This window comes from Hordeum vulgare, chromosome 3H (assembly GCF_904849725.1).
Source record: "Hordeum vulgare subsp. vulgare chromosome 3H, MorexV3_pseudomolecules_assembly, whole genome shotgun sequence".
NCBI lineage: Eukaryota > Viridiplantae > Streptophyta > Magnoliopsida > Poales > Poaceae > Hordeum > Hordeum vulgare.
The window spans coordinates 89,421,631-89,565,809 of NC_058520.1; positions in this window are offsets into that span (position 1 = coordinate 89,421,631).

The window sequence follows — 144,179 nt, forward strand, 5'->3', positions numbered from 1 at the left end:
GCTTGCACACCTTGTCAGCATTTTTAGGATCGACAAAACCTTCGGGTTGCATCATATACAACTCTTCCTTAAGGAAACCGTTAAGGAACGCCGTTTTGACATCCATCTGCCAGATTTCATAATCGAAAAATGCAGCTATTGCTAACATGATTCTGACGGACTTAAGCATCGCTACGGGAGAGAAAGTCTCATCGTAGTCAATTCCTGGAACTTGTGAAAAACCCTTTGCCACAAGTCGAGCTTTATAAACGATCACATTACCGTCAGCGTCCGTCTTCTTCTTAAAGATCCATTTGTTCTGAATAGCCTTGCGGCCCTCAGGCAGCATCTCCAAAGTCCACACTTTGTTCTCATACATGGATCCTATCTCGGATTTCATGGCTTCTAGCCATTTGTTGGAATCTGGGCCCACCATTGCTTCTTCATAATTTGCAGGTTCATTGTAGTCTAACAACATGATTGATAAGACGGGATTACCGTACCACTCTGGAGCAGCGCGTGATCTCGTCGACCTGCGTGGTTCAACAGAAACTTGAACTGGAGTTTCATGATCATCATCATTAACTTCCTCCTCAACCGGCGTCGCAATGACAGAGGTTTCCCCTTGCCCTGCGCCACCATCCAGAGGGATGAGAGGTTCGACAACCTCGTCAAGTTCTATTTTCCTCCCACTCAATTCTCTCGAGAGAAACTCCTTCTCGAGAAAAGTTCCGTTCTTAGCAACAAACACTTTGCCCTCGGATTTGAGATAGAAGGTGTACCCAACTGTCTCTTTTGGGTAACCTATGAAGACACACTTTTCCGCTTTGGGTTCCAGCTTTTCAGGCTGAAGCTTTTTGACATAAGCATTACATCCCCAAACTTTAAGAAACGACAACTTTGGCCTTTTGCCATACCACAGTTCGTATGGTGTCGTCTCAACGGATTTCGATGGTGCCCTATTTGAAGTGAATGCAGCTGTTTCTAATGCATGCCCCCAAAACGATAACGACAAATCAGTAAGAGACATCATAGATCGCACCATTTCTAATAAAGTACGATTACGACGTTCGGACACACCATTACGCTGTGGTGTTCCAGGCGGTGTTAACTGCGAAACAATTCCACATTGTCTTAAGTGAGTACCAAACTCGAAACTCAGATATTCACCCCCACGATCAGACCGTAGGAACTTGATCTTCTTGTTACGATGATTTTCCACTTCACTCTGAAATTGTTTGAACTTTTCAAATGTTTCAGACTTGTGCTTCATCAAGTAGACATAACCATATCTACTTAGATCGTCAGTGAAGGTGAGAAAATAACGATATCCGCCGCGTGCCTCCATGCTCATTGGACCACACACATCGGTATGTATGATTTCCAACAAGTCACTTGCACGCTCCATTGTTCCGGAGAACGGAGTCTTAGTCATCTTGCCCATGAGGCATGGTTCGCACGTGTCAAGTGAATCAAAGTCAAGTGACTCCAAAAGTCCATCAGCATGGAGTTTCTTCATGCACTTTACACCAATATGACCCAAGCGGCAGTGCCACAGAAATATGGCGCTATCATTGTTTACTCTAACTCTTTTGGTCTCAATGTTATGTATATGCGTATCTCTATCAAGATTCAATATGAACAATCCTCTCACATTCGGTGCATGACCATAAAAGATGTTACTCATAGAAATAGAACAACCATTATTCTCAGACTTAAAAGAGTAACCGTCTCGCAATAAACAAGATCCAGATATAATGTTCATGCTCAACGCAGGCACTAAATAACAATGATTTAAGTTCATCACTAATCCCGATGGTAGTTGAAGTGACACTGTGCCGACGGCGATTGCATCAACCTTGGAACCGTTTCCTACGCGCATCGTCACTTCGTCTTTCGCCAGCCTTCGTCTATTCCGCAGTTCCTGCTTCGAGTTGCAAATGTGAGCAACAGAACCGGTATCGAATACCCAGGCACTACTACGAGAGCCGGTTAAGTACACATCAATAACATGTATATCAAATATACCTGATTTTTCTTTGCCCGCCTTCTTATCTGCCAGATACTTGGGGCAATTGCGCTTCCAGTGACCCATACCCTTGCAATAGAAGCACTCTGTTTCAGGCTTAGGTCCAGCCTTGGGTTTCTTCGGTGGATTGGCAACGGGCTTGCCGCTCTTCTTCGAATTGCCCTTCTTGCCTTTGCCGTTTCTCTTGAAACTAGTGGTCTTGCTCACCATCAACACTTGATGTTCTTTACGGAGTTCAGACTCTGCGACTTTCAGCATCGCAAACAACTCGCCGGGAGACTTGTTCATCCCTTGCATGTTGTAGTTCAACACAAAGCCTTTATAGCTTGGCGGCAGTGATTGAAGGATTCTGTCAGTGATAGCTTCTTGCGGGAGTTCAATCCCCAGTTCAGCTAGACGGTTTGAGTACCCAGACATTTTGAGCACATGTTCACTGACAGACGAGTTTTCCTCCATCTTGCAAGCATAGAATTTATCGGAGGTCTCATACCTCTCGATCCGGGCGTTCTTCTGAAAGATAAACTTCAACTCCTGGAACATCTCAAATGCTCCATGACGCTCAAAGCGACGTTGAAGTCCCGGTTCTAAGCCATACAAGACTGCACATTGAACTATTGAGTAGTCCTCCTTACGTGCTAACCAAGCGTTCTTAACATCCTGATCAGCCGTAGCGGGTGGTTCATCTCCTAGCGCAGCATTAAGGACATAATCCTTCTTTCCAGCTTGTAAGATTAGCTTAAGATTACGAGCCCAGTCTACAAAGTTGCTTCCATCATCTTTCAACTTAGCTTTCTCTAGGAACGTATTAAAATTCAGGATGACACTTGCGTGAGCCATGATCTACAACACAAATACATTCAAAGTGGACTTAGACTATGTTCAAGATAATTAGAGTTCAACTTAATCAAATTATATGCTAAACTCCCACTCAAAAGGTACATCTCTCTAGTCATTTGAGTGGTTCATGATCCACTTACACTATCGCAAGTCCGATCATCACGTGAGTCGAGAGTAGTTTCAGTGGTAAGCATCCCTATGCTAATCATATCAGCTATATGATTCATGATCGACCTTTCGGTCTCATGTGTTCCGAGGCCATGTCTGCACATGCTAGGCTCGTCAAGCTTAACCCGAGTGTTCCGCGTGCGCAACTGTTTTGCACCCGTTGTATGTGAACGTTAAGTCTATCACACCCGATCATCACGTGGTGTCTCGAAACGACAAACTGTAGCAACGGTGCACAGTCGGGGAGAACACAATTTCGTCTTGAAATTTTAGTGAGAGATCACCTTATAATGCTACCGTCGTTCTAAGCAAAATAAGGTGCATAAAAGGATTAACATCACATGCAATTCATAAGTGACATGATATGGCCATCATCACGTGCTTCTTGATCTCCATCACCAAAGCACCGGCACGATCTTCTTGTCACCGGCGCCACACCATGATCATCCATCAACGTGTTGCCATCGGGGTTGTCGTGCTACTTATGCTATTACTACTAAAGCTACATCCTAGCAAAATAGTAAACGCATCTGCAAGCACATATGTTAGTATAAAGACAACCCTATGGCTCCTGCCGGTTGCCGTACCATCGACGTGCAAGTCGATATTTCTATTACAACATGATCATCTCATACATCCAATATATAACATCACATCATTGGCCATATCACATCACAATCATACCCTGCAAAAACAAGTTAGACGTCCTCTAATTTTGTTGTTGCAAGTTTTACGTGGTGACCAAGGGTATCTAGTAGGATCGCATCTTACTTACGCAAACACCACAATGGAGATATATGAGTTGCTATTTAACCTCATCCAAGGACCTCCTCGGTCAAATCCGATTCAACTAAAGTTGGAGAAACCGTCACTTGCCAGTCATCTTTGAGCAAAGGGGGTTACTCGTAACGATGAAACCAGTCTCTCGTAAGCGTACGAGTAATGTTGGTCCAAGCCGCTTCAATCCAACAATACCGCGGAATCAAGAAAAGACTAAGGAGGGCAGCAAAACGCACATCACCGCCCACAAAACCTTTTGTGTTCTACTCGAGAAGACATCTATGCATGAACCTAGCTCTGATACCACTGTTGGGGAACGTCGCATGGGAAACAAAAATTTTCCTACGCGCACGAAGACCTATCATGGTGATGTGCATCTATGAGAGGGGATGAGTGATCTACGTACCCTTGTAGATCGCACAACAGAAGCGTTAGAGAACGCGGTTGATGTAGTGGAACGTCCTCACGTCCCTCGATCCACCCCGCGAACAATCCCGCGATCAGTCCCGCGATCAGTCTCACTTGCTAACGGGATCACATCATTAGGAGAATCATGTGATGGACTAGACCCGAACTAATAGACGTAGCATGTTGATCGTGTCATTTTGTTGCTAACGTTTTCTGCGTGTCAAGTATTTGTTCCTATGGCCATGAGATCATATAACTCACTGACACCGGAGGAATGCTTTGTGTGTATCAAACATCGCAACGTAACTGGGTGACTATAAAGATGCTCTACAGGTATCTCCGAAGGTGTTCGTTGAGTTAGTATGGATCGAGACTGGGATTTGTCACTCCGTGTGACGGAGAGGTATCTAGGGGCCTACTCGGTAATACAACATCACACACAAGCCTTGCAAGCATTGTGACTTAGTGTAAGTTGCGGGATCTTGTATTACGGAACGAGTAAAGAGACTTGCCGATAAACGATATTGTAATAGGTATGCGGATACTGACGATCGAATCTCGGGCAAGTAACATACCGAAGGACAAAGGGAATGACATACGGGATTATATGAATCCTTGGCACTGAGGTTCAAACGATAAGATCTTCGTAGAATATGTAGGATCCAATATGGGCATCCAGGTCCCGCTATTGGATATTGACCAAAGAGTCACTCGGGTCATGTCTACATAGTTCTCGAGCCCCTAGGGTCTGCACACTTAAGGTTCAACGTTGTTTTATGCGTATTTGAGTTATATGGTTGGTTACCGAATGTTGTTCGGAGTCCCGGATGAGATCACAGACGTCACGAGGGTTTCCGGAATGGTCCGGAAACGAAGACTAATATATAGGATGACCTCATTTGGTTACCGGAAGGTTTTCCTGCATTACCGGAAAAGTTTTAGGCTCATCGGTAGTGTACTGGGAGTGCCGGGAGGGGTGCCGGGGACCATCAGGAGGGGTGTCACGCCCCAAGGGGTCTCATGGGCTATGGGAAGAGATAAACCAGCCCCTAGTGGGCCGGAATAAGTTCCCACTAAGGCCCATAAGGTTTGAGAAGGAAAAAACACAAGGTGGAAAGAGTTTCCAAGTGGGAAGGTGGAATCCTACTCCAAGTAGGATTGGAGTAGGACTCCTCCACCTCCAATTTCGGCCAAACCTTTAGGTTTTGAGGTTGCCTCCTCCCCTCCCTCCCTCCTATATATAGTGGGGTTTTAGGGCTGATTTGTGACAACTTTTGCCATGGCAGCCCGACCACATACCTCCACGGTTTTTCCTCTAGATCGCGTTTCTGGGGAGCTAAGGCGGAGCCTTGCTAAGATTAGATCACCACCAACCTTCGGAGCGTCGTCATGCTGCTGGAAAACTCATCTACCTCTCTGTCTCTCTTGATGGATCAAGAAGGCCGAGATCATCGTCGATCTGTACGTGTGCTGAACGCGGAGGTGCCGTCCGTTCGGCACTATATCGGAGCGGATCGTGGGACGGATCGCGGGACGGTTCGTGGGACGGTTCGCGGGGCGGACCGAGGGACGTAAGGACGTTCCACTACATCAACCGCATTTCTTAACGCTTCTGCTGTGCGATCTACAAGGGTACGTAGATTGGAAATCCCCTCTCGTAGATGGACATCACCATGATAGGTCTTTGTGCGTGTAGGAAAATTTTTGTTTCCCATGCGACGTTCCCCAACACTATCATACTACCTTTGCTGCTTATATCCTACTTGCAGATACTAATCTTTCAGGTGTGGTTGAGCCGACAACTCAACTGCTAATACTAGAGAATATCCTTTCACTCCCATCGTGTCGAACCAACAAATTTAGGTTGAATACTCTACCCTCGAAAACTGCCGCGATCCCACACACTGGCGGGCCATTGCAAGACAATTGCTAATTGTTGAGCAACTGGAAGCATCTCTTTTCTGGCAATGTTGTCGGGGAATGCTAGCATCTCTTTTCTGGCGCCGTTGCCGGGGAGGATGTAACATCCCATATTTTGGAATGTTAAAATAATTCTTAGTTTGTTTGTTTGTTTGCTTGAGTGATTGAAACTTGTGTGAAATTTGAAACTTTTCAAAAACTTTTGAATGAGAGGGAATAAAATGACTTTCCCCTTCTCCGATGAATTCAAATTCAATCATTTAAAAAGCAAAGAGAGAAGATGAGATGACTTCTTCAACTATAAAGAATTTGAACGGAGTTTGCATTTGAATCCTTTCAAAATATTTGCCCTTGCTTCTATATTTTTCTTCCCCGAGAAAATGCCCCGACAAAATTCTTGCACGCAAGAAAGAGCGGAGGAAAATGACCCTCCAAAAAAACCAGGGGCATTCATTGAAATATTTTGAGCCAAGAAAAAAACCAAAATTTAATTTGAGAAAATAATTGCAAAAAGAAATGATGCTTTTAGGGATTTTTTGGAAAAACATTTTTTTTAAGTTTTTATTTTGGCCGTGGAAAAATGCCCATCATTTATATATTATTATTTTGATAATTTTAGTATATAGAAACTCTTTATTCCGAATTGATTTGAATTCCCTTTTATCGTTTTAGTTTCCTAGTTTTAAAAATAGGAAAGGAATCACTTTTATTTGGAAACACCTGCTGGCCCATCAAGAGTTTTCCTATTTTGGCCCATCAGACGATCTTCTTCCTCGTGTGTCTCTTCCCCACGTCACACGAGCTTTCCTTAGCCTTGGACATGGAGATCTTCACCTTCGGGATTCGCGAAGCTCTTTCCCTCCCAGCACCTCCCGTCGCCTCTATAAGAACCCACATGGCCTCCTCGTTCCATTCCCGTAGAAACCGCCGCCTCTCCCCACCTCCTCCTCCCCCCGCACCTCGCCGGAGTTGGCCACCAGAGAACTCACCGGAGCTCCACCCCATCGCCCTTGCACTCCCTCCCCTCCCTGCCGAGCCGTCCCCACCCCGCCGCCACCTCCCCAACGTCGCCACCCCACCCCGTCGGCCCCCCTGCACCCCCTCCCCATCCCCACGAGAAGCTGCTGCTCCCCCCATCGCCAAGAACTCCACCACGTCGCCCCCCTGTAGGTCCCTCCACCTCGCCGCCCCTCCCCTAGTCGCCAGCCCCCTCCACCGCCCCCCTGCCCCCCCCGCCAGCGACCCCACCCCGCCGGAGCTCCCATCGCTGGAGTTCCCTCGTCGTGCTTTCTGCTGTAGCACGAGGTAACTCCTCCTTCTTTTTTTTTTCTTTTACGTGTTTTTTTTGTATTGTGTAGTTTTACCCTTAGATCTATTTTCAACGGTGTAGATTAGAGTAACTTACCCCTTTGGTTTTAGTTATAAAACCATACCGGTTCCTTGTTAGTAATTTTAAACCGAAAGGGTTTTTCTTATTTAGCTGCCATCCGCTGTTTAGCCTATGCCACGCGCACCCATCAGCCAATCAGAAGCCGCCACATGGATTCCCTGTTTGTTTTATTTTTCAGATTTAGTTCAAAAACAGAAAAGTTCCAATCTTGTTTAGCCCATAACTTTTGATCCACAACTCCAATGATGTTGATTCTTTTTCTAGTAGCTCACAAAGTTCTTGTAATTTTTAAAAACATTTAATTTGTCTATGTTTGAAATTTTCAAATTTGAATTAGATCAGGTTTAGTTTAAACCTTGTTTTTCTTATTCCAGGAGTTTAAAAATAGATTTTAATTTGATTCCTTTTGCTACTGGTCACTAGTGATCTTATTTATCAGTAGTAAAAATTTCAGATTTGTTTGAGTATTTTAGCTCACTGTTTCTTGTGAAACAATTTCTGTTTCACCTCTTTTAGTACTATGGCTATTTCCTTTTTCTGTAAATTGTTTTAAATTATTTTCTTTTATATTTCAGAAATATTATGTTTTGTTTCTATTAGTTAAACAGTAGGTTTGCAACAAGTTTTGATTTTATTTTTATTTGTTATCATGAAATCAATTCTAGTTCCTTAGTAACTTGCAATTGGTTTCTCCACTGCTTCAAATCCCGTTCGGGAATACTTTCAAATAGTTTTGTGAAAAATACTTTATTTTATCTTAGTTAAAATTTATATCTTAGTTCCCTGTTATTATTTTCCGTTGGACAAAAACTATTTAGTGTTTGATGTAGTAGAAGACTCACTAGTCTTATTTGAAGTTTCCTTCGGATCCCTATTCGCTCTCTCTTTTGTTTTGATTGCTAGAATGTTTGCTAGTATGAGTGCTTATGTGAATGATATGTTTGTTATATAGATTTCATCGGAGAGTGACGAGTAGACTATCAAGTTATTTCTCGAGAAATTCTTCTTCGTCAATATCACCAGGCAAGTCACTTTGATCATACTATCACCTATGTTTTATGCATCGTAGTTCTACCATCCTATGCCCAATTGCATGCTGAGTAGGTACTTGGAAATTTTAGTATAGATTGTAGTATCATGTGGTAGGCACACAACAACCCCGATACTTGGCCTCGGGACGACAAATTTCATATTGCTATGCTTGAGTAGACGGGATTTCGGTTGAGTGCATAACACGAGTGATGCAAGGTTGATTAAATAATCAAGACCGGTTAAGACAAGATTTTCAAGACCTCGGACGCAATGCAACTCTGGGTGAAGGACGGTTGATCGGCTCCCTGGAGAACCTAGTGGATGACCCGGGATGCTGGAGAGGCCATAACATCCTGCGGAAAGCTTCACCCCGTCTCAAAGAGACGGACGGATATTTTCAAGACCCAAGGCTTACCTGCACAGCCACAAGTCATTATGGGCTCTGGCTTGGTTGGACAACGCGGCGACTCTGGACAGGCGGTGCTAGCAGATGTAGACGAACGGTAGGAATGGATGGGCACCGACAGGGATTCAGAGGGACTCGTTGAAAGACCATGTTTTGATCATCCGGTCTTCAAACACCCTGAAGTGCGAGGACATACACGGAGGCGATCAAATCTTGTGGGGAACGTGTGCAAAACTCTGCAGAGTACTCAAACCTAATCGATTAGCCGTGTCCACGGTCATGGACAATTTGAGCCAAAGGAACTGAAGTTATCTGGATTTTTCAACACCATTATATATATTTGATGAGGGTAATAATGATAACTCGGGTATGAGAACTGGTTGGCGGAACCATCTCATTAACAACCAACTACGTAGTAATATTTTGCTTTTAGCCCCTCTCTTGATGTAGGAGAAAACTTGGTTTTCGCTAAAAACTTATAGCCCCACCTTCCATATATGCATATAGTATAGATGATTATTTTTCACCCCTCTCTTATGTGACTTGCCGGCATATTCAATATGCTGACCTACACGGCTGCAACGTCTTATGTTGCAGATATTTTTCTTCGACGAGTAAGAGTACGATTCAGGGTTACGGTCTACACTCAACTTGCCGTTGGTGTTTATTGGGACTCCACTACCTTGACTGCTTCCGCTGAGATATTTAAGGTATATATCAGTTTTACGCTATTTACATGTGATTGCACTTTGATATATACATTGATGTACTGTGTGTGCCAGCATACTGATCCAGGGATGGCACATAAAACACAGAGGCTTGACTCGTCTTGAGTCGGATCGCTACAGAAATGGTATCAGAGGACATGTTGACTGTAGGACGTGACCCTAGAAAGTGGAAGTCTCTTAGGGAAGAATCTCTCAAAAAAATTATTTTCAAGAACATCCTTTACTTCTCATCCCTTCTGATTTAATCAAACATTCTCTCTCACCTCCAATAGTTAGACAATACCCTTACCCCTTTGACCTCATGAAGAATCAACAGAGTTCTACTTCAAAGTAAAGAGGATTTCAACATGCATTTGAAGAATTGAAGGTGCACCAATTGAAGACTCTCAAGACCCGAAGAACTCGAAGACCCTGAAGTGTTCGAATAATTATATGACCATTAGTAGTCCAAACCCCTTTTATATACTCACGTTAGATACGATGATTTGTGAGCCGTCATTGGTGTGTGTTTTCCGACGGCCACAAATAAAACCTATTCTCAAAAATATTGTTTGTATTGTGTGTATCTCCCTCTCTTACCCGTCTCATCCCCAAAACCTCAACCCTACCAGATGGAGTATGAAGCTGGACTTGTAATCTCTGGACCAATGACCCAGCTGGAAGCTGAGATATGGATTCAGAACATGGAGAACTACTTCGGGAGTAACTTGATCTCAAGGAAGTATGCAGTGGAACACGCTCTCCAGTACTTTACCCGAAGTGCTGCAATCTGGTGGAAAATGCATCATGCCATACAAGGATTTAGTGGAGCAAAAACCTGGGACGAATTCAAGAACACTCTGTTAAGATCCCGACTTATTCAGAAGTGCTATGATAATCCGAAGGTGAGGACTTGTGCATGCAAGATCTGTGGAGAAATAGGACACACCCAGGAAGAACACAAGGATGGATGCACTCATTGTGAAGAAAATCACCCAGTTGAGGAGTGCCCAAGTAGTCAGGTGACTTGTTTGTTGTGTGAAGGAACCACCCACTACCCAGCTCAGTGTCACATTTACCCCAAGGTGCAACAAGTTGTCAAGCAACAGAAAGGTGCAGTGAAGGAAACCCTCAAGAAGAAGATTCTAGAAGAGCCGGTGATGAACGAAAATATTGAAGACCCTGATGGACAAGGTCTGACCATATTTTTCTCCAATGCATGCTACTCATGTGGAGAAGAAGGACATTATTCACAGGACTGCACGAAGAGAAGCCAAGAGTATCTGGGAAACTTCCCGACGGAAGAAGTGGAGTTTGATCCACTTGAAATAGAAGAACTGGCCAAAATAAAGGAGTCCGGAAAGAAGAAAAAGTACCCTCGGAAGAACCAAATCTCTGCATACAAAGACCCGAGTCATGTTAGATGTTACAAGTGTATGAAATTTGTCCACCACAAATACATGTGCTCGGGAAGGAAGCCGGGAACCCAAGGAGCAACGGCAAACACTAAGACGCCTCGAGACTTGTCAGAACTCATTTGCTTTTGTTGCAAGGAAGCAGGACATTTTGCCAGCGACTGTCCACAAAGGAAGAAAGCTAGAATGGAGTAGTTAAGCTTTGACCATGGCAATTAATGTAATCTGAAGAACTCTTGTTTTTCATGAGATCATGGAGTGAAATTTTTGTAACGGAAGTCCCCGAGATTGTAATAACATCATGAATAAATGGAATTTATTGTCTCATGATTGCCTATGTTGAAAATGTATGCGTTGTTTCTCTTCGAACAAAGATCTCTGAACATTATGAGGATATGAGAAAATATGGTCTATGCACGCATGAGTATAATTCATTTTAAGTGTGGTAGTAATCGGTAAACCCACAGGATCCATTGAGTAGGAGTGTACCATGATTACCAAGGAGACACATACATTCCTCTGAGTACCTATTTACTGACACCTGCAGATGACAACTCTCTACGAGTCATTCCTCAAGGGCCCAAAAACGAGCATGACCCTGACCAGTGATCATGATTACCCGAAAATCCTGAAGGACATGATGAAGCACATTCATCTTGAAGGAGATGCAGTCTACAAAGGCTACCCATTCATGGAAAATGGAGTGGAACTTTGGTACGTGGAAGTACACCTCCACCATGTGAAAGGAGTTTGTCCAAAGACTATGGGGCAATACTTTTTCATTTCACGTGTACCACGAGCAACCTTCTTTGATGTTGTTCGTGAAGCTGCCATGGAAGCCATACGTCAGATTGGAGAAATACTTGAAGCAAGACTCCGTCATACCCAGGAATACGTGAGTGAGGTACGTGCGGAGATGATGGAGATGAAGCTCATGACCACCATGATGAAGCGAGAGATGGATGATTTCAGGGAGCACCTCGGAAAGTTCGAGTGGAACTAAAGTACCTCCAAGAGAGGCAGATGAATAAAGTTGGCAGAAATGCTCGACCATACCGAACCATGTGGATGGCAGCATTTGTCATAGAGTACTTTTTGAATTGGAGTTTTTGATAAGAAATTAAGGATGTAATAAAGGATTGATTATGAAATGGATATGATTTATGGAAAGAAGCTATGATGGATCACCACACGTTTTCTTAGGAGCATACGAAAACCTAAGAGTTGTGAAGATACGATAGATGTTTTGTTCAGCTTGCAGAACCAATGGATTATTCGAACTTCGTTCGTGGATAAGAGAAATTCTGCAACGCTTGTGAGGATGCCCAAGTGTTAGAATGCGAGATTCGCTAAACCTTATACAGAGAAATGATTTGGGTGCGAAATGGATTGATCACCATGACGACTTACTCTTATCATTTATCTTGCTATTCGGAATGGTAAATCTGAGAGACTTACCCATATAGAGAGACGACGTTCTTTGAAGCTTTTGTTTAAGCCTTAGAATGGTATGATGAAAGCCCCACGTACATGGCATTTGTTGTCACGCGTAGGAAATTTTACGGTAAGGATGAAGACAAGACCCCTTTCTCTGCAGGATAACCACAAATGGTAGACCACCATGAGAACCATCGATATGTTATTTAGAATTGACCACGAGACTGTCAGTTAAAGAAGACCCAGTAACGGAAGAAGCTTATATCAACGGGAGAGCATCATCAAAGGATTTAATATGAAGACTGTGCGATGTCAGTTGCCAAAACCCCAGAGGATTGTTAAAATCTTAAGGGACCAGTATCTCTCATTTTAAGTGTGGTAGCATCCCATTTTGGAGGAGATTGGAATTGTTAGAAGACCCCCAAACCCTAACCTTTCTTTCTAGCCTCTTCGAATCTCGAGGACGAGATTCATTTTAAGTGTGGTAGATTTGTAACATCCCAAATTTTGGAATGTTAAAATAATTATTAGTTTGTTTGTTTGTTTGCTTGAGTGATTGAAACTTGTGTGAAATTTGAAACTTTTCAAAAACTTTTGAATGAGAGGGAATAAAATGACTTTCCCCTTTTCCGGTGAATTCAAATTCAATCATTTAAAAAGCAAAGAGAGAAGATGACATGACTTCTTCAACTATAAAGAATTTGAACGGAGTTTGCATTTGAATCCTTTCAAAATATTTTCCCTTGCTTCTATATTTTTCTTCCCCGAGAAAATGCCCCGACAAAATTCTTGCACGCAAGAAAGAGCGGAGGAAAATGACCCTCCAAAAAAACCAGGGGCATTCATTGAAATATTTTGAGCCAAGAAAAAAACCAAAATTTAATTTGACAAAATAATTGCAAAAAGAAATAATGCTTTTAGGGATTTTTTGGAAAAACATTTTTTTAAGTTTTTATTTTGGCCGTGGAAAAATGCCCATCATTTATATTTTATTTTTCTGATAATTTTAGTATATAGAAACTCTTTATTCCGAATTGATTTGAATTCCCTTTTATCGTTTTAGATTCCTAGTTTTAAAAATACGAAAGGAATCACTTTTATTTGGAAACACCTGCTGGCCCATAGAGTTTTCCTATTTTGGCCCAACACAGGATCTTCTTCCTCCTCTGTCTCTTCCCCATGTCACAGGAGCTTTCCTTAGCCATGGACAGGGAGATCTTCACCTCCGGGATTCGCGAAGCCCTTTCTCTCCCAGCACCTCCCGTCGCCTCTATAAGAACCCCCATGGCCTCCTCGTTCCATTCCCGTTGAAACCGCCGCCTCTCCCCACCTCCTCCTCCCCCTGCACCTCGCCGGAGTTGGCCACCAGAGAACTCACCGGAGCTCCACCCCATCGCCCCTGCACTCCCTCCCCTCCCTGCCGAGCCCTCCCGACCCCGCCGCCACCTCCCCACCGTCGCCACCCCACCCCGTCGGACCCCCTGCACCCCCTCCCCATCCCCACGAGAAGCTGCTGCTCCTCCCCATCGCCAGGAACTCCACCACGTCGCCCCCCTACAGGTCCCTCCACCTCGCCGCCCCTCCCCTAGTCGCCACCCCCCTCCACCGCCCCCCCTGCCGCCCACCCCCTGCCGGCGACCCCACCCCGCCGGAGCTCCCATCGCTGGAGTGCCCTCGCCGTGCTTTCCTCTGTAGCATGAGGTAACTCCTCCTTCTTTTTTTCTTTTACTTGTTTTTTTTGTATTGTGTAGTTTTACCCTTAGATCTATTTTCAACGGTGTAGATTAGAGTAACTTACCCCTTCGATTTTAGTTATAAAACCATACCGGTTCCCTGTTAGTAATTTTAAACCGAAAGGGTTTTTCTTATTTAGCTGCCATCCGCTGTTTAGCCTTTGCCACATACACCCATCAGCCAATCAGAAGCCGCCACATGGATTTCCTGTTTGTTTTATTTTTCAGATTTAGTTCAAAAACAGAAAAGTTCCAATCTTGTTTAGCCCATAACTTTCGATCCACAACTCCAATTATGTTGATTCTTTTTCCAGTAGCTCAAAAATTTCTTGTAGTTTTTAAAAACATATAATGTGTCTATGTTTGAAATTTGCAAATTTGAATTATATCAGATTTAGTTTAAACCTTGTTTTGCTTATTCCAGGAGTTTCAAAATAGATTTTAATTTGATTCTTTTTGCTACTGATCACTAGTGATCTTATTTATCATTGGTGAAAATTTCAGATTTGTTTGAGTATTTTAACTCACTGTTTCTTGTGAAACAATTTCTGTTTCACCTCTTTTAGGACTATGGCTATTTCCTTTTTCTGTAAATTGTTTTAAATTATTTTCTTTTATATTTCAGAAATATTATGTTTTGTTTCTATTAGTTAAACAGTAGGTTTGCAACAAGTTTTGATTTTATTTTTATTTGTTATCATGAAATCAATTCTAGTTCCTTAGTAACCTGCAATTGGTTTCTCCACTGTTTCAAATCCCATTTGGGAATACTTTCAAATAGTTTTGTGAAAAATACTTTATTTTATCTTAGTTAAAATTTGTATCTTAGTTCTCTGTTATTATTTTCCGTTGGATAAAAACTATTTAGTGTTTGATGTAGTAGAAGACTCACTAGTCTTATTTGAAGTTTCCTTCGGATCCCTATTCGCTCTCTCTTTTGTTTTGATTGTTAGAATGATTGCTAGTATGAGTGCTTATGTGAATGATATGTTTGTTATATAGATTTCATCGGAGAGTGACGAGTAGACTATCAAGTTATTTCTCGAGAAATTCTTCTTCGTCAACATCACCAGGCAAGTCACTTTGATCATACTATCACCTATGTTTTATGCATCGTAGTTCTACCATCCTATGCCCAATTGCATGCTGAGTAGGTACTTGGAAATTTTAGTATAGATTGTAGTATCATGTGGTAGGCACACAACAACCCCGATACTTGGCCCCGGGACGACAAATTTCATATTTCTATGCTTGAGTAGACGGGATTTCGGTTGAGTGCATAACACGAGTGATGCAAGGTTGATTAAATAATCAAGACCGGTTAAGACAAGATTTTCAAGACCTCGGACGCAATGCAACTCTGGGTGAAGGACGGTTGATCGGCTCTCTGGAGAACCCAGTGGATGACCCGGGATGCTGGAGAGGCCATGACATCCCGCGGAAAGCTTCACCCCGTCTCAAAGAGACGGACGGATATTTTCAAGACGCAAGGCTTACCTCCACAGCCACAAGTCATTATGGGCTCTGGCTTGGTTGGACAACGCGGCGACTCTGGACAGGCGGTGCTAGCAGATGTAGACGAATGGTAGGAATGGATGGGCACCGACAGGGATTCAGAGGGACCCGTTGAAAGACCATGTTTTGATCATCCGGTCTTCAAACACCCTGAAGTGCAAGGACATACACGAAGGCGATCAAATCTTGTGGGGAACGTGTGCAAAACTCTGCAGAGTACTCAAACCTAATCGATTAGCCGTGTCCACGGTCATGGACAATTTGAGCCAAAGGAACTGAAGTTATCTGGATTTCTCAACACCATTATATATATTTGATGAGGGTAATAATGATAACTCGGGTATGAGAACTGGTTGGCGGAACCATCTCATTAACAACCAACTACGTAGTAATATTTTGCTTTTAGCCCCTCTCTTTATGTAGGAGAAAACTTGCTTTTCGCTAAAAACTTATAGCCCCACCTGCCATATATGCATATAATATAGATGATTATTTTTCACCCCTCTCTTATGTGACTTGCCGGTATATTCAATATGCTGACCTACACGGCTGCAACGTCTTATGTTGCAGATATTTTTCTTCGACGAGTAAGAGTACGATTCAGGGTTACGATCTACACTCAACTTGCCGTTGGTGTTTATTGGGACTCCACTCCCTTGACTGCTTCCGCTGAGATATTTAAGGTATATGTCAGTTTTACGCTATTTACATGTGATTGCACTTTGATATATACATTGATGTACTGTGTGTGCCAGCATACTGATCCGGGGATGGTACAAAAAACACAGAGGCTTGACTCGTCTTGAGTCGGGTCGCTACCGAGGATAGCTATATTCTCTGAGTCACTTTGGATTTATATCTGCTGATCACTATGAAGAATCTGAAAGATCCAAGAACCAAAGTCTTGCCCTCAACTACGAGGGGAGGTAAGGAACTGCCATCTAGCTCTACACTTTATTCACCTTCAGTTATGAGTAAGTTTGCGACACCACCTCCTCCTAGAAATCTCGATATGTCGCCTATGCCTGATACTGCTAGAGATGCTATGTCTGATACTGCTAGAGATGCTATGCCTGATACTGCTAGAGATGCTATGCTTGATACTGCTTTGCCTGATGATGCTAGAGATGCTATTTTGCCTGATGATGCTATGCTTGGTACTGCTAGAGATACTACTTTGCCTGATATGCCACTAGGGGTATTCCTTGATGCTCATATTGCTAGAGTTACTGCCAATGCTCGTGATGCTTCTGAAACTGTCGATATTATTGAGATAGAACCTGCTTTTGCTCCTGCTAGATCCAGCTGTCCTAGATATGAATTGCCTGATATACCTGAGGGTTATGTTATGGAGGGAGAGATAGCTGAGGATTTTCTTGCGTGTAAGGATGCCTATGACGCTGAGAAATTACTTCTCAAGTTGAAGGAAAAATCTCTGAAAGCTAGGATGAAATACGACCCGAAGTTTGCCACTTCACCTATCTTTATCACCGATGAGGATTATGAATTCTGCGTCGACCCTGAGATAATCTCTCTAGTCGAATCTGATCCTTTCCACGGTTAGGAGTCTGAGACGGTCGTAGCCCATCTTACGAAACTACACGATATAGCCACCCTTTTCACTAGTGAGGAGAAGATCCACTATTACTATATCCTTAAATTGTTTCCTTTCTCCCTAAAGGATGACGCTAAAGCCTGGTTCACTTCTCTTGCTCCTGGATGTGTGAGTAGTCCCCAGGATATGGTCTATTACTTCTGTGAGAAATATTTCCCTGCCCATAAGAAGCAAGCTGCCTTGCAGGAAATATACAAGTTTGCTCAACTCAAAGAAGAGAGTCTCCCACAAGCTTGGGGGAGGCTCATCCAGTTACAGAATGCTTTGCCTAATCACCCTCTTAAGAAGAACGAGATACATGATATCTTCTATAACGGACTTACCGATGCTTCTAGAGACCACCTAGATAGTTTTGTCGGTTGTGTTTTTCGGGAACGAAGTGTAGAACAAGCTGAAATCCTACCGAATAACATCTTGATCAACGATAATGCTTGGACTATTCCCGAACCACCTCCTAAGCCAACTCCTAAGAAAAGAGGTATTCTATTCCTCAGTCCCGAAGATACGCAAGAAGCCAAGAAATCTATACAAGAGAAAGGCATTAGATCTGAAGAAGTCATAAATCTACCGCCTATCGAAGAGATCCATGGTCTCGATAACCCGATACAAGTAGTAGAGGTGAATTCTCTGTGTAGATTCAATGAGAGTGATATTCCTTTTGACAAACCTGCTAGCCTATGCTTTGATGGATTTGACAACTTTGTTGCCGAACAACAGAGTTTCAATGATTATGTTAGCACACAATTGGAACAAAGTACTTGTATGCTTAGTCATTTAAGTGCTTGTGTAGACAGAAATGTCAATAATCTGAAGCTTCTGAGTAAACATGCCTCTATGATTACTACTCAGGTAGAACAAGTACTTAAAGCTCATAATGACCTGCTCAATGAATTAAATGACAACTTTGTCAGAGTCATTACTAGAGGAGGCAAAATGACTTAGGAACCTTTGTATCCTGAAGGCCATCCTAAGAGAATTGATCAAGATTCTCAAGGAATTAATGCCGATACACCCAGTCATCCTAAGAAGAAGAAGAAGGATGATAGAAACCTACATGTCAATTCACCGAATACTGTCACACCTGAAGAACCAAATGATATTTCTGCGTCTGATGCAGAAACACAATCTGGTGATGAACATGAACCTGGTGACAATATGGACAACGATGTTCATAATAATGCTCAACCTAGCAATGATAAGGATGTGGAGATTGAACCTACGGTTAATCCTGAAAACCCACAACCTAAGAGATACGATAAGAATGACTTCACTGCTAGGAAGCATGGTAAAGAAAGGGAGCCATGGGTTCAGAGACCCATGCCCTTTCCTCCTAAGCTATCCAAGAAAAAGGATGATGAGGATTTTGAGGGCTTTATTGAAATGTTGAGACCGCGTCTTTCTGCAGATGCGGTTAATTGATATGCTCAAAATGTCTCCATATGCCAAGTACATGAAAGATATCGTGACTAATAAACGGAAGATACCAGATCTTGAGATCTCCACCATGCTCGCCAATTACACTTTCAAAGGTGGAACTCCTAAGAAACTTGGTGATCCCGGAGTGCCCACTATACCTTGCTCCATTAAAGGAAACTACGTAAGAACTGCCTTATGTGACCCTGGAGCCGGTGTTAGTGTTATGCCTCTCTCTCTTTATCATAGACTTGAACTGGATAAGTTGACACCCACTAAAATCTCTCTGCAAATGGCCGACAAATCAACTGCTTTCCCTGTCAGCGTTTGCGAGGATGTGCCTGTTGTGGTTGCTAACGTTACTATCTTAACGAACTTTATTATCCTGGATATTCCTGAGGATGATGCCATGGAGATCAATCTGGGAAGACCGTTCTTAAACACCGCAAGGGTTGTTATAGATTGCAGCAAAGGCAATGTCACCTTCCATGTCAACGCTAATGAGCATACAGTGCACTTTCCGAAGAAATGATATCAAGTACATTGCATCAATGCTATCGAAAAAACTTCATCGATTCTTATTGGGAGCTTTGAATGCCCTATTCCTCGTGTTAAGATGAAGTATGATTTGCTTCTTAGGGAGATTGATATCCCCATTGAGGTGACTTAGTGGCTATTCGACAATTCTGTGTTTCCTTTTGCGATTCGAAAAGGTTTTGTCAAGGGGATTTGATCAACCCCATTGACGGATTTCTTTCGATGACCATGAAATGGATGAACCAAGGAGTCACACACCTCTGTTTTAAGCTTTCACTTTTTGTTGCTTAGAAGAAAAATGATAGATTTAGTTTAGTTTTTCCTGTTTTCTATTTTAGCGTCCCAGACAAAAGTACCCCAAAAATAAAAGTTCTCCGATGGTCCTGAAAATCAAATATGATTTTTTCTGGATTTTTTGAAAAATATTGGGACTGAGAGCTGGCCTGGGGGCCACACCAGTGGGCCATAAGCGCCCTGTAGACGCGGCCTCCCCCCTGGCCACGGCTACCAAGCTTGTGGGGCCCACAGTGACCCCCTCCACTCATTCCAGCCCCCATCCTCTTCTTCTACCTCCATAAAAAATCGTTTCGCAGCTCAAACCCGTGTTCTTGCTCATTTGGCTGTGATTTTCGATCTCCTTGCTCAAAGCACCATTCTCCGAACCCTTTTGGGGAAATTACTCCTTAGTAAGTGATGACCCACAAGTATAGGGGATTAATCGTAGTCCTTTTGATAAGTAAGAGTGTCGAACCCAACGAGAAGCAGAAGGCTCTGATAAATGGATTTCAGCAAGGTAATAACTGCAGGCACAGAAAGTAGCGGTAACAAGCGATGGTGTAGCGAGGTGAAACGTAGTGAGCAAAAAGTAACAAGTAACAAGTAGTAGCAACGGTGCAGCAAGTGGCCCAATCCCTTTTGCAGCAAGGGACAAGCCTGAAAAAAGTCTTATAGGAGTAAAAACGCTCCCGAGGACACATGGGAATTTCTATCATGCTAGTTTCATCATGTTCATATGATTTGCATTCGTTACTTTGATAGTTTGATATGTGGGTGGACCGGCGCTTGGGTACTGCCCTTACTTGGACAAGCATCCCACTTATGATTTACCTCTCTCGCAAGCATCCACAACTACAAAAGAAGAATTAAGACAAAGTCTAAACATAGCATTAAACTAGTGGATCCAAATCAGCCCCTCATGAAGCAACGCATAGACTGGGGTTTAAGCTTTTGTCACTCCAGCAACCCATCATCTACTTACTACTCCCCAATGCCTTCCTCTAGGCCCAAGTATGGTGAAGTGTTATGTAGTCGACGTTCACATAACACCACTAGAGGAAAAGACAAAATACAACATATCGATATACCGAACGAGTATCAAATTCACATGACTATTATTAACATGACTTATCCCATGTCCTCAGGAACAAAAGTAACTACTCACAAAATATAATCATAATCATGATCAGAGGTGTAATGAATACCATCAAGGATCTGAACATAAACTCTTCCACCAAGTAATCCAACTAGCATCAACTACAAAGAGTAACCAACACTACTAGCAACCTTACAAGTACCAATCGGAGTTGCGAGACGAAGATTGGTTACAAGAGATGAACTAGGGATTGGAGAGGAGATGGTGTTGATGAAGATGTTGACGAAGATGTCTCCCCTCTGGCGAGAGGAGTGTTGGTGACGATGATGGCGACATTTTCCCTCTCCGGGAGGGAAGTTTCCCCGGCAGGATCATCCTGCCGGAGCTCTAGATTGGATCTGCTCAAGTTCCTCCTCGTGGCTGCGGCGAAACCATGAAAAAGCTCCCTTCTGATTTTTTCTGGACCAAGACGCTTCATATAGCAAAAGAGGGGGGCTAGTGGACCGTCAGGGAGCCCACAAGCCCCCACTCCGCCACCAGGGGGTGGCGGTGTCAGGGCTTGTGGCGCACAGGCAGCCCCCCTCCGGTAGTTCTTTCGCCCAGTATTTTTTATATAATCGCAAAAAAATCCACGTAACTTTTCAGGGCATTTGGAGATGTGCAGAATAGTGGACTAGGATTTGCTCCTTTACCAGTCCAGAATTCCAGCTACCTGAATTCTCCCTCTTAAAATAAACCTTGCAAAATAAGAGAGAAAAGGCATAAATATGGTACCACAAGTAATATAAGAGCCCAAAAAGCAATAAATATCAACATGAAAGCATGATGCAAAATGGACGTATCAACTCCCCCAAGCTTAGACCTCGCTTGTCCTCAAGCGAAAACCAAGTTCCATAAACATGTCCACATGTTGAGGGACGAAGGTGTCGATAAAACATAATACGGACATGAGGGCATTATGATCACACATAGAACAGCAATACATCATAAAGATTCTTATGGGCAAGTAACAATTCCTTCACAAAGAAAAGCATGAAGCAAAAAACTTACTGAGAAGTAACCAACAATAATCCATAGTCATTGAAGCAATTGCAATTTATCACAACATTAGAAAGAGTCAAGTGAGAGCTTGTAAAGCAAATCCACATACTCAATCATCTCTTTTGTTTTCCACAATTGTTACAACTCACGTGGTACTCATGGTGTCAAAGTTTCAGCTGGACACAGAGGAAGATAGGGGCATATAGTTTGCCTCCCAACTACTTACCTCTAGGGTAAAGTCAATAATAATAAAGCATAAGTACTCAACTCCAAGTTGATATATTAATATAGATCTTCCCAAACATGTGACGGTAGCCAAGACAAAGGCAAAAAAAGGGAATTGGTGAAGATCACCATGACTCTTACAAGGGCAAAAGGTAAAGGTACAAGATGGGCCCTTCGCAGAGGGAAGCAGAGGTTTTCATGCGCTTTTGAGGTTTGAATGCGTGTCCTCTTAGTGTGGAGGAACATCACTTTATATTGCCTCCAGTGATAAAGAACTTTATTATGCAGTCTGTCGCTTTTATGTCTTCCTCATCACAGGTTCATACAAAGCTTATTTTCCACACACTAATAGATCATACATATTAGAGAGAAATTTTTATTGCTTGCACCGATGACAACTTACTTGAAGGATCTTATTCAATCCATAGGTAGGTATGGTGGATTCTGATGGCAAAACTGGGTTGGAGGTTTATGGATGCACAAGTAGTATCTCTACTTGGTGTGGGAGTTTTGGCTAATATGAGGTGGAAGCAATCGTCACATGCTAAGGGATATCTAATCATATAACATTATGTGGAACCAAGCAAAAACAATTCATTATGTTGTCTTCCTTGTCCAACATCTACTCCTAAGCATGTAATAGTTTGGTGAGTGCTCACAATTGTAAAAAGTGTCTAAGATGATATATTTATATGTGAACCTCTCTTTCCTTATTACTTCTTATTAATTGCAACAATGACTGAGGTCTATGTTGATTTAATCTCAACAAGTTTCAATCATCATACATGTCATAAGTGAAGTTATCACTTTCCATAAGATCGTCTCATGATCTTTCATGCTATCGTTCTTTTCATACTTTTGATCATGGCACAAAGCAAAGCCCTTGACTAAGACACTCTTTATTATATAGCTCGTAAGCTCGAATACATTGGGGGAGAGACAAAAGCAAAAGACTCAAACTAAACACTAAAGACTTATTCCTCTAAGAGAAGAAATAAAAACTGAAAAGGAAAGAACTAAAACAAAGGTAAAAGCAAAAGATATAAAGGTGATACGATACCAGGGCAACTCCCCCAAGCTTGGCAGAAGCCAAGGGGATTGCCCATACCAATGCTTAGTTGTCTTCCTTTGGTGGTGCTGGTGGTGGAGTTGTCGGAGTAGTCTGATCCTCCGTCTTCCAAGTCATAGGTGCTCCATCATGGCAGGATGAACAAGTAGCCAAAATCCTCAAATCTGCAGCCAACCTTATTGATTTAAATCCGTACTCATACTCACAGATTTGGTTCTGCAAGTCATAGATATGGCCCTGAAGTTGATCAACCCTGTCATAGAGCCTGGAGAGGTGTTTCCAATGTCAATGGCATCCATCTTGTGATTGCTAGTGAACTCCGTGATCATCGTGTGGTTGGCGTTGAGTCCACGCTCCACCATCCCTTGGCACTTGAAGACTTGTTGCTCTATTGCTTCGAGCCTCGTCTCCATGCTTCTGGTCTTCTTAGGGCCCTCAACATCACAGATGTGCAACATCCCCTCTCTCATCTTGATAGATTGAGGGTGTTTCAGCACTTTCGTGAGGTAGGGATTGATGACCTTCTCGAAGATCTTGTCCTTAGGAGCGTTTGGGGAAGTCATGATGATCTAGATCTGTCACAGAAACAGGCTCGAAACGAAAACAGAGGAAAACAGTGTGATACGGAGATCAAACCCTTCGGGCGAGTATATATTGATTTTTTCTGGACCAGAAGGAGTGCTCCGCAAGAAAACGGAGTACGGGAGGCACACGAGGTGCCCACAAGCTTGCCCTCCGCCACCAGGGGGTAGGGGGCGGTGGCAAGGCTTGTGGCCGCCTCGTTCGCTCTCCGGACTGCTTTTCATTTTTCTAATTTTCCAAATATTCCAAAACGGAGGAAATTTCCTATTGGAAAAGCATCGGAGTCCAATTTCTTACCGAAACAGATACATCTTCGTTTTCACGGTCTGAAACAGGCTGATAAACATCCCTTATGTACTCCTCTGGAGTTATGACATTGATGATATTGGTCTCAACATTTATGGGAGTACCAGAGATGTAATGCTTGATTCTTTGCCCATTTATTACTCTAGGAAAATTTCCTTCCGTGTTATTGATTTTGATGGCACCGGAACGATATACTTCCTCGACAACATAGGGGCCTTCCCATTTAGAGAGAAGCTTGCTTGCAAAGAATCTCAAAGGAGAATTGTATAGCAGGACATAATCACCTACATTGAACTCTCGTTTCTGTATTCGTTTATCGTGCCATCTCTTAACCTTTTCCTTGAACAACCTGGCATTCTCATATGCCCGGGTTTTCCATTCATCTAACGAGCTGATATCAAACAACCGCTTCTCACCGGCAAGTTTGAAATCAAAGTTGAGCTCTTTGATTGCCCAATAAGATTTGTGTTCCATCTCAAGAGGTAAGTGACAGGCTTTACCGTAAACCATTTTATACGGTGACATGCCCATGGGATTCTTATAAGCAATCATATAAGCCCATAGTGCATCGTCAAGTTTGCTAGACCAATTCTTCCGAGATCTATTGACGGTCTTTTGTAGGATCAATTTGATCTCCCTATTACTCAACTCCACTTGACCGCTAGACTGAGGATGATAAGGAGATGCAACTCTATGGTTGACATCATACTTAGCTAGCATCTTGCGGAAAACACCATGAATGAAGTGTGAACCGCCATTAGTCATCAAGTATCTAGGGACTCCAAATCTTGGGAATATGACTTCTTTAAGCATCTTAATAGAGGTGTGGTGATCAGCATTTTTAGTGGGGATAGCTTCTACCCACTTAGTAACGTAATCCACAACAACTAAGATGTGAGTGTACCCATTGGAACTTGGGAAGGGTCCCATATAATCAAAGCCCCAGGCATCAAATGGTTGAATGACAAGTGAATAGTTCATAGGCATCTCTTGCGCTTACTGATGTTCCCTATTCTTTGGCATTCGTCACAAGACAAGACAAACTTACGGGCATCCTTGAAGAGAGTGGGCCAATAGAAACCTGATTGCAATACCTTGTGGGCAGTTCTATGTCCCGCGTGGTGTCCTCCACAGGCTTCAGAATGACACTTCTGCAAGATTTGTCCCTGTTCATGTTCAGGCACACAACGTCTAATAACACCATCTACTGCTTCCTTATAAAGATGAGGATGATCCCAAAAGTAGTGTCTCAAATCAAAGAAGAATTTCTTCTTTTGCTGATAGGTGAAACTAGGTGGTATGTATTTGGCTACGATGTAGTTTGCATAATCAGCATACCACGGTGCACTATGTGAAGTGCGGATGACATTCAGTTGCTCATCAGGAAAGCTATGATCAATAGGTCGTGGATCATCAAGGACATTCTCTAGCCTAGACAAGTTATCTGCTATAGAGTTATCAACACCCTTTAGGTCAACGACGTGCAAATCAAATTCCGGTAGCAAGAGAACCCATCTGATCAGCCTAGGCTTAGCGTTCTTCTTCTCCATAAGGTACTTAATAGCAGCATGATCAGAGTGAATAGTGACTTTGGAGTCAACTATGTAAGATCTGAACTTTTCACATGCAAACACGACGCTAAAAATTCCTTCTCCGTAGTGGCATAGTTTCTTTGGGCACTGTCTAGAGTTTTACTAGCGTAGTGAATAACATTCAACTTCTTGTCAACTCTTTGTCCTAGAACAGCACCAACAGCATAATCACTAGCGTCGCACATGATTTCAAAGCGCAAGTTCCAGTTAGGTGGTTGAACAATAGGTGCGGTTATCAAAGCCTTCTTAAGTATTTCAAAGGCTTCCTCACAATCCTCATCAAAAACAAAAGGAACATCCTTCTGCAAGAGGTAGGTAAGAGGCCTAGAAATCTTAGAGAAGTCTTTAATGAACCTTCTATAGAAACCAGCATGACCTAGGAAACTTCGTATACCTCTGATATCTGTGGGGCAAGGCATTTTCTCAATTGCATCAACCTTAGCCTTATCAACTTCAATGCCTCTTTCAGAGATCTTGTGTCCTAGGACAATGCCTTCATTAACCATAAAGTGGCACTTCTCCCAATTCAAGGCGAGGTTGGTTTCTTCGCTTCTCTATAAGACTCGATCAAGGTTGCTGAGGCAATCATCAAAGGAAGACCCGTAAATGGAGAAGTCATCCATGAAAACCTCGACAATCTTTTCACAAAAGTCAGAGAATATAGACATTATACATCTTTGGAAGGTGGCAGGTGCATTGCATAAGCCAAAAGGCATACGTCTATAGGCAAAGGTACCGAAAGGGCAGGTGAAAGTGGTTTACTCTTGATCAGATTGTGCAACAGGTATTTGCGATAAACCTGAATAACCGTCTAGAAAGCAGAAGTGTGTGTGTTTTGATAGCCTTTATAGCATTTGGTCGATAAACGGCAAAGGATAATGATCTTTCCTGGTTGCCTTGTTCAATTTCCGGAAGTCTATCACCATTCTATAGCCGGTAATAATCCTTTGTGGGATTAGTTCATCCTTATCATTAGGAACGACGGTGATACCTCCCTTCTTAGGTATGCAATGTACTGGACTTACCCAATCACTATGAGCAACAGGATAAATGATTCCTGTTTCCAAAAGCTTTAATATTTCTTTTCTAACAACCTCTTTCATCTTAGGATTTAATCTCCTTTGATGATCAGCAACTGGTTTAAAGTCAGGATCGGTTTTAATCTTGTGCTGACATAGAGTAGGACTAATACCCTTAAGATCATCAAGAGTATATCTCATAGCAGCACGGTGCTTCCTTAGAGTCCTTAGTAACTTCTTCTCTTCGTGCTCTGAAAGGAGGGCACTAATAATGACAGGATATATCTCCTTCTCATCAAGGTAGGCATACTTAAGAGTATCAGGCATCTGTTTAAGCTCGAACACAGGATCACCCTTTGGTGGGGGAGGATCCCCAAGCAGTTCAACAGGCAGATTATTCTTGAGAATAGGATATTGTTCTAAGACAATTTTATCTATATCATCTCTCTCCTCCATATGCATATCATTTTCATGCTCAAGTAGATATTGCTCTAAAGGATCCATAGGAGGTACGGCAATAGAGGCAAGAGCAATAATTTAATCTCTACCAGACGACTCTCTTTCATGGGGTTGTCTTCCAAACTTGGAGAAGTTAAATTCATGAGACACACCCTCGAAACTTACTGTGACAGTCTGCTTAATGCAATCAATGTGAGCATTGACAGTGTTGAGAAAGGGTCTACCAAATATGATGGGACAAAAGCTATCTTGTACAGTACCAAGGACGAGGAAATCAGTAGGATACTTCATCTTACCACACAGGACTTCTACGTCTCTCACAATTCCCAAAGGGCAGATAGTGTCTCTATTAGCTAGCGTAATAGTGACATCAATGGGTTCTAACTCAGCAGGTGCAATCTCATCTTTGATTTCATCATATAGAGAACGGGGTATTGCACTAACACTAGCTCCCATATCACATAAACCATGGTAACAGTGATCTCCTATCTTAACAGAAACAACGGGCAGGCTAACTACAGGTCTGTATTTGTCTTTCGCGTGAGGTCTAGCAATGCTAGCGGAGTCCTCACAGAATTTGATAGCATGCCCGTCTACGTCTTCGGCTAAGAGATCTTTGATAATAGCAATACTAGGTTCAAATCTAATCTCCTCAGGGGGTGCAAGTGGTCTAATGTAACCCCTACGTATCACAGTTGGAGCTTTAGAATAATCCTTTATCCTAGCAGGGTATGGTGGTTTCTCAGTGTAAGCACAAGGAACAACAGGATCATTAAAAGCAATGACATTCTCCTCAACTAGATTAGTTTTGGCTATGTTGCTTTCTACAGGAGGATGATATTTAAACCACTTCTCTTTGGGAAGATCAACATGAGGAGCAAAAGATTCACATAGAGAAGCTACTATCTCAGAGTCAAGTCCATACTTAGCGCTAAAATCGCTAGAAGTGTTTGTCTCAACAAAAGATTTAACGCAATCAAACTAGAAATTCATACTTGACTCCTTACCTTCCTCTAGCTCCCAATCTTCAGAGTTGCGTTTGATTCTCTCCAATAAATTCCACTTGTGATCAATATCCTTCTTCATAAAAGAACCGGTACAAGAAGTGTCAAGCATGGTACGATCTTCATGAGAAAGCCAAGCATAAAAGTTTTGAGTGATGATTTCTCTCGAGAGCTCATGATTGGGGCATGAATATAGCATTGATTTAAGCCTCCCCCAAGCTTGAGCTATCTTTCCCTGTCACGAGGCCAAAAGTTATAAATAAAGTTCCGATCACAATGTACTAAATGCATAGGATAGAACTTTTGATGAAATTCCAATTTCAACCGATTGTAGCCCCATGATCTAGTATCATCACATAGCCTATACCATGTCAACGCCTTATCCTTCAAAGATAAAGGAAAGAATTTCTTCTTTACCTCATCCTCGGGAAAACCTGCAAGCTTAAATAAACCACAAACTTCATCTACATAGATCAGATGCAAGTCTGGATGTGAAGATCCATCTCGTGTGAAAGGATTAGCCAACAGTTTCTCAAGCATACCCGAAGGAATTTCAAAAAAGATATTTTCAATAGGTACCTCAGGTTAAGGAACAACTCCTCGTGCTTCCGTTCGTGGTGAAGATATCCCGAACAAACTCCTCAAAGGAGCAGTTTCCATAGTGACAAGTGACAATAAATTACAGCACAATATATAAATGTTTCCTTACCAATTTCCACTTACCAAAGGCGCTTCACTCCCCGGCAACGGCGCCAGAAAAGAGTCTTGATGACCGACAAGTATAGGGGATCAATCGTAGTCCTTTCGATAAGTAAGAGTGTCGAACCCAACGAGGAGCAGAAGGCTCTGATAAACGGATTTCAGCAAGGTAATAACTGCAAGCACTGAAAGTAGCGGTAACAAGTGATGGTGTAGCCAGGTGAAACGTAGCGAGCAAAAAGTAACAAGTAACAATTAGTAGCAACAGCGGAGCAAGTGGCCCAATCCCTTTTGCAGCAAGGGACAAGCCTGAACAAAGTCTTATAGGAGGAAAAATGCTCCCGAGGACATACGGGAATTTCTGTCATGTTAGTTTCATCATGTTCATATGATTTGCATTCGTTACTTTGATAGTTTGATATGTGGGTGGACCGGCGCTTGGGTACTTCCCTTACTTGGACAAGCATCCCACTTATGATTAACATCTCTCGCAAGCATCCGCAACTACAGAAGAAGAATTAAGACAAAGTCTAACCATAGCATTAAACTAGTGGATCCAAATCAGCCCCTCACGAAGCAACACATAGACTGGGGTTTAAGCTTCTGTCACTCCAGCAACCCATCATCTACTTACTACTCCCCAATGCCTTCCTCTAGGCCCAAGTATGGTGAAGTGTTATGTAGTCGACGTTCACATAATACCACTAGAGGAAAAGACAACATACATCATATCGAAATACCGAACGAATATCAAATTCACATGACTATTATTAACATGACTTATCCCATGTCCTGAGGACCAAAAGTAACTACTCACAAAACATAATCATAACCATCATCAGAGGTGTAATGAATAGCATCAAGGATCTGAACATAAACTCTTCCACCAAGTAATCCAACTAGCATCAACTACAAAGAGTAATCAACCTACTAGCAACCTTACAAGTACCAATCGAAGTTGTGAGATGAAGATTGGTTACAAGAGATGAACTAGGGATTAGAGAGAAGATGGTGCTGATGGAGATGTTGATGAAGATGTCTCCCCTCCGACGAGAGGAGTGTTGGTGATGACGATGGCGACGATTTCCCCCTCTGGGAGGGAAGTTCCCCGGCAGAATCGTCCTGCCGGAGCTCTAGATTGGATCTTCTCAAGTTCCGCCTCGTGGAGGCGGCGAAACAACGAAAAAGCTCCCTTCTGATTTTTTTCTGGACCAAGACGCTTCATATAGCAAAAGATGGGGGCTAGTGGGCCGTCAGGGAGCCCACAAGCCCCCACTCCGCCACCAAGGGGTGGCGGTGTCAGGGCTTGTGGCGCCCTGGCAGCCCCCCTCCGGTAGTTCTTTCGCCCAGTATTTTTTATATAATCCCAAAAAAATTCACGTAACTTTTCAGGGCATTTGGAGATGTGCAGAATAGTGGACTAGGATTTGCTCCTTTTCCAGTCCAGAATTTCAACTGCTTGAATTCTCCCTCTTCAAATAAACCTTGCAAAATAAGAGAGAAAAGGCATAAATATGGTACCACAAGTAATATAAGAGCCCAAAAAGAAATAAATATCAACATGAAAGCATGATGCAAAATGCACGTATCAGTAAGTGACTCCTCCATTGGTCCAATTAGTTTCTACTCTAGTGCTTTATCCTTCGCGTATTCTTGCTACCTTGGTGACCCTGTTCTTGAGCTTGAAATGTTGATTTTAGCTGGTCCCAAGTAGTTTTAGCGCTTGATACGGTCTCTAGGCATTAGTAGGAGTAGTTGCTACAAGTAGTGGTTGGTCTTTATTCACTTTTCTCTTGAACTTCGAAAATTTCAGCAAAAAGAAATTATGTTAGGGAGGAAGTTTCATGGTGGTTCCTCAAGTAAGAAGGGTCCCCTCCTTTCTATTCGGGAGCCCGATCCTTATCAACTAAGGGACGCACCGGTACAACCATGTGAATGGCCTTCCGATGAGTTCATGATCGAAGCAGGCTTCAAGGATGAGTTTGATACACTTGTCCGCAATGTCGGGTTAGAAGAATTCCTCTCAGAGAAATGTGAACAGTATGCTATGCTCACTGCCTCTTTCGTGCGTAGATTTAAATTTTCAGTTGGCCGTGACTCGTCCATACTGTTTGATCTGTATGATAAATCCTACACCATGGATTTGGAGGATGTCAATAGGATTTGCAAGATACCCGATGGGGGTAGTCTTAATGATCATGCTAAGTCTTCCGTTAGAGATTTTGTCTCTAGTATAACTGTTGGAGAAACTAGAGACATCACGCAAGCTACCATAGGAAGCATTCATTTCCCTGCCTTGCACTACTTTGCCCTCTTCATAGGTAGATGCATTAACGGCAAGGTTGAACATTGTCACCTATGCGCATCCGACCTTAGTATCCTTAAGAGCGCAGTAACAGGTGACAGGAGCTTCAACATGGGAGCTATAATAGCAAGGAGGCTGAATAATAATGCCATTGATGGGGATTTCTTTGGTGGGATTTATGCTACGCGCTTAGCAAATTTTCTTGGAGTACCCATCCGTTCAGGAGATCCCCCTCTCCGTACAACCTACCTTGATCGTGTCGCTCTCACACGCTATCAATTTCTCAAGAGGGATGAGGAGTCCCTCGTTTACCGGTTAGTATTTAACCGACAACATGCTTTTCATATTACGCTTGCTGCTCCTGCCTTCTTTGACTTTCAGGTTAAATAAAGATATTACATAACCATTGGAGAAGCAGAGGAGTATGAGAGGGAGGCTGAGACTTCTCGTCTCCGCGAAGCAGCTATTCATGCAGTGGCTGCAGCGTTCCCGTACAACCCACATTATGGTTTTGGGTATCACCCTGACCAGCCTTGGAGTAGACCAAGCTAGGACAAAATCCTAAGCTTGGGGGAGTACGTGTTTGCACCAACTTTACATTCATGCTTATGCTTTCACTTTGTTAGTCGGTGTTTACACTTAGCCACTGTATTATCCATGCTAGTTTATTTTCGTTTTCTTGTTTCATTGTTTTGTGTCCTTTTGAGAAAAACCCAAAAAGATTTTCCTTTCTTCTTTTGCTTGTTGGGAGCTTTCCCGTGTAAATAGTTTTATTTTTCTTTGAGTCGAGGTAGAAGACAATGGTTACAATGTTTAGCGGCTCTCGCATGCATACGTGTTCATTTGTTAAACAACCATATTACTTTGTCTTCTCCTTTGTGTTTGCCTTCAGATTCAGCTTAGTCCAATGCACGAGCACTCTTATTATTGTTCACATCGTTCAATCGTGCAAGTGAAAGGCAATAATGATGATATATGATGAAGTGACTGAGACTGAAAAGCTAGTATGAATTCTATCTATTTTGTTTTTGTAAATATGACTAGCTTGTCGTCCCAGATTCAGCTTTGTTGAGAGAGAACCATGTTTGCAATGACAACTTAGAGATCATAGTTTCTGATGCCATGCTTAAGTAGCTAGGAGCTTATAATGGTTTGTCTTGAATGCCAACATAGATTTTGAGATGACTATGATGTAGTATGATAGGATGGTATTCTCCTTTGAATGATTCAAGCGGCTTGACTTGGCGCATGTTCATGCATGTAGTTGAAACAAAATCAACATAGCCTCTATGATGTTCGTTTTCATGGTGATTTATATCCTGCTCATGCTTGCACTCAATGTTAGTCAAACTCATTGCATCTTGATGACTGTTGTCGCTCTCTAGTTGGTCGCTTCCCAGTCTCTTGCTAGCCTTCACATGTACTAAGAGGAATACTGCTTATGCATCCACTTCCATAAACCCAAAAGTTTTTCCATGAGAGTCCACCATACCTACCTATTTGCGGTATCTACTTGCCGTTCCAAGTAAATTTGCATGTGCCATTCTCTAAACCTTCGAGAAATAATCTGTTTTGCATGCCCGAACCGCTCATGTGGTGACAGGGTGCTATTGGTATCTTCCATGTTAGGCGTGTTATCCTCGACATGTGTTTATTCACTGTCATTCACGAGAAAGGGGCCGGTAATTGGAATGCCCAGTTCAACGCTTAAATCTAAAACATAACTCTAAAACAAGACTCCCCCCGGATTGATGTTAGTATGGACGGTACCCGAGGATTCGGCTAGCCGTGGAGAGTGATTGATTGGTGGTGGGGGAGTTAAAACTTTACTTCTCTGTTTGGGAACCGCCTATAGCATGAGTAGCATGGAAGATATTGAGAACTCTTGGTCATTGCGTTGACAATGAAAGCATGCCACCCAAAATTATTATCTCTGTTTTCAAAGCTTGAGCTCTGACACCTCTGCAAATAAATGCTTCCCTCTACGAAGGGCCTGTCTATTTATTTTCCTGTTGAGTCATCCTCTTCTTATATAAGCACCAATTGGAGAGCACCTCTGTCATTATTATGCTTTGCTTTTGATTGATATTGAGTATGACTATGACTGGATCTTCGTTGCTATGAATTATAATGTTTAGTCAGCCCTTGATCTTTAAAAGTGCTCTGCATTTATGTTTTGCGGTCTCAGAAAGAGGTAGCGAGATACCACCTATTCATATTGCTTCATGCTTGTTTTGATTGAATTGTTGGTATCTGAAACTCATTATTATTTGCTCGCTAGCTGATTATGCCATTGATATTAGTTTACCGTGAGACCTATGTGTCACTTGCTTATGTGGTTAACTTGTGATCTTGCTGAAATTTTGGATATGAGTTAGACATAGTTGCAACAACAAGATCAAACAGAGTTTGTCAAAGTTTTTCTTTCTCTTTCAGTTTGTCAACTGAGTTGCTTGAGGACAAGCAAGGTTTTAAGCTTGGGGGAGTTGATACGTCTCCATTGTATCTACTTTTCCAAACTCTTTTGCCCTTGTTTTGGACTCTAATTTGCATGATTTGAATGGAACTAACCCGGACTGACGCTGTTTTTAGTAGAACTGCCATGGTGTTGTTTTTGTGCAGAAATGAAAGTTCTCGGAACGTCGTGAAAATTTACGGAGAATATTTCTGGAAAATATGAAAAATACCTAAGCACGTATGACTACACATGGAATGCATGCCTACATCACATTGACGAACGGGAGCTAGCCACATATCTCTCCGTGTTATAACTGTTGCATGATGAATGTCATCCAAGAAATCACCGATCCATTGCCTACGAGGTTGTCCCACTACTACTGTTACTTGCTACTATTGCTACTTGCTACTGTTGTCACTATTGCTCTTCCTTGCCACTGTTGTTACTCGTTACACTGCTGCTACGTGCTACAATACTTTTCTAGCGCCATTGATACTTCAGTTAGGAATAATCTGCCGTCAATAGATTCTTTCCTAGCACCGTTGCTATCATACTACCTTTGCTGCTTATATCCTGTTTGCAGATACTAATCTTTCACGTGTGGTTGAGCCGACAACTCAACTGCTAATACTGGAGAATATCCTTTCACTCCCATCGTGTCGAACCAACAAATTTGGGTTGAATACTCTACCCTCGAAAACTGCCACGATGCCACACGCTGGTGGGCCATTGCAAGACAATTGCTAATTATTGAGCAACTGGAAGCAGGTCTTTTCTAGCGCCGTTGCCGAGGACTACTAGCAACCACGCATCGGATCTTTCTCACTGCCATTTAGTTATCCCAAAAATCTAGGCGCCATCATTGCAAATCTTCCATTTGTCGCCTCTGCTTCCGCGCCTGCCGCTTCGTTTCCAACGCTCGGCCTTTAAATAACCGCAGGGGGGTGTGGGGGCACCATCACTTACCCCCACTTCGTCTTCCTCACCAGCTTCATCTTCCTCGCGCCTGCGCCTCTGTTTCTTCGCGTTCCCGAAGCTCCGTCGCCAGCCATCATGCTCCGGACGCCTCCACGCCAACCGAAGGCGCAGGATCCGCCGCAAATCTTCCGCATCCTCCTCCGGGGAACTTGCTTCTTTCTCAGTTAAGTACCTTTCCCCCATTGGGGTTAGACCTTGCCGCCATGTTCATCTAGTTTAGCTTCGGAATGCAATGATGATCCCCCTTCTATTTTAGATCCGTCAATCACACTTCCGATAGATTCTCCGTAGTAGTAAAGCACTGTAGCATTGCCGCATCTGCTGGTCATTTTGATATTTTTACTTCGCAGATTCATACGGCACCCCTGTCGCATTCTTGCGCTCGTAGTCTTCGCAGTTTCTTCAAGCATTATCTTTACTTGCTTTTAGAAACCTGTTTATCCCACTCCCGAGAATATCCCTAAGGAAGAAATCCTTTCTGTGTCGCCACTCGCCATCTTCCACCACAGTGAGTTAGAACATTGCCAAAGCTACGCCTTTGATTGCCGAAGGGCGAGTCATAACGCCTTCGTAGATATACCATAAACCGCTCAACTGGCGAGTTAGAATATCCTCATATCCAGGTTTCTGGTCACCTAATGGCGAGTCATAAGGTCCCTACAAACATATTGTAGATCTCCAACTGGCGAATTACCACGTTTTATGGTCCTTAATGAGCCGCCTTGTTCCTTCTTTTTTTAGTCATGGTTAGCATCTCAAAATGCGATTGGCTACCAACCAAGATTAATGACGCCTTTGTCGAGAAATTTGTCAAGTCGGGTCATCTTGATTGTAAGGAAGTCATTGGTTGGCGGACCGCCCGAGGCAAGGTGATTCCCAATCCTGTCGAGGGGGAAGTAGTTGTTTTCATTGATCATCTTGAACGAGGCTCCAAACCGCCTGGGTCAAAGTTCTTTAGAGATGCTCTGCATTTCCTCAATGTTCACCCTCAAGATCTGGGACCCAACTCCATCAGTAACCTCTGTCAATTCCAAGTATTTTGTGAGGCATACCTGCAGATAGAGCCCACAGTTCCATTATTTTTGAACTTCTTCCATCTGAACCGCCAGACGAATTTTCCAATGGGCCCAACTTGGAACTCGGGGGGGGGGGGGGGTGGGGGGTCAACATCCAGCGGCGCCGCGAACGTGGGTTTCCTCTCGTCCTCCTGCCCAGCCATCCCAAAGGCTGGGCCGGGTCTTGGTTTTATAATCGTGACACTTCTCCTCCCGGTGAGAACATACTTCCGGGTTATAGAGAAGATAACTTACCCATGGACTTCAAGCTGCCACAGAAACTTACAGAAGAAGAAGAATCCGAATTCATCCCCATCTTCTCTGAGCTACGGTCTTTGAGCAATAATGGGCTCACCGGAGTTGACCTATTCCGTTGCTAGGTGGAGTGGAATATTCTTCCTCTGAGTCGCCGGGATGGTCTGATGTGTGAGTACGATGGCAGAGTGAACCATCCCCAATGCTTTTTTTCATATAAGACTCCCCGAGCAAGACATTGTTGACATAATCAAGAAGTTAACCGGGGAGTCCTTCAAAAACTGTGCCAAGGTCGGGCTCAAGCCTTTCTGTCTCTCCAACCCGGCTCCACCGGTAATAATCTAAGTCGCCTCGTTTTACCTTTTTCAACATACGTGCCAATGTTCCGGGTTTGAAATTTGATTCTATCCACCAGAAAGGTGATGCATTTTTGGTCTCGAAGGCCAAAGGTGATTGCCGAGAAAAAACTAAGTCACCACCAAAGAAGAAGAAGAAGAAGAAGAAGAGCAAGGGCAAAGCCGCCGCCAAGGATTCATCTACTCGCCGACGAAGAACAGTCAGAGGTAAAAATTTACCCTTTTGTTTGTCATCATTATGTTCGACTTATGCTTATGTCCGGTTACCTTTGTGCGTAGGACGATGGCTATGAGAGCCAAGATGACGCGGTCGAGGTAATTTCTATTTCTTCCGACTCAACATCCTCTTCACCTAGGCCGGCCAGGCGAATTTGTGGAAAAGTTCCCATGTCTCACCCAAATGCTTGTCTGGACCCTGATTTCCTTTTGAAGAAGGCGAAGTATGCTCCCAAACGTAAAAACCGAAGCCGTTCTGGCGACTTAATTTTCGGGTTACCTGAAAAGACAACCGGTCGGAAGCGCACAAGTGAGGTATACTCATGTTGAACACACTCTCGCACTTGTAGAAAATATGATTCACAACTCGTTCACTCTTTGAACTTTCATTCTTTCACGTCTCTCCTCCTTCATGTGGCGACTCAGTGATGTCAGCTCTTCCACCAACGATTCATGTACAGGGGGAAGTTCTTTTATTAACCTTTTTCCTTCCCAATGATGATATTTGTGCTAAATTTAACGTCTTCATCTTAGAGAACAAGAAAAGAAGAGAAAAACTGGTGACTTGTCTTCTGCTCCTAAGACGACTGAGGTGTTAGGCGTGACCACCACTGCCCCAGAGTTTGATGAAGACCAAGAGGAGGCTCGTGATGATCTTGTGGATGACATTCCTGACGTCCGGGTCGACTCTCCAGGCCCTCTAAAGGAAACCACTGAAAATATTAACCCGCCGAGCTCTTTCAAGGCGACTGAAGATCCAGATACTGTAATTATTACTGGTACTGGCTACTCCAAACCTGCAGCAGCGGTGTTATCCAAACATGCATCAAAAGAGTCCCATCCTTCCACAGAAGAAGATATCACTAAGCTGAAGCTTCCCCATTATGACAAGCTCGAATTTGAACAACTCTGCTCTGGCTTCCTAAGTCGCCTGGAGACGAGTCATGAAATGGAGAAGAGCTTGATCAACATGATGAGAGTCAAACATGAGGTACATCCTTTATTATGTGTTCTTCTACCCATTAGCCTTCCAGGAGACTAGTCTTGCTTGATGAAATTATGTTTGTCGCAATATCTGGTAGACCCATATATGTCCATAGCCCCCAAGGGCCGGGTCATCTTTTGAAAGATGAGCCGGGTCTTGAATTGATAGAAAAACTTGAACCTGTAGCCCCCATGGGCCGGGTCATCTTTTGAAAGATGAGTAGGGTCTTGTATTTATAGAAAAACTTGAACCTGTAGCCCCCAAGGTCCGGGTCATCTTTTGAAAGATGAGCCGGTCTTGTATTAGATGAAAACTTCAACCTGTAGCCCCCAAGGGCTGGGTCATCTTTTGAAAGATGAGCCGGGTCTTGTATCCAAATGAAAACTTCAACCTATAGCCCCCAAGGGCCGGATCGTCTTTTGAAAGATGAGCCGGGTATTTTATCCAAATGAAAACTTCAACCTGTAGCCCCCAAGGACCGGGTCATCTTTTAAAAGATGAACCAGGTCTTGAATTTAGATAAAAAACTTCAACCTGTAGCCCCCAAGGGCCGGGTCATCTTTCTAAAGGTGAGGCGGGTCTTGAATTTTGTATGACTTTGAAAAGAATCATGCATTAGCCCCCAAGTGTCAGGGATGTTGCTTGCAACAGTTCTGAAACATGTCTCCCCAAAATTTGTTTGTAGGAATCTGTGACCCGGGCCGAGTCATCTCTTGTTGACTTGAGGAAAAAGTTAACCGAACATCGGGATGCTCGGACTGCATCTGAAGAAAAATATCGGTTGGCCGTGGCTGACCTGGAGAAAATGAAAGCCGACCACCAAATTTTTTGGAAGAAAGCCAATGTTGATCAAGCCGCCATCCTGAAGTAGGCGGAACAAGCCAAGGCAAAGCTAGAAGCCGCCCGACAGGAGCTCTCCGGGCTAAAAAAGCATGTCTCCAACATGAACCAAGGCATATTTGGTAAGGAGCAATTCCCTCGTTCAGAAAGAAAAGTCTAAATTTAGTTTGCAAATACTAACTGTCATTGTTTATCCTTTGTAGGTCCTCGAGCCGCCAACCTTCAAAGTGACTGCGTCCTGAAGCTAAAGGCGGTTTACACCTTTACAGAGCAGTTGTATACGGGGAGCATGATGACGATAAGGGTAGTGATGGGCAACAAGGAGCCAATTAAGTCCATCAAGAACATGATGGGTTGCTTGTCAACGTTGCCACCGCAAGTAGACGAACTAAAGAGGTCAGCAGCCCGCATGGGAGCTCTGACCACCCTAAGTCGTGCCTCGCCTATGCCTCAGAACTCAAGCCAGATGAGGTAGCAGCTGGTTACTGATACGTCTCCATCGTATCTACTTTTCTGAGCTCTTTTGCCCTTGTTTTGGACTCTAATTTGCATGATTTGAATGGAACTAACCCAGACTGACGCTGTTTTCAGCAGAATTGCCATGGTGTTGTTTTTGTGCAGAAATAAAAGGTCTTGGAATGACCTAGAAATCTACGAGGAATTTTTCTGGAATATATAAAAAATACAGGCGCAAGAATCAACTGGAGGGACGGAGCCAGGAGCTCACAAGCCCACCAGGCCCGCCCCCCCCTTGGCCGGGCCTGGCAGGCTTGTGAGCACCTCGGAGCTCCGCCGCCCCCAATTCCAGCTCTATATAACCTCTTTCGTCCGGAAACAAATCAAGGAGAAGAGTTCATCGCGTTTTACGATACGGAGGCGCCACCACCTCCTGTTCTTCCTCTGGAGGGCAGATCTGGAGTCCGTTCTGGGCTCCGGAGAGGGGAGATCGTCGCCATCGTCATCATCAACCTTCCTTCGTTGTCAATCCCATGATGCTCTTCACCGTTGTGAGTAATCTCATCGTAGGCTTGCTGGACGGTAATGGGTTGCATGAGATCTATCATGTAATCGAGTTAGCTTTGATGGGGATTGATCCCTAGTATCCACTATGTTCTGAGATTGATGTTGCTACTACTTTGCCATACTTAATGCTTGTCACTAGGGCCCGAGTGCCATGATTTCAGATCTGAACCTATTATGTTGTCGCCAATATATGTGTGTTTTAGATCCTATCTTGCAAGTTGTAGTCACCTACTATGTGTTATGACCCGGCAACCCCGGAGTGACAATAATCGGAACCACTCCCGGAGATGACCATAGTATGAGGAGTTCATGTATTCACGAAGTGTTAATGCATTAGTCCGGTTCTTTGTTAAAAGGAGAACCTTAATATCCCGTAGTTTCCATTAGGACCCCGCTGCCACGGGAGGGATGGACAATAGATGTCATGCAAGTTCTTTTCCCTAAGCATGTATGACTACATATGGAATACATGCCTACATTAGATTGACGAACGGGAGCTAGTTACTTATCTCTCTGTGTTATAACTGTTACATGATGAATCACATCCGACATAATCATCCATCACCGATCCAATGCCTACGAGTTTTTCCTACTGGTCCTTGCTTCGTTACTTTGCCGCTACTGCTATCACTGCTGCTACTATTACTCTATTGCTACTGCTGTTACTTTGCTGTTACTGGTTACTGTTGCTACTGCTGCTATCATACTACCTTGCTACTGATACTTTGCTGCAAACACTAAATCTTTCAATTGTGGTTGAATTGACAACTCAACTGCTAATACTTGAGAATATTCTTTCGCTTCCCCTTGAGTCGAATCAATAAATTTTGGTTGAATACTCTACCCTCGAAAACTGTTGCGATCCCCTATACATGTGGGTTATCAAGACCTTTTTCTCGCGCCGTTATCGGGGAGGCACAACTATATTCTCTGATTCACTTGGGATTTATGTCTGCTGATCACTATGAGGAATCTGATAGATCCAAGAACTAAAGTCTTGTCCTCAACTATGAGGACAGGTAAGGAACTGCCATCTAGCTCTGCACTTGATTCACCTCCAGTATGAGTAAGTTTGCGACATCACCTCCTGTTAGAAATCTTGATATGTCGCATGTACTTGATGATGCTACTTCTGCTGCCCATGATGCTTATGATAATGCTATGCTTGATACTGCTTTGCCTGATGATGCTATGCTTGATACTGCTTTGCCACTAGGTGCATTCCTTGATGCACAAATTGCTAGAGTTGCTGCTAGATGTGATGATACTTCTGAAACTGCTGATACTATTTAAGTAGAACCTGCTATTCTGCCTGCTAGAACTAGCTATCCTATGCCTGAATTGCCTGATATGCACGAGTGTTATGTTATGGAGGGAGAGATAGCTGAGGATTTTCTTGCGTGTAAGGATAGCTATGATGTTGAGAAACTACTGCTCAAGTAGAAAGAAAAATCTATGAACGCTAGGATGAAATATGACCCGAAGTTTGCTACTTCGCCTATCTTTGTGACCGATAAGGATTATGAATTCTCGGTCGACCCTGAGTTAATCACTCTGGTCGAATCTGATCCTTTTCACGGTTATGAGTCTGAAACGGTTGTAGCCCATCTTACCAAACTGCACGATATAGCCACCCTATTCATTAGTGAGGAAAAGATTCAGCACTACTATATCCTCAAGCTGTTTCCTTTCTCGCTAAAGGATGATGCTAAGACTTGGTTCGCTTCTCTTGCTGCTGGTTGTGTGTGTAGTCCCCAGGATATGGTCTACTACTTCTCTAAAAAATATTTCGCTGCCCATAAGAAGCAAGCTGCCTTGCAGGAAATATACAACTTTGCTCAAGACGGAGAAGAGAGTCTCCCACAAGCTTGGGGGAGGCTCGTCCATCTACTGAATGCTTTGCCTGATCAACCTCTTGAGAAGAATGAAATACTTGATATCTTCTATAATGGACTTACCGATGCTTCTAAAAACAACCTAGATAGTTTTGCTGGTTGTGTTTTTAGGGAACGAACTGTAGAACAAGCTGAGATCCTGTTGAATAACATCTTGTGCAATGAGAATGCTTGGACTATTCCCGAACCACCTCCTAAGCCAACTCTGAAGAAAAGAGGTATTCTATTCCTCAGTCCTGAAGATATGCAAGAAGCTAAGAAATCTATGAAAGAGAAGGCATTAAATCTGAAGATGTAAAAAATCTACCACCTATCGAAGAGATCCATGGTCTCGATAACCCGATACAGGTAGTAGAAGTAAATTCTCTGCGTAGGTTTGAGAAGAGTGATATTCCTTTTGATAAACCTGCTAGCCTATGCCTAGATGAATTTGATAACTTTGTTGCCAAACAACAGAGTTTCAATGATTATGTTAGCAGACAATTGGAACAGAATGCTCGTATGCTTAGTCATTTAAGTGCTTGTGTGGATAGAAACGTCAATGATCTTAAGCTTCTGAGTAAGTATGCCTCTATGATTACTACTCAAGTAGAACAAGTACTTAAAGCTTAGAATGACTTGCTCAATGAGTTGAATGACAATTCTGTCAAGGTCGTCACTAGAGGCGGTACAATGACCCATGAACCTTTGTATCCTCAGGGTCATCTGAAGAGAATTGAATAAGATTCTGAAGGAGTTAGCACTGATGCACCTAGTCATCCTAGGAAGAAAAAGAAAGATGATAGGAACCTGCACGCTAGCAACCCAGATGCTGATACACCTGAGAATCCAAATGATGCCTTTGTTTCTGATGCTGAAACACAATCTAGTGATGAACATGAGCCTAATGATGATATCAATAGTGATGTTCATGTAGATGCTCAACCTAGCAATGATAAGGATGTAGAGATTGAACCTGTTGATCTTGATAACCCACAGCCTAAGAATAGAAGATACGATAAGAATGACATCACTGCTAGGAAGCATGGTAAAGAAAGGGAACCATGGGTTTAGAAACCCATGCCCTTTCCTCCCAAACCATCCAAGAAAAAGGATGATGAGGATTTTGAGCGCTTTGTTGAAATGATTAGACCCGTCTTCCTGCAAATGCGTTTGACAGATATGCTCAAAGTGTCTCCGTATGCTAAGTACATGAAGGATATTGTGACTAATAAGAGGAGGATACCTGAGGTTGAGATTTCCACCATGCTTGCTAACTATACCTGCAAGGGTGGAACTCCCAAGAAACTAGGTGATCCCGGTGTGCCCACTATACCTTGCTCCATTAAAGGCAACTACGTTAGAACTGCTTTATGTGACCTTGGATCCGGTGTTAGTGTTATGCCTCTCTCTCTTTATCGTAGACTTGAACTGGATAAGTTGACACCCACTGAAATCTCTCTGCAAATGGCCGACAAATCAACTGGTTTCCCTATCGGCATTTGCGAGGATGTCCCTGTCGTGGTTGCCAATGTCACTATCTTGACAGACTTTGTTATCTTGGATATTCCCGAGGACGATGCCATGGTGGTCGTCCTCGGAAGACCCTTTTTAAACACTGCAGGGGTTGTTATAGATTGCAACAAAGGCAATGTCACTTTCCATGTCAACGGTAATGAGCATACGGTGCACTTTCTGAAGAAACAATATCGAGTACATTGCATCAATGCTATCGAAAAAATTTCATCGATTCTTATTGGGAGCTTTGAATGCCCTATACCTCCTGTTAAGATGGAGTATGATTTGCTTGTTCGGGAGATACACATCCCCATTGAGGTGACCTAGTGACTATTCGAAAATTCTCCGTCTTCTTTTGCGATTCGAAAAAGTTGGTCAAGGAGACTTGATCAACCTCATCGACGGATTTCTTTCAATGACCTTGAGATGGATGAATCGAGGAGTCACAAACCTCTGTTCCGAGTTTTCATCTTCGGTTGCTTAGAAGAAAAATGATAGATTTAGTTTAGTTCTCCCTGTTTTCTATTTTAGCGCCCCGTAGAAAAATACCCCGAAAATAAAAGTTCTCCGAACGTCCTGAAAATCAAGTATGATTTTTTCTGGAGTTTTTGAAAAATATTGAGACAAATAGCTAGTCTGGGGGATGCTCCATTGGGTCACAAGCCCAGGAGGCCTGGCCACCCCCCCGGCCGGGCCTGGCAGGCTTGTGGGGCCCACATGCACCCTCTCCACTCATTCTAGCTCTCATCCACTTCTCCTTGCTGGGATTTTCGATCTCCTTGCTCAAAGCACCATTCTCCGAACTGTTTTGGGGAAATTACTCCTTGGTAAGTGACTCCTCCATTGGTCCAATTAATTTTTGCTCTAGTGCCTTATACTTCGCGTATTTTTGCTACCTTGGTGACCATGTTCTTGAGCTATACATGCTAATTTTAGCTGGTCCCAAGTGGTTTTGCTGCGTAATATGGTCTCTTGGCACTTTTGGGAGTAGTTGCTACTTGTTTTGTTGAGCCTTATTCACTTTTCCTTAGAATCACTAAAAATATCAGAAATTTTCAGAGATAGAAAAAGGAAAAGATGAGGAGGTTCTTAAGAGGCTCTTCAAGCCGTGACCCCAAGGATGATGGAAGTGAGAAGAAACCCAAGTACGGTCCCTCGAGTTGTAGAAGTTCGAGCGTGCGAGTAGCCAATCGATGTGTTACGCGCCGCCAGACTTTACGAGGACTTTTACTACTTGGTGGAGAACGCAGGCCTTACCGCCTTCGTTGAACATAAGTGTCCGCAATACCTCCTGCTCACTAATATCTTCGTACAAAGCTTTAATTAACTTCTATCCGAGGAAGAATCCTCCTATGGTTGAGTTCAAACTTTATGATATCTTCCAGTGCATGTCACTCCAGGATTTTTGCAATGTTTGCAAATTACCTTACGTTGGGGATATTCATGAACCTCGTCCACGGGACTTGGAAGCTATCATCGACACTATTGCTGTAGGAGAGGAGAGAGGAGTGTCTTGCGCTAGAGCTGCTAGCATATATTTTCCCGTGCTTCGGTACTTCTCACTATTTGTGGGAAAATGTTTGATTGGCCGTGGGAAAGCTGGGTCACTTAGCTCCCCAGATCTTGCGGTCATGCGCGAAGCCCTTTATAATGATAAAACTTATAGCTTGGGCGCTATAGTAGCTCAACGGTTGAACACGAACCGTTCTAAAGGCATTGTCTATGGAGGTATCTATGCTACTCGTCTTGCTAGACACTTTGAGATACCTATTAGTCTGGAAGAGGAAGAAGAGATTCTTCTTCCCGAGAGATATCTAGATTACGATAGCATGGTTCACCATGACTATCTTGATAGAGATATAAATAGAAGGATGATTTATAACCTGGTGTTTAGTCAGGGTACTCGTGAGACCATTACTTTGCCTGCTCCTTTGTTCAACCTTCATGCAGGAGGTACATTATTATGCCCTCGGACATCTACGCGTATTGGGGCCTAGCCCAGCCACAGGTGCCCGTGCCCGAGCCACCAGTCGAGTACCAGACGCCAGTTTATCAGTGGGAGCTAGAGGAGCTCACACAGCAGTGGCATACTCAGTCCACTCGGGAGTACCCCGAAGCTGGTTATTTCCCTCCATGGGAGTAGACCAACTTAGGCCAAAAGCCTAAGCTTGGGGGAGTACGTGTTTCTCACCGACTTTACATTCTTGCTTATGCTTTCACTTTGTTCGTCGGTGTTCACACTTTGCCACTGTATCATCCATGCTAGTTTATTTATTTTTCTCGTTTTCTTTTCGTGTGTCTGTCTAGTTTGAGAAAACCCAAAAAGATTTTCTTGTTCTTCTTTTGCTTGTTGGGAGCTTTCCCGTGTAAATAGTTTTCTCTTTCTTTGGATCAAGGTAGAAGATCATGGTTACAATGTTTAATGGCTCTCGCATGCATACCTGTTTATATGTTAAAGAGCCATATTACTTTGTCTTCTCCTTTGTGTTTGCCAGCAGATTCCAGCGTAGTCCAATGCACGAGCACTCTTATTATTGTTCACATCATTCGGTCGTGCAAGTGAAAGGCAATAATGACGATATATGATGAAGTGACTGAGCCTGGAAAAGCTGGTATGAAGTCGATCTATTTTGTTTTTGTAAATATGACTAGCTCATCGCTCCTGATTCAGTTTTGTTGTGAGAGAAACATGTTTGCAATGACAACATAGAGATTATAGTTGCTTATGCCATGCTTACTTAGCTAGGAGCTTATAATGGTTTGTCTTGGATGCCCACATGAACTTTGAGATGAATGTGATGTAGTATGATAGGATAGTATCCTCCTTTGAATGATTCAAGTGGCTTGACTTGGCGCATGTTCACGCATGTAGTTGAAACAAAATCAACATAGCCTCTATGATACTCATGTTCATGGTGATTTATGTCCTACTCATGCTTGCACTCAATGTTGGTTAATCTCAATGCATTTTGATGACTGTTGTCGCTCTCTAGTTGGTCGCTTCCCAGTCTTTTGCTAGCCTTCACTTGTACTAAGCTGGAATACTCCTTGTGCATCCACTTCCCTAAACCCAAAGTTGTTCCATATGAGTCCACCATACCTACCTATATGCGGTATCTACTTGCCGTTCCAAGTAAATTTTCATGTGCCACTCTCTAAATCTTCAAGAAATAATCTGTTTTGCGTGCCCCAACCACTCATGTGGTGACAGGGGGCTATCAGTATCTTCCATGATAGGCGTGTTATCCTCAATATGTGTTTATTCACTATCATTCACGAGAAAGGGGCCGGTAATTGGAATGCCCAGTTCCATGCTCAAATCGAAAAGATAATTGCAAACAAAATTCTCCCTGGATTGATGTTGGTATGGACGGCACCCGAGTATGCCGCTAGTCGTGGAGTGTGATTGATTGGTGGTGGGGGAGTCAAAACTTTACTTTTCTGTTTGGGAACCGCCTATAGCAAGTGTAGCGTGGAAGATGGTGAGGACTCTTAGTCATTGTGTTGGCAATGAAAGCATGCCACCCAAAATTATTATCTTTGTTTTCAAAGCTTGAGCTCTGGCACCTCTGCAAATCAATGCTTCCCTCTGCGAAGGGCCTGTCTATTTATGTTCCTGTTGAGTCATCCTCCTCTTATAAAAGCACCAATTAGAGAGCACCTCTGTCATTTTCATGGTTTGCTTTTAACTGTGTTGAGTATGACTATGACTAGATCTTTATTGCCATGAATTACAATGTTTAGTCAGCCCTTGGTCTTTGAAGGTGCTTTGCATTTATGTTTTGCGGTCTCAGAAAGAGCTAGCGAGATACCATCTGATCGTACTGCTTCATGATTGTTTTGATTGAAGTGTTGACGTTTGAGACTTATTATTATTTGCTCGCTAGTTGATTATGCCATTGATACGAGTTTACCGTGAGATCTAGATGTCATTTGCTTATGTGGTTTCCTTGTGATCTTGCTGAAATTCTGGATATGAGTTAGACATAGTTGCAACAACAAGATCAAACAGAGTTCGTCAAAGTTTTTCTTTTGTCTCTTCCAGTTTGTCAACTGAATTGCTTGGCTTTAAGCTTGGGGGAGTTGATACGTCTCCGTCGTATCTACTTTTCCGAACTCTTTTGCCCTTGTTTTGGACTCTAATTTGCATGATTTGAATGGAACTAACCTAGACTGACGCAGTTTTCAGCAGAATTGCCACTACCAAAGCCAAGTCACCAGGGTTATCAACTCGGGGCGGGTGATCCTCCCTACTCTAGGTTATGGGTTGTTCGGACCAATGGAGGTACCTAGGGAGTGTCGGCTCAGCCACGCTGAAAGTTCTATGTTTTACCTTCTAGTCCCGTTTGCAAGTGCTGGTGGTGAACACATGATACTGTCCACTGTTCAGTGATTGCAATCTCTGGCTATGGCTAGACGAATGCTGATGACAACAAACCTTCCCCTGCAACGGCACCAGAAGAATGCTGCTAGCACTCCCCGGCAACGGAACTAGAAGAATGTTGTTGATGGCCCACCAGCGCGTGGGTTCGCAGCAGTTTTCGAGGGTAGAGTATTCGACCAAAATTTGCTGGTACGCCAGGCAGGACGTGAGAGAATAGTCTCGTGTATTAGCAGCTGAATTTGTTAGATTCAACCACACCTCAAAGATTAGTATCTGCAAGCAAAGTAGCGAGTAACGACAGAGCAACGAGCAATAGCAGCGGCAAGGAAAAGCAGTAGTGACAACAGTAGCAAGTAGCAACAGTAGCAAGCGACAGTAGTAGCAGCAACAGCAGAGCAAAACAAGTGACATCAGTAGCAACAACAGTAGCAGCAGCGGGACAAACTCATAGGCAATGGGTCGGTGATTTTTTTGGATGATATTCATCATGCAACAGCTATAACACGGAGAGATATGTGGCAAGCTCCCGTTCGTCAATGTGATGTAGGCATGCATTCCGTGTGTCGTCATACGTGCTTAGGGAAAAGAACTTGCATGACATCTATTGTCCATCCCTCCCGTGGCAGCGGGGTCCAAAAGGAAACTACGGGATATTAAGGTTCTCCTCTTAATAAAGAACCGGACCAATGCATTAGCACTTGGTGAACACAGAAACTCCTCAAACTATGGTCACCACCGGGAGTGGTTCCGGTTATTGTCACTCCGGGGTTGCCGGATCATAACACATAGTAGGTAACTACAACTTGCAAGATCGGATCTAAAACACACATATATTGGTGACAACATAATAATTTCAGATCTGAAATCATGGCACTCGGGCCCTAATGACAAGCATTAAGCATGGCAAAGTAGTAGCAACATCAATCTCAGAACACACTGGATACTAGGGATCAATCCCCATCAAAACTAACTCAATTACATGATAGATCTCATCCTACTCATCACCGCCCAGCGAGCCTATGAATAGATTACTCACGAACGACGAAGAGCTTCATGGAATTGGAGAGGGAAGAAGGTTGATGATGACGATGGCGATGATTTCCCCTCTCCGGAGCCCAAGACGAACTCCAGATCTGCCCTCCAGATGAATAACAGATGAAGAACAAGTGCCCTCCGTATCGAAAACGCGACGAAAACTTCTCTTTTTATTTTTTCTGGGACAAAAGGGATCTTATAGACCTGAGATTGGGGGCGGCAGAGCCGTGTGGGCCCCACAAGCCTACCCACCGCCACCAGGGGGGTGGTGGCGAAGCCAGGGCTTGTGGCCCACTGGCCCACCCCCTGAGGTGGAACTTGGCGCAGATATTTTTCTTATTTTCCAAAACTGCTCCCCGTAAATTTTTAGGACGTTTGGAGAACTTTGATTTCTGCACAAAAATAACACCAAGGAAATTCTGCTGAAAACAGCGTCAGTCCAGGTTAGTTCCATTCAAATCATGCAAATTAGAGTCCAAAACAAGGGCAAAAGAGTTTGGAAAAGTAGATACGATGGAGACATATCATTCAGCTGCTTAGGGTTATTTTGAAAACCGCTATTGTCATCCTGCCTCTGCGGATCTCCTTGCAGGGGAGGCTGCTGAAACACGCCCTGTGGGTTATACCATTGTTGACTATGAACCTGGTACTATCCACCATTAGGCTGTGACCGCCCTGCGGGGCCGAGTTAGGAAAACCACCGAACGGGCTTTGGCGCGACCCGGGCGCGCCGAACTGTTCCTGTCGCCCGCTTTGATCACCTCCTTGGCCTTTTTTGAGCGCCTCAGCTCGGAACTCCTGCATCACATATCAATCATCCTAGGAGTGGCTAGCCAGTCCTTCAACAGTGGCGTGCTGTGGGCAGGGGCCTTTGAGCATCTCATGATAGTTGCGTGGCTTCTTCTCGCTGAAGCCCCGCTTCTTCTAGCGTTAGTTCCCGTTGCCGACATTCGTATTGGCGACGAAGTCTGTGGGACTTTACTTGTGTCTCCTCTTACCTTGCCCGCCATGGCTGTGGTTACCCCACCCCTGGAACTGGGAGTTTCCTTTTGACGACTCGCCTCGTCTGGCGGTGCTAACCTTATCGTCATCCTCCCCAGGATCCTTAGTGTCGTCTGACTCGGCATACCTGGTCAGGGTGTCCATCAACTCGCCCATGTCCTGTACCTTACGCTTGAGTCACCCAAGCTTCAGCTCCAAAGGCTCGTAATGGCAATTTTTCTCCAGAATCAATACGGCCTGAGCCGCCGAGATGCCATCCGATGAATGAATAACTTCTGCAACTCGCCGAGTCTAATGATGGGCCGACTCATCCGGCCACTGAACACAGTGTTGTAAGTCGACGATGGTCATTGGGCGTTTGCAAGTCCCACGGAAATTCTTAATGAACCGCTCCTTTAACTCTGCCCATGTGTTGGTGGAGTTGGGCGGCAGGTTCTTCAGCCACGTGTGCGCCTTCCTTCAAGCATCATAGTGAAATACTTGGCACAAACCGCCTCGTTTACGTCGAGCATGTCCATCACAAGTTTGTAAGTCTCGAACCATGACCCTGGCTCGAGATCTGGTGTGTAATTTGGTACCTTCCTCAGTCCTTTGAAATCCTTTGGCAACCACTCGTTGCGCAGAGCGGGCATGAGATAGGGCACCCCAACGTGTCTGCCGCCGGAGGTGTCTGGGTATTAGCCAACTAACCCTGGCCCATCGCGGCCGTCGTCTACATCAGGCGCACGGCGCGCGCTGCATCCACAATGTCTTGGGCTCGGGTATCATGCATCCCGGGCGGGTTGATCAGAGGCAAACGCCGTTGCCCACTGGTCACCTAGGGTTGGTCCTCATGGCGACTCCTGGTGTGACTCGCCTGGGGTGTGGAGTGTAACCGGTCAAGGCTGTGTGAGTATTGTGCGTGTTGGACCACTGTTGTCTTTAGCATCTCGATGGCGTTTCTCACCTCCACCTCGGTCGGGGAGTTTATGTAGATCGGGAGGGACTCCAAGTGGCGGGTTGCCGCCAGCACGTTATCCACGGGATTTGAGAAGTGGCCTCGCGGCGTCTAGAAGCAAGGTGCATGGGCATCCGTTGGTTGAGGTGGTGGCGGGTTAGGCGGTTAAACCGGATCTTCCCCTGGAGTGGCCTGCAAAGGCCGATCGGGTCCCATGCGAGGAGTGCGTGGGGTGTCGAAGAGGCGATTTGGATGTAGATCGGCCGGGAGGTGCCCATGATGCCTCCTTTGATGAATAGCATCGGGCGCGCGCTGTTGTCTCTCGAGCCGCCAGCCTTCGGTGTTGAGCCGTTCCGTCTCCGCGGTGATCCAGGCCTGCTGCGTTGCCATCCTGGCGACTTCTGCTTCCACGCCCTGCTGGGTTTTGGCCATCTCACCCGCAGCTTCGTCAGTTCGGTGTTGATCGTTTCCTGATTCTCTGCTGTCACGACGGTTGTCATGAGTCTGGTGATTTCCGCCGTCAAGTCCGCCATGGCTTGAGCCAGAGTTTTTGACGTCTCGCCAGTCTCATTGTTACCGGCCGGGTTTGGCTGAGGTCGTGCCGCCCCCGCCATGTAGATAGCGATCTGTCGACGGGATCTTTCGAAGACCTCGGGGTCCATAGGCAGTGAAAACCCTCTGAGTTGTCCTTCGTGAAGGGGGTGAATTGAATCTGTGTCGCCCATGGATGACTCGTCGGCAGAATTGACGGGGGTGATCTCCTGGACAGCCAGTTCGTCGTGTATGCTGTCTCCCTGCGTAAAACTGACGAAAACACGGCGTTTCCTGTCCTGACGTGTGATGGGGAAGGGGTACCTGGCCGGCTCGATGATGTCGGTGGAGGTGTCTAGCTCACGCACAGGTGCTCCAATCATGCCGATGAAGATGTTGACCTTGCCGAAGGGGACCTTGTAACCAGATTCGATTGAATCGGCTTCATGCCCCCACAGTGAGTTGTCGATGTACTTTCCGCGACGGCTGATGACCCACAAGTATAGGGATCTATCATAGTCCTTTCGATAAGTTAGAGTGTCGAACCCAATGAGGAGCAGAAGGATCTAACAAGTGGTTTTCAGCAACGTAATATCTGCAAGCACTGAAATTACCAGTAACAAGTAGTGGTGTGGTGAGATGATTCGTAGCAAGCAACAAGTAACAAAAGTAGCAACGATGCAGAAAATTGGCCCAATCCCTTTTGTAGCAAGGGACAATCCTAGACAAAGTCTTATAGGAGGAAAAACGCTCCCGAGTACACACGGGTATTTCTGTCATGCTAGTTTTCATCATGTTCATATGATTCGCGTTCCTTACTTTGATAGTTAGATATGTGGGTGGACCGGCGCTTGGGTACTGCCCTTACTTGGACAAGAATCCCACTTATGATTAACCCCTCTCGCAAGCATCCACAACTACGAAATAAGAATTAAGACAAAGTCTAACCATAGCATTAAACTAGTGGATCCAAATCAGCCCCTTACGAAGCAACGCATAAACTAGGGTTTAAGCTTCTGTCACTCTTGCAACCCATCACCTACTTACTACTTCCCAATGCCTTCCTCTAGGCCCAAATAATGGTGAAGTGTTATGTAGTCGACGTTCACATAACACCACTAGAGGAAAAACAACATACAACACATCAAATTACCGAACGAATACCAAATTCACATGACTACTATTAGCATGACTTATCCCATGTCCTCAGGAACAAAAGTAACTACTCACAAAGCATAATCATATTCATGACCAGAGAGGTAATGAGTAGCATTAAGGATCTGAACATAAAATCTGCCACCAAGTAATCCAACTAGCATCAACTACAAAGAGTAGTTAACACTACTAGCAACCTTACAAGTACCAATCGGAGTCGCGAGACGGAGGTTGGTTACAAGAGATGAACTAGGGTTTGGAGATGAGATGGTGTTGATGAAGATGTTGATGGTGACGAGTCCCCTCTGATGAGAGCAGTGTTAGTGATGACGATGGCGACGATTTCCCCCTCCGGGAGGGAAGTTTCCCCGGCAGGATCGTCCCGCCGAAGCTCTAGATTGGTTCTACTCAAGTTCCGCCTCGTGGCGGCGACGAATCCTCCGAAAAGCCTCCCTCTGATTTTTTTTCCGGACAAAACCCTTCTTGTAGCAAAAGGGGGGAGCGAGAGGGCCAGCTGGGTGCCCACAAGCCCCCTAGGCCCGGCCAGGGGGTGGCCGCGCCTAGCAGGCTTGTGGCCACGTGTTGGCGCCCCTCTGGCACTTCTTCGGCCCAGTATTTTATATAAATCCCGAAAAAAATCCTCTTTGATTTTTATGGCGTTTGGAGTTGTGCAGAATAGGTATCTCAAACTTGCTCCTTTTTCAGGCCAGAATTCCAGATGTCGGCATTCTCCCTCTTCATGTAAACCTTGCAAAATAAGATAGAAAAGGCATACGTATAGTATCGTGAAGTGAAATAACAGCCCAAGAAGCGATAAATATCAACATGAAAACATTATGCAAAATGGACGTATCAACTCCCCCAAGCTTAGACCTCGCTTGTCCTCAAGCGAAAGCCGAGCTCAATAAATATGTCCACATGTTTAGGGAGAGAGGTGTCGACAAAACAAGATGCGAACATGCATGCATCATGATCATGATTAGAACAGCAATACCAACATATAATCTCTCATGCTAAAGTGATAATTCCTTCACAAAGTAAAGCATGGATCAAGAACCTTACCGAGAAGTAACAACCGATAGCCTGTAGTCATTGAAGCCATTGCCATTTATCACAACATGAGAAAGAGTCAAATAAGAGCTTGTAAAGAAAATCCACATACTCAACCATCGTTTCATTCTCTACAATTGCTACAACTCACGTGGTACTCATGAGATCAATGTTTCAGCTGGACACAGGAAAAGATAGGGGCTCATAGTTTCGTCTCCCAACTGCTTACCTCAAGGGTAATGTCAACAATAATAATTCATGAATACTTACTTCCAAGTTGACATATGAATATAGATCTTTCCCAAGCATATGACGTTAGCCAAGATAAAGGCGCAATAAGGAATTGGTGAGGATCACCATGACTCTTTCAAGGGCAAAAAGTAAAGGTACAAGATAGGCCCTTCGCAGAGGGAAGCAGAGGTTGTCATGCGCTTTTGAGGTTTGGATGCGTGTCCTCTCACTGTGGAGGAACGTTACTTTATATTGCCTCCTGTGATAAAGAACTTTATTATGCAATCTGTCGCTTTTATGTCTTCCTCATCACAAGTTTGTACAAAGATTATTTTCCACACACTAATAGATCGTACATATTACGGAGTAATTTTTATTGCTCGCACCGATGACAACTTACTTGAGGGATCTTATTCAATCCATAGGTAGGTATGGTGGACTCTCATGGCAAGACTGGGTTGAAGGTTTATGGATGCACAAGTAGTATCTCTACTTGGTGCGGGAGTTTTAGCTAATATGAGGTGGAAGCAATCGTCACATGCTAAGGGATCTCTAATCATATAACATTGTTCGGAACCAAGCAAACACAATTCATTTTGTTGTCTTCCTTGTCCAACATCTACTTCTAGGCATGCAATAGTTTAGTGAGTTTTCACAATCATAGATGGTGTCAAAGATGATATATTTATATGTGAACCTCTCCTTCTTTATCACTTCCTATTAATTGCAAGAATGACCAAGGTCTACGTTTGTCTACCCTCAACAAGTTTCAATCATCATTCTTTTTATATGTGAAGCCATCACTTCCCATAAGATCATTACATGATCTTTCATGCTTTTGTTCTTTTCTCAATCTATTGATCAAGTCAAGAGGCAAAGCCCTTCAACCAGGACACTCTTTATTATATGGCTCACGAGCTCGAATACATCGGGGGTGACACAAGGCAAAACTCAAGACTAAAACACTAAGACTTTTATTCTAGAAGAGAAAGAAAAACTGAAAAGGAACAAACTAAAACAAAGGTAAAGCAAAAGATGTGATGGTGATACTATACCGGGGCAACTCCCCCAAGCTTGCCACAAGCCAAGGGGATTGCCCATACCCATGCTCAGTTGTCTTCCTTTGGAGGTGATGGTGGTGGAGTTGTTGCACAGGTCTTGAGCTTGTTTAATTTCCACTTGAGCATAAAATTCTTCTCCCTCAGATCATCATTTTCCTCTTCAAGCTTCAAAATCCTTTTGCATAATTCCTGCTTACTCTCCTGCAAGAAACGAGAAGGGATAAACAAACTCTTAGGCTTCTTCCTTGGGTCAGCGAGGCTCGACTTCTTGAACTCCACATGCGTGTGTCCAGGTTGAGGTAGAGGAGCCTCCTCTTCATCGGAACTTGTTTGTTCCTTCCCCTTGGGATCATAATCTTCTTCCTCATTGTGGCACCCCGATAGAGGGCCGACACACGTCCGTCCCTAGGATAAGACCGGACGCACGTCAAGAGCATGATACAGAAATTCTAGGCAAATATGGCTTTATTAATATAATGGAGTATTACAATACTATTGCTTACAACAATATTACATGACTCCAAGGCTAGCTAAACGGAAGCAGACGTCTTGATACATCGGCAACGACGTCCCTGGCTAGGCTCCATAACTTGCAGGACTAGCTTGGTTACAATCTAGCACGACGAGTCTTCTCCTGCAATCTCTTCTGGGTTGTACCACAACCCTCGACATACTCGTAATCCAACCTGAGTGGATCACAGCACACGGTCATCTGACCACTCATCCTATAGCCTTCTCTTGGCTAACACATCATGTTATCAACATCGTCTGATGTTCATATGAGACAACTTCTTCCATCATTACTATCATCAAATGTGGTTGACCATCTGCTGAGGTCTGGTCGGGCTGTCCATTACCATGGACACAGCTATTCGAATAGTTTTACAATCTACAGAGGTTGCACACTTTACCCACACTCTGGAGCACTGACCTCGTGATCCCATTCGGGTGGACCAACATTGCTCCAACGAAACTTGCCTAAACTATGATCCTCTCATCGTACCACCGGCAACCACTCCCCTCTGGAGTCTTGCCCTGGGTGGCCCTGTGTCCTCATGACACCTGCCACCGCCGTGGCCAAACAAAACTGTCCCAACCGGGGACGTGCGCACAAAACAACTCAACTGGCTCACACGGTTATCACCGCCTACCGGGCCAAGGTAGCACGCTTGCATAACCCTCCCTCTTTGGAAGTACCGATGAGAGCGATCACGCGAACAGCTCAAGTCAAGGCCGTCCCATACCGGCAAATGTGGTTGCACTGATGAGCCCAGACATGTCACTCTGATCAACCAACTAGATTATCTTACCTCCCAATAATATGTCACATCTGACACTCCGATGTCACCACAATCCGATAATCAGATCAAGCCACTACTGTTAAACTATATTCATAAATTGTTGGATAAAACACAAAATAATCATAGACAGTAATCTCAACAGTATAATATAATTAGCAAACTATTACTTTACCGATTATAGCTGTAAGTGGGACCTTCGGACCCTCGCATAAAATCAGCCAATAACTCGGTAGCCACCAGAACGGTCTTTACAACACAGATCTGGCGCGTTACCGGAATAACTCAACTCCGACTCAAGACGGCTAGAAAGCAGCTCAGAGCATGAGGCGGTGTTGATAAGAAGAAAGCAGCAGTTCCCTAAGATAGTCGAGACACAGCTCAGGGGATAGGGTCACCTCTACGGAAAGAAATTCAACGGTTGCCCGTGACGGCCGAAAAGCAGCTCAGAACACGGGACAACCGCTAACAAAAGAAATATAACATTGGCATCCACCCCGGACGGCCGGAAACAGCACACACTCAGGCATGGTGCCAGTATTGAAAGAAATGCGAGCAAGGGTTCGTCAGCGTCACACCCAACACCTCACTATGTACTACGATATAAGCATTATAAATCAAATATGGAAGAGCAACATCTGCGGGCGTATGTTCGATGAATAGCATTACTAGGGACTGTTATTAATGATGTCACAATTATATACAAATGCAGGCTAACAGGTGATACAGATGAACACACAAAGTGCAAGCAAATTTATCACGCATGTCCGGAGCTCATAGCAAGAGATTGGCTTGCCTGGGGGTTGATGAATACTCCAGGAAGAAGCGGAATAACACACCGGAAAGCTTTGCTGGAGAGGGCTTCCCTCTCGGAAGGCTCAAACAAAGTCAAGGGCAAAATGGTCATTTCTACTGCAGAAACATCTTATGAAAGTAATACTATCGAGACGGCCTCGACGAGAAGAAGACGTGGGCGCTGGTTTTACCTCAATCAGAGTTACGGTTGAAAAGTTATGGACGTTCATTCGTTAGGCAGAAATCAAATAAAAACTTATTCGTTTCTGCTCTTAAACAAGGAACGTTCACAATAAAAGCAGTTCAGCCGGCGGGGTTTTAAAATAGAAAGCGGATTCCTGGGAATACACTTTCACCGAATAGAAAGCGCGTCCCAGGGAAGGCGCTTCCACTTTAATCGCACGGGCCCGGGGGGAGTTGACCTCTCTCTCTCTTACAGGTGGGGCCACCTTATCCACTCCCTCCCTCTCTCACTGACGGGCGGGGCCCGCCCCTATCTCTTCTTCCCTCTCTCTCTCCTACCCTGGTTCCTTCTTCTTCCTCTCTCCATCGCGCCCGAGGTCAGGGAACAGCGCCGGCCGCCACGGCTGCCACCTCTCCGCCACGCGGGAAGGCTGGCCGGAGGGCGCAGGGGCCGCCGCTCCTCGTCGCGCTCGGGATGGCCGCGGGGTCACCCGGGGTGGGCCAAAGCGCCACCACGTAGCAGGGGCAGAGCCGGCGCCGTCCGGGCTCGATGCCGAAGTGCAGGGCCACGGCGGCGCTCGTGTAGGGGCGGGGCAGGCTGCTGCTGGAGCTCGAGGGACTCGGGGAGGGGCTCGGGGATGCCTCCAATGGCTCGGGGAGAGAGTTCTAGCGACACCGGGAAGAGCTCCAAGATCTATAGCGAAGCTCTAATGGCAGGCACCTCTAGAGGCAAGAGGACAAGGGGGAGAGGGTTCCAGAGTGCACAAGAGGACTTGGGGAACCTCCTAGACATCCTTGGACAGCCTGGAACCAGCTGGAGACAAGCTCCCATCGCCTCAAATGCACAGAGCTTGCATTTGGCACTCTCTGCCCATGGTCACCACGTGGCCATGGTCTTGACATGTTCTTTGATGTGTCACGCCATATCTAGGGTGTTCACCAAGGAACACCGAGCTACACTGTTCCCTTGGGTAACCATTGGGAGCAATGAGATGACCAGACCATAGCCAAATAGTTTGCAACAGCAAGGTGTTTGTGCTATGGTGTTGATGTCAGCTGTGCTTTCCTTGCAACGTTGCCAGAAACACTTCTGCTACTGCAACAAAAGACCTTCCAACGGCGCCAGAAATAGTCGTGTTGACGACACCAGGAATCCTTCTGCTACGGCTACGCCTTAAGGGACTTCCTAGGCAAGTGTGCAAAGGATTTCCCCCGTGGCCTTGGAGCCTTGCGTTGGTGTTCCCTCGAAGCGGAAAGGGTAATGTAGCATAGCGGTGGTAAGTATTTCCCTTAGTTTGAGAACCAAGCTATCAATCCAGTGGAGGAGTATCTCAAGATCCTGCACAAACACAAAAACTTGCTCCCAATGCTATGAAGGGGTTGTCAATCCCTTATAGATTGTTTGCCAAGTGAGAAATGAAAGCAACAAAGTAACAAAGCAAAGTTAAAGCAGAGATGTAAACGATGGATGTGAATAGACCCGGGGGACGTAGTGTTTACTAGTGGCTTCTCTCATGAAAGCAAGTAGACGGTGGGTGAACAAATTACTGTTGAGCAATTGATAGAACCGCGCAAAGTCGTGGCGTCACGTCCAAAACAAGTAGACCGATACTTTCTGCATCTACTACTATTACTCCACATGTCGACCGTTATCCAGCATGCATCTAGTGTATTAAGTCCATAAGAACAGAGTAACGCCTTAAGAAAGATGACATGATGTCGAGGGATAATCTCAAACCAATGATAAAAACCCCATCTTTTTACCCTTGATGGCAACTACTTGATGTGTGCCTTGCTGCCCCTACTGTCACTGGGAAAGGTCACCACATGGCAGAACCCAAAACCAAGCACTTCTCCCATTGCAAGAATCATAGATCTAGTTGGCCAAACAAAACCCAAGACTCGGAGAGACTTACAAGGATATCAAATCATGCATATAAGAAATCAGCAAAGACTCAAATATATATCATAGATAATCTGATCACAAATCCACAATTCATCTGATCACGACAAACACACCGCCAAAGAAGATTACATCGGATAGATCTCCATGAAGATCATGGAGAACTTTGTATTGAAGATCCAAGAGAGGGAAGAAGCCATCTAGCTACTAATTACGGACCCGTAGGTCTGAAGTGAACTACTCACGATCATTGGAGGGGCGATGATGATGATGAAGAAGCCCTCCAACTCCAAAGTCCCCTCCGGTAGGGTGCCGGGAAGGGTCTCCAGATGAGATCTCACGGAAATGGAAGCTTGCGGCGGCGGAAAAGTATTTTTGAGGCTCCCCTGATTATTTGCGGAATAGTTGGGAATTTATAGGCCAAAGATCTAGGTCAAGGGGCGGCCACGGAGGCCACAAGCCTACCCATCGCCGCTTCCCCCTGGTAGCAGAGTGGGGCTTGTGGGCTCCCTAGAGCCCACCTGGCTTGACCCAAAGGCCCCTTGATCTTCTTCCTTTCGGGAAAAAATCATTTTGGGGTTTTTGTTCCGTTTGGACTCCGTTCCAAAATCAGATATGAAAAGAGTCAAAAACACAGAAAAACAAGAACTCGCACTTGGCACTGAATTAATAAGTTAGTTCCAAAAAAGATATAAAAGGTACATAAAACTACCAAAGAAGACAAGATAACAACGTGAAACCATAAAAAATTATAGATACGTTTGAGACGTATCAAGCATCCCCAGGCTTAACTCCTGCTCGTCCTCGAGTTGGAAAGTGATAAGAATGAATTTTTGATGCTTTCATGCTACCTAGCATAGGTGTCCTTTGTAATTCCTCTTATGTGATGTGAATGTTCAGATCCATTAGATTCAAAACAATAGTTTGCTATTGATGTGGAAACAATAATAATTCAAGCAAACTAGCAAAGTAATCATGAACTTTCAAAATAACAAGGCCAAAAGAAAGTTATCCCAACAAAAGCATATAGTCTGGCTATGCTCTATCATCATTGCACAACGAATTTAAATCATGCACAACCCCGGTATTGGCCAAGTAATTGTTTCACACCTTTGCTTTTTCAAACCTTTTCAACTCTCACGCAATACATGAGCGTGAGCCATGGTTCTAGCACTATAGATGGTGTGGAATGTCGTGGAGGTTGCAAGACAAAAAAGAGAAGATAGTCACATTAAATATGCGTATCAATGAGCCGTGGAGATGCTCATCAATAGATATCAATGTGAATGAGTAGGGATTGCCATACAATTGATGCACTAGAGCTATGAGTATGTGAAAGCTCTTAAAGGAAACTAGTGGGTGTGCATCCAACTTGCTTGCTCACGAAGACCTAAAGCAATTTTGAGGAAGCCTACGATAGGAATATACAAGCCAAGTTATATAATGACAATTTCCCACTAGCTATATGGTGGTGAAAAAACGAGAGACTCTCAATCATGAAGATCATGGTGCTTAATATGCACAAGTGTGGAAAAAGTGGTAGCATTGTCCCTTCTCTCTTTTTCTCTCATTTTTCTTATTTTGGTGGGCTCTTTGGCCTCTTTTTTTATTTTTATTTTTATTTTGGTGGGATTCTTTGGCCTCTTTTATTTACTCACATGGGACAATGCTCCATTAATGATGATCATCACACTTTCAACTCAAAACTTAGAGTAACGAGGACTCTATATGGAATGCCTTCGGTAGTGTGCCGTGGCAATGATCTAGCATGGCATAGACATCAATGAAAACATCATGCTAGCTATCTTACGATCATGCAATGGCAATGTAGACGTTGTGGCACATGTCATGGTGGTAGTTGCATGGCAATATATCTTGGAATGACTTTGAAAAAGCCATAGTAGGTAGGTATGGTGGCTGTTTTGAGGGAGGCTAATGGTGGGTTTTGTGCACCAACGAAAGTTGCACGACACTAAGAAGATAGTGATGGTGGAAGGTGAAAGTGCATCTAAACCATGGACTCAACATTAGTCTTGAAGAACTCATATACTTGTTGCAAAAGTTTTATTAGTAATTGAAACAAAGCATTCAACGCATACTCCTAGGGGAAGGGTTGGTAGGTATAAACCATCGCGCGACCCCAACCGCCACGCAAAGGATGACAATCAATGGACTAATCATGCTCATATTTCATCACATAGCGGTTCAACATACGTGCATGCTACGGGAATCACTAACTTCAACACAAGTATTTCTAGATCCACAACACCTTACTAGCATAACTTCAATATTACCATAACCACAACTCAAAACTAATTGAGATGAATCAGACTTCTCTAACTATTCAATGCACATGAAGGTGGAAGTTTTCGTATCCTTTTCGATAACTACCCCTTTTGAGACTACTTTCAAAGCATAGATCAACTACCAAGCCATGCACCGCTGTGCTCTAAAAGATATAAGTGAAGCACATAGAGCAAAAGTATCTAGCTCAAAAGATATAAGTGAAGCACATGTGAGCTGAATTGTCTACCAAAAGATATAAGTGAAGCTCGACAAAATCACGGTGTGTGCATGTATCTCTCTCTAGGTGTGCAGCAAGGATGATTGTGACACAAAAAAAATAAAAGACTCATACGATATAAGATGCTCCAAGCAAAAACACATAACATGTGGTGAATAAAAATATAGCCCCAAGTAACGTTACCGATGGATTGAAGACGAGAGAGGGGATGCCTTCCCGGGGCATCCCCAAGATTAGGCTTTTACGGCATCCTTGAATCTCTTGGGGTGCCTTGGGCATCCCCAAGCTTGAGATCTTTCCACTCTTTATCTCTTTGTCCATAAGAACTTTTCCCAAAACTTGAAAACTTCACAACACGAAACTTAAACAGAAATTCGTGATAACATTAGTACAAGAAAGCAAACCACCACTTCCTTAGGAACTGTAGCAAACTTAAATTCTACTTGTGCTGATGTTGGGTTACTGTACTTTCAATCTTCCATGGCTAATACCCCCCGATACTATCCATAGTTTCATCAAAATAAGCAACCAACACAACAAAAAACAGAATATGTTAACAGCAGACCAGTCTGTAGCAATCTGTATATTTCGTATACCTATGTACTTCAAAAATTCTGACAAATTACGACAGTCTTAATAATTTGCATAGCAATCAGAAGCAAAAAGAATCAACTCAAAATCTCTTACAGAAAAAAAATGAAAATTCGTTTTGTGAGAAGAAAGTTTCTATGTTTTCCAGCATGACCAAACGATCATCCCCAAGACTAATCATAATGGTTTTGCTTGGCACAAACGCAAAAAGAAACACAAAAACACAATCATAACAGAATTATAAAAGTTTGGAAAACACAAAAAAGAAATAAAAAGGATAAATTCGTTGGTTGCCTCCCAACAAGTGCTTTCGTTTAACGCCCTTAGCTAGGCGAAAGTGATGGAATCACGTATAGTCATCTTTGGTGCTCAAACCATAGGTAGCCCTCATCATAGATTCATATGTCAATCTTATTTTATTTCTAGGAAAGTGCTCCATGCCCTTCTTTAAAGGAAATTGAAATCTAATATTCCCTTCCTTCATATCGATGATAGCACCAATAGTCCTTAGGAAAGATCTACCAAGAATATTGGGACATGAAGGATTGCAATCTATGTCAAGTACAATGAAATCCACGGGTACATAGTTCTTATTTGCAAAAATAAGAACATCATCGATCCTCCCCATGGGTTTCTTGACAGTAGAATCCGCAAGATGCAAATTAAGAGAACACTCTTCAATCTCATGAAAACCAAGAATATCACATAAAGACTTTGGAATCGCGGAAACACTAGCACCCAAATCACACAAAGCATTGCACTCATAGTTTTTGATCTTGATTTTGATAGTAGGTTCCCACTCATCATGAATTTTTATAGGTATATAGACTTCTAGTTTGAGCTTCTCTTCAAGAGATTTCATCATAGCATCTACGATATGCGCTGTAAAGGCTTTGCTTTGGCTATAAGCATGTGGAGAGTTTGCAATGGATTCCATTAAATAAATGCATTCAAACAAGGAGCAATTATCATAATTGAATTCCTTGAAATCCAATGGGAGTTTCATTACTACCCAAATTTTGACTTCTTCTACTCCACTCTCCACACCTTTATCATCAAGATAGGTGGACTCCGAATCATTGGGGCATTTTTCAACCAAAGTGGATTCATATACAGTCCCTCCATAAGTTGGTTTGACACGCGAAAACAAAGATTCAAGAGGAGACACACCAAGCACTTTAATATCTTCGCGATTTGCATCACTAGAACGCACCCTTTTAAACCATTCATGTCTAGCGCGAATTTGGGAGGTTCTTTCTTTGCTCTCATTCATGGAGATACGCATAGCTTTCAAAGTTTCATCCAAGTTGACCTTGGGAGGAGCGCATCTAACTTTCAAAGCATCAATATCACAAGATATCCTATCAATGCTCTTAGCCAAATTGTCTATTTTGAGTAGTTTTTCCTCTATGGACGCATTGAAAATCTTTTGAGAGTTGATGAACCTTTGATATTACTCTCTAAATCAGAGGGTAATTTGTTGTGATTTCCATAAGTGTTGCCGTAGGAATTGCCATAATTGTTAGAGGAGTTACTAGGAAAAGGCCTAGGAACATAGTTTCCTCTAAAAGCATTGTTTTTGCCAAAATTGTTCCTACCAACAAATTCACGTCCAAACTAGCGTTGCTACTCTTAATCAAAGAAGATAGTGGCATGTCATTAGGATCTACGTTAGCGTTTCTACTAGCAACCAAATTCATCAACTCGTCCATCTTAGCACTAAGCGAGTTAATCTCTTCTATAGCGTGTACCTTTTTGCTAGCAGGCGACCTTTCAGTGTGCCACTGAGAGTAGTTGGTCATGATGTTGTCTAGGAGTTTTCTAGCGTCTCCTAACGTGATTTCCATGAACGTTCCACCTGAGGCGTAGTCCAAGATATTGCGAGAAGCGAAATTCAAGCCAGCATAAAAGATTTGTATAATCATCCACAAACTCAAGCCATGAGCGGGACAATTTCTAATCATAAGCTTCATCCTCTCCCAAGATTGTGCAACGTGTTCATGATCAAGTTGCTTGAAATTCATGATATCGTTACGTAAGGAGATGATCTGAGCCGGCGGAAAATACTTGGAGACGTAAGTATCTTTGCACTTACCCCAAGAATCGATACTATTTTTAGGCAAAGAAGAAAACCAAGTTTTTGCACAATCTCGCAACGAGAAAGGAAAAAGTTTCAACTTAATCACGTCATTATCCACATCTCCTCTGTTTTGCATATCGAAAATCTTAATGAAGGTATTGAGATGGGATGCGGCATCTTCACTAGCAAGGCCAGAGAATTACTCTTTCATAACAAGATTCAGCAAAGCTGCGCTGATTTCATACGATTCTGCACTAGTGGCGGGAGCAATCGGAGTACTAATAAAATCATTATTATTAGTGCTCGAGAAGTCGTAAAGTTTGGTGTTTTCAGTCATGATTACTTCAACAAACAAACAAGCACACAAGCAAGCAAGAAAACCGGCAAAGGCAAAAGAAAACGGCGAAGGCGAAAGGCGAATGAAAACGGCAAATGTGAAGTGGGGGAGAGGAAAACGAGAGGCAACTAGCAACAAAAGTAAATGCAAGAGAAGAGTTTGTGAGACCTACTTGGATAGATCTTGATTACTACTCCCCGGCAACGGCGCCAGAAATACTTCTGATGTCAGCTGTGCTTTCCTGGCAACGGCGCCATAAACACTTCTGCTACTGCAACAAAAGACCTTCCAACGGCACCAGAAATAGTTGTGTTGACGGCACCGGGAATCCTTCTACTACGGCTACGCCTTAAGGGACTTCCTAGGCAAGTGTGCAAAGGATTTCCCTGGTGGCCTTGGAGCCTTGCGTTGTTGTTCCTTCGAAGCGGAAAGGGTGATGTAGCGTGGCGGTGGTAAGTATTTCCCTCAGTTTGAGAACCAAGCTATCAATCCACTGGAGGAGTATCTCAAGATCCTGCACAAACACAAAAACTTGCTCCCAACACTATGAAGGGGTTGTCAATCCCTTATATATTGTTTGCCAAGTGAGAACTGAAAGCAACAAAGTAACAAAGCAAAGTAAAAGCGGAGATGTAAATGATGGATGTGAATAGACCCGGGGGCCGTAGTGTTTACTAGTGGCTTCTCTCATGAAAGCAAGTAGACGGTGGGTGAACAAATTACTGTCGAGCAATGGATACAACCGCGCAAAGTCGTGACGATATCTATGCAATGATTATTTCTATAGGCATCACGTCCAAAACAAGTAGACCGATACTTTCTGCATCTACTACTATTACTCCACACGTCGACCGCTATCCAGCATGCATCTATTGTATTAAGTCCATAAGAACAGAGTAACGCCTTAAGCAAGATGACATGATGTAGAGGGATAATCTCGAACCAATGATAAAAACCCCATCTTTTCACCCTTGATGGCAACTACTTGATGTGTGCCTTGCTGCCCCTACTGTCTCTGGGAAAGGTCACCACATGGCAGAACCCAAAACCAAGCACTTCTCCCATTGCAAGAATCATAGATCTAGTTGGCCAAACAGAACCCAAGACTCGAACAGACTTACAAGGATATCAAATCATGCATATAAGAAATCAGCAAAGACTCAAATATATATCATAGATAATCTGATCACAAATCCACAATTCTTCGGATCTCGACAAACACACGGCCAAAGAAGATTACATTGGATAGATCTCCATGAAGATCATGGAGAACATCGTATTGAAGATCCAAGAGAGAGAAGAATCCATCTAGCTACTAACTACGGACCCGTAGGTCTGAAGTGAACTACTCACGAGGCATTGGAGGGGCGATGATGATGATGAAGAAGCCCTCCAACTACAAAATCCCCTCCGGCAGGGTGCCGGGAATGGTCTCCACATGAGATCTCGCGGAAACGGAAGCTTGCGGCGGCGGAAAAGTATTTTTGAGGCTCCCCTGATATTTTGCGGAATATTTGGGAATTTATAGGCCAAAGATCTAGGTCAGGGGGCGGCTAGGGAGGCCGCAAGCCTGCCCACTGCCGCCTCCCCTGGTGGCGGAGTGGGTGCTTGTGGGCTCCCTGGATCCCACCTGGCTTGGCCCAAAGGCCCCCTGATCTTCTTCCGTTCAGGAAAAAATCATTTTGGGGTTTTTCTTCCGTTTGGACACCGTTCCAAAATCAGATCTGAAAAGTGTCAAAAACACGGAAAAAATAGGAACTGGAACTTGGCACTGAATTAATAAGTTAGTCCCAAAAAAGATATCAAAGGTACGTAAAACAACCAAAGAAGACAAGATAACAACGTGAAACCATCAAAAATTATAGATACGTTTGAGACGTATCAAGCATCCCCAAGCTTAACTCCTGCTCGTCCTCGAGTAGGGAAGTGATAAGAATGAATTTTTGATGCTTTCATGCTACCTAGCATAGGTGTCCTTTGTAATTCCTCTTATGTGACGTGAATGTTCAGATCCATTAGATTCAAAACTATAGTTTGCTATTGACGTGGAAACAATAATAATTCAAGCAAACTAGCAAAGTAATCATGAACTTTCAAAATAACAAGGCCAAAAGAAAGTTATCCCTACAAAAGCGTATAGTCTGGCTATGCTCTATTATCATTGCACAATGAATTTAAATCATGCACAACCCCGGCATTGGCCGAGTAATTGTTTCACACCTTTACTTTCTCAAACCTTTTCAACTCTCACGCAATACATGAGCGTGAGACATGGTTCTAGCACTATAGATGGTGTGGAATGTAGTGGAGGTTGCAAGACAAAAAGGAGAAGATAGTCACATTAACTAGGCATATCAATGAGCTGTGGAGATGCTCATCAATAGATATCAATGTGAATGAGTAGGGATTGCCATACAATTGATGCACTAGAGCTATGAGTATGTGAAAGCTCTTAAAGGAAACTAGTGGGTGTGCATCCAACTTGCTTGCTCACGAAGTCCTAAGGCAATTTTGAGGAAGCCTATCATAGGAATATACAAGTCAAGTTATATAATGAAAATTTCCCACTAGCTATATGGTGGTGACAAAACGAGAGACTCTCAATCATGAAGATCATGGTGCTTAATATGCACAAGTGTGGAAAAAGTGGTAGCATTGTCCCTTCTCTCTTTTTCTCTCATTTTATTTTTATTTTGGTGGGTCTTTGGCCTCTTTTTTTTCTTTTTTTATTTTATTTTGGTGGGCTTCTTTGGCCTCTTTTATTTCCTCACATGGGACAATTCTCCATTAATGATGATCATCAAACTTTCAACTCAAAACTTATAGTAACGATGACTCTATATGGAATGCCTTCGGTAGTGTACCGTGGCAATGATCTAGCATGGCTTAGACATCAATGGTAACATCATGCTAGCTATCTTACAATCATGCAATGGTAATGTAGACGTGTTGGCACATGTCATGGTGGTAGTTGGCAAAGATTCATACCATTTGCACACATATAAATGGTACTTCCTTCACAATGCTTCATTCCGGACATAATCTTAAATAATTTGCTGGCGAATAATGGAATGATGAAATGGGCTAAATTTGGGTGGGAAAGGATGATTTACCAAGATAAACAACTATGCAAAATTGCAACTCAAGGGAAACAAGGAATCAAGCACTTCCTTTGCAAACAGAAGATCTGGGCAGAATTTGCAAAGGGAGATTGTGCTTAATTTTTGAATTGGGGAACTTGATCTTCTGATGGAAATGATGATTATATGGATATAAGAAGCTCCACAAATTATTTGGGATTTTTCTAGCTAAGAAAATGGTAGTTACTTTGGAAAGGCCCCAAAATGCTATATTGGCATAAAATAGGAAAATGCAATTTTGGTTTATTCTATGATGGCCAATATTTTATGAGAGCTTCATAGGATCACAAAGAATATATCTGCAAGATTTCATGAGCATTGGAAATGGATAACCATTTCCTAAGATTTAATCCCTCAGATAAGCAGAAGCAGGAATTAATTCTAGGGAGGAAATATTGCATATGACTTGGCAATATTTTTGCACATCTGGGGTCTATGAGGGAATGATGATATCGGGGAAGGCTTGGAGGATCAACAGAGCAAGGGAAATGATGGCTCCTTTGACAACATACAGACATGATTCCCAGTTCCAATACTTCGGGGCTAGGGTTTCAAAAGGGGATTCGGTGTTTACTCAACAAGGATAAACTGGCACAAGGACAAAGGAAAAAGCACAGCGAGGTTGGGAATAGAGTGGGTTCACCTGGTCATTTGCCAAATTCGAGAGGAAAAATCCGGGAGAGAAAAGCTAGGAAGGAATAACAGCGCAAAAATCGATAACCCGATTTTTGGGGTGTTACAAACCTTCCCCCTTAGAAGAATCTCGTCCTCGAGATTCCCAGGGTTAGCTTAGCACTACAGCTATTACAACTACGCCTCCTAGAACACTTCAGGGATCTGTCTTAACCCTGTGGCCGGAAACAACCGGGCCAAGAGTACCAAAGCTGGTACACCCAGAGCGATACACAACTATCGCGGGGTCTACTCTATACGCGGGGTCACTGGGTAGCCTTATCATTTTTAGAAAAAGAAAAATTTCCTTTTTCCAAAAATGCTTGGGGTACCCTGATGAACAGTGGCCTCCTCTCGCTGGCGAGTGGGGCCAGGGTCCACTGGTAGCCTTCTTCTTCTTCTATCTCCGGCCAACGGCCTCTCACTCTTTGTCGCTCTTGCGCCGCTCGGAGTGCGGCTAAGCACTGCGCACTCCTAGCTCCTAAAGCACCCTACACCGGTAGTGCGCTATGCGCACGAGGCCGACGCAAAGAGCACTCCCATCGCGGGCCAACGCCGGTCGGCACTGCTCTCGGATTCCCTTCCTGGACGCCGGTGATCGAGCAGCGTGCGACCTCCTGGAACTCACTCACCGTACGTCGGACCGCGGCTATAAGAGTGACCTCGGTTTCTCTCTTTTCTACCTCACATCTAGCTCACTGCTTCATCCTCTTCCCTTTTCCTACTCTTCTTGATTTCCGGAGCACGAGGCGAGGCGCTAATGGTGCGCGTGGGGTCGGAGCTACTCACAATCCTCTTGGATGGTCTACTGGCGGCGCTAATTGGCGGCTCGGTGCTACTGTGCGCGATGATCCTCGATGATCGTCGCAATGCCATGGCTAAAGCGATAGGTGAGGGACAACTACGCTGTCTCAGGCAGGCGAAATAAACGTTGGCGGGGCGGCAAGGGTGTCTTGTCAACATCGCACCAGATGATGGCAGAGGCGTTGCTGGGTCCGGGGAGCGGGTGCAGTCAACGGAGCTCTATCAGTGTGTTGACCACGCTGCCGGTAGCTCCTGGTTGAACAGCATCCACAACTAGTGGGCACTAGGGGGTAGAACTACGGTCTAGGCCTTGGTCTAAAAAGGGTTGTAATGGTCTATGCTGCAACATAATCTCTCAGAATCTCCCCTAGATTGCAACACTTCTCACACGATGCGCAGGCAATCCATCTAGACTAATATGCAAGCCGATGCAGAATGCACATGATGGCACAACGCAGGCAAAGATAGAATCATAACAAGTCGATCACACTAAGGTGTTTTAATGCTAGTGGGTGTATGTACTCCTGGCATACATACACCTGCACCAACTCGCATTTTATTAGGGACTCTGGACGAGTCCAAGTTTATTAGGTGTAAGTGCTATATCGATCACAATTTTGTTAAGAAGTCCAATGTCAGCTATGTTAAACATTTCTGCTTAACACGGTGACAAATCATGCACACAGGACGAACATGCATACATAATATTACAACAGTACACAGGTACAAGCAAGCAGTACAACAACACACGGCCCTACTGGGCGGCTACTAACAACGCACTCCAAACAACAGCGTCCTAATCCTATGTGCGGGCGAAGAAACAGTCTTCGCAGCATACCTACGTGCGGCATCTCCTGGCTTCATTCAGTGTCGAAGCCGCAAAGAGGCTTACTCCTGCTGGGGCTCTCCTGCGGGACGAAGGCTGAGCCAACTCTTGTCTAGGTCTTCGGGTACTGCTATAGGCTGGGACTCAACTGCTGGAGCTGCAAAGGGGGCTTGACGGAACACATCTCGACGACGAAGTGACATTTCTGTAGGATCTGTCCCTGTTCATGTTGAGGTACACAACATCTAATAACACCATCTACTCCTTCCTTATAAAGGTGTGGATCATCCCAAAAGTAATGTCTCAAGTCAAAGAAGAATTTCTTATTTCACTGGTATGTGAAACTAGGTGGAATATATTTGGCAACGATATAGTTTGCATAATCATCATACCACGGTGCACTACCTGAAGCATTGATGACATTCAATTGCTCATCGGGAAAACTATCATCAATAGGTTGTGGGTCATAAAAACGTTCTCCAACCTAGACAAGTTATCTGCTACTGGGTTATCAGCACCCTTCCTGTCGACAACGCGCAAATCAAATTCTTGCAGCAAGAGAACCCATCTGATAAGTCTAGGTTTAGCGTCTTTCTTCTCCATGACGTACTTAATAGCAGCATGATCAGTGTGAATAGTGCCTTTGGAATCAACTATGTAAGACCTGAACTTTTCACATGCAAACACGACTGCTAAAAATTCCTTTTCCGTAGTAGCATAGTTTCTTTGAGCACTGTCTAGAGTTCTACTAGCATAGTGAATAACATTCAACTTCTTATCAACTCTTTGCCCTAGAACAGCACCAACAGCGTAATCACTAGCATCACACATGATTTCAAAAGGTAAGTTCCAATCAGGTGGTTGAACAATAGGTGCGGTTATCAAAGCCTTCTTAAGTATTTCGAAGGCTTCCTCACAATCATCGTCAAAAACAAAAGGAATATCCTTTTGCAAGAGATTGGTAAGAGGCCTAGAAATCTTAGAGAAGTCTTTAATGAACCTTCTATAGAAACCAGCATGACCAAGGAAACTTCTTATACCTTTGATATATGTGTGGTATGACATTTTCTCGATTGCATCAGCCTTAGCTTATCGACTTCAATACCTCTTTCAGAAATTTTATGTCCTAAGACGATGCCTTCATTAACCATAAAGTGGCACTTCTCCCAATTCAAGACAAGATTGGTGTCTTTACATCTCTGCAAGACTCGATCAAGTTTGCTGAGGAAATCATCAAAAGAAGACCCGTAAAGGGAGAAGTCATCCATAAAAACTTCAACATTATTTTCACAAAAGTCAGAGAATATAGCCATCATACATCTTTGAAAAGTGGCCGGTGCATTACATAAGCCAAAAGGCATACGTCTATAAGCAAAGGTACCGAAAGGGCAGGTGAAAGTGGTTTTCTCCTGATCAGCTTGTGCAACTGGTATTTGGGAGAAACCAGAATAACTGTCTAGAAAGCAGAAGTGTGTGTGTTTGGATAGTCTTTCTAGCATTTGGTCGATAAAAGGCAAAGGGTAATGATCTTTCCTAGTGGCTTTATTCAATTTCCTAAAATCGATCACCATCCTATAGCTAGTAATAATCCTTTGTGGGATCAATTCATCCTTATCATTAGGGACAACGGGAATACCTCCGTTCATAGGGACGCAATGCACCGGACTCACCCAATCGCTATGAGCAACATGATAGATAATACATGCTTCCAGGAGCTTTAGTATTTCTTTTCTTACTACTTATTTCATCTTAGGATTCAATCTCCTTTGATGATCAGCAACTGGTTTCGAATCAGGATGAGTTTTGATCTTGTCCTGGCATAGAGTGGGACTAATTCCCTTAAGATCATCAAGAGTATATCCAATAGCAGCACGGTGCTTCCTCGGAGTTTTTAGTAACCTCTTTTCTTCATGCTCTGAGAGGCTAGCACTAATTATAACAGGATATATCTCTTTTTCATCCAGATAAGCATACTTAAGAGTATCTGGCAACTGTTTAAGCTCGAACACAGGATGACCCTTTTGTGGGGGTGGATCCCCAAGCAGTTCAATAGGCAAATTACTCTTAAGGATAGGATATTGTTCTAAGAAAACTCTATCTATTTCATCCCTTTCATCCATATGCATATCATTTTCATGCTCAAGCAAGTATTGCTCCAAGGGATCAGTAGGAGGTACGGCAATAGAAGCTAAGGCAATAGTTTCATCCTTACTGGGCAAATCTTTTTCATGAGGTTGTCTACCAAACTTGGAGAAATTGAACTCATGTGACACACCTTCAAAGCTAACAGTGACAGTTTGCTTCTCAGAGTCAATATTGTTGGAATTATGCCCTAGAGGCTATAATAAATATAGTTATTATTATAATTCCTGTATCAAGATAATCGTCTATTATCCATGCTATAATTGTATTGAATGAAGACTCATTTACATGTGTGGATACATAGACAAAACACTGTCCCTAGCAAGCCTTTAGTTGGCTAGCCAGTTGATCAAAGATAGTCAGTGTCTTCTCATTATGAACAAGGTGTTGTTGCTTGATAACTGGATCACGTCATTAGGAGAATCACGTGATGGACTAGACCCAAACTAATAGACGTAGCATGTTGATCGTGTCATTTTGTTGCTACTGTTTTTTGCGTGTCAAGTATTTGTTCCTATGACCATGAGATCATATAACTCACTGACACCGGAGGAATACTTTGTGTGTATCAAACGTCGCAACATAACTGGGTGACTATAAAGATGCTCTACAGGTATCTCCGAAGGTGTTAGTTGAGTTAGTATGGATCAAGACTGGGATTTGTCACTCCGTGTGACGGAGAGGTATCTCGGGGCCCACTCGGTAATACAACATCACACACAAGCCTTGCAAGCAATGTGACTTAGTGTAAGTTGTGGGATCTTGTATTACGGAACGAGTAAAGAGACTTGTCGGTAAACGAGATTGAAATAGGCATGCGGATACTGACGATCGAATCTCGGGCAAGTAACATACCGAAGGACAAAGGGAATGACATACGGGATTATACGAATCCTTGGCACTGAGGTTCAAACGATAAGATCTTCGTAGAATATGTAGGATCCAATATGGGCATCCAGGTCCCGCTATTGGATATTGACCGAGGAGTCTCTCGGGTCATGTCTGCATAGTTCTCGAACCCGCAGGGTTTGCACACTTAAGGTTCGACGTTGTTTTATGCGTATTTGAGTTATATGGTTGGTTACCGAATGTTGTTCGGAGTCCCGGATGAGATCACGGACGTCACGAGGGTTTCCGGAATGGTCCGGAAACGAAGATTGATATATAGGATGACCTCATTTGATTACCGGAAGGTTTTCGGAGTTACCGGGAATGTACCGGGAATGACGAATGGGTTCCGGGAGTTCACCGGGGGGGGGGGGACCCACCCCGGGGAAGCCCATAGGCCTTGAGGGTGGCGCACCAGCCCTTAGTGGGCTGGTGGGACAGCCCAAAAGGGGCCCTATGCACATTGGAAGAAAAATCAAAGAGAAAGAAAAAGAAAGGAGGTGAGAAGGGAAGGAAGGACTCCCACCCACCAAACCAAGTCCAACTCGGTTTGGGGGGGGGGAGACCTTCCCCCCTTGGCTCGGCCGACCCCCTTGGGGCTCCTTGAGCCCCAAGGCAAGGCCCGCCCTCTCCCACCTATATACACGAAGGTTTTAGGGCTGATTTGAGACGACTTTTCCACGGCAGCCCGACCACATACCTCCACGGTTTTTCCTCTAGATCGCGTTTATGCGGAGCTCGGGCGGAGCCCTGCTGAGACAAGGTCATCACCAACCTCTGGAGCGCCGTCACGCTGCCGGAGAACTCTTCTACCTCTCCGTCTCTCTTGCTGGATCAAGAAGGCCGAGATCGTCGTCGAGCTGTACGTGTGCTGAACGCGGTGGTGCCGTCCGTTCGGTACTAGATCGTGGGACTGATCGCGGGATTGTTCGCGGGGCGGATCGAGGGATGTGAGGACGTTCCACTACATCAACCGCGTTCACTAACGCTTCTGCTGTATGGTCTACAAGGGTACGTAGATCACTCATCCCCTCTCGTAGATGGACATCACCATGATAGGTCTTCGTGCACGTAGGAAAATTTTTGTTTCCCATGCGACGTTCCCCAACAGTGGCATCATGAGCTAGGTTCATGCGTAGATGTCTTCTCGAGTAGAACACAAAAGTTTTTGTGGGCGGTGATGTTCGTTTTTCTGCCCTCCTTAGTCTTTTCTTGATTCCGTGGTATTGTTGGATTGAAGCGGCTTGGACCGACATTACTCGTACGCTTACGAGAGACTGGTTTCATCGCTACGACTAACCCCGTTGCTCAAAGATGACTGGCAAGGGTCGGTTTCTCCAACTTTAGTTGAATCGTATTTGACCGAGGAGGTCCTTGGATGAGGTTAAATAGCAACTCATATATCTCCGTTGTGGTGTTTGCGTAAGTAAGATGCGATCCTACTAGATACCCATGGTGACCACGTAAAACATGCAACAACAAAATTAGAGGACGTCTAACTTGTTTTTGCAGGGTATGCTTGTGATGTGATATGGCCAATGATGTGATGTGATATATTGGATGTATGAGATGATCATGTTGTAATAGATAATATCGACTTGCACGTCAATGGTACGGCAACCGGCAGGAGCCATAGGGTTGTCTTTATACTAATGTTTGTGCTTGCAGATGCGTTTACTATTTTGCTAGGATGTAGCTTTAGTAGTAATAGCATGAGTACCACGACAACCTCGATGGCAACACGTTGATGGAGATCATGGTGTGGCGCCGGTGACAAGAAGATCGTGCCGGTGCTTTGGTGATGGAGATCAAGAAGCACATGATGATGGACATATCATGTCACTTATGAATTGCATGTGATGTTAATCCTTTTATGCACCTTATTTTGCTTAGAACGACGGTAGCATTATGAGGTGATCTCTCACTAAAATTTCAAGACGAAATTGTGTTCTCCCTGACTGTGCACCGTTGCTACAGTTCGTCGTTTCGAGACACCACGTGATGATCGGGTGTGATAGACTCAACGTTCACATACAACGCGTGCAAAACAGTTGCGCATGCGGAACACTCGGGTTAAGCTTGACGAGCCTAGCATGTGCAGACATGGCCTCGGAACACATGAGACCGAAAGGTTGATCATGAATCATATAGATGATATGATTAGCATAGGGATGCTTACCACTGAAACTATACTCAACTCACGTGATGATCGGACTTGAGCTAGTGTAAGTGGATCATGAACCACTCAAATGACTAGAGAGATGTACTTTTTGAGTGGGAGTTTAGCGAATAATTTGATTAAGTTAAACTCTAATTATCTTGAACATAGTCTAAGTCCACTTTGAATATATTTGTGTTGTAGATCATGGCTCACGCGACACTCACCCTGAATTTTAATACGTTCCTAGAGAAAGCTAAGTTGAAAGATGATGGAAGCAACTTTGAAGACTGGGCTCGTAATCTTAAGCTAATCTTACAACGTGGGAAGAAGGATTATGTCCTTAATGCTTCGCTAAGAGATGAACCACCCGCTACGGCTGATCAGGATGTTAAGAACGCTTGGTTAGCACGTAAGGAGGACTACTCAGTAGTTCAATGTGCAGTCTTGTATGGCTTAGAACCGGGACTTCAACGTCGCTTTGAGCATCATGGAACATTTGAGATGTTCCAGGAGTTGAAGTTTATCTTTCAGAAGAACGCCCGGATCGAGAGGTATGAGACCTCCGATAAATTCTATGCTTGCAAGATGGAGGAAAACTCGTCTGTCAGTGAACATGTGCTCAAAATGTCTGGGTACTCAAACCGTCTAGCTGAGCTGGGAATTGAACTCCCGCAAGAGGCTATCACTCACAAAATCCTTCAATCACTGCGGCCAAGCTATAAAGGCTTTGTGTTGAACTACAACATGCAAGGGATGAACAAGTCTCCCGGCGAGTTGTTTGCAATGCTGAAAGTCGCAGAGTCTGAACTCCGTAAAGATCATCAAGTGTTGATGGTGAATAAGACCACTAGTTTCAAGAGAAATGGCAAAGTCAAGAAGGGTAATTCAAAGAAGAGCGGCAAGCCTGTTGCCAATCCGACGAAGAAACCCAAAGCAGGACCTAAGCCTGAAACGGAGTGTTACTATTGTAAGGGTATGGGTCAGTGGAAGCGCAATTGCCCCAAGTATCTGGCAGATACGAAGGCGGCCCAAGAAAAATCAGGTATATTTGATATACAAGTTATTGATGTGTACTTAACCAGATCTTTTAGTAGTGCCTGGGTATTCGATACCGGTTTTGTTGCTCATATTTGCAACTCAAAACAGGAACTGCGGAATAGACAAAGGCTGGCGAAAGATGAAGTGACGATGCGCGTAGGAAATGGTTCCAAGGTTGATGCAATCGCCGTCGGCACAGTTTCACTTCAGTTACCATCAGGAATAGTTATGAACTTAAATCATTGTTATTTAGTGCCTGCGTTGAGCATGAACATTATATCTGGATCTTGTTTATTGCGAGACAGTTACTCTTTTAAGTCAGAGAATAATGGTTGTTCTATTTCTATGAGTAACATCTTTTATGGTCATGTACCCAATGTGAGAGTATTGTTCATATTGAATCTTGATAGCGATACACACATACATAACATTGAGACCAAAAGAGTTAGAGTTAACAATGATAGCGCCATATTTTTGTGGCACTGCCGCCTAGGTCATATTGGTGTAAAGCGCATGAAGAAACTCCATGCTGATGGACTTTTGGAGTCACTTGACTTTGATTCACTTGACGGGTGCGAACCATGCCTCATGGGCAAGATGACTAAGACTCCGTTCTCCGGAACAATGGAGCGTGCAAGTGACTTGTTGGAAATCATACATACCGATGTGTGTGGTCCGATGAGCGTGGAGGCACGCGGCGGATATCGTTATTTTCTCACCTTCACTGACGATTTGAGTAGATATGGTTATGTCTACTTAATGAAGCACAAGTCTGAAACATTTGAAAAGTTCAAGCAATTTCAGAGTGAAGTTGAAAATCATCGTAACAAGAAGATCAAGTTCCTACGGTCTGATCGTGGGGGTGAATATCTGAGTTTCGAGTTTGGTGCTCACTTAAGACAATGTGGAATTGTTTCACAGTTGACACTGCCTGGAACACCACAGCGTAATGGTGTGTCCGAACATCGTAATCGTACTTTATTAGAGATGGTGCGATCTATGATGTCTCTTACCGATTTGCCGTTATCGTTTTGGGGTTATGCATTAGAAACAGCTGCATTCACTTTAAATAGGGCACCATCAAAATCCGTTGAGACGACACCATACGAACTGTGGTATGGCAAAAGGCCAAAGTTGTCGTTTCTTAAAGTTTGGGGATGTGATGCTTATGTCAAAAAGCTTCAGCCTGAAAAACTGGAACCCAAAGCGGAAAAGTGCGTCTTCATAGGTTACCCAAAAGAGACAGTTGGGTACACCTTCTATCTCAAATCCGAGGGAAAAGTGTTTGTTGCTAAAAACGGAGCTTTTCTCGAGAAGGAGTTTCTCTCGAGAGAATTGAGTGGGAGGAAGATAGAACTTGACGAGGTTACCGAACCTCTCATCCCTCTAGATGGTGGCGCAGGGCAAGGGGAAACCTCTGTCATTGCGACACCGGTTGAGGAGGAAGTTAATGATGATGATCATGAAACTCCGGTTCAAGTTTCTGTCGAACCACGCACGTCGACGAGACCACGTGCTGCGCCAGAGTGGTACGGTAATCCCGTCTTGTCAATCATGTTGTTGGACAACAATGAACCTGCAAATTATGAAGAAGCAATGGTGGGCCCAGACTCCAACAAATGGATAGAAGCCATGAAGTCCGAGATAGGATCCATGTATGAGAACAAAGTATGGACTTTGGACGTACTGCCTGAGGGCCGCAAGGCTATTTAGAACAAATGGATCTTTAAGAGGAAGACGGACGCTGACGGCAATGTGACCGTTTATAAAGCTCGACTTGTGGAAAAGGGTTTTTCACAAGTTCAAGGAGTTGACTACGATGAGACATTCTCACCCGTAGCGATGCTTAAGTCCGTCAGAATCATGTTAGCAATAGCTGCATTTTTCAATTATTAAATCTGGCAGATGGATGTCAAAATGGCGTTCCTTAACGGTTTCCTTAAGGAAGAATTGTATATGATGCAACCCGAAGGTTTTGTCGATCCTAAGAATGCTAACAAGGTGTGCAAGCTCCAGCGATCCATTTATGGACTGGTGCAAGCATCTCGGAGTTGGAACAAACGCTTTGATGAGGTGATCAAAGCATTTGGGTTTATACAAGTGGTTGGAGAATCTTGTATTTACAAGAAAGTGAGTGGGAGCTCTGTGGCGTTTCTAATATTATATGTGGATGACATATTGCTGATTGGAAACAACGTAGAGTTTTTGGAGAGCATAAAGGATTACTTGAACAAAAGTTTCTCTATGAAGGACCTAGGAGAAGCTGCTTACATTCTAGGCATTAAGATCTATAGGGATAGATCAAAACGCCTGATAGGACTTTCACAAAGCACATACCTTGATAAAGTTTTGAAGAGGTTCAAAATGGAATAGTCCAAGAAAGGGTTCTTGCCAGTTTTACAAGGTACGAGATTGAGTAAGACTCAGTGCCCAGCAACTGATGAAGATAGAGAGCATATGCGCTCCGTCCCCTATGCTTCAGCTATAGGTTCTATCATCTATGCAATGTTGTGCACTAGACCGGATGTTAGCCCGGCCATAAGTATGGCAGGCAGGTTCCAGAGTAATCCAGGAGTGGATCACTGGATAGCGGTCAAGAATATCCTGAAGTACCTGAAAAGGACTAAGGAGATGTTTCTCGTGTATGGAGGTGACGAAGAGCTCGCCGTAAAAGGTTACGTCGATGCAAGCTTTGACACAGATCCGGACAACTCTAAGTCGCAAACCGGATACGTATTTATTCTTAATGGGGGTGCGGTAAGCTGGTGCAGCTCCAAGCAAAGCGTCGTAGCAGATTCTACATGTGAAGCGGAGTACATGGCTGCCTCGGAGGCGGCTAAGGAGGGTGTCTGGATGAAGCAGTTCATGACGGATCTTGGAGTGGTGCCAAGTGCACTGAATCCAATAACCTTGTTCTGTGACAACACGGGTGCCATTGCCTTAGCAAAGGAAGCACGGTTTCACAAGAAGTCCAGACACATCAAACGACGCTTCAACCTCATCCGCGACTACGTCGAAGGAGAGGACGTAAATATATGCAAAGTGCACACGGATTTGAATGTAGCAGACCCGCTGACTAAACCTCTTCCACGGCCAAAGCATGATCAACACCAGAACTGTATGGGTGTTAGATTTATTACAATGTAATTGCATGTTGATGTGAGGGCTAGATTATTGACTCTAGTGCAAGTGGGAGACTATTGGAATTATGCCCTAGAGGCAATAATAAATATAGTTATTATTATAATTCCTGTATCAAGATAATCGTTTATTATCCATGCTATAATTGTACTGAATGAAGACTCATTTACATGTGTAGATACATAGACAAAACACTGTCCCTAGCAAGCCTTTAGTTGGCTAGCCAATTCATCAAAGATAGTCAGTGTCTTCTCATTATGAACAAGGTGTTGTTGCTTGATAACTGGATCACGTCATTAGGAGAATAACGTGATGGACTAGACCCAAACTAATAGATGTAGCATGTTGATCGTGTCATTTTGTTGCTACTGTTTTCTGCGTGTCAAGTATTTGTTCCTATGACCATGAGATCATATAACTCACTGACACCGGAGGAATACTTTGTGTGTATCAAACATCGCAACATAACTAGGTGACTATAAAGATGCTCTACAGGTATCTACGAAGGTGTTAGCTGAGTTAGTATGGATCAAGACTGGGATTTGTCACTCCGTGTGATGGAGAGGTATCTCGGGGCCCACTCGGTAATACAACATCACGCACAAGCCTTGCAAGCAATGTGACTTAGTGTAATTTGCGGGATCTTGTATTACGGAACAAGTAAAGAGACTTGCCGATAAACGAGATTGAAATAGGTATGCGGATATTGACGATCGAATCTCGGGCAAGTAGCATACCGAAGGACAAAGGGAATGACATACGGGATTATATGAATCCTTGACACTGAGGTTCAAACGATAAGATCTTCGTAGAATATGTAGGATCCAATATGGGCATCCAGGTCCCGCTATTGGATATTGACCGAGAAGTCTCTCGGGTCATGTCTGCATAGTTCTCGAACCCGCAGGGTGTGCACACTTAAGGTTCGACGTTGTTTTATGCGTATTTGAGTTATATGGTTGGTTACCGAATGTTGTTCGGAGTCCCGGATGAGATCACGGACGTCACGAGGGTTTTCGGAATGGTCCGGAAACGAAGATTGATATATAGGATGACCTTATTTGATTACCGGAAGGTTTTCGGAGTTACCGGGAATGTACCGGGAATGACGAATGGGTTCCGGGAGTTCACCGGGGGGGGGGGGGGGCAACCCACCCCGGGGAAGCCCATAGGCCTTGAGGGTGGCGCACCAGCCCTTAGTGGGCTGGTGGGACAGCCCAAAAGGGGCCCTATGCGCATTGGAAGAAAAATCAAAGAGAAAGAAAAAAAAAGGAGGTGAGAAGGGAAGGAAGGACTCCCACCCACCAAACCAAGTCCAACTCGGTTTGGGGGGGGAGACCTTTCCCCCTTGGCTCGGCCGACCCCCTTGGGGATCCTTGAGCCACAAGGCAAGGCCCCCCCTCTCCCACCTATATATACGGAGGTTTTAGGGCTGATTTGAGACGACTTTTCCACGGCAGCCCGACCACATACCTCCACGATTTTTCCTCTAGATCGCGTTTCTGCGGAGCTCGGGCGGAGCCCTGCTGAGACAAGGTCATCACCAACCTCCGGAGCGCCGTCATGCTGCCGGAGAACTCTTCTACCTCTCCGTCTCTCTTGTTGGATCAAGAAGGCCGAGATCATCGTCGAGCTGTACGTGTGCTGAACGCGGAGGTGCCGTCCGTTCGGTACTAGATCGTGGGACTGATCGCGGGATTGTTCGCGGGGCGGATCGAGGGACGTGAGGACGTTCCACTACATCAACCGCGTTCACTAACGCTTCTGCTGTACGGTCTACAAGGGTACGTAGATCACTCATCCCTCTCGTAGATGGACATCACCATGATAGGTCTTCGTGCGCGTAGGAAATTTTTTGTTTCCCATGCGACGTTCCCCAACAGATATGAGCATTGACGGTATTGAGGAAGGGTCTGCCAAATATGATTGGACAAAAGCTATCTTGTGTGGTAGCAAGAACGAGGAAATCGGCAGGATACTTCGTTTTACCACACAAAACTTCAACATCCCTAACAATTCCCACAGGGCAGATAGTATCTCTATTGGCAAGCTGAATAGTGACATCAATAGGCTCGATCTCAATAGGTGCAATCTCGTCTTTGATTTCATCATATAAGGATTGAGGTATTGCACTAACACTAGCACCCACGTCACATAAACCATGATAACAATGATCTCCTATCTTAACAGAAACAAAAGGCGTGCCAACAACAGGCCTATGTTTGTCTCTAGCGTGAGGTTTAGCAATTCTAGCAGCATCTTCACATAAGTGAATATTATGTTCCTCAACATCGTCAGACAGAAGATATTCGATAATAAAAATGCTAGGTTCAACTCTAATTTGCTCAGGGGGTGTAGGTGTTCTAATGTAGCCTCTACCTATCAGAGTTGAAGCTTTAGAATGATCCTTTATCCTGACAGGGAAAGGTGGTTTCTCAATGTAAGCACTGGGAACAACAGGATCATTATAGGCAATGACTCTCTCTTCAACTGGATTGGGTTTAACTACATTGACTTCTAAAGGAGGATTATATTTAAACCACTTCTCTTTGAAGAGATCAATATGAGCAGCAAATGATTCACACAATGAAGCTACTATCTCAAAGTGAAGTCCATACTTAGCGCTAAAATCACAAAAAGTATTTGTTTCAACAAAGGATTTAACGCAATCAAACTTGAAATTCATACCTGACTCCTTACCTTTTTCAAGCTCCCAATCTTCAGAGTTGCGTTTAATTCTCTATAATAAAATTCTATCTGAAGTCAATATCTCTCTTCATAAAAGAACCGGTACAAGAAGTGTCAAGCATGGTGCGATCATCATGAGAAAGCCGAGCATAGAAGTTCTGAATGATAATTTCTCTCGAGAGCTCATGGTTGGGGCATGAATATAACATTGATTTAGGCCTCCCCCAAGCTTGAGCGATGCTTTCTCTGTCACGAGGCCAAAAATTATAAATATAATTCTGATCACGATGTACTAAACGCCTAGGATAAAACTTTTGATGAAATTCCAATTTCAACCGATTGTAGTCCCATGATCTAGTATCATCACATAGCCTATACCAGGTCAACGCCTTATCCTTCAATGATAAAGGAAAGACCTTCTTCTTGACCTCATCCTCGGGCAAACCTGCAAGCTTAAATAAACCACAAACTTCATCTATATAGATTAGATGCAAGTCTGGATGTGATGTTCCATCTCTTGTAAAAGGATTAGCCAGCAGTTTCTCAAGCATACCCGAAGGAAATTTAGAGAAAATATTTTCAGTAAGTGGAGCAGGTTGAGGAGCAACTATTTGTGCTTCCGTTCGAGTTGTAGATACCCCGAACAAGCCCCTCAAAGGATTAGTTTCCATAGTGATAAGTGAATATAAATTTCAGCACACTATGTGAATGTTTCCTTACCAAGTTCCACTTACCAAAGGCGCTTCACTCCCCGGCAACGGGGCCAGAAAAGAGTCTTGATGACCCAAAAGTATAGGGGATCTATCATAGTCCTTTCGATAATAAGAGTGTCAAACCCAACGAGGAGCAGAAGGATCTCACAAGTGGTTTTCAGCAAGGTAATATCTGCAAGCACTGAAATTATTGATAACAAGTAGTTGTGTGGTGAGATGATTCGTAGCAAGCAACAAGTAAAAAAAGTAGAAACGGTGCAGCAAGGTGGCCCAATCCCTTTTGTAGCAAGGGACAAGCCTGGAAAAAGTCTTATAGGAGGAAAAACGCTCCCGGGGACACACGGGAATTTCTATCATGCTAGTTTTCATCATGTTCATATGATTCACGATCGTTACTTTGATAGTTTGATATGTGGGTGGACCGGCGCTTGGGTACTGCCCTTACTTGGACAAGCATCCGATTTATTATTAACCCCTCTCGCAAGCATCCGCAACTATGAAAGAAGAGTTAAGACCAGGTCTAACCATAGCATTAAACTAGTGGATCCAAATCATCCCCTTACGAACAACGCATAAACTAGGGTTTAAGCTTCTGTCACTCTAGCAACCCATCATCTACTTACTACTTCCCAATGCCTTCCTCTAGGCCCAATTAATGGTGAAGTGTTATGTAGTCGACGTTTACATAACACCACTAGAGGAAAAACAACGTACAACACATCAAATTACCGAACGAATACCAAATTCACATGACTACTATTAGCATGACTTATCCCATGTCCTCATGAAAAAAAGTAACTACTCACAAAGCATAATCATATTCATGACCAGAGAGGTAATGAGTAGCTTCAAGGATCTGAACATAAACTCTTCCACCAAGTAATCCAACTAGCATCAACTACAAAGAGTAATTAACACTACTAGGAACCTTACAAGTACCAATCGGAGTCGCGAGACAGAGATTGGTTAGAAGAGATGAACTAGGGTTTGGAGATGAGATGGTGCTAATGAAGATGTTGATGGTGATGAGTCCCCTCCAATGAGAGGAGTGTTGGTGATGACGATGGCGACGATTTCCCCCTCCGGGAGGGAAGTTTCCCCGGCAGGATCGTCCTGCCGGAGCTCTAGATTGGTTCTGCTCAAGTTCCGCCTCGTGGCGGCGGCGAATCCTCCGAAAAGCCTCCCTCTGATTTTTTCTAGACGAAACCCTTCTTGTAGGAAAAGGGGGAGCGAGAGGGCCAACTGGGTGCCCATAAGACCCCTAGGCGCGGCCAGGGGGTGGCCGCGCCTAGCAGGCTTGTGGCCACCTGCTGGCGCCCCTCTGGTACTTCTTCGGCCCAGTATTTGTTATAAATCCCGAAAAAATCCTCGTTGATTTTTACGGTGTTTGGAGTTGCGCAGAATAGGTATCTCAAATTTGCTCCTTTTTCAGGCCAGAATTCCAGCTGCCGGCATTCTCCTTCTTCATGTAAACCTTGCAAAATAAGAGAGAAAAGGCATAAGTATTGTACCGTGAAGAGAAATAACAGCCCAAGAAGCGATAAATATCAACATGAAAACATGATGCAAAATGGACATATCAGCGGCTCTTCGTCATGATGCCAACCGCATAGCTTTCTCACCCTGGTAGGGCTCCCTTTGAGAATTCAACTCCACCGGGCGCTAGCCCCACAGTGGGCACCAACTGTCGTGGTTTTGTCACAGCAGATGTCCTCGTGAAAGGACTTAGTGAAGGAGCCATCACACCCTAGTGGCGAATCAAAGGGGGTGAACGAAAGCGAGACTCATATTTACCCAGGTTCGGCCCCTCGTGTGGAGGTAAAAGCCTACGTCCTGCTTTATGTAGATTGATGGTGGTTTCGATTACAAGGAGGGCGTAACTCGCCTGACCTAGCTCTCGATGATTTCTAACTTGCCTGATCTTCCCCTGGGACTCGGCTTTATATACAGGTCGAGGCCCTAGGGTTTACAAGAGTCTAACCACGCTACAGATCGTGGTTTTCCATATCTCTAAGTCGTTGTGCTTTCCACGACTGGAAACCTCCTTGGCGGCCTATCCTCTGCATCATTTCCTGAACCGCCATCCAGCTTCTGGGCCCCTGGGCCAAGGCTTGCATTACGAGAGGATGAGTCACCCCTTTAGTGACTCGTCCCAGCAAGGGCGGGTTACACCGCAGGTAATATCCCCAACAAGAACCCTTTTCTCCAAAAGCAATTCCAATCTCCGCCGCCATCGCCAACAAGTTTTGAGGAACCAGAATTCCTGTGCCGGCACCCTGCCTGGACGGGGAAGTGCCCTTGGATTCATCTCCATCGATGTTGCTTCCTTCCTCCATGAAGCGGGAGTAGTTCCTCCTCGGGGCTGAGGTCTTCTACAGTAGCTATGTGGTTAATTCTCTCTCCCATGATGTGATCTTGATTGTGATCATAGGCTATGTTAATCTAGGGTGATCCCATGATGTTTCCCCTTCTTCTATGTATTGGATTGATGTACTCACCTGATCTTATCTACTATAATCTCCGAGACCATGGTGACACCGGTCTATTGGACATGGATTAGAAGAATATTTTCATGAGTGATTTCCTCTTTTGTGAATTGATTGAAGATTGAGAGTCTCTTGGTGCTTTTCTTTGACTATCTTTGAGATATGTTGTGGTGATTGTGGTACTCTCTTTGGATGGCCGTGGTGACATTGGGAAATCCATAGACGAGAACTACGAACTCTGAGGTGTGCTTTTTCCTCCCTCGATCACAAAGGAATGACCTCCGAGTACGTATCCATTGCATGTTTTAGTGGAAATATCATGTGATTAGACTATGTTAATGTTGTTGTGAGTTGCCACTAGTGAAAGTATGAAGCCTAGGCCTTGTTTCTTACCATTGTTACACCGTTTGTGCTCACTTTTGTCACTCGCTACCTTGCTGTAATTTTTGATTACAGATTTATATTACCTTTCTTTGCCACACCTATCACCCATATTTTACCATCTCTCCGCTGAACTAGTGCACCTATACAATTTACCATTGTATTAGGTGTATTGGGGACAGAAGATTCTTCTTGTTTCTTAATTGCAGGGTTGCTTGAGAGAGACCATCTTCAACCTCTACTTCCTTGAGTTTCATAAACCTTAGGTCATCCACTTGAGGGAAATTGTTGCTGTCCTACAAACCTCTACGCTTAGAGGCCCAACATAGTCTACAAGAATAGAAGCGTGCGTAGACATGAATCTATTTCACGCGCTGTTGCCGGGGAGGTGAGTGCTTTAAGGTATATCTTTAGATCTTGCAATTAAATCTTTTCATTTCTTGTTTTTATTTTCACTAGTTAGGCTTATGGAAAACTGCACTCTTAGTTTGCTGCTTGGGGAAGGCCGGTTTACCACACCCGTGGTAGAGAAGTCTCCTCCACCTACTGAATGTATCCTATTCGAAATACCACTTTGAATAATTGAAATAATTAGGAATGATTGTTATGCAGGAGATGGAACAGTCAATCCTAGTATTCATTTGTTCAAACTTACATAACTTTGTGAGTTGTTTTAGATTTCAGGTTTGACAGGAGATGGAATCATAAGGAAATTATTTGCCTTGTCACTGACAGGAAAAGCATTGGAATGGTATAGGCTACAAGATGATTCTCACCTACGGGATTGGGAAGAGATCCAGTCTCTCTTTTACTCCAAGTTTTATCCTCTTCATGAAGTCCATGAGAATAGGAATTATGTTTATCATTTCTATCCTCATGACGGAGAGAGCATAGCTCAAGCTTGGGGGAGACTGAAAACTTTAATGCTAAAATGTCCTAACCATGGGCTCCCCAAAGATATAATTATTACTAATTTCTATGCGAGGCTCTCTCGATAGGATAAAGACTTGCTTGATGCTTCCTCTATGGGTTCTTTCAGAAACGAAAGGATTGATGCTAAATGGGAACTCCTTGAAAGAATTCAACGCAATACTTAAGATTTGGAGATCGCCAAAGGTAAAGAGTCAGGTATAAACTATGAGTATGATTGCATTAGGGCCTTTGTTGAAAGTGCAAGTTTTAATAAGTTTAGTGCTAAGTTTGGGCTTGACTCTCAACTCCTTGTTGATTTCCTCAAATATTTTGCTTCACATCTTAATATGCCTAAGGAGAATTGGATCAAGCATCATGAACCTTTTAAAGAGATTTGCAAAGAAAATGAAATTGTTAATGATAATTGTAACATGCATGATCCAATTCCTGAAAATGAAGTTTTATATAAGCATGTTAATTTTTGTGGAGTGGATAGACCTTGTGAAAGGCCTATGATTGAAGAAGATAGTATTGTAAGAAACATAAGTATGAATGAACAATCACTTGGGTTAGAGATTTAACTAAAATTGCTAGAGAATTGTGTGACCTTTATCCTTTTACTTGTGAACTTTGTGGTATAGAGGGTCACTTTAATTTTCAATGCATGTACTTTCAAAACATAATTGTTAACCAGTTGTGTGATAACATGATCACTTCTGATCTTTATGATGAACTTATGTTATTTTTGATGTGTGAAGAGTTATCAGAAAAAACTTCTTGGCTAGATGATAATGCCTTAGGAATAAACAACACTTTGTAAAAATGTCATCTCTATTGTGTTGTTAATTGCCATGAAAATGGTTACATAAGTAAGATTAGAAAGGAGGGAACTTTACCAAAGCATAAAAATGTTTCTTATGTTTCCACTAATAAAAAGGAGAGTTTCTCCCAAGTTTCCCCTATTGTTTCTAATGATAAACCAGAATATTTGGAGAAGCTTCCTCTCCAACCACTCCCTCCTAAAGTGAAGAAGAAGAAAAAGAAGAGGAGTAAGAGGAACAAGAAGGAAGAAGAATGGGTATCAACCTGGCCTCAGCATATTCCTCGCATCAACTTTTATCCTAACTGACATAAATTTATGGAGGATTGTGGGATTGATTGCATTCATTATTATCTTGATAATAAGTCTGTAGGTACTATTGAAGATGATTTTGATTATGATATGCATGTTACTTATTGTGATTGGGAAGATGCTGATAATGCTACTTATGATCTTGAAAATCTTTTTGGTACCAACTCTGAAAGTGATGATATGGAAATCCCTAAGCTTGGGGATGATAGGATTGCAAGTCCTTTACCCATTAGTAATGTGATAATTGATAATTCTTTTTCTAGTAAGAATAAAGACAACATGTTTACCAATATAGTTGCTAGCAATAATAATGCTATTCTCTACCATGATGATGTTATAACTCCTATCTATAGTGATTGTAAATATACCTATGACTTAAGGAGAAATTATCCAGATGAAACTGGTCATAATCATGGAGGGAATTACTCCCTTGCTGAACACCATCTCCCCAATACACAATTAATCTATAGTGTTCAAGTTGTTTATGATGGTCCTACTCCCACTATTACCAATGAGAAAGATTATGCTTATGTGGAGAGTAAGAGTACCTTTTTGCATGTGTATCATGGTAACAATGCTTTATGTGATACTTATATTGTTGAGTTTATTCATGATCCCACTGAAAATTATTATGAGAAGGGAACATATGCTTATAGATATTTCAATAATATCAAGTTCCCTCTCTTTATGTTGAAGGTTTTGAAGCTGCACTTGTTTTGCCTTCCTATGCTTATTGCTTTGTGCTATTGCAATATTCCTATGCATAGGAAGCATGTTAGACTTAAATGTGTTTGGTATTTTCTTCTTGATCCTCACTTTTGTTATACAACTCTTATTCCTACGAGAGCATCATTAAAATTTTAAGCCTATCTTTATGGTTATAAAGAAAGAGCTCTAGGGAGACAACCCTTGTTATCTTTACTTTGAGTTTTACTTTCAGTTTTTAGTGGTCTTGATGTGTGTTACTACTGTAGGAACATCATTGTATCTTTATTTTTAAGCTTTGTGCCAAGTTTTAGCCTCCGATTGCTAGAAAGTTCAAGAGTTGTGACATGTTGTCCAGAAACAGATTCCGTGTACTTGACGGAAAAATTCACCAAAACTCACCAGATCATCTTTTTGATATTATTTGTTTCGAAAGTATGCACTATGCAATTGGCTTACTGGCGTTTGTTCTGAGTTTGTTGATTTGAGTTGCAGAAGTGCCCTAAAAAATTATTTACTACGTGTTGGTCTGTTTTTCACAGATTCTGCAACGTTTTGCGTTTTCATCGTTTTGCAAATATTAAGCTTGCTTTTTCTTTGCAAAAACTTTTCGGCAATCTTGAGAAACAGTAGCTATTCATAAAAATCTTTATTTCCAGTGGATAAAAATTATTTTATTATGGTTACTAACCACTCTAATCAGCTTATGATGAGTTTCGTATGAAGGGAGTTTTCAAGTATGCGATGGAAGATGATGAAAGAAGATCTAGGAGTGTCAAACGTTCAAGCTTGGGGATCCCCCCATTAACCCCCAATAAATATCCAAGGAGACTCGAGTGTCTAAGCTTGAGGATGCCCCCGTGCATCCCCTTCTCCATCAACAATCATCAGTTCGTCCTTCTCCATGCTATATTTTTATCTCTTCATGTGTTATGTGCTAAACTTGGAGCGTCTCGCTCTTTACTTTTTAGTTTGCTTTAGTTTTGCTTGTTTTTCATAACAAGTTGGACCCTAGCCTTCATTGTTTGGGAGAGAAACACGCTTCACTCCACCCTAGAACACAACATAGGTTTTCATGCTTATCTTCTTGTGTGTTCTTTATCTTTTCATAGCTGCTGTCATGCTTAGCTCTTAGTTTTCATGCTTATCTTTCTAAGAGCTTTTATTTATGTTGCTTTTGGAAATATCTTGAGTTATCATGCTTATGTTGTTTAGAGAGTTGTCTTGTTGCACGGGGTTGTTTTGCATGAGTAGGTAATTGAGGTTGCTATTTAAGTATAGTAGTAACTTGCAATAGTTTTGAGGTATTGATTTGAGTAATGTTTGGACTTTTGGTGTCAAGAGCTTGAGACTATTAGTGATAGGTGTAGTATTTGTGGCAATCCGTGTGTATTTTCAAAACAAAAAAAATAGTTGAGAACTCTAGCTACTAGATGGATTGCTAACCTCTGGAGGGGTTGGAATATATAGAGTACCCTCAGGTTATCATGGGCCGACGATGCGCAAGGATAACCAAACCCCCAAACACTACTCCTTGGGGTACTTGTCTCTTTGTGAATCTTGTGAGTACATAGAGTGTTATCGATAATTAGTGCATGAGTTCTTCAGACTAATGCGAGTATTCGATTGTTGTCACTTCCACCATCCATATTTTGCTAGCCTCTTCGGTACCGTGCATTGCCCTTTCTCATCTTGAGAGATGGTGCATACTTCACCGGTGCATCCAAACCCTCGGCATAATACACTCTATCATCATAAGCCTCATTATATCCTTCCTCAAAACAGCCACCATACCTACCTATTAAGGCATTTCCATAGCCTTTCCAAGATACATTGCCATGCAACATCCACCATCTCATCACTTGATCATCATGTCATACATGCTTTTGCTTGATCGAGGAGCCGCATGCTAGTTGGGCTTTGCCCTTATTATTGCTACATGACGCGCTAGTATCATTGCATATCCTGCTACACTGGCAGAGGCATACATTTGCATACATCATGATAGTTTTCATTTTTCTTTATGTTGAGTACTTCTTATAAAGTGTGAACATCTTCTTTTTATTTCTTGTAAAATATAGAGTGTTGCCCTTAAGTGAGGAAAATATCCCAAAAGAGGACACATGAAAAGATCCCAAAGAGGATAAATAGAAAGAGCCAAAGATTCCACAAAAAATAAAATAAAAATGAAAGAAAAAAACAAAAAAAAGAGAACGGGGCAACACTACTATTCCTTTTGAAAGATCCACACTCGTACTCCATTGTTATATCTGTACTCCATAGCGATTATCATTCATGCATAACTATGTGGGGACGTTACACTATAGAACTTGGCTTGTATATTCCAATGATGAGCCTCCTCAAGTGAGCTCTAGGTCTTAATGAACAAGCAAGTTGGATGCACCCCCACTAGTTCCATTGGAGAGCTTAACTTAGCTCAAATGTGCATCCTTTGCATGGCAATCCCTACTCCTCACATCATATCTATCATTTGGCTTTCTCTCGCCTATGATTGTCCTCATTGATGTGAGCCTTTCACACATTTTTTGTCTTCCTTCCCCATCATTATTCTATTTGCCATCCTAAGTGCCAATATATCTTGCTCGCGCTCATCCATTGCATGAGTGCTCAAAGTCGAAAGGGAGAGGATAATTTCGACTTGTGCGTGACTAGTGGTCTGGGGATGAGTACAAATAAAAATTCCGAAGGAGACCAAGTGTGAAGTTTTAGTAGATTATGTTCTCAATTAAACTATACAGTATTTTTATGCTCAAAACCCATCTCCCACTTCTTGCACGCAAACACCATTTTGAGACATTCGAGTCACGGACAGCGAGAGCTCTTGCACCTTTATGTTCTTACTTTGCTAATTTCAATACTAGATATAGACTCTTGCTTCTTATTGTCTTGACTTGAATTTCATATCTTACTTTCTTTACTTTGAAGTTCTTATATGTGTGTTAGCATGTCACCACAGAAATTATTTGCGTTATCATTTACCTACTCGAGGACGAGCATGAATTAAGCTTGGGGATGTTGATACGTCCCAAACGTATCTATAATTTATGTTTGTTCCATTCTCTTTTGGGTGACGTTGTTATGTGTTTTTCTACACTTTCATACCTTTTTACACATATTTGGACTAACCTACTAACTCACTGCACCTAGTGCCAGTTTCTGTCTGTTGATGTCTGTGAATTACAGGTTCATACCCATATTTACACTACCTGAAAAATTCCACATAAAATAATGAAAAACCAGCGTTCCATAAGACTCCAGACGCCCGAAGGAGAGCCAGAGGGGGGCCACCCCCACCCAGGGGACCACCTGGCGCGACCTAGGTGGAGGCCGCGCCACTAGGCCGCATGGGCGAGTGGGACCTCCCCTGGTGCCCCCCCTTTGGCCCTATTTTTACCCCCATGGAGGAAACCCTCATTCGAGAACGCTTTTCTCCAAAAGCAATTCTGATCTCCGCCGCCATTGCCAACAAGTTTCGGGGAACCAGAATTCCTGTGCCGGCACCCTGCCGGGACGGGGAAGTGCCCCCAGATTCATCTCCATCGATGTTGCTTCGTCCCTCCATGAAGCGGGAGTAGTTCCTCCTCGGGGCTGATATCTTCTACATTAGCTATGTGGTTAATTCTCTCTTCCATGATGTCATCTTGATTGTGATCATAGGCTATGTCAATCTAGGGTGGTCCCATGATGTTTCCCCTTCTTCTATGTATTGGATTGATGTACTCACTTGATCTTATCTAGTATAATCTCCGAGACCATGGTGACAGCAGTATATTGGACATGGATTAGAAGAATATTTTCATGAGTGATTTTATCTTTAGTGAATTGATTGAAGATTGAGAGTCTCTTGGTGCTTGTATTTGACTATGCTTGAGATATGTTGTGGTGATTGTGGCACTCTCTTTGGATGGCCGCGGTGACATTGGGAAATCCATAGACGAGAACTATGAACACTAAGGTGTGCTTTTTCCTCCCTTGATCACAAAGGAATGACCTCCGAGTACATCTCCATTGCATGTTTTAGTGGAAATATCATGTGATTAGACTATGTTAATGTTGTTGGGAGATGCCACTAGTGAAAGTATGAAGCCTAGGCCTTGTTTCTCACCATTGTTACACCGTTTGTGCTCAATTTGTCACTTGATACCTTGCTGTAATTTTTTATTACAGATTTATATTACCTTGCTTTGCCACACCTATCACCCATATTTTACCATCTCTCCGCTGAACTAGTGCACCTATACAATTTACCATTGTATTAGGTGTGTTGGGGACAGAAGAGACTTCTTGTTTCTTAATTGCAGGGTTGCTTGAGAGAGATCATCTTCAACCTCTACTTCCCTGAGTTTGATAAACGTTAGGTCATCCATTTGAGGGAAATTGTTGCTGTCCTACAAACCTTTGCGCTTGGAGGCCCAACATAGTCTACAAGAATAGAAGCGTGCGTAGACATCAAGCTATTTCTGGCGCCGTTGCCGCGGAGGTGAGTGCTTGAAGGTATATCTTTAGATCTTGCAATTAAATCTTTCATTTCTTGTTTTTATTTTCACTAGTTAGGCTTATGGAAAACTGCATTCTTAGTTCGCTGCTTGGGGAAGGCCGCTTTACCACACCCGTGGTAGAGAAGTCTCCTCGACCTACTGAATGTATCCCATTCGAAATACCACTTTGAATAATTGAAATAATTAGGAATGATTGTTATGCAGGAGATGGAGCAGTCAATCCTAGTATTCATTTGTTGAAACTTACATAACTTTGTCAGTTGTTTAAGATTTCAGGTGTGACAAGAGATGGAGTCATAAGGAAATTGTTTGCCTTGTCACCGAAAGGAAAAGCATTGGAATGGTATAGGCTACTAGATGATTCTCACCTACGAGATTGGGAAGAGATCCAGTCTCTCTTTTACTCCAAGTTTTATCCTCTTCATGAAGTCCAAGATAAAAGGAATTATTTTTATAATTTCTATCCTCATGACGGAGAGAGCATAGATCAAGGTTGGGGGAGACTGAAAACTTTAATGCTAAAATGTACTAACCATGGGCTCCCCAAAGATATGGTTATTAATAATTTCTATGCGAGGCTCTCTCGACAAGACAAAGACTTGCTCGATGCTTCCTCTATGGGTTCTTTCACAAAGAAAAGGATTGATGCTAAATGGGAACTCCTTGAAAGAATTCAACGCAATACTGAAGATTGGGAGATCGACAAAGGTAAAGAGTCAGTATAAACTATGAGTATGATTGCATTAAGCCTTTGTTGAAACTGCAAGTTTTAATAAGTTTAGTGCTAAGCAGGCGAACGACGACGCAAGAGCAGATCCAATCGATCCAATTGAGAAGACAAAATCCCATCAGATTTTGAATAGGGACAATGCATCCATCGAAAGCATGGGCTGAGGCAAAAGCAAAAGCTAGCATCGTGAGTTGTGTGTGGTGGCTACTACACGTGAGAGTATTTGTACGCGGAGTTCGCGTACTTGGGCATTGCGTAGAAAGCTCAGTTAATTTTTCGCAGGGTCAGTCATACAAAGAACCATGGCGTCATTGGGTACCAGGTTTGAGGTGGAGAAGTTCGACGGGACTGGAAGCTTTGGGTTATATCAGACAAGGGTGAAGAATTGTTGGCACAACAGGGATGCTTGAAGGCGTTGTTGCAGGAATCCAAGCCAGCTAAGATGGAGGCAGAGGACTGGAAGGAATTACAATTGACGACAGCCGAAACTATACGGTTGTGTTTGTTGGACCAGGTTATTTATTATGTGATGGATGAGAATTCGCCGAAGAAGAGCTGGGAGAAGTTGGATAGTCAATTTATGTCCAAGACTGCAAAGACCAAGGTGTATGTCAAGCAAAAGTTGTATGGGATGAAGATGTAGGAGGGGTCGGATCTTGTGGAGTATATGAACGCCTTAAATCATGTCGTGACGGATCTAGCACGCTTGGGTGCGACGATTGACGACGAGGATAGGGCAATTTTGCTGCTTTGTTCATTGCCATCGTCCTATGACCATTTGATCACTACTTTGACGCACGACAAGGAGACCATCAAGAATGAGGATATTACTGTGGCCTTGCGATATTATCATATGAGAAAGAAGAATGTGGTGGAAGTCTCTCATGGTGAAGGTTTGCTAGTCAAGGGTGAAGCGTGGCGGAAGGGATATGAGGCAGGGAAGAACAAGAAAAAGAAAAATAAAATACAGTGTCACAAGTGTAAGTAGAGGGGACATATTAAAAAGGACTGTAGAGAGCTCAATGCTGGCTCAAGTGCTAATATGGCAATTCATAGTGATGACTAGTATCAGACAGGCGGTCAACCAGAAGTGAAGCATGGATGTTGGATTCAGCTTGCTCTTTTCATGCGACACCGAACAAGGAGTGGTTCTCTTCATACATGTCTGATGATTTTGGTTTAGCCTATATGGGCGATGACACTGGTTATGGTGTTGCCAGAGTAGGTGACATCAAAATCAAGATGTTTGATGGAGTTGAGCGGATGCTTCGAGGAGCCAGGCATGTGCCGGGGCTAAGGAAGAATCTAATTTCACTTGGAGTTCTTCATGATGATGGTATGGTATTCCATTGCGATCGGGATAAGAAAACCGTGGAAATCATGGAAGATGAGGTGACCGTGATGATTGGAGCGGGGACGGATTCGCGTCGTTACAAGTTGCAAGGAAGCACTATTGCAGGTGGAGTCACGGAGACTGGAGTTGCAGGAGTAGCAGCGGGATCCCATGGAGGCGGCGGGTTTGGGGCAGACTCGTCGGGTAGATCTTTGTAAGCTACGAAGAAGACAACACAGGTCCGGAGTACATGGAAGTTTGACGCATGGACAAATTCAAAGTGGTGAAAAATATTCGCCAAGGTGGAGTTTGTTAGAGTTGTGTCGAATATTGTGTACGAGTTAGGTTACATATGGACTTGGTGTTGTAGTGTGGGTAGGATACATTTAGTGTCGTAGTCGAACAGGTTGTACCCTTAGTCTCTTATATATGAGGAGGCACCCCACGTTGTAACCTATGACGACTAGATAGCGACAGGATCGCAAATGGGAGCCGGCGGCTTGTGTTGGCGCCCGGGTGGACGGTGTTGTGGTATCTGGAGGAGGAGCGCCCGTAGTCATTGCCACGGGGAGTAGGCGGGTTCGCTGATCCTCGTTAACAAATCTCGGTGTCGTCATCGTGCTGTGATCTCTTGTTCCTCGGTGGATCAAGCGCGTACCTCGAATTTATTCTAACACGTGCGATATTCTTATGTTATCTCAGTTCTATTTTCTCCTGCTCTTCTATATTGCTTTCCCTTCTATCAAATGCTTTCGTTTACATCATATGCGTTCATCCGTTCGTGTTTTATGTGTTTGTTTCGGTCATCTGTTACATCAAATGCTTCCCACGGTTCTTGTCCCAATTTCTTTTGTTGTCATCCTTCAAATAAGCATACTTTTATCCTTCAATACCTACATCCGTGTAATGTCAAACATTTATTTGTAGCAACTCTTCAATGACATAGTTATGTTTTTTCTCTATCGTATATGATTACAATTTTGTTCTTCAAAGCGAACTGGTTTTTTCTATTATTTCATTTCATTTTCATCGCTAACATATTTTCCCTTCTATGATAGCGATACCTTTCCTGACAAAACTTACTTTGTGCTATAAGTTCTTTTTATCTTCAAACTTGTGCCTACTATGTTGAATCTATTTCTCGCAATTTATTGTTGCGCACTTCAAGACGGAAAACCAACTTACCTAACATTAATATTTCTAATGCGTAGACCGCATATGCCTCATCTTATTTCTCCCTCCTCTTTTGCCATCGTCTTCTTCCTTTCTAGTCGCATCGTCCACATTTGTTTTTTTCATAGTTCCACCTTGACGGATGTCAATAGTGAAATCTGTGGACGAGGACTATGCCGTTATGACATGGTTGTGGTCGATACTACCACGGCAAGAAGAGCCAGAGAGAAAATCCATAGTCAATGCCAATGTAGTTCATGTCAAGGTAAATCACCATGCATTCTTCTTAATCTCTTGCAAAATAGGTCCTATTACATTTTTGTCGCATGAGAGGGCCCTGAATCTTTGTGCTTACTATATTAGTTCCTGTATCAATAGCTCACACGCACAGTCGATGATGAAGCACCAAAATGTATCACATGCCATAGTATTTAGATGAAAGACCCAATGCTTTACATTACACATTTTCTTAACTCATGGCTATGTTCCAATACAAACATCCCGCAGAGTAATATTCTAGTCTTGTGGCGTTCATCGACTTACATGCAATACTTGAGCATATAGCATCGTAAACCTACTTCATAACTTCCCTTCGACATGGTAGTCTGCAGTATGATATGTTGTGGCCACAAGGGTCAATACATTGGATATATTGGCAAGCTTCACTAGGGTGGGCTTATAGGAACATAAACATGCATACTGATGTGGCTGGTTTTCCTTTACGCAAAATAGTTTTTTCCTATATTTATAATAGTTATCTACTCTAATAGTTGGATATGCCGTATCACGTGGCAATCCTGGACAAAACGTATCACGTGACACTCCTAAATATAGCATTTGAGTGTGTGGGCCTCCGCCTCGCACTATAGCCCCAAGCTTCCCTCTAGAGACCTTGGTTCACTCCCAGTCCTCTACGGGACAATGCTACTTGTAAATTGCATTGGGTTTTTCCTCAAAAGGGGGGGAGATGCAACACAGTAGAGATAATTATTTCCCTTATTGAGAACCAAGGTTATCGAACGAGTATGAGTATAAAGCAAACTCTCGTCGTGAGCACCTACACACACATAACCAAACAGTTGCACCCAACGCGGGTAAGAGGGTTGTCAAGCCCCTTAAACTTGTTACTTGCAAGGATTACATAGTCATAGATAGATAATATAAATATAAATATAAATAACATAAAAAATGGCAGAAATATTTTTATGGCTTTTATAATATAATTTGAGTAGACCAAGGGCCATACTTTTAGTTAGAGGCTTCTCTCTTGAAGATAGCATTCGGTGGGTAGAATTAATGTTGGGTAATAGACATAATAGAGCATAGTTATGGCATCTCATTCCAGGCAATGATCATGTATATAGGCATCCTGTCCATATGCAAGTAGAGCGACTCCTGCCTGCATATACTACTATTACTCCACTCAGACCTCTATCCAGCATGCATATAGAGTATTAAGTATGAAATAGAGTAATTCTTGTGGGAAGGTGACATAATGTAGACAAAGTAAACTCAAGAAATATGAATAAAACCCACCATTTTATCCTTAATGGCAGCAAAAAAAATACGTGTCATATCCCTTTCTATCACTGGGATTGAGCACCGCTAGATAGAACCCATCACAACGCACCACTCCCAGTGAAGATAAATTAATCCAGTTGTCCAAACCAAACCTGTTGATCGAATAGAAAAACGAAGCTATAAAAATCATGCATAGAAGAATTCGGAGAAGAATCAGTTAATCTTCATGAATAATCTGATCATACACCCACAATTCTTCGGATCCCAACAAACACATTGCAAAGAAGATTACATCAAATAGATCACCATGGGAATCGTGTTGAACTTTGTATTGAGGATGAAAGAGATACAGAGAGAGAAGTAGCCATCTAGGTATTAGCTATGGACCCGCACACTAGTGCAGAAAAGCCTAGCTATGGCATGGCAAAAATGGTCTTCCTGGCGTGAAACCCCGACGCTACCAATATGGCGCCAGAGTTAGCAAATAGTGGTGGCGTTGGATCCTATGCCAACAATATGTGACATGTTGCTGGCGTCCACCTTTGTCAAACTCCAGCAATTTTTATTATTGATAATAAAGAAAATACTACTTCAAAAACTAAGACCTTAAACTTCATAAAATGTACTGGTCAACTAAACATACTTATAAACTTCAGAGTTTAAAACTTAGTAATGATCACCTAAACATACTCACAATTAAACTTGAGCGTTCATAACTTTACAAAAGATACGAAAATAATTAAACTACTCTTCATCAAGGATTATGCTTAGCTGACGAAGCTTCTTCCGATTGTTTTCCCTTTCTTTTTGGACTAAGCAATGTCTGTCTTTAGGTTAGCGTTTTTATCCTGAGATCTTTTTTCTGCAGCTTGAGGATGTCCCTCTCATCCATCAACAGATCCATCAAATCCCTCTGTTTCTTTGACTTAGTGAGGGCATTAGCACCATCTTTGAGTAGACCATCCCTTTCATTCTTCACCGCGGTAATATCTTCTTCGAGTTTTTTGATAATCCACTCTAACCCCTCTAATCTGCACTGATTCCACTTCTCCATGTCACCCACTGATTTGTTACTTGGTGAATTATGCATATGTGCTATTTCAAACTAAAACTTGTAATGACAGCTACAAAAGAAATAGAACATAATTAAGCACCGTATAATTATTAACAAGAACTAAGTTTATACAACAAAAAATAACTAAGTTTGTACAAAAAATAACTAAGCTTATACAACAAAAAATAACTAAGTTTGTACAAAAAAGAAGTAATTTTCTACAAAAAAAGAACTAAGTTTATGCAACAAAAAAGAACTAAGTTTGTACAACAAAAAAGAACTAAGTTTATAAAACAAAATGAACTTAGTTTATACAACAAAAAAGAACTAAGTTTGTACAACAAAAAAGAACTAAATTTATACAACAAAAAAGAACTAAGTTTATACGAAAAAGAACTAAGTTCCTGTAGAGAAAGTCATGTCATTTGATGCATAGGATAGGAATTTTTCCATTGAGGCCTCCTTTGGTACCGACGAAATTCACACGAATTCTATAGGATAGGATTCTTGTAGGAATATTTCCTTTAGAGCCCTGCATAGGGCCTGCAATCCATTGCCATGTTTCTCCCTATGAAAAGTACCTACTACCATCGGTCAACTAACCCTAACCCTAAGAAAATTGAGAGAGGGAGGGAGCGCCGGACTTACCGCGGAGGTTGGCATCGTCGGGCGGAGGCGGTGGCTGTAGGGGAACGTCGCATGGGAAACAAAAATTTTCCTATGCGCACGAAGACCTATCATGGTGATGTCCATCTACGAGAGGGGATGTGTGATCGACGTACCCTTGTAGACCGTACAGCAGAAGCGTTAGTGAACGCGGTTGATGTAGTGGAACGTCCTCATGTCCCTCGATCCGCCCCGCGAACTATCCCGCGATCAGTCCCACGATCTAGTGCCGAACGGACGGCACCTCCGCGTTCAGCACACGTACAGCTCGATGATGATCTCGGCCTTCTTGATCCAGCAAGAGAGACAGAGAGGTAGAAGAGTTCTCCGGCAGCGTGACGGTGCTCCGGAGGTTGGTGGTGATCTTGTCTCAGCAGGGCTCCGCCCGAGCTCCGCAGAAACGCGATCTAGAGGAAAAACCGTGGAGGTATGTGGTCGGGCTGCCGTGGAAAAGTCGTCTCAAATCAGCCCTAAAACCTCCGTATATATAGGTGGGAGAGGGGGGGCCTTACCTTGTGGCTCAACGATCCCCAAGGGGGTCGGCCGAGCCAAGGGGGGAAGGTCTCCCCCCCAAACCGAGTCCAACTTGGTTTGGTGGGTGGAGTCCTTCTTTCCTTTCCCACCTCCTCCTTTTTTTCTCTTTGATTTTCTTCCTATGGCGCATAGGGCCTTCTTGGGCTGTCCCACCAGCCCACTAAGGGCTGGTGTGCCACCCCCAAGGCCTATGGGCTTCCCCGGGGTGGGTTGCCCCCCCCCCGGTGAACTCCCGGAACCCATTCGTCATTCCCGGTACATTCCCGGTAACTCCGAAAACCTTCCGGTAATCAAATGAGGTCATCCTATATATCAATCTTCGTTTCCGGACCATTCCGGAAACCCTCGTGACGTCCGTGATCTCATTCGGGACTCCGAACAACATTCGGTAACCAACCATATAACTCAAATACGCATAAAACAACGTCGAACCTTAAGTGTGCAGACCCTGCGGGTTCGAGAACAATGTAGACATGACCCGAGAGGCTCCTCGGTCAATATCCAATAGCGGGACCTGGATGCCCATATTGGATCCTACATACTCTCTGAAGATCTTATCGTTTGAACCTCAGTGCCAAGGATTCATATAATCCCGTATGTCATTCCCTTTGTCCTTCGGTATGTTACTTGCCCGAGATTCGATCGTCAGTATCCGCATACCTATTTCAATCTTGTTTACCGGCAAGTCTCTTTACTCGTTCCGTAATACAAGATCCCGCAACTTACACTAAGTCACATTGCTTGCAAGGCTTGTGTGTGATGTTGTATTACCGAGTGGGCCCCAATATACCTCTCCGTCACACGGAGTGACTAATCCCAGTCTTGATCCATACTAACTCAACGAACACCTTCGGAGATACCTGCAGAGCATCTTTATAGTCACCCAGTTACGTTGCGACGTTTGATACACACAAAGTTTTCCTCCGGTGTTAGTGAGTTATATGATCTCATGGTCATAGGAACAAATACTTGACACGCAGAAAACAGTAGCAACGAAATGACACGATCAACATGCTACGTCTATCAGTTTGGGTCTAGTCCATCACGTGATTCTCCTAATGACGTGATCCAGTTATCAAGCAAGAACACCTTGTTCATAATCAGAAGACACTGACTATCTTTCATGAACTGGCTAGCCAACTAGAGGCTTGCTAGGGACAGTGTTTTGTCTATGTATCCACACATGTAAATGAGTCTTCATTCAATACAATTATAGCATGGATAATAAACGATTATCTTGATACAGGAATTATAATAATAACTATATTTATTATTGCCTCTAGGGAATAATTCCAACAGTGGCGGCACCGTGCGGAGGAGGTGGCGTTGTTGGGCGGAGGCGGTGGCGGAGGCAGTGGCGACATCTGACGGGGCGGCGGCGATGTCGGGCGATGCAGTGGTGGGGATCGAAAGAAGGACTGGTGGAGTTGGGATCGAGAAAAGGACGAAAGGATGATAAGTTTTTTCACTGCATCGGTCGGGACCCTAGTGCTGCCGTGGGCCTATTGGGCCTAACATGACATGTTGGGCCTGTTGGGGAAAGTTGCATTTGAAACAAAAAAATTCCTACGCTCACGAAGACCTATCATGGTGATGTCCATCTACTAGAGGAGAGTTGGATCTACGTATCCTTGTAGATCGCACAGCATGAAGCATTAAGAAACGCAGTTAATGTAGTGGAGCGTCCTCACGTCCCTCGATCCGCCCCGTGAACCGTTCCAATCTAGTGCCGAACGGATGGCACCTCCGCATTCAACACACGTACATCTCGACGATGATCTCGGCCTTCATGATCCAGCAAGCAAGACAGAGAAGTAGATGAGTTCTCCGGCAGCGTGACGGCGCTCCGGCGGTGGTGAGGATCTACTCCTATAGGGCTCCGCCCGAGCTTCGCAAAAATACGATCTAGAGGTAAAACTATGGTGTCTAGATCTGAGTTGCACGTGGCAAAAGTTGTACCAAATCAGCCCTAGACCAACACTATATATAGGAGGGAGGGGGAGGAGGCTTACCTTGAGGGCCAAGCCCTCAAGGGTGCGCCGGCCAAGGGAGAGGAGGAGTCTGTAGCGCCCCGGATACACCCGCCGGTGGTCGTTACTCCTGGCAGGAGTTAGACTAGTCCCACATATCAATATGAGTCTTTTCTACGCACTTTGCCCTCACTCATGCGCACCCGGGATGAACTTTCCGGTTGGTCACCCATCCTAGAACTACTCCAAGCCAAGCACGCTTAACTTGGGACTTCTGTTTGAATGGGCTCCCGGAAAAGAAGGAATTTCTTATTGATATGAGTAGTCTATCATCCCTAATAAGCCAGGATATCAGAGAGTCCTACTCCAATCCTACTCCAACTAGGATTGGAAAGTGGAGTCCTTCTCTTCCTTCCCACCTCTCCTTTTTTTTTCTATTCTTTGGTTTTATTTCCTTGGCGCATAGGCCCTCTTGGGCTGTTCCACCAGCCCACTAAGGGCTGGTGCGCCACCCCTAAGGCCAATGGGATTCCCCTGTGTGGGTTGCCCCCCTTCCGGTGAGCATCCGGAACCCATTCGTCACTCCCGGTACAATCCCGGTAATGCCCGAAAACCTTTCGGTAACCAAATGGAGTCATCCTATATATCAATCTTCATTTCCCGACCATTATGGAAACCCTCGTGACATCCGTGATATCATCCGGGAACCCTAACAACATTCGGTAACCACACACATAACTCAACTATACTAAAACATCGTTGAACCTTAAGTGTGCAGACCCTACGGGTTTGAGAACTATGTAGACATGCCCCGAGACACTCCTTGGTCAATATCTAATAGCAGGACCTGGATGACCATATTGGATCCTACATATTCTCCGAAGATCTTATCGATTGAACCTCAGTGTCATGGATTCATATAATCCCGTATGTCATTCCCTTTGTCCTTTGGTATGTTACTTGCCCGAGATTCGATCGTCAGTATCCGCATACCTATTTCAATCTCGTTACCGGCAAGTCTCTTTACTCGTTTCGTAATACAAGATCCCGTGACTTACACTTAGCCACATTGCTTGCAAGGCTTGGGTGTGATGTTGTATTACCGAGTGGGCCCGAGATACCTCTCCGTCACACGGAGTGACAAATCCCACTCTTGATCCATACTAACTCAGCGGACACCTTCGGAGATACCTGTAGAGCACCTTTATAGACACCCAGTTACGTTGTGACGTTTTATGCACACAAGGTATTCCTCCGGTGCCAGTGATTTATATGATCTCATGGTCATAGGAACAAATACTTGACACACAGAAAACTATAGCAACAAAACGACACGATCAATATGCTACGTTCATAGTTTGGGTCTAGTCCATCACATGATTCTCCTAATGATGTGATCTAGTTATGAAGCAACAACACTTTGCACATAGTCCGAAAACCTTGACTATCCTTGATCAACTGGCTAGCGAACTAGAGGCTTGCTAGGGACATTGTTTTGTCTATGTATCCACACATGTATCTATGTTTTCATTCAATACAATTATAGCATGGATAATAAACGATTATATTTAAACAGGAAACATAATAATGACTATTTATCATTGCCTCTAGGGCATATTTCCAACAGTCTCCCACTTGCACTAGAGTCAATAATCTAGTACTCACATCGCCATGCGAATTACATTGTAATAAATCGAACACCCATACAGTTCTGGTGTTGATCATGTTTTGCCCAAGGAAGAGGTTTTGTCAGTGGGTCTGCTACATTCAGATCCGTGTGCACTTTGCAAATATTCACGTCCTCTCCTTGGACGTAGTCACTGATGAGGTTGAAGTGTCGTTTGATGTGTCTGGTCTTCTTGTGAAACCTTGGTTCCTTTGCTAAGGCAATGGCACCAGTGTTGTCACATAACAGAGCTAATGGATCTAGTGCGCTCGGCACGACTCCAAGATCTGTCATGAACTTCTTCATCCAGACACCCTCCTTTGCTGCCTCCGAGACAGCCATGTACTCCGCTTCACATGTAGAATCTGCTACGACGCTCTTCTTGGAACTACACCAGCTTACTGCACCCCCATTAAGAATAAATACGTATCCGGTTTGTGACTTAGAATCATCCGGATCGGTGTCAAAACTTGCGTCGACGTAACGCTTTACGACGAGCTCTTTGTCACCTCCATAAACGAGTAACATTTCCTTAGTCCTTTTCAGGTACTTCAGAATATTCTTAACCGCCGTCCAGTGATCCACTCCTGGATTACTCTGAAACCTGCATGCCATACTTATGGCCAAGCTGACGTCTGGTCTAGTACCCAACATTGCATACATGATAGAACCTATAGCTGAAGCGTAGGGGACGGAACTCATTTGTTCTCTATCTTCCGCAATTGTTGGGCACTAAGTCTTACTCAATTTTATACCTTGTAATACTGGCAAGAAACCTTTCTTGGACGGATCCATTTTGAACTTCTTCAAAACTTTATCAAGGTATGTGCTTTGTGAAAGTCCTATCAGGCGTCTCGATCTATCTCTATAGATCTTAATGCCTAGAATGTGAGCAACTTCTCCTAGGTCCTTCATAGAGAAACTTTTATTCAAGTAATCCTTTATGCTCTCCAAAAGCTCCACGTTGTTTCCAATCAGCAATATGTCATCCACATATAATATTAGAAGCGCCACTGAGCTTCCACTCACTTTCTTGTAAATACAAGATTCTCCAACCACTTGTATAAACCCAAATGCTTTGATCACCTCATCAAATAGCATGTTCCAACTCCGAGATGCTTGCACTAGTCCATAAATGGATCGCTGGAGCTTGCATACTTTGTTAGCATTCTTTGGATCGACAAAACCTTCGGGTTGCATCATATACAACTCTTCCTTCAGAAAACCGTTAAGGAACGCCGTTTTGACATCCTTTTGCCAGATTTCATAATCGTAAAAGGCAGCTATTGCTAACATGATTCGGACGGAGTTAAGCATCGCTACCGGTGAGAAAGTCTCATCGTAGTCAACTCCTTGAACTTGTGAAAAACCCTTTGCCACAAGTCGAGCTTTATAAACGGTCACATTACCGTCTGCGTCCGTCTTCTTCTTATAGATCCATTTGTTCTGAATAGCCTTGCGGCCTTCAGGCAGTACTCTAAAGTCCACACTTTTTCTTGTACATGGATCCTATCTCGGACTTCATGGCCTCCAGCCATTTGTTGGAATCCGGGCCCACCATTGCTTCTTCATAATTCGTAGGTTCATTGTTGTCCAACAACATAATCGTTAAGACAGGAATACCGTACCACTCAGGAGCAGTACGTGATCTTGTCGACCTGCGAGGTCCGATAACAACCTGATCCGAAGTTTCATGATCATCATCATCAACTTGCTCCTCAACCGGCGCCGCAGCAACAGGGGTTTCCCCTTGCCCTGCGCCACCATCTAGAGGGATTAGAGGTTCAACAACCTCATCAAGTTCTATCTTCCTCCCACTCAATTCTTTTGAGAGAAACTCCTTCTCAAGAAAAGCTCCGTTTTTAGCAACAAACACTTTGCCCTCGGATTTGAGATAGAAGGTATAACCAACTGTCTCTTTTGGGTAACCTATGAAGACACACTTTTCCGCTTTGGGTTCCAGCTTTTCAGGCTGAAGCTTTTTGACATAAGCATCACATCCCCAAACTTTAAGAAATGACAATTTTGTTCTTTTCCCATACCACAGTTCGAATGGTGTCATATCAATGGATGTTAATGGTTCCCTATTTAAAGTGAATGCAGCTGTCTCTAATGCAAAACCCCAAAACGATAACGACAAATCGGTAAGAGACATCATAGATCGCACCATCTCTAATAAAGTACGATTACGATGTTCGGACACACCATTACACTATGGTGTTCCAGGCGGAGTCAACTGCGAAACAATTCCACATTGTCTCAAGTGAGCACCAAACTCGAAACTCAGATATTTACCCCCACGATCAGACCGTAGGAACTTGATCTTCTTGTTACGATGATTTTCAACTTCACTCTGAAATTGCTTGAACTTCTCAAACATTTCAGACTTGTGCTTCATCAAGTAGACATAACGATATCTACTTAAATCGTTAGTGAAGGTTAGAAAATAACGATATCCGCCGTGCGCCTCCACACTCATCGGACCGCATACATCGGTATGTATGATTTCCAACAAGTCACTTGCACGATCCATTGTTCCGGAGAACGGAGTCTTAGTCATCTTGCCATGAGGCATGGTTCACAAGTGTCAAGTGAATCAAAGTCAAGTGACTCCAAAAGTCCATCAGAAAGGAGTTTCTTCATGCGCTTTACACCAATATGACCTAAGCGGCAGTGCCATAAAAACATGGCACTATCATTGTTAACTCTAACTCTTTTGGTCTCAGTGTTATGTATATGTGTATCATAGCTATCAAGATTCAATATGAACAATCCTCTCACATTGGGTGCATGACCATAAAAGATATTACTCATAGAAATAGAACAACCATTATTCTCTGACTTAAACGAGTAAGTGTCTTGCAATAAACAAGATCTAGATATAATTTTCATGCTTAACGCAGGCACTAAATAACAATTATTTAAGTTCATAACTAATCCTTATGGTAACTGAAGTGGAACGGTGCTGACGGCGATTTCATCAACCTTGGAACCATTTCCCACGCGCATCGTCACTTCATCCTTCGCCAGCCTTCGCTTATTCCGCAGTTCCTGTTTCGAGTTGCAAATATGAGCAACAGAACCGGTATCGAATACCCAGGCACTATTATGAGAGCTGGTTAACTACACATCAATAACATGTATATTGAATATACCTGATCTTTCCTTGGCCGCCTTCTTATCAGCCAGATACTTGGGGAAGTTGCGCTTTCAGTGACCCATACCCTTGCATTAATAACACTCCATTTCAGGCTTAGGTCCAGCTTTGGGTTTCTTCATCGGATTGGCAACAGGCTTACCACTCTTCTTTGAATTACCCTTCTTTCCTTTGTCGTTTCTCTTGAAGCTAGTGGTCTTATTCACCATCAACACTTGATGCTCTTTACAGAGTTCTGACTCTGCGACTTTCAGCATCGCCAATAACTGGCTGGGTGACTTGTTCATCACTTGCATGTTATAGTTCAACACAAAGCTCTTGTAGCTTGGTGGCAGTGATTGAAGAATTTTTTCAGTGATAGCCTCTTGCGGGAGTTCAGTCCCTTGCTCAGCTAGACGGTTTGAGTACCCAGACATTTTGAGCACATGTTCACTAACAGATGAATTCTCCTCCATCTTACAAGCATAGAATTTATCGGAGGTCTCATACCTCTCGATCCGGGCGTTCTTCTAAATGATAAACTTCAACTCCTGGAACATCTCAAATGCTCCATGAAACTCAAAGCGACGTTGAAGTCCCGGCTCTAAGCCATACAAGACTGCACATTGAACTACTGAGTAGTCCTTCTTGCGTGCTAACAAAGCGTTCTTAACATCTTGGTCAGCCGCGATGGGTGGTTCATCTCCTAGCGCAACATTAAGGACATAATCCTTCTTCCCAGCTTGCAGGAGCAACCTAAGATTACGAGCCCAGTCTACGAACTTGCTTCCATCATCTTTCAACTTAGCTTTCTCTAGGAACGTATTAAAATTCAGGGTGACTGTCGCGTGAGCCATTGATCTACAACACAAATATTTTCAAAGTGGACTTAGACCATGTTCAAGATAATTAGAGTTTAACTAATAAAATTACTTCCTAAACTCCCAGTCAAAAAGTACATCTCTCTAGTCATTTGAGTGGTACATCATCCAAATTCACTAACTCAAGTCCGATCATCACGTGAGTTGAGAATAGTTTCAGTGGTAAGCATCTCTATGCTAATCATATCAACTATATGATTCATGCTCGACCCTTCGGTCTCATGTGTTCCGAGGCCATGTATGCACATGCTAGACTCGTCAAGCTTAACCCGAGTGTTCTGCGTGTGCAACTGTTTTGCACCCGTTGTATGTGAACGTTGAGTCTATCACACCCGATCATCACGTGGTGTCTCGAAACAATGACCTCTGTCAACGGTGCACAGTCGGGGAGAACACAATTCCTTCTTGAAGTTTTAGTGAGAGATCACCTTATAATGCTACCGTCGTTCTAAGAAAAATAAGGATCATAAAAGGATTAACATCACATGCAATTCATAAGTGACATGATATGGCCATCATCATGTGCTTCTTGATCTACATCACCAAAGCACCGGCACAATCTTCTAGCCACTGGCGCCACACCATGATCTCCATCATCATGATCTCCATCAATGTGTCGCCATCGGGGTTGTCGTGCTACTTATGCTATTACTACTAAAGGTACGTCCTAGCAATATAGTAAACGCATCTGCAAACACAAACGTTAGTTTAAAGACAACCCTATGGCTCCTGCCAGTTGCCGTACCATCGACGTGCAAGTCGATATTAACTATTACAACATGATCATCTCATACATCCAATATATCACATCACGTCATTGGCCATATCATATCACAAGCATACCCTGCAAAAACAAGTTAGACGTCCTGTAATTTGTTGTTGCATGTTTTACGTGGCTGCTCTAGGTATCTAGTATGATCGCATCTTACGTACGCAAAAACCACAACGGAGATGTGCAAATTGCAATTTAACCTCTCCAAGGACCACCTCGGTCAAAACCAATTCAACTAAAGTTGGAGAAACCGACACCCGCCAATCATCTTTATACAACGAGGTTGCATGTCAATCGGTGAAACCAGTCTTTCGTAAGCATACGAATAATGTCGGTCCGGGCCGCTTCAATCCAACAATACCGCTGAATCGAGAAAAGACTAAGGGTGTGTTTGGTTGGAGGGATATCCTCCCAGGGACAGGGATAACTACTTTTTTCTGTGGCTGTCATGCGTTTGGATCTGGGGCGAGGAGGGACAGAGTCAACCAGATGCTGGGAATATTCTCAAAAAAAAGGGATGTGGCCAACCGCCAAAAACGGGCGGGCGGTGGCAACCACTCTGGGGCGGCCGGCGCGGCACGACGCGGGAAGCGGCCGACGCGGCCGTCGCGGGAGGTGGCCGGGGCGGGCGCAGCCGGCGCGGGAGGTGGCCGGCGCGAGAGGTGGCCGGCGCGGGAGGTGGCCACCGCGGGCGCGGCCGCCGCGGGAGGTGGCCGGCGGCCGGCTCGGGAGGATCCATCCTCCCAACCAAACAAAAAAAAGGTTACCCTACCCTTACAACCAAACAAAAAAAGGGCTGGTTGGGGATACCCACAACCACCCTAGTCTATCCCTCCAACCAAACACACCCTAAGGAGGGAAGCAAATCAAACATCACCGTCCACAACACCCTTTGTGTTCTACTCGAGATAACATCTATGCATGAAACTGGCTCATGATGCCACTATTGGGGAACGTTGCATGGGAAAAAAATTCCTACACACACGAAGATTTATCATGGTGATGTCCATCTAGGAGAGGAGATTTGGATCTACGTACCCTTGTAGATCGCATAGCAGGAAGCGTTAAGAAACACGGTTGATGTAGTGGAACGTCCTCACGTCCCTCGACCCGCCCCGCGAACCGTCCCACGAACCGTTCCGATCTAGTGCCGAACGGACGACACCTCCGCGTTCAGCAAACGTACAGCTCGACGATGATCTCGGCCTTCTTGATCCAGCAAGAAAGACAGAGAAGTAGATGAGTTCTCCGGCAGCGTGACGGCGCTCCGGTGGTGGTGAGGATCTACTCCTGCAGGGCTCCGCCCGAGCTCCACATAAATACGATCTAGAGGTAAAACTATGGTGTCTAGGTGTGAGTTGCACGTGGCAAAAGTTGTCTCAAATCAGCCCTAGACCACCATTATATATTAAGCGGAGGGGGGGGAGGCTTGCCTTGAGGGCCAAGCCCTCAAGGGTGCGCCGGCCAAGGGAGAGGAGGAGTCCTACTAAAACTAGGATTAGAAAGTGGAGTCCTTCTCTTCCTTCCCACCTCTCCTTTTTTTTCTTTTCTTTGGTTTTCTTTCCTTGGCGCATGGGCCCTCTTGGTCTGTCCAACCAGCCCATTAAGGGCTGGTGTGCCACCCCTAAGGCCAATGGGCTTCCCCGGGTGGGTTGCCCCCCTCCCAGTGAACATCCGGAACCCATTCGTCACTCCCAGTACAATCTGGAAATGCCCGAAAACCTTCCCGTAACCAAATGAAGTCATCCTATATATCAATCTTTGTTTCCCGATCATTCCAGAAACCCTCATGACATCCGTGATCTCAGCCGGTACTCCGAACAATATTCGGTAACCACACACATAACTCAACTATACTAAAACATCGCTGAACCTTAAGTGTGCACACCCCGCGGGTTCGAGAACTATGTAGACATGCCCCGAGACACTCCTTGGTCAATATCTAATAGCGGGACCTGGATGCCCATATTGTATCCTACATATTCTCCGAAGATCTTATCGGTTGAACCTCAATGTCATGGATTCATATAATCCCGTATGTCATTCCCTTTGTCCTTCGGTATGTTACTTGCCCGAGATTCGATCGTCGGTATCCGCATACCTATTTCAATCTCGTTACCGGCAAGTCTCTTTACTCGTTTCGTAATACAAGATCCCGTGACTTACACTTAGTCACATTGCTTGCAAGGCTTCTGTGTGATCTTGTATTACCGAGTGGGCCCCGAGATACCTCTCCGTCACACGGAGTGACAAATCCCACTCTTGATCCATACTAACTCAACGGACACCTTCGGAGATACCTGTAGAGCACCTTTATAGACACCCAGTTACGTTGTGACTTTGATGCACACAAGGTATTCCTCCGGTGCCAGTGAGTTATATGATCTCATGGTCATAGGAACAAATACTTGACACGCAGAAAACTATAGCAATAAAACGACACGATCAATATGCTACGTTCATAGTTTGGGTCTAGTCCATCACATGATTCTCCTAATGATTTGATCCATTTATCAAGCAACAAAACTTTGCACATAGTTAGAAAACCTTGACTATCCTTGATCAACTGGCTAGCAAACATTGTTTTGTCTATGTATCCACACATGTATCTATGTTTTCATTCAATACAATTATAGCATGGATAATAAACGATTATCTTTAAACAGGAAATATAATAATAACTATTTATCATTGCCTCAAGGGCATATTTCCAACAAGGCCTAATTTTGCAATGCCAGCACTAAGCAAATAGCTATGACGTGTGAATTTGGCCGACGTCGGCACTATTTAAAAATATTCTTGCTCACGTTGGTGAGAAATGGCGCGCCACAAACGAGATTTGTGGCTAGCCATTTCTCCACTAGTGGCAGGTCTCTGGTGGACTACTCACACAAGATCATGGAGGTAGCAAGCTTGATGAGATGGCCTCCATGTTCGATTCCCTCTCTAGTAGGGCACCGGAAAAGGTGTCCATACGGCCACCCATCGGAACAGAGACTTGTGGCGGTGCAAAAAGTGGTTCGGGTGGGTCTTTGATGTTTTCCTAATATTTTTTAATTTTATGGGGGTGGAATTAGGTCAGCCACGAGGGCCCACAAGGTAACAGGGCGCACCTAACCCCCTCCGCGTGCCGTGTTGCCTTGTTGTCTCCTTGTGCAGCTTCTGACCTACTTTCGAAGCTTTGATACATCTCCAACATATCGGTAATTTATGAAGTATTCATTCCATATTCACCTATGTTTACAATACTATTATATGATTTTGATGCACTTTATATGATTTATCTAGAACTGACCCAAACTGACTCTGTTTTCAATGGAATTACCATGGTGTTGATTTTGTGCAGAAAATGAAAGTTATCGGAATTGCCAAAAAAAATTCATATTTTTTTCTAGAGGAAGTAAGCAATATTGGAGCGAAGAACCACCGGAGGGGAGCCACCAGTGGGCCACAATCCAACAGGGCATGCCCCCTAGGCCATGCCTTGATGGCTTGTGGGGACCATGTGGCTCCGTTTGGTGTGATTCCAACGTTGAAAAATCCTATATATACCAGAAACCCCAAAAATAAAGAGAGAACTTCCGCTCCACCACCTCAACTCTCTGCATTGACAAAAAAACAATTTGGAGACGTTCCAGTACCCTGCCGGAGATGGGAAATCATCTCCCATGGCCATCTTCGTCATTACGGCAGAGGCCATGACGAGGAGGGAGTAGTTCACCCTCGGGGCTGAGGTCTTGTATGAGTAGCTTGTGTTTAATATCTCCCTCATGTTCTTGAGATGTCACTATCTTGATGTATCACAGGCTTTGTTAATATATTTTGATCATATGGTGTTTGTCCCTTGCTATTGTTGTGATGAATTGAATCTTTCACTTTAATATATCATTATGCTCGATTGAATATTCAAGTTTGAGAACACTTGATGTATGTCTTGCATGCCAATACCCGTAGTAACATTGAGTATTCGACTTACTCACTTGATATATGTTATGGCATCAACTTGGGGATCCCGATGACCTTGGGGATCTATGCATAGGGGTTGATTGCACATTTTCATACTATGTTCTTCGATAGAAACCTTGGCGTGCTCCTTGAAGTTCTTTTGTGTTGGATTGAATATGATAGATCTGAAATTGTTCGACGCATGTCGCGTAATTTACCCAAGGATACTTGAGGTGACATTGAAGTATCTAGGTGACATTTGCGTTGATTCATATGTATCATGTGTGTTATTCTAGTACGAACTCTAGGGTTGTTTGTGACACTTACAGGAATAGCTCAAAACATTGATCAGAAAGAATAACTTTGAGGTGGTTCTACTACCTACACCAATTTTAACTTATTGTTCTCAGACAGATAGGAACTTTGGAGTGATTATTTGTTGCACGTTGAGGGATGATCATATGATTCTCTTATGTTAACATTGTTCACAAACAGCACTAGTAAAATTATGAAGCCTAGGCCTTATTACCAAGCATTTATACAACATTTGTCTCGTTGTTTTCCACTTGCTAACTTGTGGTTTTTATATTTTCAGGTTACAAAAACCTATATCTACTGTGCATACTACACTTGTTTCACCATCTCTTTGCCGAACTAGTGCACCTATACAATTTTCCATTGTATTGGGTGTATTGGGGACACAGGAGATTTTTTTGTATGTGATTCCATGGTTGTTTAGAGAGACCATCTTCATCTTACACCTCCCATAGATTGATAAATCTTAGGTCATCCACTTGAGGGAAAATTGCTTTTGTCCTACGAAACTCTGTGCTTGGAGCCCCAACATAGCCTACAAGAATAAGTTGTGTAGTAGACATGAAAATCTTTTCTGGCACCGTTGCTGGGGAGGTAAGTGCTTGAAGGTATATCTTTCGATATTGCAATTTAATATTTTAGTTTCTTGTTTTCATTAGTTTTGGTTTTAAAAAACTACAAAAAAATTGTAGTTTAGGTTGCCTCATTGGCTTCGTCTCTATAATGTCTTTCGTGAAAATGATGGTTCGGAAAATTGTGCTCAACTGCTAGAGGAAGAATTTATGAAAATGCTTAATTTGAAATCCTTGAACGATGAGCATGATAGTAATATCGTTATGAATTCTGTGAATATCCATGATGCTAATGATATGCAAAGCCACAAGCTTGGGGATGCTATGGTTGATGAAGATGATATTTTTTGTCCCCCAAGTTTTGATGAGCAAATTTATTATGATGAAATCATGCCTCCTATCTATGATGATTATTGTGATGAAACTTATGCTATAAATAATAAGTATAACCATGAAACTTGTCATCATGATTTTAATTTTCACATGCTTATTATGTTGAGTTTGCTCCCACTACTATGAATGATAATAATTTTGCTTGTGTGGGTAGTAATAAAAATTCTATGCTTGTGCATCATGAAAACAATGCTTTATGTGATAGTTATATTGTTTAATTCCTTCATGATGCTACACAAAATTATTATGAGAGAGTAACATATGATTGTAGGTATTGCAATAATATCAAGTTTCCTCCCTATGTCTTCAAATTTTTGAAGTCATGCTTGTTTTGCCTTCCTATGGAAGTTCATTATTACTACAATAAATTGTTTTCTTGCAAACTCCCTATGCACATGAAGTGGGTTAGACTTAAATGTTCTTGTCGTGTGATTTATGATGCTCTCTTGCATGCCTCAGTTACTACTTTTTATACGAGCATCATTGAAATCATCATGCCTAGCTAAAAGGCATTAAAGAAAAGGGCTTGTTTGGAGACAACCCAACACTTGTCCTTTCTGTTTTTGTGTGGTCGCATGATTAAGCTACTCTAGTAATCATGTTTTGTGTCTTTTATCCATACTTCTATACTTTTATGCTTATACTAATCTATACTTATGCTAATTAGGGGCTCCCTAAAAATTCCCACGTTAATTAGAAATTAGTAATCGTTCATCTGGTGGGACCAAGTTATAATAGTGTAGATTAATTCATGTAATTCTCAACTTAAATCAGCATATCCTTTTTTTGACTATTATAGTTCAAAAATTACCCACTTATGCAATCAAGTTGTATCTAAAAATAGTTATTCCCGAAGGCCAACCTCTTCCTTTTGTATATACGTAAGAAACATGGATTCTTCTTCCCAAGGTAACCGCTGACCCCCATCTCCTTCCTCCAGTGGTCAAGGCCTTAGACCAACCTTCAGCCTGTCCTTCGATCTAGGAGGAATTGTACCCCCTATATTTGTGCATAGCCCGTGGGTGCTACCCAACTTGCTAGGTTTTGCTATGTGGTTATCTCTTTTTTAACAGTGTTTCCGGTTCTCCTGCATTTCTTCAGGTTGTTTTCGGGTCGAGTCATGCATCCCGAACCTCTTGGTCTTCTCCTTGATGAGGAAGAGCAGCAGTGGTGGTCCAAGTCTTCTGAGCTGCATCCGCATCAGTTGTGCTTCTACCTTATTATTGTTGCCGCTGGCATGCTGCTCTTAATTGGGGGCAGGTCCACATGAGCACCACCGTTCTTCAAGCAGAGGAGCAAGAGCTCTCAGTAGATCATAGCGATAGCAAGGAGGCCGCCTAGCTAGAAGACAACATGTATATCTATCCTAAACAAGGGGACTTTGCATGAACATGTTGGTTGATTGCTAGCTTGATGCGTTTTACAGAAATCCCCATCCATGATGGTTCAAAATACTTCTTGAGGCAGAAGTACTAGGGATGCTCAATAGATGTCAGCATCAGCAAGGAGGTGGCCTAACTAGTAGACAACAAACATCTAGGTAAGGAAGGTGACTCTGGAAATTCCCATCCATCATGGTTCTAAAATCTGCGTATTAACATCACCTGCATCGAAGTTTTTGTTGAGGTTGAGGACAAGCACATGGTGTATATGGTGCCGATGGAATCGTAGAAAGAAACATCTTGACACATGATATGGAGAAGATAATATCCATGAAAGCGGAAAGCATGGAAGTAAAACATGTTTGGTTTCCAATGTTTAGTTGGATAGCAGATTAACCCTCACCAAGAGGTGGAATTCAAAAGATAACAACAGGTCAACGTTGTAGGAACTATGATACGACTTGACATGATTGCTAGGAGATATATTTTTGCAACAATAGCAGGCACGTACATGCAACTTTTAAGTTAATATAGTTGAGATTAAGAAAGAATTAATATGAACCCCGAATTCCAGTAGCTGAAAGAAAATTCCTGATGAAATTTGTGTAGAGTTGATATGAGGTACTCAATTCCAGTACCTGAAAGAAATTTGCTTTGGAATTTTCTGTATGGCATCAGCCACATGAACTGTTCAAAATACCTGGATATAAGAGGATTGAACGAGATACAAAAGCTCAAGCTTGGGGATGCCGAGGTCACCCCAAGTAAATATTATAAGAATTATAAAGCATCTAAGCTTGGGGATGCTACGCATCCCACCTCTCTTCATGAACAAATATCGGTTAGCCTTTGTTGACCCTAAATTTTTATTTGTCCACATGATATGTGCTATTCTTGGAATGCATTTTCGTTTTATTTGCGGTTTGAAATAAAATATCAAATCTAAAAAATCTTTATTGAGGGAGAGTCCTCACATAGCTACTTGATTGTGCAACTACTCATTCATCTTCACTTCTGTCTTTCGAGACTAGTTTGATGATTACTCATGTGCTTCACTTATATCTTAAGAGTAAATTGGGAATGGATGAGATACAGTAAATATGAAATTATTAATATGGTTTATGCCTTGTAGTAGTTTCACATTTGGTTTAAAAAGAAAATCTATTAAAGTTTGATAATCGTATTGGTCATACAAGCAATTCATGAATGACTAGTATAAGAAAAAGAACTTTCACATACAAATATATTATCTTGGACATCTTTCATGATTGTGGATACCAATTAATTATTTTAAAACTTGATAAAATGGTTGAAGTTGGACAAGGAAGACAACATGATTGTTATGTTTGGATATATTTTCATATAAGTTATATTGTTATGGATCCTCCGACATGTGCTCCTTGTTTAAACCTTTTGCTGGCCAAAACTTCGTACTGAGTAGAGATACTACTTGTGCATCCAAATACTTAAGCCAAGTTTCTTCCATGATAGTCCACCATACCTACATATATATGGTATTTCCTTGTCATTCCAAGTAAATTTGCATGTGCCACCTCTAAAACCTTCAAATGAACATCTGTTTTGTGTGCTCGTACCGCTAAAAGTGAGTTATTCTCAAGATGAGTGTTTAACTGTTTATTAATTTTTCATTGCACGTGAGAGGCTGGTAAAAAGGATTCCAAATCTTGCATAATACAAAAATAAATAAACAAGAACCCCCTAGAAATTTGATTGTTTGGAGGGCAACCATGGATACGGTAGCCATGGAATGTAATTCAATGGTTGATGGGGAGTAAAATTTCAATTTTGTTTGGGAACCACCAATAATGTGATTAGCATGGAAGATATTGAAAATTTTGTTGTGACGTTGACAGGAAAGAAACACCACTCAAAAATGTATTCTTTTCTATTTTAAACAATGATCTCTAGCACCTATGCAAATCCTTGCTTCCCTCTTCGAAGGGACAATCAATTTACTTTCATGTTATTTACTTTTCATGTAGATTCAACTTCCAATTCCAACCTCAATAGATTAGTTGGCAAGAACCATGTGGTGGGAAAAGATCCAAACATATATATCCACTCAAATACATTTGATCATGATTCATTATTGTTGACAATTATCTTTATGATAAATATGTTGGGAGGCAAAATATTAAGCCCCTATCTTTCTCTGTGTTCTATGGATGTTATTTGTTCTAAAAATATGATTTGGGTATTAGCAACCATAGAAGACTATATTGTAATTTAGTATGTGGAGCTCTTACTTAGACTTCATGATGCATTGAAATTGTTTGATGACTAAGAACATATGATGTTGAATTTCAAGATAATGCATTGTATGAACCATGACATGTGAATTAATTGCTACTTAACCATGATGATTTTTCATGAAAAGTTGTTGATTATGATGCTAGAAATATTGAATGCAATTATCAATGATCAAACTTATATACTATGCTAGCTTTCACACTTCATAAATTATTTATTTTATCATTTACCTACTTAAGGACGAGTAGGAATTAAGCTTGGGGATGCTGATACGTCTCCAACGTATCGATAATTTGTGAAGTATTCATGCCATATTCACCTATGTTTACAATACTTTTATATGATTTTGATGCACTTTATCATATTTATTTAGAACTAACCCGAACTGGCGTCATTTTCACCAGAATTACCATGGTGTTGTTTTCGTGCACAAAATGAAAGTTCTCGGAATCGCTCGAAATTTTTTAGATTTTTTCTATAGGAAATAAGCAATATTGGAGCAAATAACCACTAGAGGGGAGCCACTAGTGGGCCACAATCCAACATGGCACGCCCCCTAGGCCGTGCCCTGATGGCTTGTGGGGCCCACGTGGCTCCGTTTGGCGTGATTCCAACGCTAAAAAATCCTATATATATCAGAAACCCCAGAAAGAAAGATAGAACTTTCGCTCCGCCGCCGCAACTCTGTGTATCTACAAAAAACGAATCTAGAGATCTTCCACAACCCTGCGGGAGGGGGAAAATCATCTCCGGTGGCCAACTTCATCATCACGGCGGAGGCCATGTTGAGGAGGGAGTACTTCACCCTCGGGGCTTGTCACATACCAAAATTCTAAATTTTGGAATGTTATATTAAATAAATAAGTAGGATCGAATATTGTGTGATTGATTGCATGAAAGTGAGTGAAATTTGAAACTTTTTGAAAATTTAATGAGAGGGAATAAAAGGACTTTTTGAAAATATTTCATTTGGCATCCTTATGCACTTCCGTTTGAATCCCATTTTAATTTTTGAACCAGAGAACACTTTATGCCACTCAAGAATTTTTCATGAGGGAAGATAACATGACTTCTTTAAAATATATGAAATAGAGTGGGAAGTCACGAGGACCAGTTTTGAAAATTTATGTGAATCACCTTTGTGAGTTTTTTCCATTTTCTTACGGAATTTCAATCATCTTCATCTACTGTGATAAATGAAACTAGCGGGGTTACCCGTGCAATTGCGCATCTAGATTCACTATATATAAATATATATTCTCGTAGTATTTCTGAAACTATCTTATTTCAATCCATTACTTTTCAAATAAATATTCATTTTTTTACAAAGGGTGAATTTTATTGGCTCAAAATGGAGCATCAAGAAGATACATAATACAATGAGCATATACACCAATATTCAGATTTAAAAAATTGTAACTAGCAATATGTGATCCCAGAAAACAGGATTACCATTTTTTAGAAAAAATACATCATTTTGATAAATATGTTGGTGAAGATTTCAAAGCGAGACAATGAAAGACTAAAAAGCCGACTCTCTTTGTCTTACTGTGCCAAGACATTGGTACTAATATTTCGCTTTCATTGTTCTACATTTTTTCACCTCTCAACATTTAAACTCACATCCAATATATTTTAGGATTTCCCTCCTCTAACCCTTTTTACATAGTACAATGCCATACATCCATCGGTCCATATATATGCTCACAACCAATGTAATCAATGAATGTTGTGACAATTGCAAAGATATTTTATCAATGATGCTCATTGGAGCTTGTTACTTTTGTTGGTTCTAATTTAGTTTTGCAATTAATATTAAGTTAAGCAAAATAAAGTAATAAATTACATATTCCACATGAATTGGTCCTTTTTGGGTTAAAACATTCTCTATTATTCACCTAGTCATATAGTTAAATTTATATTATTTCCTTCGCTAGTATATTTGCCCTTGTGACCAACTATTATGGAAATTATTCTTGCTCTCGTATGATATATAATTTGAATTATAGAAGGAATATGGTATAAAAAACATTGGTGGGTTACCAGTGCATTTGGGCGTCTCGATTTGTTACCTTTTTTGTTAGTGATATACTATTCAAGATTTGACTACTCTATTAGATAGATATAGATATAATTATAAAACTGGATGGACAAATTAATACTTATTTTTTAGTTCTCTAATGTTTTCCCCACTCTTGTCATGCTGCACAACTTAACTCCTCAAGTATTGGGTTCTAATAAAAATTTACGTATTGCAACTATGGTTTACAGACATCATAATATCATGCATCTGAATATTGCATGCATGCATGCTTCCACATGTTTTTGATGATGTTCTCCTACTCTATTTGTGTTTGCAGACATCATTTTTTTATACGTTGATTACTGTGTCCATGTTTTTCTACATCAACCTATCTTTTATTGTACTAAAAGGATTACTAATTTATTTGATATTTCATTTCATATTCAGATTTGCATGCTAAATTTATAAATCCAATACTCAAAGTGTTCAAAGTAGGAATCACATAAAGTCCAATAATTAAATGCGTAAACTTCATATCTCTCGCACTCATGTGTTGATTTATGGATTCCTCACATTAAAATATCATGCATTTGGATCTTTGGTGCATGCTTTGACATGCATGTCCATGACAATATCATGTTTCTATTGTTGTATTTGTAGCCACCTGTTGGGGAACGTCGCATGGGAAACAAAAAATTTCCTACGCGCACGAAGACCTATCATGGTGATGTCCATCTACGAGAGGGGATTTCCGATCTACGTACCCTTGTAGATTGCACAACAGAAGTGTTAGTGAACGCGGTTGACGTAGTGGAACGTCCTCACGTCCCTCGATCCGCCCCGCGAACCGTCCCACGAACCGTCCCGCGATCCGTCCCACGTTCTAGTGCCGAACGGACGGCACCTCCGCGTTCAGCACACGTACAGCTCGACGATGATCTCGGCCTTCTTGATCCAGCAAGAGAGATGGAGAGGTAGATGAGTTCTACGGCAGCGTGACGGCGCTCCGGAGGTTGGTGGTGATCTAATCTCAGCACGGCTCCGCCCGAGCTCCGCAGAAACGCGATCTAGAGGTAAAACCGTGGAGGTATGTGGTCGGGCTGCCTTGAAAAAGTTGTCTCAAATCAGCCCTAAAACCCCACTATATATAGGAGGGAGGGAGGGGAGGAGGCAGCCTCAAAATCTAAAGGTTTGGCCGAAATTAGAGGTGGAGGAGTCCTACTCCAATCCTACTTGGAGTAGGATTCCACCTTCCCACTTGGAAACTCTTTCCACCTTGTGTTTTTTCCTTCTCAAACCTTATGGGCCTTAGTGGGAACTTATTCTAGACCACTAGGGGCAGGTTTATCTCTTCCATAGACCATGAGATCCCTTGGGGCGTGATACCCCTCCTGATGGTCCCCGGCACTCCCAGTACACTACCGATGAGCCCGAAACTTTTCCGGTAATGCACGAAAACCTTCCGGTAACCAAATGAGGTCATCCTATATATCAATCTTTGTTTCCGGACCATTCCGGAAACCCTCGTGACGTCCGTGATCTCATCCGAGACTCCGAAAAACATTTTGTAACCAACCATATAACTCAAATACGCATAAAACAACGTCGAACCTTAAGTGTGCAGACCCTGTGGGTTCGAGAACTATGTAGACATGACCCGAGAGACTCCTCGGTCAATATCCAATAGCGGGACCTGGATGCCCATATTGGATCCTACATATTCTACGAAGATCTTATCGTTTGAACCTCAGTGCCAAGGATTCATATAATCCCGTATGTCATTCCCTTTGTCCTTCGGTATGTTACTTGCGTGAGATTCGATCGTCAGTATCCGCATACCTATTTCAATCTCGTTTACCGGCAAGTCTCTTTACTTGTTCCGTAATACAAGATCCCGCAACTTACACTAAGTCACATTGCTTGCAAGGCTTGTGTGTGATGTTGTATTACCGAGTGGGCCCCGAGATACCTCTCCGTCATACGGAGTGACAAATCCCAGTCTTGATCCATACTAACTCAACGAAAACCTTCGGAGGTACCTCTAGAGCATCTTTATAGTCACCCAGTTACGTTGCGACGTTTGATACACACAAAGCATTCCTCCTGTGTCAGTGAGTTATATGATCTCATGGTCATAGGAACAAATACTTGACACGCAGAAAACAGTAGCAACAAAATGACACGATCAACATGCTACGTCTATTAGTTTCGGTCTAGTCCATCACATTATTCTCCTAATGATGTGATCCCGTTATCAAGTAACAACACTTGCCTATGGCCAGGAAACCTTGACCATCTTTGATCAACGAGCTAGTCAACTAGAGGCTTACTAGGGACAGTGTTTTGTCTATGTATCCACACAAGTATTGTGTTTCCAATCAATACAATTATAGCATGGATAATAAACGATTATCATGAACAAAGAAATATAATAATAACTAATTATTATTGCCTCTAGGGCATATTTCCAACAGTCTCCCACTTGCACTAGAGTCAATAATTTAGTTCACATCACCATGTGATTTCAACGAATCCAACACCCATATAGTTCTGGGGTCTGATCACGTCTTGCTCGTGAGAGAGGTTTTAGTCAACGGTTCTGAAACTTTCAGATCCGTGTGTTCTTTACAAATCTTTATGTCATCTTATAGATGTTGCTACTACGTGCTATTCGGAAATGCTCCACATATCTACTCTACTATACGAATCCGTTTCACTACTCATAGTTATTCGGATTAGTGTCAAAGCTTGCATCGACGTAACCCTTTACGACGAACTCTTTAACCACCTCCATAATCGAGAAAAATTCCTTAGTCTATTTAGTTACTAAGGATAACATTGACCGTTGATCAATGATTCAATCCTGGATCACTCTGTGTACCTCTTAACAGACTTGCTGCAAGGCACACATCAGGTGCGGTACTCATCATGGCATACTTTAGAGTCTACGGCTAAGGCATAGAAGACGACCTTCGTCTATTCTATTTATTCTGCCGTGGTCGGGTTTTGAGTCTTACTCAAATTCACACCTTACAACGCAACCAAGAACTCCTTCTTTGCTGATCTATTTTGAACTCCTTCAAAAACTTGTCAAGGCATGCATCTTGTTGAAACTTCCATTAAGCGCTTTTGATCTATCTCCATAGATCTTTGATGCTCAACGTTTAAGTAGCGCAATCCAGGTATTCCTTTGAAAACTCCTTTCAAACAACCTTGTATGCTTTACAGAAATTCTACATTACTTCTGATCCACAATATGTCAACCACATATAATTATCAGAAATTCTATAGTGCTCCCACTCACTTCTTTGGAAATACAAGTTTCTCATAAACCTTGTACAAACACAAAATCTTTTATCATCTCATCAAAGTGTATATTCCAACTCCGAGATGCTTGCACCAGTCCATTGAAGGATCGCTGGAGCTTGCATACTTGCTAGTATCCTTAGGATCGACAAAACCTCCTGGTTGTATCACATACAATGTTTGCTCAAGGAAACCGTCGAGGAAACAATGTTTTGACATCCTATGTGCAATATTTCATAAATAATGCACCAACTACTAACATAATTCTAATAGACTTTTAGCATCGCTACGAGTGAGAAAGTCTCATCATAGTCAACTGTTTGATCTTGTCGGAAACATCTTTGCGACAAGTCGAGCTTTTCTTAATAGTGACTTATCACCATCATCGGCTGTCTTCCTTTTAAAGATCCATCTTTACTCAATAGTCTTACGACCATCAAGTAGTTCTTCCAAAGTCTACACTTTGTTTTCATACATGGATCCTCTCTCGGATTTCATGGCTTCCAGCCATTTGTCGGAATCCGGGCCCACCATTGCTTTCTCCATAACTCGTAGGTTCACTGTTGCTTAACAATATGACCTCCAAGACAGGGTTATCATACCAATCTGCAGTAGTACGCGACCTTGTCAACCTACGAGGTTTGTAGTAACTTGATCCGATGCTCGATGATCACCATCATCAGCTTTCACTTCAATTGGTGTAGGCGCCACAGGAACAACTTCCGGCGCCCTGCTACACACTGGTTGAAGTGATGGTTCAATAACCTCATCAAGTTCTACCACCCTCCCACTCAATTCTTTCGAGAGAAACCTTTCCTCGAGAAAGGATCCGTTTCTAGAAACAAACACTTTGCTTTCGGATCTGAGATAGGAGACTGTTTTGGATATCCTATGAAGATGCATTTATCCGCTTTGGGTTCGAGCTTATCAGACTGAAACTTTTTCACGTAAGTGTCGAAGCCCCAAACTTTCAAGAAACGACAGTTTAGATTTCTCTAAACCTCAGTCTATATTGTGTCATCTCAATGGAAATACGCGGTGCCCTATTTAAAGTGAATGCGGTTGTCTCTAATGCATAACCCATAAACGATAGTGGTAATTCGATAAGAGACATCATAGCATGCACCATACCAAATAGTGCGTGGCTATGACGTTCAGACACATCATCACACTATGATGTTCCAGGTGGCATGAACTGCAAAACAATTTCTACATTGTCTTAACTGCGTACCAAAACTCGTAACTCAGATATTCATTTCTATGATCATATCATAGACAGTTTATCCTCTTGTTACGACGAACTTCACTCCTGAAACAGAATTGAACTTTTCAATATTTCAGACTTGTGATTCATTAAGTAAATACTCTTGTATCTACTCAAATCGTCATTGAAGTAAGAACATAATGATATCCACTGCGTGCCTCAGCACCCATTGGACTGCATACATCAAAATGTATCACTTCCAACAAGTTACTATCTTGTTTCATCTCAATGAAAACAAGGCCTTGCTCATGTGGTATGATTTGCATGTCACTAGTGATTCAAAATCAAGTGAGCATAAAGATCCATCAGCATGGAGCCTCTTCATGCAATTTATACCAACATGACTCAAGCGGTAGTGCCACAAGTAAGTGGTACTATCATCATTACCTCGTATCTTTTGGCACCAATATCATGAACATGTGTAACACTACGATCGAGATTCAATAAACCATTGAAGGTGATTATTCAAGCAAATAGAGTAACCATTATTCTCTTTAAATGAATAATCGTATTGCAATAAACACGATCCAATCATGTTCATGCTTAACGCAAGCACCAAATAACAATTATTTAGGTTTAACACCAATCCCGATGGTAGAGGGAGCGTGCGACGCTTGATCATATCAACCTTGGAAACACTTCCAACACGTATTGTCACCTCGCCTTTAGCTAGTCTCCGTTTATGCCGTAGCTTTCATTTGGTGTTACTAATCACTTAGCAACCGAACCGGTATCCAATACCCTCGTGCTACTAGGAGTACTAGTAAAGTACACATCAACATCATGTATATCAAATATACTTCTTTCGACTTGTGCCAGCCTTCTTATCTACCAAGTATCTAGAGTTGCTCCGCCTCGGTGACCGTTCCCCTCATAACAGAAGCACTTAGTCCCGGGCTTGGGTTTAATCTGGGGTCTCTTCATTAGTGCAGCAACTGCTTTGCCGTTTCACGAAGTATCCCTTCTAGCCCTTGCCTTTCTCGAAACTTAGTGGTTTTACTAACCATCAACTATTGATGCTCCTTCTTGATTTCTACTCTCGCAGTGTCAAACATCGCGAATCGCTCAAGGATCATTGTATCTATCCTTGATATGTTATAGTTCATCACGAAGCTCTCACAGCTTGGTGGCAGTGATTTTGGAGAACCATCACTATCTTATCAGGAAGATCAACTCCCACTGGATTCAAGCGATTCTCATACTCAGATAATCTGAGCACACGCTCAATGATTGAGATTTTCTCCTTTACTTCGTGGACAAAGAATTTTGTCGGAGGTCTCATACCTCTTAACAAGGGCACAAGAATGAAATCACAATTTCATCTCTTTAGAACATCTCTTATGTTCCGTGACGTTTCAAAACGTCTTCGGCGCCTTGCTTCTAAGCCATTAAGTATTTTGTACTGAACTATCGTGTAGTCATCAGAAACGTGTATGTCAGATGTTCACAACATCTACACACGATGCTCGAGGTGCAGCACACCGAGTGGTGCATTAAGGACATAAGCCTTCTGCGCAGCAACGAGGACAATCCTCGGTTTACAGACTCAGTCTGCAAAGTTTGCTACTATCAACTTTCAACTAAATTTTCTCTAGGAACATATAAAAACAGTAGAGCAATAGCGCAAGCTACATCGTAATTCGCAAAGACCATTAGACTATGTTCATGACAATTAGTTCAATTAATCATATTACTTAAGAACTCCCACTCAAAAAGTACATCTCTCTAGTCATTTGAGTGGAACATGATCCAAATCCACTATCTCAAGTCCGATCATCACGTGAGTCGAGAATAGTTTCAGTGGTAAGCATCTCTATGCTAATCATATCAACTATACGATTCATGCTCGACCTTTTGGTCTCATCTGTTCCGAGGCCATGTATGCACATGCTAAGCTCCTCAAGCTTAACCCGAGTGTTCCGCGTGTGCAACTGTTTTGCACCCGTTGTATGTGAACGTTGAGTCTATCACACCCGATCATCATGTGGTGTCTCGAAACTAAGAACTGTCGCAACAGTGCACAGTCGGGGAGAACACAATTTCGTCTTGAAATTTTAGTGAGAGATCACCTCATAATTCTACTGTCGTTCTAAGCAAGATAAGGTGCATAAAGGATTAATATCACATGCAATTCATAAGTGACATGATATGGCCATCATCATGTGCTTCTTGATCTCCATCACCAAAGCACCGACACGATCTTCTTGTCACCGGCATCACACCATGATCTCCATCATGATGATCTCCATCAACGTGTCGCCATCGGGGTTGTCGTGCTACTCATGCTATTACTACTAAAGCTACGTCCTAGCAATATAGTAAACGCATCTGCAAGCACAAACGTTAGTTTTAAGACAACCCTATGGCTCTTGCCGGTTGCCGTACCATCGACGTGCAAGTCGATATTAACTATTACAACATGATCATCTCATACATCCAATACATCACATCACATCGTTGGCCATATCACATCACAAGCATACCCTGCAAAAACAAGTTAGACGTCCTCTAATTTGTTGTTGCATGTTTTACGTGGTGACCATGGGTATCTAGTAGGATCGCATCTTACTTACGCAAACACCACGACGGAGATATATGAATTGCTATTTAACCTTATCCAAGGACCTCCTCGGTCAAATCCGATTCAACTAAAGTTGGAGAAACCGAAACTTGCCAGTCATCTTTGAGCAACGGAGTTACTCGTAGCGATGAAACCAGTCTCTCGTAAGCATACGAGTAATGTCGGTCCAAGCCGCTTCAATCCAACAATACCGCGGAATCAAGAAAAGACTAAGGAGGGCATCAAGACGCACATCACCGCCCACAAAAACTTTTGTGTTCTACTCGAGATTACATCTACGCATGAACCTAGCTCATGATGCCACTGTTGGGGAACGTCGCATGGGAAACAAAAATTTTCCTACGCGCACGAAAACCTATCATGGTGATGTCCATCTACGAGAGGGGATTTCCGATCTACGTACCCTTGTAGATCGCACAGCAGAAGCGTTAGTGAACGCGGTTGATGTAGTGGAACGTCCTCACGTCCCTCGATCCGCCCCGCGAACCGTCCCACGAACCGTCCCACGATCTGTCCCACGATCTAGTGCCGAACGGACGGCACCTCCGCGTTCAGCACACGTACTGCTCGACGATGATCTCGGCCTTCTTGATCCAGCAAGAGAGACAGAGAGGTAGATGAGTTCTACGGCAGCGTGACGGCGCTCCGGAGGTTGGTGGTGATCTAATCTCAGCAGGGCTCCGCCCGAGCTCCGCAAAAACGCGATCTAGAGGTAAAACCGTGGAGGTATGTGGTCGGGCTGCCTTGAAAAAGTTGTCTCAAATCAGCCCTAAAACCCCACTATATATAGGAGGGAGGGAGGGGAGGAGGCAGCCTCAAAACCTAAAGGTTGGGCCGAAATTCGAGGTGGAGGAGTCCTACTCCAATCCTACTTGGAGTAGGCCGATTCCACCTTCCCACTTGGAAACTCTTTCCACCTTGTGTTTTTTCCTTCTTAAACCTTATGGGCCTTAGTGGGAACTTATTCCAGCCCACTAGGGGCTGGTTTATCTCTTCACATAGCCCATGAGACCCCTTGGGGCGTGATACCCCTCCTGATGGTCCCCGGCACCCCTCCCGGCACTCCCAGTACACTACCGATGAGCCCGAAACTTTTCCGGTAATGCACAACAACCTTCTGGTAACCAAGTGAGGTCATCCTATATATCAATCTTCGTTTCCGGACCATTCCACAAACTCTCGTGACGTCCGTGATCTCATCCGGGACTCCGAACAACATTCGGTAACCAACCATATAAGTCAAATACGCATAAAACAACGTCGAACCTTAAGTGTGCAGACCCTGCGAGTTCGAGAACTATGTAGACATGACCCGAGAGACTCCTCGGTCAATATCCAATAGCGGGACCTGGATGCCCATATTGGATCCCAGATATTCTACGAAGATCTTATCGTTTGAACCTCAGTGCCAAGGATTCATATAATCCCGTATGTCATTCCTTTGTCCTTCGGTATGTTACTTGCCCGAGATTCGATCGTCAGTATCCGCATACCTATTTCAATCTCGTTTACCGGCAAGTCTCTTTACTCGTTCCATAATACAAGATCCCGCAACTTATACTAAGTCACATTGCTTGCAAGGCTTGTGTGTGATGTTGTATTACCGAGTGGGCCCCGAGATACCTCTTCGTCATACGGAGTGACAAATCCCAGTCTTGATCCATACTAACTCAACGAAACCTTCGGAGATACCTGTAGAGAATCTTTATAGTCACCCAGTTACGTTGCGACGTTTGATACACACAAAGCATTCCTCCGGTGTCAGTGAGTTATATGATCTCATGGTCATAGGAACAAATACTTGACACGCAGAAAACAGTAGCAACAAAATGACACGATCAACATGCTACGTCTATTAGTTTGGGTCTAGTCCATCACATGATTCTCCTAATAATGTGATCCCGTTATCAAGTAACAACACTTGCCTATGGTCAGGAAACCTTGACCATATTTGATCAACGAGCTAGTCAATTAGAGGCTTACTAGGGACAATGTTTTGTCTATGTATCCACACAAGTATTGTGTTTCCAATCAATACAATTATAGCATGGATAATAAACGATTATCATGAACAAGGAAATATAATAATAACTAATTATTATTGCCTCTAGGGCATATTTCCAACACCACCATCTAGTCATAGGTTATTTTTTGCGTCCATGCATTTGTGCATCAACCTTCACATGTAAATGAAAGTAGCAGTCTCAAAGTGGTCAAAGTAGGAGTCTCATAAAATCCAATAAATGAATTTTATATAATCGATTTATGATACGTTTATCTAATAATTTCAAACTTCACATGTAAATCAAGTATTATTCGTTGACCATCTTATAAGAGACATCACTTCTCTGCTTACGCAAATATGCATGATATTGATGTGTATGCCATCTACAAAACTGAAACCCATGTACATATACTTTCCAGTTCTCGCAAATACATATACGTGGGCAAGGTGCTACCATCTTGCGCTTTTAACTAAACATACCAATTAGTAGCTAAAAGACACACGATGCAGCCCACAACATCATTGAACAACGACACCTTTCATTCGTTTATCATCTTCCTCTCTTGCTGAGCAAGTGCATGTCCATGTATTCTAGATTCAACACAGCCGCAAACTGCCCCGTCTTCTCTATCACATGCGCGGACGGCAAGGGCGTAGCTAACAATCACAGTCGTCCCTGACCCCAACTGCTAGTGGGATCACCCACCTCATCGTCTGTATGAACTCAGGTGTATGGTACACGCGTTGGCCTCTTTCTCCTCGGCTCCACCCTCAATCGCCACTCTCTTGGCGCCACCTTGCTGCACATCGTCAAATGACCTATCCAAGAACGCCTGCAGCGTGTGTCCTAATGGTAGTGCCGTAGTGCTAGAATCTTTAAAGTTGCGGTCATGGGCTGGCGTGAAGGTGTAGCATGAGGAGGATGGTGGCTTTGTTAATTCTAGAAAGTTGAAACCAACGTACGTATGCTGGACTGTTTTACCGTTCTCTTAGTCAGGCACCGATTTTTGTTGTTGAACACATCCATGATTTCCTTTTGATAATTAGGATTTGTTCCTCTAAGAAATATTGTGATGGTACTTTGTATGTGTATACACGGTTTCTATGAGCCAAATCACGTGTATCAAGCTGGTCGGCAACTCTCGGTTCCAATACTAATACGAATATATATATATAGTATTTTGTGTAGACCAACACGGGTGCATCTCTCGGGTCCCATACTATGACTAGATGTACCACTTTTTTTTAACGTGGGTACATGTCCTACGTGTTAGATGGTACAAACTGAACACAATATTGTTGTACGTACCTTTTTTATTACATGCAATAAAACAGATTTGTATACATGTTTAATCTTCACCGTTGATACGTCTTAGTTTTTAGAGTGTCAAATCATCGCCGTTCGTTTTCTATCGTTTTAAGTATATAATAGAAGATAGACTAGTACACATGCCCGTACGTTGCATCGGATGAAAATTAAATATGTAAACATTTATTTTTATATTAACTTGTGTCTTTGTTTGAACATGCCAAAAAGTGAAGCTTTCAAATTCTGATGCTTGCATTATTTCTGAATTTATTTCAGGATTTTCGACGAGACGTTTTCAGTGGAAGGAGACGTTCACGTTGATGACGAGGCTCCTACGGTTATTTCGTAAATTTTAAAATGACATGCCGACTCAGTCTCTCGAAGGTGCTCATAGATGTACATAAAAAATATACATGTTTTTACTGAAAAAATGCACCTTTCAGGACCTATTTTTCTAGTACAAAACCATTAACACATCAAGAATTTTGCAGCCATACAGAACAAAGGGAAAGAACATGTATGGAATTGTCGCATAATTTTAGCTAAATAAGAAAGGATGTCTTTCTAACGTGAGACTGCCTAATCATGTTCCTAGATTCCACATACAACGCACCAAACAGAAATCGTGTTCCTACATTCCACATATCAGACTGCCCCCGGTCGGCCGACCCTCCCAATCTCCCGTTCGGCCGCCCCTCTCCGCCTCTCCTCAGCCTCAGGCCTCCCCGTCACCCCTGCTTGCGGTCAAATAGCAGCTAGCAAGTTCAAATAGTGCAATTCAATTATTGGCCAACTGAATTTTCATCATGATACAACACCAGCAGCAGTTGCCAGAGTTCAGCTAATCCGGAACACCTGGAACCATATTGTACAATTTGAATACTTCGATTTAAAAATTCACTAAAAGAAAAAAAATCTAAACATATGACATATAAGTGCCCAAATAACATCAATGATGCACGCACATAAAAAATTTAGTTACACCAGCAATTCCATCTCAAAAGACAACTAAGAAACTGACAAGATCATGTAGCCGATGCTCATGTTAGCCAATTCAGAGTAACACATGTTCATCCATCAGGCATAAGTCACTAGTGTAAGTGAAGTAGCATGATCTTAGTCACTGTTTTTCGTAAATCAATATAGCGCAGATAAATCGTCAGCCAACATCCATTTTTGGTGCTAGGCTAACATATTGCACTTAGGAGTTGGAACATCAAAGTTTGAAGTTTTGAAGAGAGCACATCAATATAGGCTAGAAAATCCCTAAAAAGGATAAGAGATTAGAAACAAACAGAGCGAACATGTTCTTCAGCAATCTGTACTCCAACTATCTAGAAACAACATAGTTAAACGTCTCCTCGGCACACTTTCCAGTTAGAAGTACCCAAATAAAATCAACAAAATACTCATACAGCAACACGCCAAATTAAAGCATTACTCCAATAGTAATCTGCACCCAAAGTGCAATTAGAAAAAAAAGTGGCACATTCATCGTTTGTAGTATCTGTTTACGAAACAAACACAAGTTTTCAAGAAGTCAAACCATTGCCCTGGAGGCTGCAGTTGTGAATTGAAACAACAACTTAACATGTGGAAAAAAGGATCAACATGAACTATACACAAACCATATCAGTGGGATCTATGCTCGACATATTCCTCGAAAAATCATATGAGTCATTTCTACAATTGTTCGGAAAATCAATACAACCGAAATCTGATGTCGACTACACTTTCGAGAAGACAGTACCCAACTAATACGAAAGGTGTACTAAAATAATAGATTTAGTTACATATAGCTACACCTAACATTGAGTTACATCGAAGTTCAAGTTCTACAAAGAGCAGATAAAGAGAGACGTTTCCAATATATATATAATCTAGTCAGAAGTACCCGCATAACATCTGTGAAATACTCAGAGTGTAACATGTATAGTTACAACTTACAACACTACTCCAGTAATAATCTACACACAAGCAGCGAACTATACAACAAAACAAAACAACCAGGATAGTCAGCTTAGCTTCAAATGTTATGGCACTTATGTTGGCAGTCATGGGAGCTGATGGAGTATCCCAAACAACTATATAACTTATGTGGGTAGTCCCTTCACGGACTACCGGAATTGTTCTGAATAGCAACGGTAGTCCAAACACTGAACGGTACAGTACACTTATGAAATTCATCCCCTTCGTCATCTACAAATCCTTCTACATCCCAGAGCCATGTCTCGAGGTGCCCACGAATAAGTTGTCTGGATGAGAGGAGAAGGGAAGGAGGGAGGGTTACCTCTGAGGCCAGTATTACCGTCCTTCACGACGAGGGAGAAGAGGGACCGCAGGAGGAGCAGCGCGCCGACGACGGGCAGGCTGGAGTGGCGGGCGGAAGAGCAGGGGACGCTAGCACACAACTTCGACCTTTCCTACCATGGCCTTGCTGTCACTCGTCTTCCCTCAAAGCCGACACTCGTCTGTCTGTCGCCGCCTTCCCGCTGCTCCCCTGTCCGTCGCCGCCTTTCCACTGTTCCCCTATCCATCGCCGCCTTCAAGCCTTCCCCTTAATGAGAGGATATTGGATGCTTGACTTGTATAGTAGTTAGAGGGAGAGACCTAAAACGATGCGGATATGAAGGCAAATATCAATCTGGATCAGAGAATAGAAGAGTAAGATTTGTTACTTCACGCGATTTGGTGTTGCTCATACGGTTAGCACAGATTTTTGCGCCTGACCTCCGGCGGCGTACACCCGAGGCCGCCGCAGTTATCTCTGGGCCGGCGTCACTGCAACTCCTCCTCTCCGTGCGCGTGGCTGTTGCTGCGGGTGCTGGTGCGAGCTCGCGTGCGGCGGCCGTGTCCTCACCGGAGCCAGCGGTGGCTGCGGAGGAGCAGGAAGGGGATCTGGCGTGATCCATTTGTTTAATGGACTGCGGGTTGAATTCCGAAAACTACAGGGACGTTTCTACAAAAACGAAACATTTTTTCTGTTCGTATCACTTAAAAACGTACCGCGGGTTGAATAACAAAAAATCGAGGGGCTTTTTTACAAACATGCCACGACGGCCGCGACGGACGACAGAAGCACTACGTGCTTTATTATTAGGGGAGATATTTGAGAGAAAGAATATGACCTTGCAAAATCAGAGGAATTTTTTTTGAAGTATTTCTAAAAGAGAAATATTTTTGGAAAATATTTTAAATCAAATTCCTATTCTTGTTTCCGAATTTTCATAAAAAAAAATTAAAATATTTTATTTATCCTTGAAAATTGTTCATGTTGTAGGACATTTTATTCTGAAAGTTTTGACATAAAATATGCCTATGTAAAAGTACTTGTTTTATTTTGTTTATTTGTTTTCTTTGCTGTTTTTGAAGGAAAAAATACATGAAACACTGTTCATGGGTGGCACTATTCATTTCAGAATTTCAAAAAAAACTGAACAGCGCGCACTTTGCAGTTCGGTCGGCCGAAGGCCTTTTGGTCCACTAACAAACATGCCCGTGTGTTGCAATGGAAGAATATAAATATAGCATCTAATAGATCTGACAGTGCGTTGCTATAGGTTGATTTTTATTTTATTTTTAGACCATAGAGAATTTTGATAAGTCTAGTTGTTATTTGTGGTCGTGAGCACATTTAGAATGTCATTGTCCTGACAATGGAGTATAGAGATCAAGAAGTCTACTCACTTACTCGGGCGTTGCAATAATAGGACCAAGAATGGGGTGACCCCGAGACAGACGACATATGTCAAAACGAAGGAACAAATTTATTATCCTCATGCATATCAAACAGGTATTTTAGACCTTTTTATGTTAAATCACTCTCCTTACCACCCGACAAGTGTGGTAAAAGCAATCTCAAACAGACAAACACACACTTTTTCTTTCCTTCTATAAATAAAAATAAAAGACCGAATCAGCAACCAGCAGAAAAAAGCCATTGCACACAACCATTTTGAGTTTTAATCTTTACAAATTCAACGGTGTAGTCATAAATGAAACCAGCCATTTAAATATACCGAGTACCACATGATAGGTTTTTCTTTGATGATTCTTGAATTACCAGTTTCACACCATTTGGAATGTTTAGAGATCATGTGGCTTTTTTATCCACTTAGAAGTATCTATTTCCGTTCCCAGTTCAGTAGAACACAACTCAATAGAAAGGTTCATGTGGCAGAGCACTGTAGCAAAACTGGCAAAGCAAACACCAAGGCAGAAGGGGGAGCATCATGGACGTTCCAGAATGTTGTTACAACACTTTCATGCCAAAGAAAATAATAATTCGCTACACAGAGTTAACATACATGGCATTATTTTAAGGTAGTCATCAACACAACATGGTCGTCACTGTTCATGGTCTTCGCTTCTCCCTCTTGACATTCTCGCTCGCCCAGCAAACACCCGCAGCTATGACACTTGTTATAATCACTTGCCCTGCACATACACCCAAAGCAGAGACACTTTGTGCAAGTTTTATAAGACAACTTTGTGCAGGTAACTTTGCCAAATATGAATGCATGTTCCATTTTAAAAATAAATATGCATTTTGTTTGGAACTCACACGAAACAAGGTGAGCGACAGAATGGTGGGACGATTTACCAAACTGTAACCCCACAAGATTTACACAGTAGCATGCTAGGACGAATCATGTCGTATGTGCATTATTCAAACAGCTAAATGATGTACATACAAAGTACATCCACTCTAAGTTCAACAAAGATTATCGTTCCAGTGGGGTCCAAAGGCAAACTAAGTACTTTCATTTTTGTAGTTCAGTACTTCCTCTGTCCCAAAATAAATGTTTCAACTTTGTACTAACTCTAGTACAAAATTGTACTAAGCTCGAGACACTTATTTTGGGACAGAGGGAGTATCAAGTACCAGAACCTAAAACCAAAAGGATTGAACTCACATATCCAACAGTTTTCTGTACAGAAGCAACTCACATTCATCCCATCTTTGAAAATACTGTAGCATATCCTAAAAATTAAAGCATGTGTGGTGTTCTCTGTTTATAATTATAAGTGTCTGGTTGCATGTTTATCTTGAATAAAAGGATGAATGCCCACTCACATGATTCTAATTTGTAGCTGCATAATACTCCCTCTGTACCACAATACTTGTTGTTGGAGAGAACTAATCTAGTTCCCCCAACAACAAGTATTTAGAAACAGAGGGAGTATATAGGAAGTGATGACGATCTTAACAATGAAAAGGGAGAACTCCTGAATTATGTAAAAGATTGGTTCGCAAAACAAAAGTAAAAGATTGCATCCTCCCTTCTTGAGAGTTTTGTAACTGAACCTAATTAACAACCTAACAGGGTACTACTTGCCAAAAAGATGCACTGTGCATTTTGGAACAATTCATTTCCTTATGAATAAAATATGCAGTTGTGCTTTGGAAAACATGTGTATACTGACGTGTAGTGCTCAGTGGAAATTATCCTCATGAGCCATTAGTACATCACATTTCCAAAATCGAGATGATCGGATATAACTAAAAAAAACTCCTGGTAGCAGGAACATTTCAGTCTCACTGACGTGCAAGAAAATATTAGCACAACTGGAGCAAAATGGATCACAAGATGGAAAAATTAATCATCATCACAATAAAATAACTCCAACACAGGTCAACAGTTCAGCTAGGGCGACACCAGAATCAAAGAAGACGAACCCTCGTCAGATCATGGCAAAGCCTCCGGAACATGCCCTGCAAAATCGCAAAGTAACAAACAAGGGAGGTCAATGTGCATTTTAACAACCTCACATACTCAAATTCTTTCCCCTTTCTATAAAAAATCACTCTGCATTTTTCATAGTGAAAGCAAAAAAAGGGGAAATACATGAAACCAATGGCAAGCAAAGATACTTAGATGATTTAGAATTATATATGTCAAACACATATATAGAATAAAGGAAGTTGAAGTATCTTTACCTCTCTAAGGATGAATAGAAAAAAAGTAGTGCCACGAACTTACTACTTTCATAAAAGATATCCCAAGCTTAACGTGCGAAATAAAGGATTACATGCAATGCAATTCAAAGAGCGCAACCGTAACAGCTGAAGGAAAAAATGTAGAATTAGCTTAACCGCCAAATTCTCTGTTGATATTTTGAAATAACTATGCAACAAATAAAGACAGCAGAAGTCATATTACAGATTCATGAGATTTGTTCATCTTTTTATAGAAATACAGAAATAGAAGGACAAGGGAATATTAATATGTGCATATGGCAAAGACCATTTGTGATACTAACAGGGTATGCTTGGTGCTTTAGGAGAGCATCATAAAAGAACCAACCATATATAAGATAAGAAAAAAAAAATTTGTATTCCCTCTGTAAACTAATATAAAAATGCTTAGTTCACTACTTAATGATCTAAATGCCCTTATATTAGTTTACGGAGGAAGTACTTCTTAATGATTAACACACAAATACATGTACCCGTGCATTCTACGAGCAAAAAGTGAGAAATGCCATCAAATATGTCGCACCAAGCATGGGAGTTCCTCTCCAGCATCATGCCTCTCCAGTGACTACCATGTGATTCTCCATTCCGTCGACTCTCACAGCTACATAAGAAGGCTTAAGTTTTCAAAATCAAATGTGAAGGTCAAATTCAAATAATTATTAAGCAATGTTATAACTCAACTCACACTGAGGCCTCGTTTGGTTTCAAGGTATTGGGGAGGTTTTGGGAGGATTTTCGTCCCGTGGGCCACAAACCTCGCAAAACCCCGAGGGTCCGTTTGGCTTGCGGGGTTTCCTCGACCCAATCCTTGTCTTACTCCTCCCATCCCTAGCTTTCCACGCGTTTCAGAACCCTCGAGGGTGGCCTCGTGGATCCGTCGCCCAACCCCTCCTCTTCAAGCTGCCACCCGCCGCCGCCGCCGTCTGACTCCTCCTCGACACCCCGCCGCCCGACCCTTCGATGCCGGCGAACTCAATACCCACTGGATTTCTCTCCGGTCATAAGTGCCCCTCCCCTCCTCCCCCTCCTCTCCCTATTTTGGCATCCGCGTTCGATCCGTTGATTCCGCGGTGGGTGCTGCGGAATCGGCCTCCGTCCGTCCGCGCTCCGCACCGCCGGCTGGCCGACGCCCCGTCGTGGTGCTAGGCTTGAACGCGTCGAGATGGGCCTCAGAGCTGGGTTCTCTGGACACGGCGTCGATCTGCCTGGGGCACGTCTCGCTTCGTGACGTGGAGGTGGAGCATCTCTAAAAGGTCCAGCGCCAACATCACCTGGTGTTGCAGCACCATCGGCGAGGGCGTGCTGGACCTGGACGGCGGCGAGGACGCGTCGTGGGTGCCCGACCAGTACACGGGCGTCTTCGTCCCCACCGATGCGTTTGCGGATGCGGATGCGGATGCTGACGCCCACGGCGGCGGCACGCATCCCGCCCCACCGCACCTGTACGGAGGCGTTGGCGGGTCGGCGTCGGTGAGGACGTGGAGAGGCCCGCCATGGACCTGACCGATGCCAACGGTAGCAGCAAGCACTAGCTCCATCGATCAGAGGCCTGTAGTTTCAGTAAGCTAGCTAGTGTCATTGCAGACTCCATGGTAGAATTAGTAGCTAGAATAAATCCCATGGAATGGATGCGTCTCTGGATGCATGTCTGTAGTGATAAAAGGCTCTCAGTTTCAGTTCACTGCCGCTAATCAGTAGGAGTAACCTTCGCCTCCTTGCCATCTGATCAAGCCTGATCAAACCTCTTACAGCTCGCTAATGTCACTCTATTATAACTCATCATAATCTGACGTGGTATGTCCACTGGTCCTTATTATACTTGCTCTTATTGATCTAGTGACAATCAGTTTAATATCAATAAACAAGATGATAGCCTCATGTTGTTAGTTTTCAGTAAAAGCTAGCAAATGTCAAAGGGAAATACTCTCTATCTGTAGTCTGATACGTATACATCATCGGACCTGTCGGTTGCTGTTGATTCTCCACAGATTTTTCTTCCTAATGAAAAACAAATCCCAGAGACTAGGGGCTAATCACCCGCATATCCCGCCCTAGTTAACTCACGCATATCCCTCCACCCTTCTCTCCCCCGACCTCGCCGCCGACCGACACCCCGTCGTCTTTGACTTCGTTCTTCACCTCCTGGCCCCATCTCACCTCGTCGTCGATCATCACAACCACCTCACAACACAGACCCCTTCTGCTCTCGCCTCGCGTGAACCTCCCCCGAGTTCATCGTCAAACGCACCGGCCGACCCGTCCTCTCCAATTCCAGCGCACACCAGCAGCCCGTTCCCACTTTGTCCTTGAGCAACACACCCACCTCTCATCACCCATATTCGTTCCCTGCTCCTCTCCAGACTCCACTCCACATCGTCCTCACCAGTCACCACCGATGCAATTCCTGGGCCAAATCGCAGGTACACTATCCCAGCATTAGGGGGTCGAGCCCTAATGCTTCTGCATAGTAATGGTTTTCATATCCATGCTTCGGAAGCACTGTTTTTCCAGTTCAGTTTATTGACATCAGTAGAACCATGCTTCATAAGCATCATGTACGTGCTTATTCAATCCAGTTTGTTTGCCTCCGTAGATGACAATAAATTTGTACATCACAAAGGATCGATGAACACACATGTTGGGACCGTGAATTTGTAAATTACAGTTTCAAAATTGTATGCTTCCAGTAGGTATGTGTTACATACTTACATTGAGATAGAATTAGTTTGATGTTTTGCAATATCTATGCTTTGCTTTATGCGCTTTTCAATCCATATAATTTGCAGCAATATAAAGATGTTTCTATTTTTTTTAACTTGCTGCTACACTATCAAGAGAATTGTTTGTATTTAAAGAATGTCATCTTGCTTCCTACATTTCTCATATATGTTGCTTATGATACAAGTCCACAACTTCGACTTTTTTTTGTTTCCAATTGGGTACAATCTGGTTGCAAATTTAGTTGTTGCTTCTTACCTTTCTCATATATGTTGCACAGGTGCGCCGTACAGTGGTCGCGCCACACATTATCCACCACGAGCATGAGCGCATTCTCAATCCTCTGTCCAGCCAGTGGATCGTCGTCCCGGTTGTGGTGCGAAGCCAGCATGCGAGGAAGATTCCCAGATTCGGGACCTTAATTTCCCTCATAGGCAGCATACAAGGTTCTGACCTAGGTATTGAGTCCTCCAATCTTTATTTATTTTTAATCATGCTTCCATCCTACGTATAATTAATCACCATATTATCTATAGATTTTCGTTAAATTTTCATGGTTCTGTCAGATGTAATTGATCATTATATATATCATATACAAATTTTAGTTAATGTCGTAAGAACATAACAAATAATGACAACAATTTACATCTCAATCTTATGTAGTTTTAATTATAATTTTCAAAATTTCATGTCTGCTCCATCCACGATTAGTTTTATTCCCAAAGCACCAATTTTGTTTTGATGAAATCGTTCTTCTAGATAACCAAATTGTGCACCCGCATATTGGCAGCAAGCAAGCGCTGATTATTTAGATTTTTCAACAATATATGCTTCCACTATGCTGAAATTACTTGAGGCTTCGTGTATATGACGCTTCCAAATTTGCATGCTTCAGATGTCATATGCTTGTGCGCTTCTTCTTCATGATGTACAATTTGTTTCATACGCCTCATAGCGGTGATCCTTCGGTGTGTAAAATTAGCTTCATATACTTCATACACGTGATTCTACACTGTGCTTCATACTCCCCATAGTTGTGCTCCTTCGGTGTGTAAAATTTGCTTCATATACATTATACATGTGATTATATATTGTTCAGTTTGCTTCACTCCATGCTTCATATATAGTGTATTTCGGTCATCCTGTATTCAGGGTGGGAGTGAATCGGAAGACATGCTATCAAGATGGTGGACAGCATGAGATGAGATCAAGTATATCCATTCCTAGTATTCTCATCATCAGCTAGGAGAAAACTAGCAAGGTGCACACTTTGTGGGTGCATGCACGTCAGGAGCTCACAACTCCTCGCTGGATCCCTCGTGTGGCGCGCATGCACAGACACCCCCTAATTTGGGGTCATCAAGGGTAGTATGAACGCAGTGGATGTAATAGAGCAAGGGAGAGATAGAAAAGGGACCGCAACGACGGTGCGGCAAATCAGGCAGGAGGCGCACATGCTTACATGGACACCTTAGCTTTCTTCATCAGCATTATATTGTAGATGCAGTATGAGTTATCGTTGAATACTTTCTATTCATTTGCATCATGTATAAACGGTGTATCTTTCATAGATGTGAATAGAATTTAATCTTGATTCAAGAAAACAAATTGAATTACTGACTACCATTCCAGCATTGAAGCACCCAATAGTGTTTCTGAAGCAATGTTAATATAGTGAGGAAGCATCTAATATGTTGGGGTCAAAATGTTCTTTTAGGGAAAAATGGTTTCATGGAAACATGGCTCATATAATGGAAGCAAATTGGGCAAGTATTATATGGTGTATGTGGGACATATGACAATACAAATCCAATCGGAGTCGGAAGCATAACTTAATAATAGGGATTCATCACAAGCATACTTAAGTAATATTAGAAGCAATTTTTCTTTTAATATTTTTAGATAAATAAGAAAAAATATGGAACCGAGATGTTAAGAACAATCGGACCTAAAATTGTATGATCACGTGATTTTAGGATGGAGTTATGGTAGGAAGCACACTTTTGTTTTCTTTTCGACAACAGAAAGGAAGCAAACTCAAATCACGTGATTGTAGGGTGTAATTTTGGTAGGAAGCAATCACGTGATTTCAGGCTGCAGTTTTGGTAGGAAGCAAACTGAAATAACAGACCTTGTTGCATGGAAGCAAGCTCTCTTCTAGGCCCACGTTGTAAGCACCAAATCAAACCGTCTAGTTAATCTCTCTAATCCAACGGCTCTAGCCTAGTCTGATGCGATGCTAGGGATCTGTAGTCTGATCCCTAGAGGTTCCCAATGTCAAAGGTGGCAGAGTACTCCGTCACCCAACCGTAGAATCAGTAGCTAGAATAAATTCCATGGATGCATATCTCTGGGAGTCTATAGTAATGAAAGGCTCTCAGTTCATTGCGGTAATCAACATGAGTGACCTTTACTTGCTTGCTTACTGATCAAGCCTCGTATAGCCCAGCTGATAATGTCACTCCATTATAACTCATCTTAAGCTGATATGACCTTACTGATAGTGATAATCCGCTTGATATCAATAAACAACATAATAGCCTCATGTTGTTTGTTTTCAATCAGGATTTATCTAGGTCTCAGTCGACTGAGACTTGGCAACACTTCATTGCTTGTCAAGCCAGCCCATTTCTCCCTCCCTCGTTGCTTTTAGGGCAGGCAGATTGCAAGTGTTATGAGATTCCTCTTGACCTTGTTTTTATTTTGACAGCCTACCGCTCGGGTTCTTGTTGGGGTGGACGAGTTGCCTCCATCTTGGGATCCGGTTGTCACGCCTAACTTCGGTACTCCTTGGCCTCTTATATACAGTCATTGCCAGACATAAGCACGTTTCAAACAAAGCCATTTCCTCTATATGACAAGCTAGGTGATCTTTATGATGGTGAGTTTAACGAATTTTCATTTGCTACCTTTTTCTTACCTTTATAAATAATTTCTATTGCTATGTGACCTTTAATGAGAACTTGGGTGCTTGTGCAGGACACATAGCAGAAGGTAATTTCAATTTTACATCAATTGAGGCTACACAAGTGACTGACGATGATCCTGAAGTTAAAAGAGATGAGACTGGGTTCTCTTTTGATCTGAATCAGAGCATGTTTCTCGTGTACTGTTTCTTGTAAACAAACAGATCCGTAAAGTATAGTACAACCTGTCTAAATACTTGTAGCTGGTGGAGTATATACATTAGCTGGACATAATGGTGCCGCATTGGTGGAGTATATACATTAGCTGGACATAATGGTGCCGCATGGATGCACTATGTACTGTATTGTACTCCCTTAGTTCCTAAATATAAGTTTGTTTTTAGAAATTTCACTAGTAATTGGACACGAATGTATACGAACACATTTTAAATTTTAAATTCATTCGTTTTGCTCCATATGTATTAATTGGACACGAATGTATACGAACACATTTTGCTGTCGCTGAATGCGACTGAATTTGTAGGAATGCTGTTGTTGCTTCTTAATTTTATTCAGAGGGGAATTTTCTGTTCCTGGTGCTTCTAATGATGGTTGCTGCTTTGCTTGATAGCTGTTGTGGTACGAGTAGAAATTGATTTTGTATGTCATGGAGAAGAAAGGAGCTCTCGGTGAGAACAGTGTGGCACTGAATTTTCTACCCTGATACTGAATTTTGCTGTTGCTGAATGCCCACTGTCGTGCGTATAAGACTGACAGTAGATGTGTAGGGTACGAAAAGGATGGGCAGAGTCCCAACTACGGCGAGGTTGTATGAGTTCAGGCCCATCTGCGGTGGACGTAACAGCCCTATGTCTCAGTGCTCAGGGAGCTTGTTGTCGAGTGTAAATATAGAATACAATGAGTTGCTAACCCCTCTACCAGTGGGGGAGGGTGGCTTATATAGAGTGCGCTGCCCTCCACAACGGTTCCGGTACAAGGGTGGAGTAGTGGGGATTGAATGCGTACGTTACAGGTAACGTATGCTCTGAATGCTAATAAATGCACCCGGAAACGCGCGACCGTTTCCCTCCAGAGAGGTTACGATGTACTGAGTGTAGCCAGTCGGTTAGCTTGGTATCCTCCGAATGCTAGTCTCCGACTGGATGGTCGAGGATCTATTACCGACTGGATGATGGGGACTCCTTAATTCAGTCGGGACTAACTAAGGGCCTTGTCCTTTGTGAGGGGTAGTCCTTGGGTAGGACCTACATGGCAGGCCTATGACCCTACCCTAGGACTATGACCCCATCATTAGTCCCCGAATGGATTGGGGTTGGAACGATGAAGCGTTGCTTGAAGTTTGGATCTGACTGGAACAGATTTGGCTTGGGCGTTGCTTGCCTCAATCCATTTTATCTCTTCTAACCAACGATCCGAGTGGAAGTACTCGCGAAACAGACTGTCGGAAGCCGAGTGCTTCAGTGGCATCTTTTGACGCGACCGGCCAACTGACAGCGGCGGATTTTTCGGGATCTCAAATTTCGGGTTCCGCGCGCTCAGCGGGGATGACGCCATCGCGCTCGAGTAGCGCCTGACGCCTCGATTCTCGCGCCTTCAACCTCTCCACTAATATCGTCGCGGTGGGTCGAGGGGATAAGGTTTCGGGGCCACCTGCCAGCGACCCAGTCGAAACCCTACTTAAATCTCGGCGGCGAGGCTTCTTCGTTACGCTCGCCGAATCTCTTGCCTTTGCCTGCTCCGTCTATCTCGCCACCTCCAGCGCCTCTACACTCTTCCCTCTCCCTTCTTCCCGCGGGCTCGCAGTTTCCGCCATGACCAAGGGTCAGACGAGCAAGATGGAGGCGAGGAAGAAGAAGGGGAAGGTGGTGGCTCCTACTCAGTGGCGGCAGCGGCCGCTGCCGGCGGGGTGGATTCAAGGCGACTTCCTCCCCTCCACGGTGACGGAGGGAGATCTGCTGCAGCTGGTCGAGCACGGGATGATCGTGCACAAGGCTTGGAGGCTGCCGGCGGAGAACGAGGTCGAGCCGGCCCCCCGGGAGGGGGAGCGCGTCTTGCTTCTCAGCCACGTCTATCGAGGTTTCTCCTTGCCTCCGCATCCTTTCTTCAAGGGCATCATGAATCACTTCGGGGCACAACTTCACCACTTTCCCCCGAACGCCATCGCCCATCTCTCTGCCTTTATAGTTTTGTGCGAGTGTTTCATTGGCTGTCCTCCCCATTGGGGGCTGTTCAAGCACATATTTTCTGCTAGATCCCAGACCATCAAACGACTTAGCCAGTCGGATGATAAAACACATCTTGTCCAGCTCTGCAGGAGTCTAGGTTTCTAGAAAAAGAGTCGGAGCTGTTATCCTGCTCTCCAGTTGAGCGAGTCGGTGAGGAACTGGCAGTCGATGTGGTTCTACTGCTAGGATATCGCCTGCCCGAATGCTTCGACAGGGCTGCCTCCCTTTAGCTTAGATCGGCCCGCCCCACCTAAGCAACTCGCGCTCACGAGGGCGGAGAAGAACGACATCCAGCCTCTGGTCGGGGCACTCGTAGATGTCGTCAGGAGGGGGGTCACTGGCATAGACTTGCTGGAGGTCTTCCTTGGTCGGCGTATCCAGCCCCTGCAGGCTCGCGACCACGCCATGTGGCATTATACGGGGCCCGAGGATTCCACTCGGACCAATGTTGTGGGCGTGACTGAGGAGAGGGTGACCTCGTGGGTGCTCCAGATCACAGGCCCCTGCGAGAATCCCAAAGGATCTCGGCGAGTGAAGCCTTTCTGCGCGGATAATCCTCCTCCGAATCAGGTGAGTGGCACTTGTCGAGTGCTCCTAACTGTCTTAATCTTATCGTTTGCTTGAATCTCTGTGTGACGTCTGATGTCGCCGACTGAATTTTGTGCAGGAGTGGACCAACTGGTTTTCTCCCGTCTCGAACGGGAACCCGACCGAGGAGGAGGAAGGCAGCCAGGAGGGCAGCGTGGAGAGCGCTGAATATGTCTCCGACAGCGGGGAGTCGGAGGAAGAGACCAGCGAGGAAGAGGAAGAAAACGAAGAGCAGGACTCGCCGCCTCCGCAAACAGAGCATCGGACCAAGCGCCGACACGAGCCTGTCGCTCCCTCGGCCCCTCCAGCATCTTCGAGTGCTCCGCCCACTGCCCCGATGGTCCCGAGTGTTCGGAGCACTAAAAGGGCCAGGGATGCTGCCGCTGAACCTGCGGGTCAGTCTTCCAAGGCAGCCAAACCGAGTGGGTCCAAACCTCAGAAGGCTCTGCCGCGGATGAGGGTTGCTGTCCCCGTCACCTCCACGTAAGTGTATCAATCTTCTAATTTCTTCTGATATCCGAGTGAATTCTTGTTCATTGGTCGAATGGATTTCACTCGACAGAGTTGCTACTTCTGCCATCTCTCCGGCGCGCCAAGAAGATGACCTCATGGACACGGACAATGCCGTCTCGTCCCAGCCAGGTGTGTTGTAGTGACCTTGAGTGTTTTGTTCTATCATAGGTTCTGTCTCTTTCTTTTTCTGAGATCTTGCGTCGTTCGGTCTATCAGGGGCGATTTGCGTGGACGAGGGCGACCAGGGGAGAACTGAACAGGCTGTGGAGCCTGTTCCTGAGGCTGCTCCGCCTGTTGTTGCTCTCGCTGCCGACGTGCCGCCGACTGAGGCGCTGCCGCCGACTGAACCGGCGCTGGTGGTTGAGGTGCCGACTGGAACGGACCTCGGGATGCCTCAGGAACTTCCGACGATGCCAGGCTCGTCGAAT